Source organism: Galleria mellonella, unplaced genomic scaffold (assembly GCF_026898425.1).
Source record: "Galleria mellonella isolate WM207_F2 unplaced genomic scaffold, CSIRO_AGI_GalMel_v1 utg173, whole genome shotgun sequence".
Lineage (NCBI taxonomy): Eukaryota > Metazoa > Arthropoda > Insecta > Lepidoptera > Pyralidae > Galleria > Galleria mellonella.
In genome coordinates this window covers 3,214,069-3,358,247 of record NW_026442016.1, presented here as the reverse complement: position 1 = coordinate 3,358,247, position 144,179 = coordinate 3,214,069, and the positions used below count along the sequence as shown (strand labels likewise).

At 31.7% G+C, this 144,179-nt stretch overlaps 8 protein-coding genes and 1 long non-coding RNA gene across 11 annotated transcripts; 4 read left to right on the top strand and 5 right to left on the bottom strand.

Annotated features, from left to right (window-relative positions):
• Positions 1-27,610: 27,610 nt before the first annotated feature.
• Positions 27,611-43,010, bottom strand: LOC113515573 (ras-related and estrogen-regulated growth inhibitor-like protein). Its single transcript, XM_026899833.3, has 6 exons — positions 42,667-43,010; positions 33,842-33,898; positions 32,774-32,850; positions 29,246-29,427; positions 28,679-28,865; positions 27,611-28,058 (listed from the first exon to the last, which is right to left on the bottom strand). The coding sequence occupies exons 1-6, from the start codon at positions 42,728-42,730 to the stop codon at positions 27,990-27,992; spliced, it is 636 nt and encodes a 211-aa protein (XP_026755634.1). The 5' UTR covers positions 42,731-43,010; the 3' UTR covers positions 27,611-27,989.
• Positions 43,011-57,282: 14,272 nt separating this feature from the next.
• Positions 57,283-59,680, bottom strand: LOC113515521 (tRNA-specific adenosine deaminase 1). Its single transcript, XM_026899768.3, has 2 exons — positions 58,575-59,680; positions 57,283-57,643 (listed from the first exon to the last, which is right to left on the bottom strand). The coding sequence occupies exons 1-2, from the start codon at positions 59,513-59,515 to the stop codon at positions 57,346-57,348; spliced, it is 1,239 nt and encodes a 412-aa protein (XP_026755569.1). The 5' UTR covers positions 59,516-59,680; the 3' UTR covers positions 57,283-57,345.
• Positions 59,681-76,344: 16,664 nt separating this feature from the next.
• On the top strand, positions 76,345-78,158 carry LOC113515562 (complex III assembly factor LYRM7). Its single transcript, XM_026899818.3, has 4 exons — positions 76,345-76,502; positions 76,580-76,723; positions 77,664-77,745; positions 77,945-78,158. The coding sequence occupies exons 1-4, from the start codon at positions 76,482-76,484 to the stop codon at positions 78,076-78,078; spliced, it is 381 nt and encodes a 126-aa protein (XP_026755619.1). The 5' UTR covers positions 76,345-76,481; the 3' UTR covers positions 78,079-78,158.
• Positions 78,159-78,783: 625 nt separating this feature from the next.
• On the bottom strand, positions 78,784-79,717 carry LOC113515569 (NADH dehydrogenase [ubiquinone] 1 beta subcomplex subunit 2, mitochondrial-like). The gene is made up of 3 exons (XM_026899828.3): positions 79,475-79,717; positions 79,113-79,239; positions 78,784-78,956 (listed from the first exon to the last, which is right to left on the bottom strand). Exons 1-3 carry the CDS (start codon positions 79,570-79,572, stop codon positions 78,870-78,872), a joined length of 312 nt encoding a protein of 103 aa, XP_026755629.1. The 5' UTR covers positions 79,573-79,717; the 3' UTR covers positions 78,784-78,869.
• A 1,416-nt stretch (positions 79,718-81,133) lies between these two features.
• Positions 81,134-83,858, top strand: LOC113515476 (major facilitator superfamily domain-containing protein 9-like). The gene is made up of 5 exons (XM_026899704.3): positions 81,134-81,577; positions 81,662-81,793; positions 82,216-82,345; positions 82,548-82,766; positions 83,085-83,858. The coding sequence occupies exons 1-5, from the start codon at positions 81,536-81,538 to the stop codon at positions 83,795-83,797; spliced, it is 1,236 nt and encodes a 411-aa protein (XP_026755505.2). The 5' UTR covers positions 81,134-81,535; the 3' UTR covers positions 83,798-83,858.
• Positions 83,859-84,081: 223 nt separating this feature from the next.
• LOC113515655 (protein PET100 homolog, mitochondrial) lies at positions 84,082-84,575 on the bottom strand. The gene has a single exon (XM_026899915.3). The coding sequence runs from the start codon at positions 84,444-84,446 to the stop codon at positions 84,228-84,230; it is 219 nt and encodes a 72-aa protein (XP_026755716.1). The 5' UTR covers positions 84,447-84,575; the 3' UTR covers positions 84,082-84,227.
• Positions 84,576-84,962: 387 nt separating this feature from the next.
• On the bottom strand, positions 84,963-88,445 carry LOC128200326 (uncharacterized). The gene is made up of 3 exons (XR_008252682.1): positions 88,255-88,445; positions 86,922-87,119; positions 84,963-86,485 (listed from the first exon to the last, which is right to left on the bottom strand). It is a non-coding gene; the product is annotated as an uncharacterized LOC128200326 (long non-coding RNA).
• Positions 88,446-91,517: 3,072 nt separating this feature from the next.
• LOC113515631 (SH3 domain-containing kinase-binding protein 1) lies at positions 91,518-121,675 on the top strand. Of its 3 annotated transcripts, none has more exons than XM_052893430.1 (15): positions 91,518-91,692; positions 93,877-94,060; positions 101,526-101,631; positions 102,055-102,187; positions 102,545-102,727; positions 111,773-111,896; positions 112,643-112,769; positions 113,348-113,451; positions 114,597-114,755; positions 115,621-115,706; positions 115,984-116,155; positions 116,503-116,614; positions 116,927-117,032; positions 117,534-117,895; positions 118,192-121,675. In XM_052893430.1, the coding sequence occupies exons 1-15, from the start codon at positions 91,668-91,670 to the stop codon at positions 118,342-118,344; spliced, it is 2,136 nt and encodes a 711-aa protein (XP_052749390.1). In that variant the 5' UTR covers positions 91,518-91,667; the 3' UTR covers positions 118,345-121,675. The 3 variants fall into 3 exon arrangements, with proteins under 3 accessions (XP_052749390.1, XP_052749389.1, XP_052749391.1); XM_052893429.1 differs by having other exon boundaries at positions 111,770-111,896; XM_052893431.1 differs by lacking the exons at positions 91,518-91,692; positions 93,877-94,060 and adding an exon at positions 97,658-97,894 and having other exon boundaries at positions 111,770-111,896.
• An 8,600-nt stretch (positions 121,676-130,275) lies between these two features.
• On the top strand, positions 130,276-142,215 carry LOC113515439 (aldehyde dehydrogenase, mitochondrial-like). The gene is made up of 11 exons (XM_026899641.3): positions 130,276-130,416; positions 130,495-130,599; positions 131,336-131,603; positions 132,482-132,598; positions 134,502-134,689; positions 135,528-135,630; positions 137,376-137,560; positions 138,621-138,785; positions 140,290-140,447; positions 140,814-140,888; positions 141,987-142,215. The coding sequence occupies exons 1-11, from the start codon at positions 130,390-130,392 to the stop codon at positions 142,054-142,056; spliced, it is 1,461 nt and encodes a 486-aa protein (XP_026755442.2). The 5' UTR covers positions 130,276-130,389; the 3' UTR covers positions 142,057-142,215.
• The last annotated feature ends 1,964 nt before the right edge of the window (positions 142,216-144,179 follow it).

Genomic DNA, 144,179 nt, shown 5'->3' with positions numbered 1-144,179 from the left:
ATAGCCTCATTATTTCAAAATTAAGTCAGCATTATAACAATAATAAGAAAATAAGGAATATTATTCGTTTAATATTAGAGCACTAGGAATAAAGGGATACTAAAGGAAAAAGAATTGTACAATGATAAAACCTCATAAGTCACCTCTCAGTCGCTGAGAAGGAAATCCTGAAACAAAACCTATACCAAACCACCTCCTCACCTCTTATGGAGAGAAACCTGAATCCAGTCGAATGTTAATTTTATTAATGAGTTGTTAAAGTTAACGTAAAAAAATTGTTGCCTGAAAGTTGTTTTATTTGAGCCGTACTATAAATATAATACGGAAGCTCACTCACCTGTATACATTATATAGTCTTCATATCTAAATCGTCCCTTAATTAATAAGCTTGTATTATTTTCTATACTCGAAGTAGTACCTATCAAGTCTATCAACTTGATAGTCTATCTGATGAAACTACCATTAACTTCTCACATAACATGTGACACCATACTGTAACCAATGACACCCTCATGCATTGGCACTTTCGAAAGCTAAGATACATTCTCCATAGAGCAGAAAAATATATAGGTTACATTTTAACTCGGTTAATCAATATATTAAATAGACAAAATCGCGGTTAAAAATTAGTATATTATAGAAAATACATTCAATAATGAACTTATCTAATATTAAATACATCATTATTTAGCTGTAAAATAATGTTCATATACTTGGAGTACCTATTTGCATTGACTGACAGCTAACTGCCTGCTTCAGAGGAGCTTAAAGGGTTCGTGAGTTAGATGCACCTATCTGAATCTCCAACACGACTGTGAAAGTCTGTCGATTACAAGGGAAAATTAATAAGTAATGCTTTGCTGAATGCAATTTCTGAGTACTTTAATTTGCAGTAAAAGCAAGTTATGTTTATGTTACCTTATGATGGCTGTTTAAGTAATAATATAGTTGCAGAAACTAGGCTATTGTAATATTAGCTTGTTTTCTATCGTTTAATGTATTATCTATATTAATGTTTTCTACAATTAATAAATTTTTCTAAATGTACTTAAGCAGAGAAAGATATTATAAATATTTTCCTTGATCTTTTAAATTAACTAAAAATTAAGTACACTTAAACGTATAAAACATCAAAACTTAACCACCTCCATACATCTAAGTCGTCAGTGTTACTTGGTCCTATAATCGCAACAATTACCTAAGCGTCTAGAAGAAAGTTGAGGAATTAGAAAAGCATCGTCTTGCGGTAATTACAGAATGAAGATGATCATATTAATTTCCCTGCTGCTGCAGTTATATAAATAACCATTAGAAAGTGAGCAACTTTCAACGGAGCAACCGTGCCAGCTTGTGCAATACCGCCCTTAGATTGGCACGAATCCTGCGCCCCATCATTAACGAACTTTCACCAAGGAAATGCAATTTTCTAGTAAACGGTAGCAATAGAAAAGGATTTCTCTTTTTATCCGACGTGAAGCGCCCCAGGGTATGTTACAGCATAATACTGGCCCTAAGTAGGCTTTGAGGAACGACCTACATTGCGATGTAAGTAAATTGTATTCTTAACTCCCACGAATCGAAATGTAGGATTACCGAGCTAAAAGACTTTAATATAGCAACATAAATCTGTGTTAAGATTTTATAAATACTCCACATATCATTACGTTTAAGAAAAATTTGCATAATAAACAATGTGCCATTTAAGTATATTTAACAGACATCCCGCATTCCGACGTGTGTGCATCCTTCACCTTTTGTAAAAGGAAAGGAAAGGAGCAGGGAGCGAGCCATCACAAACAATGAAACACTTGCGAAAACTTTCCGCCATGAGGGGCTCACGTTGTGACACTACTTTTGTGATTCCTATCTGGAATCCCTCGTGAAATACTGCTTGCGAACTAGTTCTTCTATTTCGTCACCAGTTACCACGACGTCAAAGGTTATGATAACTATAATAGGATAGTGCAATTCTCACAAATCTTGTCATTCAACATTTTCATCTGACACACAAAGAACAGCAGGGAGCCTTTAGCTCACCTCGATTCGAAGCTACTTACACAAATTCGATAGAAAAAGTTAATTGTCTATTTATGTCATTATTGCATTAACATGGATTTTGTATTGTGTGAATGTTAGAATTTTTTTTAATAGATGATTATGGAACCCCGCCTGCATTATCGGTATATGCTGACAAGGCACTAGTGAGGTGAAGATGGAAATTGGTCAGTTGGTTCATCATAACAAATTTAATAATAATTAACCACGACGTTTTCTCGGGAGAACGGTATAAATTCGACCTAATAGAATATATTAGGCACTCGACATAGGTGTGCTAGTCCCCATTACTAACAATTCCTTCTTTCCAGATTGATTGTATATTTCATTTGTATTTACTGTTTTTTTTTTGTTCTGTGATAACTGTTTTGTGGGGGGAAAGGAATTGTTAGTAATGGAGACTGAGAATCCCATTGCTAGCATTATACCCAACCAGGTCGACCTCCTCGCGGTTCTCCCTAGAAACTATAATGGTTAATTTCTAATGAATTCATCACGATGGGCTAACTGGCCTGTTTTCATTCTCATCTATCACCCTTCACTGGTACTCCGCCAGCGTATCCCGTTAGCGCAGGCGGGGTTATCATACCATTTTCACCCATAAAAAAAAACTGTTTTGTTACACCTTCCCCTTAACAGTCAATTTGTGTATTAACTTTCTTATATTCATTATATTAACGTACGTATGTATATATAAAGAAAAAATATAAATACTAATTAGACAGATTTTCAAATACGAGATAACAAACACATATAATCAAAAATATAATAAATATATAAATTACTAACAAGACATTGAGTTTACGTTCCCTAACAATATTTGTACCTCTCAACTTTCATTAAAAACAACTTAAAATTTTAAAAACAAAACAAACAAATACATATTCACTAGTAATTTTATAATAATTTTCTTATTTCTTATATAACATGAATACAAACAAATTCTCTATAAGCAGCTTCATGCGATATTTTTATTTTAGTAAATCCCATCCCACCGTTCTAAGCGGTGAACGCTTCAACGCCGTCTGCTACATATTTGTCGCAGTAAATCAACCATGATCCGCACGTAACAAATGACCGCCTCGTCACAGATAATATCAAGCCTTGTTGATGTCTCTTGGTAATTAAATAAAAATCTAAGAAGATTATGTTCTCTCGAGGGCGTGTAGGCCGAGCCGACCACGCACTAAATATATTATGTAAATAAATTTGTATATTCTGTTTGTTTATGTTCTAAGAAATAATTTATATATATATATATATATATATATATATATATATATATATATATATATATATATATATATATATATATATATATATATATATATATATATATATATATATATATATAACAAGACACTAAGGTGAATGTTAATTGAATTTTGATTAAATATGTTATTCGCAAACATAGCTTCAATCGTGAACGCATCGATAAATGTCAAAATGTTTCAAAGATACATTGAAAATATCATAAATTCGAAAAATATTTGTTATACTGCTTCACCAAAAGAAGTACTGCGCAAAGATGCTTCAACAATCACAACAAATAAAATACGACCAACATTATTGATTGCAAAAAAATTTTGAAAATTGAAGAGTTCTTTCTTTCGGAAATTGTTTAAAAATATTATTAAATCAGACTTATTTTCAAATTTATATAATATAACAAACAAAATAAAATCATTTCCGTTAATAATCGTTTTCGATTGCAGATGACTTTATTATATCACACAAAAATGCAAATAATACTAATCTCCGCTTTGTAGTCATTTTATAACTTAATTATAACTAAGCTTTCTTTGATAACTTTCTTCTATTTAACATATTTAATCCTTGCTTTAATGCAAATTAAAAAGTCGTAATTCTTTCCACCTTTTTGTTTGCAATCAGAATGGACAGATTTATTACACTATTAATTCATATTGCCTACCCTAATCTGCTCTTTGATGATCATGTTTTTCGAAAGAGAAAGGAAAAGTTTTTAACAATAAACACGGATGTAACAAAATATAAACATGTTATGTAAATATAAAATATGCAATGTAGGTATAATTAGGAGCCATTTAGGATGATTGCTAAATTTAACAATAGAATGAAATGGCATTGTTGAGTGCCAGAGCGACGAGCAAGTGCATCTAAAGTTTTCCGAATAATGAGCAAGCAAGAATTAACAGACTAATGGCGGCGCGAGGAGCGACTTCACTATAGAGACCCAGCAGGGGCCCTCGAACAAAACTTAGTGAAATCAATAACGTAATGAGAAAATTGCGCAACAAACAGTCGCTATTCATCGATAGTCGGTTATTGCTCTTGGACCTGGGGTAACAAAGCGACAGAAACCAATGGAAGTGTCATATAAATTCTAAGATCTCGGAATTCGTAATATCTCGTAAAATTATTTTATGCTAAGAGCATTTGTTATGGAATTACCTTCTAATTAACGATCTATTACTAAACTGCAATAGAAAGCAATGTTAATGGAAAGTTTACGACAATTATAGTTACAGAATATTGCAATATAATATTGAATTCTAGTAAAATATGAGAATTTTACCTCTATATCTTACGAAATGTATTAGTATACGGATGCAATTAAAATTATTGATTATTAATCTGATAGCTACGAGTACACAGTACAAATTACAAAACATACATCTCATCAATCTAATCAATAATAACGAAAATAGTAATACAACCGTATAAAATACCGAGTAGTAACAGTATAAACACATAACTTGAAGAAAACCAAGCTACGATTACCTATTTTCAATACACGAATGAAATAAAATGTATACATTATACAATACAAATTAAAGAGGGCTTTACATGCATATTTTAAAATTTAACTAGAGCAGTTCAAGTACAGAAGAACTTCGTTTTAAAAAAAAAACGAAACCATAATGACAAAGAAAAAAAAACATTAAAGTGTTTTTTCATCCTATCTTTGCTCATAATTTATATATTTTGTATCTCTTTCACCATATCAACAATTTATCACTTCTTTGTCATATAATAGATGATAGGATTTATGAAGACAATGCAAGTAATAGACTCAAGGTTGAAACGAAAATGAGTGAAAATACAAATCGTTAGACAAATTGCAATTGCATATACATCCACAAAAGCGGTTGTCGTAACAACAGGCTTTGATTGAGCACCTTTTATTCACAGGTGTAATTTAGCCATAATGTCATGTCAAACATATAGTACAACATCACATATCATATTGTAAGCACTCTATTCACCTTGTGGTATACACATATCTATTGCGTTATGCATGCATACACGTTTGCGAAAACTCTTGTACTATGTGATGGGATGTATAGGAGTGACCTTGTGATTCGTAGGTAGAACAATTCAAAAATAAACATGCCTTAGTTTTTCTATCAAATATGAAAAAATATTTAGGTAAACATTCTAGTTAATATTATAAATGAGAAAGTTTATAAGGAACGATGGAAGTTTGTTACTCTTTTATACAAAAACTACTCAATGTATTTGTATGAATTTTCGTGTAATAGGTTATATCTTAACTTAGCACATAGGATACTTTATGTACTGGTTCACGCGGGTAGAGCCGCAGGACGAGTTAGTGATAATATTCTCATCTTTAATTTCGTTTAATAGCGATAGTTTTCGAATAGAGATCGGAAATTTTTGGTATTTTAAATTTATGGGTTTGATTTGTTTAGTTTTGATATATTTAGACCAAAATAAAAAATAGCGCACTAGATGAAAAAAAAAAGTCAGACAGTACTATATTCCTAAGATTCGTATTGATGAATTTTTAAACTATCTTGTATGATAATCACAAAAAAGACTCCCTCTTTTTTTTTTGTATAATTAGAATCTAAAAAATATAAATTTCTGAAAATAAAATCATATAAGCTCTTTATAATCTGTAACTATTATTAGAATCGTGTGTTGGACTAAAAATTATAAGTACTAAATTCCATTCTGTTTCTTTAAGCAAGATTTAGTCACACTCATCAACATGTTTACTTAGTTTCACATTTATATGTGGGCGACAAAGAAAACCAGGAATTAAAATTGGAAATATATGTTTATTATAATAGAAGAAGGAACTTAGAAGATTAGAGACGTGAAGGGAGGCCAAAAGAGAACAATAGAAAGATGTCAATTTCGAATTTATGTGACCTGTACTCCACATACATTAGTAGTAATGTATAGTAATATACATTAATAGTAATGTATGTGGAATAATGAAACTTAAAAATATATACATTAAGTATTACAGCTTTATGAAAATACAGAATGTCTCATGCTATTTTGTTTTGCAGTATATACCTATATGCCAAGTTTTATACCCATATATTATGCAGAGAGTGTAGGAAACGCATCGATGCGTATCAAATGAGCGACCGATCCTGGATGGTTATCATGCCCGTAACCCGGGTTTACGAGGCATCCCGCAGCTCCCGTTATCGCGTCTATCGCATCATGCGGGATGCTTACGCGGTATGTAGTTACATACACGTTACATACACGCGTTGCGATGCGTCAGAATATGTACGAGCCACGCACACCTGTTTTGGAGTCCTCCAAATAGCTACACTAAATTCAATTTTCAAATATTCTCTTCAAAAAAATACTTTCTTCTTTTATTTTTCATCGTACTTTTATAGCTACAAATGTAATTAAATAAATAAGACTAGTTGTATTCTGCAGTATTTCCGATCTAAATTAGTATACGAAGTTCATACAGTAGATTAACAAATGAGGTAGGTTCCCCACGTGTTAATCTACTCTATGTAATTGATCTATTTGTGTATAAAATTTAATTCAAATAACTGTTCACATATAAAAATGTAATAAATATTATTAAATATTAATAGAATTAAAGAATTATATACTATAAAATATTTTTTTATTTCTTTTTTGACCCGCGACTTCATTCGCGTAACCAGGATAAAAATAGCCTATGGCCTTCTCCATCCCATAGAATACATAAATAGCAAATTCTATAGTGATTGATTAAGCCAATAGTAAATAAAGGTATTGTTTATTTTTTTTTACGCCTTATTGTTTATATTTAATGTCAGATTTAATTATTATTAGTAAAAATTATTTATAGAATTAATTCATAAATCGTTTCATCTTACATTTTTTCGTCTAATATACAACTCTATATTCTAATCCAATTCACATTATATCAATCTAATTTTATTTTCGTTTTATCTACATATTAATATGGCTCTATTCCAACTAGTTTTTAAAATAATAAATTTCTAATACATAACCCATTCCATCAAATTTTTAACTTCAACATGATCATTTTTAACGAAATAAAATTAAGCAAACAAATACAGATTCGTCATTTTAAGGGGCATAAAAGATAGATATCTAACCTAACAATTGCCACAGATAATATTATCAATGGGTATGACCACATATTACGGACAATAAGCGATTAATAACGTAGTTACGGCAATATAGATTTTATCATGTCTTGTGCCACTGCCTTTGGTCGCCTTAGTTTCAAAATGTTAATTTACAACTCTATGTCAACTTAAACTATGATGGTATCTATTTACCGGATGTCACAACAGTCAATATGTGAAACATATCTTTTCATTTGCAACAATTGCATTATGTCTAGTAGATACATGCTTATATAATTTGTTGTCATAAACGAATTTATATAAAGACAGAAGAAGAGAAAGACTCTGTGAAAGAAGAAAATGTTTATGATGTAAAAGATGAGATGGTTAAACTAAAGAATAAGTATGAAAAATAATGGAAAAAAATAATGTAAATATTAATTTTTGCCTCTAACTCAATAAAGATAGCGAATTATACATATTTGTAACAAAATAAAATTGAATCATAAAACTGTCAAGTAGTCGTCACTCAAAAAAAATTATGTCCTCTTCAGAACCTAATCCAGAGCATCGCTCGATAGATTTCATCTAAATGCTAATAAATGAAATTATTATTTATTAATATTAGAATATTGAATGTTACACAAAGTTGAATAAATTATAAGTAATAACGTATAATCGTGTACATATGCTATACACAATTATTTGATTTTTGTGCATAGAACTAAATCGGCTCGACGAAAACTCCTAGCATCATAATAGTTGGCTCCTAAGGAACCTATAATATATGGTCTTTTATCCACCCCTCTATTATTCACTCAGCAAGTCAGTTGTGGGCTCGCCTTTACGTATCTTAATTACACATTTCGCCCAGTATTTGTGCAGCGCTATTATAAATCTTGTTCTAATTACATAGCCACCAACTTCGATATCTTTATTACATCTATATTAAACTTAATAGCGTAAAATGGTTCTTAGCATAATATTTAGTTATTAATTTAGAAACTAAATTAATCGACTGATATATTATTAAAATGTCAATCTGTTATTTAGGTATAACTAAATTAATGGCTGTGTGATAACAGTAGAAATATAGTATAAATTATCATTATTATACAATACATCCTCAATATATTGTAAAAGGGTACTAAAGAAGCAAGTACAATACACCAGTGTACGAGAAGAAAATCTAGATATAATACCTACCCCACAAACAATTTGCAAGTCCAGCATAAAAATAAAAAATTAATAGTCCCCTTACTACATATAGGGAGTAAACCTGCTCTTTAAAAAAATGTGGAACACTAATTATGGTGAATTTATGGTAATACACAATTGACTTTTTTTTATACAACTTACAATGGCAAACAAGCTGACGGCCCATCTGACGGAAAGTTGTAACTGTCGCCTATAGACATGAGCAGTACCATGGACATAACAGAGTATACTGTTTCGCCCATGATACCCCCCATGCGTTGCCATTCCTGAGGACTCAGGTGTTATTCCTCTGTACCCTGTAAATTTACGCGATATCCCACCCTTCCATGCAAACAAACCGAAACACACCCATGCAAACAAACTGCTTCACGGTAAAAACACGAATGGGACAGAGGCACCCAAGCAATCGACTTTTGTACAAAGTCTCCCTCTGGTAAACTTCCTATACTGCAATGAAATGTTACTGATAATAAAAATGTAGCATATTATAAATCAGTTTTCATTTTACACATATTCTATTTTCATTATTCGTCATGAATATTTTTTTTATACCCATGCCAAATATTATAATTTGTATTTACTAAGTTTACTAGTAATCTTTTGGAATGAAAAAAAGAAGATTTATTTATAACTTAGATTTTTTTTTTCATTTTAATTTTTTCTAATATTTATGTTATGTGAGCATGAACGTTTTTATTGAAAGACGAAGGTTTATATTTTAGGGTCTTATATTTTTAATAAGAAAATGTCAATGTTCAATGGTGTCCACTATTACCATAAACTTATTAATAAGTTTACAGTAATAGTAGAAACCATTTCAAACAACTTTACAATTACAAGAAATAGTTCAAACAACGCATTTTTATATAAATAAACTCGATATCTTTAAACATATAAAAGCGCATCTATCTCCTCAAGTTATTTATTAGCGTAACAATGTAAAAGATACCAACAATAAATCTTTTTGTGGAGCAAACGAGTAAGATTGCAGTTATTTTCACTCTCCCATATAGTAACAAGTGATCCTTATTATAAAATGTGTTGAACAACATTCCAGCACCTTGTAATGAGCGGATGTCGGGAATCGATAGCAAAATTGTGGGCATATTTTACGACTTCTACACTGAAACTATTGAAAATGATACTTTAAAATTTAATATTTAAGGTATAGTTTAGTATGTAGGCAATTTATTTATTGGAACATTACAAAACTGTAATGCACTAAAGTGCTTTGAAACTCACCTTTATAAACTTTGAAATAGAATCTGCATTTACGTCTTCTTCAAGAGAACTCCGCAATAAATGTAAGTAATAGAACTTGGCGCCAGCCGTTTTGACCGTGCATACGATAAAATCGTAGCTCAAAGCTTCAAACACTACACAATGTTATACTGATTACTGCTAATTACCAATTTAATATAGCTTTGCGTGACTGAACATGTTCTGTCAATCAAGATTGTATACAGCACGTAATTGTATAGAAAAAATATAATATTCTGTTATAATCATGTTTAAAACACCGCCAGACTACTAAATCTGGATAAAAGCATTCGCCGGATAAACCCTGTAAAATAGACACGACGTACTATTTTTATAGATGTTTATTAAAATTAAAGCAAAATGAAATCTACATTGTTAATATTCATTGATAACTTCTATATGCCACTACCATATCGTCGTCTATTTTGATTAAAAGCATAGATACATCAATTTTTTATAAATTTTTATTCTTTTGATTTTAAAAATTGTTTCTATTACAGACACAATACAGAGCCAATAACCGCGATTTATCTCTGCCATTTCAACACCAATCTTAAAGGAGGAGACGTATGCAGATAAATCAGGAAGAAATGTCAGGAACAGAATACGGACTCATCGCGAGTATCACTCTTGCTGTCAAGCCGAGAATCTAAAGGACAATTAAATTCAAGTCCTACGTCTTAAAGCTTCCAATAAGATATAAAGAGATATCCCTTTCTTGAGAGAATTCGTATTTGGATATAACAAGATGATATTAAAAGATGAACCTGATTTTTTTTTAATACAATTATGTAAAATTCTAATATTAATATTAATAAAAATAATAATATACTTTGTAAAAAAATAGTGTACAGGTGTGAATGTAAAAATTATCTTAACCAAAGAAAACAATATATCATCATAAAAAAAGAAATACATTACAAATAAGAAGTAAAATAAACGTAATAAGATTTTTACCATAATTTAGTACGTATACTAAAAAGTAGAGACTAAGATATAAAATACAAATCTTGCAATTTTGTTGTTTTTATTACTGACAGTGAAGCGCCCTTGGCCTGCCTCTTCAGACTGGGTCAATACCGGCTATACCTACACTGTTCCGGTGCATCTTTACGAATCTGTACGAGATAGCGTTAGACAGATCTTGCAGACTTCTCTCAACAACTCGTATAAAGCTAGTTTATTGCTAATTGAATTTAAACGTGTTCTAGAATACAACATGAAAAACGAATCTATTGGCAACTTCAGTATATAATGTTTGGCATTGAATACATACAAATCAATATTGAACATTATCAATTGTCATTACAAATTTTCATTACAAATACACCACATTTGAACTATGAATATTTGGTTTATTAATCTAAATACAAGCATCTATAAGAATTCATTATATTAGCTGATTCATAAGTAATACTCATGAACTTGGAAAAGTCAATAAATGTTATTTTGCGTAAGTACTATACTGACATAAATTAGAACTCTCTATGAATGTATGTGATGACTTGATTATAAGTCCTACTACGTAAAGAGATATTAATATTAAAAAGGTTTGAAAACAATTTACTAGATATTTTATAATAATGAGCTAAAAAGAATAACTATTATTATGAGTCCACTTTTTGTACTGCTAAAACACAGGGTTCCAGCGGCAACACGATTGAAAATTACGCTAATTACGGTACGTGGGCGAAGCTGCGGGCAATGTTAATCTAAAAATAAAGAGCGACAAAACAATTTTCTATACTTAGGCTCAATTGAATTGAGCAGAATATGTACGTTTTAAAAGTATGAAATCAGAACCCAACAAAGTCCAGACACAGTGAATAAATGCGGCGTTGTTCAAACGCCGACTATATCTTTTTATTCGCATCTTCATGAGGTAAGTTCATATGGTACCTACGTATTTTTTTTATTGCTTGAAGAATAGAATTATTAGTAATTAGGTATGGTAACCCCATTGCTAGCAATACTCCCCATGAAGTCAATATGCACGTGATCCTTCTAGAAATCATCGTGGTTAATTCTCTGAATTTGTTACGATGGGCTGATTAACCTATTTTTATTCTTACCTATTATTCCTCACTTATACTTTGCCAGCGAATACTGACAGCGTCAGCAGAGTTACCATTTCATTTTCATTCTATAAAAAATAAAACTTAAGTTTTCTATATTAAAATTAATGAATTATTTCTGCTAGTATTTATTTATTAATTATATTAATATCTATTATAAATCTGTAAGATGTTTGAATACAGTCACGTAAACAACCAATGAAATTTAAAATTTAGATTGATATTGTAAACAACTTAAAAATGCCTACTTTCTTATGTTCAGTAATATTATTTCGATTTAATGTATTTGCAGTGAAAGAAAAAATCTTGACATAGGAAGAGCCCTTATTCGAGTCTGAATACTTCTCCAGCCAAACAAAGATGCAATCATTCATTTGCTTTACAAGGAACTCCATTCTTTTCTCACCTTGAGACAGAAAGCGATCGAATGACCATACCGACGTTAAGCAAACTTGTATAACGTTTTATTATTAAATGAGGTTATACAATTTTATATTTGGATTAAGAAATTTCTGAAAAAAAAAAAATATTGAGCGGAATGGAGATACAAATAGATTTATTATAAGTATTACGGAGACATCGCAGATTACGCAGCATTGTTTCGACGATCATTATCATTACCATATCAGTTATCTACTGTCCACTCGTGAAGATAGGCCTCCCCAAAAAGGAGGTTTTGCCAATAGTTATCACGCTTGGCAAAGGGATTGGCAACCGCATTTAAGCTTTGGTAACTTTTTTAATGAGATGCTGCTTTTTTATACTACTTAGCAATGTAAAAGCTAAATAGCAATAATGGCAAACAAGCTGACGGCCCACCTGATGGAAAGTGGTAACCGCCGCCTATAGACATGAGCAGTACCATGGACATAACAGAATATACTGTTTCGCCCATTATACCCCACATGTGTTGCCATTCCTGAAGACTCAGATGTTATTTCTCTGTACCCAGTAAATTCACGCCATATCCCACCCTTCAAACCGAAACACAGCCATGCAAACACAACTGCTTCTCGGTTAAAACACGAATGCGACAGAGATACCCAAGCAATCGACTTTTGTACAAAGTCTCCCTCATCTCTCGACCATTAAGTAAATTTAATCGCTTCTTACGACACCCATGGAAAAGGATAGGGTGGCCTATTCTACGTCATGACCACAGGGCAACAATAACACGGTGAAATCGCAACGATTTTGATGCGTTGTATTTTAAAACAGTTTCATACTCTTCAATTCTGCTACGTAATCGCTGTCAAATTGCTAATATATAGATACCATGACGTTATAGCTAGAATATTGCTGTAAAATCACGGCAATTTCATTCTGTTAATCCCTGCAAATACTTCCACAGCCCTGACGCACGTGATTTACGATCCGTAATAAATATGAAATATAAATAATAAAATTAATGTTAAATCTTTTGGTAGTACAAAAGATTTACTGTACTAGTATTAGTACTAGTATTTGTATTTTTTTACAGTTATTACATTCCTTCAGGAGCGTGGTCCCTAATCTTATTTGTCATTCCAACTCACATCATACTTTTTACAATGAACCAATGTCAACTTGTATTTCAAAATTCGGGTCAAACAAACTTGTTAACAAATACGTATCCAGGTGACTCGTAAATTCATTATTTGCCCCAGCGAACAGAATCCGGTTTGTATATTTCTCTGTTTATGGTCGATTTATAGTTTCCTCTGGATAATGAACGGTTCAGACCAAAGGCTTATATTAAGTTGCAATTTACACGCTGTTAGCGCTATTAAATAGAATCATCATATCAGTCACGCTGGATCATAACTGATTTCGAATAACAATTTTTCCGATTAACAATTTTACATATACTTTCCGTGACTTTTGTGTAAAAATAGCGAAATTGGTTTTCTACGTATCAAGTTGTATGGAAATATAATGGTATAATTATACCAGATTTTCTTTAAAATTCAGGAAAAATATTTTAAATGGTTAAGGAGCTAACTAAACCATGCATTGTTGCTTTTGACAGGTAATTTAGTTCAATTGCAATACCTTTAATCCAAATCATGTTTCTTGTAAGTATTTTTACTGTATTTTAATTTTACCTTATAACATATACAAATACAAGTCATATAAGACTGATTTAGCAACATTGAAAAGGTTAAAAGTGTGACGATGCAGGCACTTTTTCTAATACCGTATAATTATGAGAAACATCTACTACTCTTTGTCTTTAACAATTTTATTATAACATAACATGCATCTGAGTGACACTATCACAGTGAACACTGTCCAGTCATCGTCGACGCTACGTCCACGAGTGATATAAAACTGACAGCATATCTTCACTGGGCATGTTTTAAATAATAATATGCAAGAGTCACGATATACTCGTACGTTATACTTGCACCTATACGATCAGTGCTTATTCTTGAAATATTGCCGCTCCGGGCAAAAATTATAATTCCCGCCCCTTTTGGCGGTCAGCTACTCAAATTTTTCCTCTCTAGATAAATGCTCGGCAAAAGTAGGCACTCTCTAAATCCTACCCTGTACAGAATATTAAAATTCTCCATGTCATACTTAAATTATATAATATTCAGTAAATAACATTTAACATATTATTTTTTAGTAGCTCATAATGCCATTCAAAAGCCTTAATCAATTAACCCCTTCTTTCAGTAATGAAAAAATCTGAGTAGACGCTACTCTAACCCCCGGTGGAGCAATCAGAGATAACAATTGAATTGAAATCTAAATAAATCCTATAAAATTTTATTCTTCATATAAATGATATAAGAAATACGGTACATATTTGAACCTAAGAAATGTGGAAAACTTCTCCAGTCAACAAAAGTTTAATAGTTACTAGCATATTAGAGGTGGCAGAACTTAATAAAATAATACTACTCTAGTAGCTAATATCATTAATGTAAATTACTAGTACCGTGAAATTAAACATAATACATGTCACATTCGGCGTTTAGCACCCAGTATCAATATCGTAATACATGACTCGCACTTTCACGTCATATCATCTAATGTTTGACTGGCAAATGTCAAGCTGTCAATAATCTGAAGCTCATTACAGTAGCCACCATCCAAGCTCATTAGCTAGCAAGCAATGTGCGTGACTTGATTTACGCAACAAATTAGCCATTTAGTGCTATCTGCGCGAACTGGTTTCGGATGATGGACATCACTCCAATAGTTACGAGTTCGTAGACAAAGAATGCTGAATGTGACATGACGATGGAACAATTGTTAATCTTTAATTACCAGTACATATATATAACTAAAAACGCGGAAGACTGCTTATTAAAATTTACGATTAAGTTTTTGATAACAGGTAATTATAATCACTTGTAAGTAGTCATATTAGCTATAGCAAATACTTCTACAACTAAGACAAATTGTAGAAATCTCCATTTATAAAAATCCATTAAGCTGATTAGTTAATACATTGCACTAAAGACTACCAGTCCCATTGTTAGCAATATACCCTGTCAGGTTGACCTCTACGTAGTTCCCTGGGAATCAACTTTCACCTATGCTCCATTACTGGTGCCCCGCCAGCATGCATCGTTAGTGCAGGCGGTGTTGCCATTCCATTGTCATCAATTAAAAAAAAATATCTTTCTTTCGTTGAAAATAAAGTAAAACATGGGAAAAAATCTGTTATAATAATTAGGGCATTTAGAATAAATATTGAATATAAAAGTGATGAAATATTTAAAGAATACGAAAATTCCAAGATCACAAGACGCAATTAACAGAGAGATTTAGACTGAGAACAAAACTAATACTGATTAATATCGTTTACATGTTTTGCCTGGTTAGACAAACAATGTTCAAATAGTACCTAAGCATATATAAATTGTTCGAAAGAGAAGGTAAGACGTAAAAGAAAGTGGGGAAAACTAAAGATATACATAAAGATAGAAACCATTACTAACTAATCAATCAGTTCTATCTGCTTATCTCGCAAGAAACTAACGTATAACAACCATAGATAGATAGGTCTCGTTACCAAAGCTTAATACATTAGAATATTGATTAAATGATAAAACCTATCCAGTTCGTGCGTTGCAATAACTCAAGAGTTACAAACACACGTTTGTGTATCGACATACGTGTACATTTATGTCAATTCCATACATTGTTACGTCTAGATCTATTTCACTTTCTCTGATGAGTATCCGATATGTCTCCAGCAAGTTCGCATCTGTCTATAGTCGACAGGTGCCCACTGATAATCAGTATTAAATTCCATTAAGTGTTTAAATCGATTCCATTTGCTTCGCCAGTTTTATATTATACAATTTGATCGTATGTGTATCAGATTTCGTAGGTTATGTAACTAATTAATTCTTTCAAATGTTTAACTTAAATAGATACATATGATTCTAAATTAAATTGCGAAATAAATAAATAATATCATAGATACATATATACTACCATACCTATCTCCCATTGGTGTAGGTGGAAACAATGGTAAACAAATATTTTTATTATACTTTAGTCGCTGCTCTACTTAAGTAATATCTTGACTACCTAAATACTTAAACTATTTAATCATCCTTCACTTGGCGTCTCCTTGTAGGACAAAAATTAAAATATTTACCATTTTCAACAGGCGACTTAGTGGAAAAAGAGTTTTGAACTTTGTGTGTTCAATTTGACTTAAAAAAAGGAGGTTTTGAAGTCGGTTGTATATTTTTGTGTTTGTTACCTCAGAAGTCTGTCATTTATAAACCGATTTAGAAAATTCTGTTTTTATCTCTAAGGATATACTTTCAGATTTTTCTTATATAAATTTCATCAAATCTGCGGGTCTACCATGAAATGAAATTCCGAAAGTTCGGACTCAATTTCGTGTTTTTGTTTATACCAAAATCGGACCAATAAATGGGGTTTAACATTTCTTTCGTCATGCATCCTATCGTAAAAGTCCAAAGGAACAATATTTTAACATTTTTAATATTTCCAAATGGCATGTATTATGTAATTTTAACATCAAATTTGTGTTTCGTTTGGCTCCGAAATTTCGGAAAAGATTTCATGGTAGGCCCTCAGTTTATTAGTTATTAGATTTAAAAACTTAAATCTAAATTTCATCAAGATCGAATTTGGCGTTTTATTTTGTGGAACATTTGTATTGTATCAGTTACTTACAATACATTTTGTTCCTTTCATTACCTCTCACGGCATTCTAGAGATGTAAAAGAATGATAACAGATCTCATTTTACACCACCATCATATGGACAGATAGTTTTTTTTTTTGGAATTTATGATAATTTCTAATTTTTATTATACTGCCGATTATTATCTCAAGTACTTATCTAGCGATACAAATCAAATATGATGTCTTTCCAATTATTTATAATTCTTCCTGATGAGAAAAATACAGATTCCATAAGAATATTAAAAAACTTTAAATTTACACAATCAGTAAACAAATAAAAATAATATCTGCGTTATTTATAGCACGCCATATATATATTGATATATGAAGACAAGGACGAACTGTGGTTTTGCGGTGTGTTTAGCGAAAACACGTAGGTCAATACCCTTTCAGTTACGTTTGTACTAACTTGCGTTACTATAATATAAAAGTATATCTCATCATAGTAATTAAAACTGTAATTAGTCAATTATCTAAACTAATAGCAGACTTATTACAAAAAAAATTTAATAAGTGTGCAAAGCCAGGGCGAGTCGTTTTTTTTTTGATGGGTGAAAATGATATGGTAACCCCGCCTGCGCTAACGGGATACGCTGGCGGAGCACCAGTGAAAGGTGATAGATGAGAATGAAAACAGGCCAGTTAGCCCATCATGATGAATTAATTAGGAATTAACCATGATAGTTTCCAGGGAGAACCGCGAGGAGGTCGACCTGGTTGAGTATATTGCAATAGGATTCCCAGTCTCCATTACTAACAATCCCTTTCCCCCCTAGGGCAAGTCGTTAGTTATGGAATATAATGACATTAAATGATAAAATCATCTTATAAAATTTAAATCCCTTTACACCCTTATTCATATAAAATGTTTTGTTACTGTATTTCAACTTGAGAATTTAACACAAAAGAATGGGACAGAACATTTCAATAGCTAAAATAGGTTTATGGAACGTTTGACGTTTTATGAATAGGACGGTTAAACTTTTTTTTTATAAAAATACAAAATATAAATCTTTTATACAACAAAATAGAACTGTAATAAATCTCTTTGGGTTCAATTCACATCTTGTATATCAAATGTTAATTTTTAAATCACCTTTCATGCTAGAGCAGTTGTTACTCCGTGTTGATGCCGTTATTTATATCATGTACCTACCTACACACTTTTATTATACTTTAATCGCTGTTTCACTTATATGTATGTCCATACTTAGATTGTTTTCCTTGCTATATCCTTAACAGTCTCTCATAAATCTTAGTCCCCTAATTTGAGGCCATGCAATTAGGAACAATTTATTTTTTAATTTGTTGATGTTATGTTATCACAAGTATATTAAAAAATATTTCATATTTCATAGTTACATAAGATATTTTTAGATTTATGCTATTGGTATTGACCAATACCATAAATCTAAAAATATCTAAGATCTACATTATTTAGTAAAGATATTAAGAAATTGACATCGAACATTGATCACTAAGCATCATTAAAAAGACAGGTTTGATCTTCAGTCATGCATAAATCTGAATGACCGATTCTGTTCGAGACAAACACGGGCAATTAGACGGAACTGGTAATCGTTTAATCGAATACGAAAGATGAAAGTGTCCGATAGTTTATCGCTGCATCGATACAGATGCAATGCGTGGACTCCAGACATATCTATAATAAATCGTATGTAGCTGTCAATGTGATGTTACACTGTACGATGTAATTACAACACAATCAGAAATTGGATGTTAACAAATAATATGAAAAAAATAAAGAAACTGTTATAAAATAACTAGATGGATACGGGATAAAAGATGCTAGCCGCGATTTAATAAGTGTATCTATATATGTATATAGCCCACAGCTACCATTTATAAGTAGGTACAACGTACCTACATATTTACACCATATATGCCACTACTTTTATTCCCTTTTATTAGCATTAATTACATTTTTAATTAAGAACACTTTCAATATTATTGAGATTGAATAGTGATAATTACGAGCATAATAACGGTACTTACAACTTAAACTTCATATTTAAAACTGTGAACAAGATCGCATACCATCACTTTTTTATATATCCTGATTAAATCTACGCTTTCACTAGCCAAATTTTGATGATTCATTAAATTCTATAATTGACGCTAAATATCCCGTTGACTAGAGAGGTCACTCGTTCTTGACCTTTTTTCATTGAATTAGTGACATAGCTATTGTATAGACTTTCTTTATAGAGAAATCTGTAGAAATTATTATCGATGTGCCAAACAGTTTACAACAAATTCATTACCAATTGCATGTTAATTCTTGTGTCTACGCTGTCTATAATATTATAATTATTTCAATGTTTATTAATTACAACGTATCCGACTAAGGTCAGGTATAATAACATAATTTTTTGATAAAAAGTACAATACATACATACATATCTGTCACGCATGTCTCCCATTAGGGTAGGCAGAAACAAAGGAACGCCAAATGCTTCGATTCAAACAAACCTCTTTCGCTTCTTCCACATTCATCAATCTTGTCATACACGCTCGCCGGTTACGGGTACTTTTAATTTGTCCCTTCTTCAGCACGTCGCCTATTTGGTCGACATACGTCCGTCTAGGGCGGCCCCTACCGACATCTCCATTCATTCTTGCTCGATAAATCTCTTTCGAAATTCTTCTTACATCCATCCTCTCCAAATGACCAAACCAACGCAACATTCCTTTTTCGATTTTTGTCACTACATCGTCTTTCAATCCACACTTAAAAAGTACAAATGTTTTCTAATTTTTCCCATTTCTAATTGTTTCCTAATTCACACAGCAAAAGTCATGGATGCAAATAGTTATACAACATATAGTACAATAAGTGAAATATTTAGTAATTATATATTTGCGAAAGTAAACATACTAAACGTAGTATACTAAACGAAGTAAACTTCAACCAAAGAACATAAGTTTGTCGAAATATGAAAATATTCTTTGAACATTTTATATAACATAAACTGCGATCACGGGATGGAATTAATATAAAAGTTACAAAAATTATTATTATGGGCATGTAAATTATTGGTTTTGCAACATGTATTACTATATAGAAAGAAGAATATACGTGTAGTTATAAGTATTTACTAAAATTTTAAGGGCTAATTTTATAATTTCGTCTGTCTACAAATTGATAATAAATAGAGTATTCCTTCAATTAATGGTGTATCGTCCCAAACGGCGCTTCAATCGATCGATTATTCGATTCATAATCGAATGTCCACACCTCGCGGATATGAAGCGACTACATTATTATTAAGTTGGAGGGCAGTTAGTGAACTTGTCCTTGCACTCGGCTTGAGATCACGTACCGTCGCGAATCAAGAGCATAACCGAACAGTGATCTAGGAGATCATCAAATTACAGATAAAATATTGTGTATTTAAAGATTTGTGTAGGCCTACCAATCAAGAATTTATAACAGCATCCAGTCAAAGGTGGAAAGCAGTGCGGCGCATGAGATTCCTTCAAGTAAGTGCACGTACCTTCTTAAATATTGTAATCGCTTCATCCTCATTATCAGAAGTAAGGACAAACGTATTTCCACCGCTTAACGGTGTCCCTACATTCTTTTTGGTGCCGAAACCCGGGAGATAAATCTCGTAATATCTAAATATCGGCTGTATAGATCATTATCGTTGCATTGGGACTTTACATATTCCGATTACATATAAATTAATACTCATATTTATTAATTTCGTTATATTTTAAATCATATTTTATCATTAAAACATTAATCAGAAATCGGAATTCACATTCCTAAAACAAGTGGGTAGTCCGCGCGGAATTGTAACTTTGCCATTGCCAGTGCATTGAGTAGGCTTATTTTTACTATTTTATAGTGATTTATTCGTTCCTCCTAGTTTTCATTGTATCGATGTTTAATGTTTATGTAGGATCATAAAAACAATCTTATTTATATCGGTGTTTTTATAATTTATCGGCTTACACGAACATTAAACGTAAATCGTAAATTGATCATCCATCTATTGTATAGGTATTTACTAATTTTGTGAAATCATATAAGCAATCTCATTTAATTCGTGCTTATATAACTACTTATCGGTTCACATAGTTATTGAATACACATTACTATAGGAAAAGTATTGTAATATTCTAAGTTTTTAGTGAACAAAACAAACAGACAAATTTCATATTAAATTAATGGTGACTTAATATTAATATTTTCATCGACTCTGTAAATTTATTCGTTTACAAGTTATATTATTGTAAAATATTATTATCAAAAGGAATTTCGTTCGTAACTAGTGCATATTTTAGTAATATTTATAGTGAATTTAATATTGAAATCTTATAGATATATATAAATAAACTTAATATCTGTTGTGGAATAAATTATAAATATTCTATTGTTAAAATATTCTCGTAATAAATTCTGTCTACATAAAGTTCCGTTGACTATAGAAATTAACATTTACCCTCAAATTATTAATATTTTTTTTTATTTTTTGTTTCGATTCTCGAACAATCTCGAATCTATTTATAGACTTGTTCTTCATTGTTTAAATTTGTAAACAACTTATAAATTGATCGTTTTTGCACGATGTCTGTTAATACAAATAAACGTAAACTTAGTCTGTCAAAGCGCAGTAAATCGAAGTATGAAGAATACACAACTCGTGATTTGCCATCATTAAGAAGAAAACGTACTATCGCGTTTAATCGTTTATCTAAGGCATTGCAAATAGGCAATGACGCGAAGTTAGATGCAACTAAATTGGATTTATTTTTATCGTACTGTAATGAATTACAGAAAATTTCTACCGATTTCGAGAATGCACATCTCCTCATTCTGGATTTACATGATGATTCAGAGTCCGATGATGAGGGTGTTCGTGAGAGTTTTGATGATATGTATTTTAATGTTCTAGCCTTGCAACGTACATATACTAAACCTAAGGTACGGAATGAACCGGAACAGAACAGTTCTTCACATATAAAATTACCCAAGGTCACTCTTCCCACGTACTCAGGCAATATTAAATGCTGGACAGAATACATAAATACATTCAATTCTTTAATAAACGAGAATACCTCATTAAGTAATTTGGAAAAATTTCATTATTTGAGATCGTCACTCTCAGGCGATGCTTTAGCGTTGATACGAGCCTACCCTGTAGCCGGTGAATATTATATCGACGCATATAACGCACTAGTTAATCGTTATAGGGACAAGCGTGATTTAGCGTTTACCTGTTGGCGTGAAATTTTAAATGTGGAATTTAAAATTAATAACGTAAAGGAGTTTCGTCGCTCACTAGACATGATTGATGAAAACTTAAATATATTACGACAGGTAAATTTACCCGTTCAAGAGTGGGATTTTGTTCTTATTTATCATCTATTATCGAAACTTGATACTAAGACACGTCGTGAGTTTGAGGAAAAGTATTCACATATCCAAATACCTTCTTATAAAATAGTTAGAGATTTCTTACACTCGAAATGCGAAGCACACAGTCGTGATACACACTTTACCGACTCAAATAAACCGCATTACAATCATCATGAATCGTCGAATTCTCATGTTGGTATGCATGCAAAGCGTATGAACGTTTCTCACACACTCGTTGCAACTAATGAATCCAAAGGTACTAGTGCATCATCTAGTGTTGCCAGCTCAACAAAAGGTTGTCCATATTGTGGCCAGGCTCATTCGATTGCTTCATGTAAATCATTTATCGATAAATCTATTGACGAACGCATGGCAATAGTCAATGACAAAAGATGGTGTTACAATTGTTTGAAATCTTCGCATCAATTAAAAACTTGTGCCTCTGTATTTACCTGTCAGAAATGTAAGCGTAAACATCATACTCTGTTACATAAGGACACAATAAAATCGGTCAATACTGCATCATTATTGACACATAACTCGAGTGTCAATACAACTGTGCTGCTAGCAACAGCGATTGTTACGGTAAAGGACCGTCTCGGTAACATTCAAACTTGTGCATTGTTTGACACTGGCAGTCAGAATAATTTTATTACTGAAGAAGCAGTAAATCGTTTGAATCTTAATTTAGTTTCTTCTTCTTATTCAATTAAAGGCTTGGGTGACGTGTCAGCTGCAACTAGCGGTATAGTACGCTGTGTAATTGGAAGCTTATCGGCAAATAACACTGAAGTGTCATTTGAACATGACATGCACGTCATTCCCAAGATCTGTTGTGATCAACCTATTGCAAAACTAAACACTTGTGGGTGGTCACACATCGAATCATTAAATCTAGCTGATCCTGGGTTTGATATACCCGGCTCTGTGGATTTGTTACTTGGTGCAGACGTCTTCGCGGATTCGCTCCTTACCGAACGCATTAAGGGCGGTCCATCGCAGCCACAAGCATTTAATTCAGTGTTTGGTTGGTTATTATTAGGCAAAACTTTGTTATCATGTTCATCATTGGCCGCGTTGCAATCGAATGTTGAGTCAGAACATCATGTGAAATTGGTTGAACAATTTTGGGAACTCGATAGTGTACTACAAGCTAGGTCGTATACTCCTGAAAATATTCTTTGTGAGAAAGAAGATATCGCAACCACAACTTATGGTGTTTCTTCGACTTCCTATCTCGCTTGTCGTACTATTCAGCAGGTCGCGAGAGATGGAGAGGATTCGTTCTATCTAGCAAAAGAAACCGTCACATGCGATATTTATGTTGATGATATTGTCACTGGTACCGATACTATGTTCCAAGCTCACGAGTTGAAGTCGCAGGTTATTACTTTGCTCGAATCTGGTAATTTCGAATTAAGAAAATGGGCTAGTAACAAACCAGAGTTGCTGGAAGAAATTCCACCAGAGCATTATCTTGTGGAAGCTAAATCGTTTATCGATGCACAATCTTGTACACTCACGATTCTTGGTCTTAAATGGGATCCACTGCGTGATTCGTTTGTCTTTCACGTGCAACCTCTTAACAAAGCTTGTACCAAGCGATCCATATTGAGTGAGGTTAGTCGCATATTCGACCCGTTGGGATTTCTTTCTCCAGTGACTATTCATATCAAACTCCTAATCCAACAACTTTGGATAGCTGGCGTAGCATGGGACAAAACATCACCCGACAATATTGTTCGTATGTGGACAAATTATGTACAACAATTACCATCCATTCAAAATTTAATCGTATCCCGTCGTTGTACTGTTGTTCACGCAGTATCGTATGAGCTTCACGGGTTTTGTGATAGCTCGAAGAAGGCCTATGGCTTTGTCTTTAATTTACGTGTTACAGACAATAGTGATCGTATACATACCCGTTTTGTGTGTTCCAAAGCTCACGTCGCTCCTTTGAAAAAACTAAACATACCACGTATCCTCCGAGCACTTTCATTAAAGTGGACTACATTTGTTGCCAACAGAGTCAGCCACATACAAAGTATAGTACCTATTGATCAGTGGCGACATGTTTCCACACATGACAACCCCGCAGATATTTGCTCACGAGGCCAGTTTCCTCAACAACTTGTTGACAATTTTTTATGGTGGGCGGGCCCCACATGGTTACGTAAACCACACACCGAGTGGTTATCATCTTCTGCATCTATCACTAAAATTGATGATAACATAATATCTATAAGACGAAACATCACGTTATTAGATCAACAAACCGCACCGATTAATCCAAATCTCGATCCTTTTTTAGAGGAGTTACTCAATAGCGATCTATCATTAGATGCTATTATTGATAAAATTGCCTATGCCGTCATTCGAAAATCTGATACTACAGATTCAGTGTTATCAAGCGATGAGCGATACCAATCACTTCTTATCCTCGTAAAATATGTTCAATCCTTGTCGCTTTCTATCGAAATTGAGAAAATTCGTTCTAAACAATCGTTGCCTAAATCATATCGTAAGCTCAGTCTATTCATTGATAACCAGGAGGTGCTCAGAGTGGGCGGTAGAATTTCTCGCTCTGAACTCGCATACGAACAGGTACATCCAGCATTATTACCATCTAATAATTCGTTTACATCGAAATTAATTCAATCGGTTCATTTGAACAATTGTCATTATGGTATAAATACTACACAATACTTAATATTACAACAATTTTGGATAATATCGGCTAAACGCGTCATTCGACGCTATTTATCGCAATGCATTAATTGTTTTCAAATTCAACCTAAACCGTTACAATCTTTCATGAGTGACCATCCTAAAGATCGCGTAAATCAAGTAAAACCACGACCTCTGGTAAGGCTATGTCCTTTACCAAATGAACCATTCTAGTAAATTATTCTCATTTATCATATATTTATTTATTTAATTATATATTGTCATTAACAAGTAGTGTATGTATCATATCGTTGTATTCAATTTTATCTTAAGTTATAGTATCGTTTTTGTCTTTGTTAAGAAAATTACTATCGAATTTTGGTGGGCGGAATTATGTATCGTCCCAAACGGCGCTTCAATCGATCGATTATTCGATTCATAATCGAATGTCCACACCTCGCGGATATGAAGCGACTACATTATTATTAAGTTGGAGGGCAGTTAGTGAACTTGTCCTTGCACTCGGCTTGAGATCACGTACCGTCGCGAATCAAGAGCATAACCGAACAGTGATCTAGGAGATCATCAAATTACAGATAAAATATTGTGTATTTAAAGATTTGTGTAGGCCTACCAATCAAGAATTTATAACAGCATCCAGTCAAAGGTGGAAAGCAGTGCGGCGCATGAGATTCCTTCAAGTAAGTGCACGTACCTTCTTAAATATTGTAATCGCTTCATCCTCATTATCAGAAGTAAGGACAAACGTATTTCCACCGCTTAACGGTGTCCCTACAAATGGCCTTACCTACTTTAAAAGGAAACCAACTAACCTAAACTAGCTAAATATATCCCAACCGGACTTTTGACATGCCTATTAAACTTAGTTATGCCTACGGGGGCAGATGCCCTACACGTAGATAGGGCTCCATGCTGTACGCTGCAAGTTATCTATCTAGATGTCTGATAGCGATCGGTCTCCTTCGAGCGGCGCACCGAGCGGAACGTTGGCGCCACTAATGCGATCAAGGGATCCGATTTATTGGTTGTATCTCTACATCGGCTTAGTACACCTGTACTGTTCTGTACCCAGCTCAATATAAGCTCGGAATAGCCAAGAGAACATTTATTGCATATTGCGTAACCATCGCGCTTACCAATTACTTATAGCTCTCCTATACCAATCGCTTCTAAACTCTCTACCGCATAAATTGAAACGAATTTATTTATCTACGTGCTCTTGAACTTGCGCTGACTTACGACATGATTATCAATAGCTTAACATCTAAACCGTTGTCCGTCTCATCAACCGATAGCGGTGTCATATCGCTCTCGTAAGACCTCCGCGAATCTGTTTGCGGTTTGCGAATTTCTCCGGGACCTTGAATTTACACTTGCTCGTTGGCTTTCTCGTTAAGTGAACTTTTAACTTCGCATTCGTTTCCTATCTGGGTATCTATTGGACATTATCAAATGATCGCACGTCTGTGGTTGCAGACTGCATGCTAGGCCGGAACTCTCTCCATTGCCTACCCTGTCCGATCAATATTAGTCAGACACTGACAGCAGCTGAGCTCGCTTGCACCAGCCCGCCGTCCGTCGTCCGTCGTGACACTCGGACAGTGAAAACAGAAACTCATTAGAGCTTTTAGCGACATGTATAAGAAGTATAGCGTGCCAATGTGACGTTATCTTGTAGCTATGATCTATGAAAGTGTAAACAATTGTAGGCAAAACATATCCCTCTGGAGGATATATCAAAGCAATTCCATTGAGTATTTATTTTGACTTATACAGTCTTGCGATCATTGAATTAAAAATCAAAATGATTATGCGACTTTATACTTATCTTGCGTTTGTTCATTTTTTCATATAACATAACATAGTATTACCATTTTTAACAATTCTCTAAAAATTGATGGTGAAAACCTTCAATTTGCCTGTAATTTTTTAAGTAATTGTTATGCAATGTTTTGTTAATTCTTATCGAATTTTGATAAATGTTATAATCAATACAGTATACTCTGCCATATTTATGATACTGTTCATGTCTTTCCAACAGATGGGCCATCAGCTTGTTTACTATTCTAAGTTCTATAAAAAAATCTCTTTAGGTCACAATACTAATAAATTTTGTCGTAATTGAAATATTTGTTTTTTTTTTTTTTTTGCGAAACAAAATCTCCTTGTTTTTTACAAATAAAGATCAATCTGTTCATTCGAATCAAGCGGTCGTGTGAAACAAACAAAGATACATTGATCTCTTCGTCCATGTATAGTGTGAAATACTTCCAAGTGGATTGCGGTGCATTATGGTTCTTATACCGTAAAGTTGTTCTATGGAATTAACTTTCATAACAGCAGAAACTTTCAAATGGAATATTAGAAAATGTATTGGTAATGAATATGAGGCAAAGTGAAATTATACAACTGTGGTCTAATACTTATGTATTTTTATTGTTCTTATAATAAGTAATATCGTACAACATAATACCTATTTTCAAATATTATAAAATTCATTTTATATTTACATTTTACCATTTTAGCTCTAGTGCGAGGTGTATGATAACACAATAACATTAATATTTACAATAAACACTGGGTTTATTTACAGATACATCAATATGGCTGCGAATTCAATCGCCAATTCAATACTCATAAAGAAATTAATTAATATATGTACATTAATATAGTTTTTAGATAGGCACCGAGCAATTACATAGTACAATACATTGTCATGTATTACTAATTTTAACAATAATTCTAATAACAAGGACAGTCTGTGGGCTCAAAAATATAAATAAATAAACTTAGTTTAAATGCTTAGTGATGGCCTTTTCTTTCTCACACTCTTGCTATTCTTCCCGAATATCGTGCCGATAACCTGTTGAGTAATAAATAATGTTAATAGATATTAAGTACAACATGTTTGATTTCTAACCACTAAACCGTTAATGTATATTCGATACCATTATTTTATTAATAAGAAAAAAATCGAGGGTGCAACTACTTTTTAATATTAATATTTGTTTTTTATTAGAAACATATAACGTAGAAAATTCTTGCTGTGTGCATGTTACTTAAAAATTAGTATCTAACATACGTAGATATTCTATAGACGTTACAATGGATTCATGTAAAGATTTTGTCTAACAACTCATTAGACAATATCTACTATATTTTACAGAAAATGGTGAGAAACCCCAACAAATGTATTTTTTGTGAAGAAAATATTATGACCGCTTTTTTGAGATAAAAAAGAGTATAGAATACATCATTAATGAGTTCAAGATTAAAAACCAAACACACTACTAATATTGTAATACAGAATGGATTATCTCAATATAAATAGCTATTACGTAATTCTATAATATACAAGTATTCTTAAAATGTGAATAAAATTTGACCCTTAAAAATAACATTCTAACTTCATTAGATAGAAAATCTTAAATATGTACACATTATAAAGACATAAAATTTTGTAAATTTTCAATTAAAACGTGCCTTCGAAACGGAATAGGCGGCGAGCTTCCGCCGAGGTGCTGGTAGCAGAAGCGCGAGAGCGCGCGCCTCACGCAGAAGCGCATGAAATGCGAGCGCTGCGCCCGCGCACGACTCCGCAGCGGAGACCTCATAGAACTGGCACCCGAAGCGAAGAGATAACTCCTGACCCTCCTCTGCATGGACCTCCCTTTACGAATTTTATTTGTTATAGTATTGTTTATTATCACACCAACAAAATAGCTTTGATGAGTCTAGCATGTATTTCAGGCACCCATAAGATAGGCTACGGTAAAACTTTACCATCAGATAAGTCCTTATGCTTATATGCCATTATTGTTAATGTAAAAGTTTTTAAAGATGTTTGTTTCTCAATAATACTAAAATTGAATTAAATTTGGTGGACTATGTGGAACAACGTACCTTAAAGAAAAAGGTATTTGTTGTCTATCGTAATTTACACAAAATTCTCAACAAATTACATCTAATGTAATACTGAAATAAAAACAAAATTCAGGCAAAGGAGTTCGGTGGGAAATAGGGAATTGAATACTTTATAAGATTGCTCACCTGGCGTGTTCGAGGTCACGTTTATTCCCCAAGAGGGTGACGGCCGCGCAGCCCGGGAGCCTCGTTCTTTCGAGCAGCGAGAGCAATTCAGCCGCCGCGAGGAACGATCGCCTCTCGCAGACCGAGTATACAACCGCAAATGCATCTCCCCATCGTACGTGCTCAGCCAGACAACCGCGAATCTATGAACAAATTACATAATCTATAACAAAGCAGGGATGCCCAAGATATCACGCATCGACTATCGGTCGACCGCGAAGGCAATATAAAAATAATAAAAATGAAATATGATTATTTCATATGTACTAAGCATTCGCTTCATAATTCATGCGATTAACATGAGAAAAAATTAGATACATTGAATGGTTAAATTAAAATTACTGGTACGTCTTACAAAATGTTTTATTTAACCTCTTCAAAACTAAAGATATCTACAGCACAGTCGACCGCATGAAATATTTAAGTGCAAAATGCAAATAAATCTCCCAGTTAAAAGTTTGATCACCTTGACCTATAGTTATTATCATTGGCTACAATTCTTATTACTAATTCTTTATTTTTCATTTCATAACACAAATAAAATCAACAAACGTAAACAAATTCTTAATAAAAATAAATAATCAAGGATAAAATACTTTGGCACACGATTCCTTCTAGCTACTCTGCAAAGCAATAGTGAACTGTAGGCGTAGTGATATAATTTCCCATGAACTCACATACAGAGAAAAATACACACAAAACTCGATAGAAAATATTTTAAGCATTCACCACTACGAAAAGCTAATAAGGAGGTGGTAGATAAAACATGACAGAAACGTTCTTATAATGCGTACCATATCAAGAAACACTTCTATATTTGATTCATAACTGCAAACCATCCACTTAATATTTTTAATTATTAGCTGAGACTTCGCTATGAGTATAAACTAATCCAATTAACTCCGAGTATCCCTTATAGTATCGTAAGAGGCGACTAAGGGAATTTAACAGTCGAGGGATGGACAGCCTCTTTAAACATCACCAAAGCTATTGCTATTTACCAGCACCATTGCTAACAATATATCCTGTCAGGTAAATCTCCCCGCGGTCCCCGCTGGAAACCATCGTGCTGAATTCTAAATGTACTTATCATGGGCTAATTTACCTGCCCTTTCAATCTACCTATCATCCCTCACTGATGCCTCGCTAGTGTATACCGTTAGCACAAGCGGAGTTATCATTCCATTATCATCCATTAAAAAAAAATATCACCAAATCCTAACTGCGATTGCCAACCCGTCTTCCAAGCATGGCAACTACTAGTAAAATCTAAAGGGGATAAGGAAGACCTATCAACAGTGAACAGTTGACAGCTGGAATAATAATAATAATATCTCATAGCAAAAACTTCAACAGCCAAATTAAAGTAACCAGATTTAATAAATTTCTCTATTTTCGGCTTTCGTTTTAGTATTGAATATTATAAACACTACGTGCGTTTAAAATACCACTCGTCGTCTATAATAACCCTCCACCATTAACTTAGGATTAAACAGAACATCAAAGAAAACGTCGTTTAGGCACACCTAATCCAACAAGAAAAAATAACAACAAAATAAAACTTAGTCGCCAATCAAATAAATCATGCTTTTGTTAATATTTACATTGTACGTTAGTGTCGAACACTAGAAGAAAAATCAAGCATTGCATAATATCAAGTATTAATAATAAAAACAGTTATTTAAAATGATACTCTCATATGGATACTTATGACTCATTACAATCGCCCGCGACTTTTTGAACTTTTTTAAATTTGAATAAGTTTGCTCTCTTTAATTTTGTGACAGATTTATCGATCCCGTTTAAATTCCCGTTAGAATTCTATAATGAACAGTATCTGTTCCACATTTATACAATTCCATGTTCAAATAAACAAAGGAATAAAATGTTTACGTATCCAAAATAAACACAAAATGAAATAGCTTTAAAAACTATTGTTTTAGTTTCATTATAGACAAATAATCTATGATCAATGTGGTTAATTTTTACTTTTAATTACTTGACACATTCAATTTCATAAAAGTTTATTTTATAAATATCCAGAAATAACAAAACGAAAAGCTTAGTTAGATTATTCATTATTTTCTTTAGAGTATTACCATATCGCAGTTATGTAATATAAAACGAAGATATAAGAAGAATTCATCGTTTTGATTTATTTCTATTGCCGACGTTATCTTTGACTCTAACAAATTACCGGATATCCTCAAACATTACTCATACTCATATAAGGATGGATTAGTCTCATTAGTTAGATAAAAACACATTTGAATTCTGTTTACTAAAAGAAATTTAATAAAATCTATCAATTTTATTACTCACCTTCTAAAATATAAAATATATTTAAAAACTTGAGATTAATATTCTCAGATTCATTAGTATGAGTTTTATAATAGTTAGATTGCTTAATAATTACCATTACTTAATAACATTTATCATAAGACATAACAGACTGAACCCATAAAAACATCGAAGTTCACTAACTTTATTAGCACAATAAACTTACAAAACAAGTAACGCTCTACAACGGGGCCGGTCGCTGCATCGAACGAAATTTATAAGCGATTACGCAACCAAAACATCGAGTTCATTTTATTCTTTTAGTGCCGTTATGCATTCGATTATTAAAATGTTTAGTCGGAAAACATTGTTTATACAAAGTTCATCAGCGTAGGTTTAAGTTAGTTGTGCCTGGAGGCCGAGTGTAGAACCGATCGCATCTGATAAACCTCTGCGGAGGCCATAAACTTTGTCTAATTAAATTGTACAGAGCATCAGCCGCCTACTAGCTGCGAGCCAGACGTAGATTACATCTCTATTGTTTATAAATTAAGTTTGGCTTTGTCTATAACTTCATCTACCTTTACGATGGTACATACCTACATTAAATTAAAAGAGGTTACTTCCGATTGTCAGTACAGTCGGCATAATGTTGATAGTTTTGTCACTACATAGTAAGCTAGAGATACCTGCAATTTATACTGCAATAAAATCTAAACTCTAAACATGAATATATATATATATATATATATATATATATATATATATATATATATATATATATATATATATATATATATATATATATATATATATATATATATATATAAAGTAATAGATCCCAATCTGCCATTTATAAGGTTCATTTTAATCTATCTTTATTAAATATTCTTGAAAAATTACTAATCATCATGTATAATCTGTCATAACATTGACACGCGCTTATACCCACTTTCCTACTTTTGTAGTTGAAGAGTCAAATTCAAAACACGTCTATAAGCGAATACTTAAAAGTCTTTGACATCATTTTCAAATCAAGCATTATTAATAAGTAACGTTTACTAGAAGTAACGATATATTGTTTATAAATTAGCAAAAGGTTAAACTTCATTTCTATTGCGGTGGCAGACAAGTAGAAAGAGTTTACCTGTCAACTAATTTTCACCAAACGAATACTATAAACATGCGTAAATTGTGTTTGTATCTTACCGCGCAATTAGAAGTGTCCAGTATTTCTACTTCGGATACGGCGCCGTCGAAAGCCACTCGATGTTGATAAAGAAAATCTGAAACAATACGTTTGCTGTAGAAACAGTAAGGCATAATAATTATCTACTGAAGTAGATTTATAGAAATTGCTCATTGATAGAGATGGAAATGGAAAATGAGATTAAAAAAATAAAGAACATAGAAGAGAAAAATGTTACAGTATACCTACATAATATTTATTTACTTTATAATAAGATAACAACGGAAGGATAATCTGCAATATTGACTTTTTAAATACTTATAAAGAAATGCTAAATAACTACTAAACAAAAATTGAAGGAGTAAAGAAAGAACGAGTTTTCGTTCGCTTGATCTAATAACACTTTATCTATAAATTATCTAGAACACGCAATAACCACTATTCCACGATGAATACTATAACTTGTTATGATATTGATATACATTAATATAATTGTATAATTTCTATCTAATAAAGAAAACGACTGTCATAAAAATATAAACAGAAAAATATTACGGAAAATTACGAACAAATTACTTTTCATTACAACGAATTCTGGTTCCTAACATAATAAAACCATCATTTTCATACAAAACAAAAAATATGTTTTACATGTACTGTCATGAATTTGAGAAAATTTAAAAACCAGTCCTTATCATGTAAAAAGAATCATGACAAATTCCTCTAACTAGCAAACAAATTCCAATAATATTAGCTATATTTAAATTCACGATCGGTACTTAACGTGACACGATTAGAGTGTAAATATGTGTAAACAACGCGAAGCTTTGCAATTAAAATGAATTATTTTTAGAGATAAAAAGAATTAGTTGAAAACTAAATAACTCCAGAGGTAATAATATTAAACAAAATTAAAGGGAGCATGATTTAGCCCCGCGGCGGTCTTGTAGATACATCATTTGATCGTTAACCACCATGTACGACGTGATGTTTTAATTATAAATCGATAGAAAAAATGTTAATACCTCGCGTTGCTCGAGTTAACTGGGACGAAAGATGATTCAATTAAGTATTTAAGTGCAACTCACCGCCTGTCGAACTGTACTCGCCGATGTATCGCTTCGTTAGGTAACGCACCACCACAGCTGCAACAAACAAAATAACAAGATAAAAAAAATGATAAAAACTCATAATAGTATTTCATTTCACACAGTGACATCGCCAGTGTAAAAAATTATACCAATTTACAAAATCGTAATATTTTATATTGCACAATAATAATAATGCACGGTTATTCATATAAAAATAGAAAAATGTAGGTACACTGAATTCAAGTGAAATATAATAAGTCTATTCTGGTAAAGAAAAATCGTCTAATATAATGTTCAGATTGCAATAAGCTCATCAAGGGTACTCATAAATAAAGTCGTAAGTATACTAAAAGGTTAATAACCCCAACTTTCTACCAAAGAACGATTTCTTTGATTAGTCTTTTCATGGGCGTACCTTCTGGAATTCCCATCATAAAGCTTGTATACCATACAAATAGTTATCATCAACAATGACGTGGCAAGTTGCGTGAATAACTATCGGGAGGCTACCGAACTGTGGAGAATCCTGGCCACATCAAAAGGAACAATTCTATTCAAAAGGCTGATTGCTTGCCGCTTTGGAAGTACCTACCTGGGGTACGTACTTGGCCCTTTGAAAGATGATTACAGACGATACATTGTAATGGAAAATAACAACAAAACAGAAATAATCTCTATTCGAAGCCTCTGTACTTAATGGATTTTTTTTTCGTATACGGTCATTACGTATGTCTTAATTATAATGATACTTCGATTCTATCTGAAATAGATTATAAAAAAAAAGTTTATATAATCGCGGAATAATGTCTTAAAGACTTCAACGTTTACCCTTGTGCGCATACTTCTCTAAATAAATTAATGTTTACTACCAACACATGAAAATAACGATTCACAAAAATAGTTCAACTAAAAATATTCATATTTCTTTCTCGACCTTCTCTCTAAAAGCGTATCAGAAGTTAATTTTTAGTTTTCTAATTCTACTTCATTTCGTCATCTAGAGATCCCGATGGAGCTATCAACTGACCATTTCTGTCGAAACGAGGTCCAAAACAGTTGCACAATATATTCAAGTATAGAAGTTTATGCAACTGCAGCACGCAGTGTCGCATGACAATGGACTTGGAATTTATTCCATCTGCATACTAGTTCAGAGCCTGATAGGAAATCAATTGCATGATGTATATATGAAGATTAATATACTATTACGTAAGGAACGGGATAATATTGCGTAGTGGATTATGAAGAAAGAAATACGAAGACTTCGTGGTGACCGATGTAATGATAACCTAGTTTTAGTTTTCAATAACAACAAAGTTATACTCATCCAAAAACATCTAAATTGTGCATTAAATATATTGTTACACAAAAAAAAACATGATTCAAATTATTCTACAAAAGGTATACTAAAACTGTCCAAAATATAATGATATTGACTTAAATAATAACTACATATACTATATAACATTCTGACAGTTTGATTACAAATATTACTAGATGGTCTAACCATCTGACTAATTTTTTTTTTTAATATTTTTAGTGTTGTTTTTCTAGTTTCTAATTGTGCACCTATTTAGGGTTTTTATATTTATCATATAAATATGTTCTACTAGCATCCCTGCCTAACATATTTAAAAATAGAACCTAAAGATATGTCTACAATGAAATGTTATATTTATAATATTAAGAACATGTTGTAAACATAAAAAATATTGCTCGAAACTATTCACTAGCTGTTGAATACTTTCGATCAATAAAATATGTTCAGAAAAATTATCATATGTGCATCAAAAGAACGTTGATGACCATTATAAAACATCAAACTATAAATGAGTCATTATGAAGCCTTCATGTACAGTATTACCACACACTGTAGGTACATACTGTGTGGTTTATGAAACACATGCAAAATTCCACACTCTCATTTTTTTTTCCTTTCGATTTTTTTACCGTGCGCAATCGGTATTAAATACTTTCTCTGAGGTCCGATTACTAAACGTTGACGATAAAATTTCATATGTTAATACATTATAAAATTTAAGTAATAGGTATATTAAGAACCGTGGCCTCGTATGACCGTGTGGTCCCGACATAGAATAGGCTACCCCTTCCTTTCCTGAGGGTGTCGTAAGACATGACTATGGGAAGACGAGGAATGGGCAGCAGCGTGCCTTTAAAAACATCTCTAAAGCCTAACTGCCAAGCGTGGCACCTACTGGCAAAACACCCCAAGGGGGAGGCTTGTGTTGATGATGATATTAAGAACGCAATTTTGCTCGAGTGTAGGACGACCCCCCATTAGTTGACAGAGAGTGACAAACTCAAATGTATTGCGGAGAATCAGTGGATGCATACTCAAGATCGTTCCTTATGGCTGTCTATGGGAAAGGCCTATGTTCAGCAGTACACAGATAATGGCTGATATGATAATTACTCCAGTACTTGTTTGAGATTGTCCTATGTTTATCTTGTAATTAAATCAATTTTATACGTATTTTTGATACATAAATTATATTTATTATCCCATACAAAATTGCGTAGATCAACCTGTCATCGCACCGATCGCATGACTTGAATGATATTAATAATATTAAAAAGTTTTTTTTTTTAGGATTAGATCGTAAAAGTTAAACAACATAATAATCTAAAACTTTACATTTAACGATGCATATAAGACAAATTACGATGATCAAATAACATGGCACCACGTGGGTTGATAGATGGTATGTTATCAGACAAAACAATGGATGCTGTATCGACAGGAATCTATGGGGTAATTAATAGATTATCGATCTCATCCATCAAAATGACCGACGCTGCTTTATTGACTCGGGATAATATAGTATAAAATTAACATTAACAATTATGTATTGTTAATAATATTTTATTACATAATAAAAAATTTTACATGAAGATGGACGGCTATTAAATTATAGATTAAATCTAGATTTTAATTTTACTTTTACTTACTTTGATTTTATTAATGTATATAAAAATGTAATAATTTATGAAGATCTTCGAACATTTGATTTGAATAACAATTTAATATACAGACAGATCATAAAACCACCATTATCATACTCTTTATTATTTTTTATGTGTTTGTTTAACATGGAGTTTTTACTTTAATTCACGCTAGCAAAGCTGCAAAATCCTACTATACTCATATATAAAACCAAACACAATATATAGTAGGTAGAGTTTTCTAGAACAAAAAACCAGATTCTCAAAACAACACCAGCAATCGTAAGTCGTTTGCTTTAATTATAAATATTCCCACAGGTATACATAACCGGGATAAAGTATTTAATATTAAACCGGGATCTCGTTTATGTGTATACCAAATACCCAAAGCCACGTGGTTAAATAACAATATTTACACATCTAGATAAACATTTATATTTACAATATAAATAGAACATATACAGAAATATATATAGGTCATCCAATCGATTAAAGATAATATCAGTGTAATGTCAATACTGACCACGAATTGCAAGTATGAAACGTTTTATCAAAATCGCAGCCCTCGATCATGATGAGGTCGTCGCACGAAACTGAGATGCAACGGTCGGCGGCGTGGTATCCGATTGAGACTTCACTACTCGCCGCGCCACGGTCACCGGTTTCTTGTTAACATTGCACCGCGGCAATTTCAGGACATGAGCACATTTAAAATTTTGGCTTAACGATCAACATTTCAGGTTTCTATAACAGCCACATGTCTACAGTGACGTCACTACTTTTTCTGTTTAAATTGCGAAAGTTCATTGGCCGTGCAGCAATAAGGTAATCCATTTCTGAGGAAAACAAGCGCTTGCACTGTGTGCGTTAATTGAAATGTTTTATTAACTCAAAATAATTGACATTTAACTACTTCGGTTTAAAATGAAAGACTATAGAAAGAGAGAATAATAATCACGGAGTGTTCAGGAACGTTATATTTTTAAGAGCAGCTTTAATGTGACCTGGATTTTTTAACGATAAGTTCAATGGAAGAATCCTGTAATTGCTTCAAAGAATATCGGTAACGAAACTCCTTATAACCGGTGTACATAACCAGAGCGTGTGAAGAATTACTTCCAAAAATAGCACTCTGAGCAACGGGGATGGCTAAAGAGGTGTGTACACTGGCATTAAATGATGTTAGTCGGCCTTAGATCCGTGAGCCACTCCCAGCGAATAACGTAGACAGGATCTACTTTAAAAACAATTTCGCATGTCGGAGCCGCGAGCTGCTGTAATGAATTGCAAACGCATGCGTCGCGGCTGCGGCCGGTCCGTCAACCGTCAGCCGGCCGACAATTAGGGCGGTGCAATTACAACCAGTCGACGGCGACTCGGCCGGTGGGTCAACGGCGCGATTTCCCGACGACCGACTACGACGCCTGGCGCCAACAGACGACGTTGTGTAACGTTTAAACGTCCGAGCAGCCATTAACGCCATAGTCGTCGAGGTTGTTGCTCTACAGACGTATTTACGTTATGTTGCCGATTGTAATACCTGCATGCTATTAACGTGTCTGAAATGTTTGAATCGCGATTCCGGATTCACTAAATGTGAAGGTAAGTAGTCTCGTAAGCGTGGACACTCAACGTCGGTTTGGCTTTGCACAAGCTTATAACTTGTGCAAAGCAAACAAAATACTATCTATATAGACACCATCTTTTTAGTTGTTGTTTACTTGTTCAAATAAAATATTGACTAAACTAAGAATTAAGATTCAAGCTGTATGAATTAAATCCAGACAGAAATTCCATATAATAAATATAAGTCAACATAACAATTCCTACTAGCGATCAAAGGCAAGATGATTTTGCCTGTATGTCTAAATATCTATTATTTCTTTAAAACATGTTAAAATTTACGATTGTATTGTATGAAAACAATTAAGTATGATAAAGCTAATTTGCATTTATTTTTTATTTCTCTAAGAACGACACGTTAACGGACCACGTGATAAAAACGGTAAGGTAACCGTTGGCTAAAACAACACTGCAGCCATTCAAGAAAATAATGTCAAAGACATGTAATCGCTTGAGAAAAATTACATACATACATACATATCTGTCACGCCTGTCTCCCATTAGGGTAGGCAGAAACAATGGAACGCCAAATGCTTCGATTCAAAAATTACATTCCTATGTATATATAAAATAGCCACTCCTGAAGTCTGAGACGTATCCTAAACTATACTATTAAATGCATCCACTACTTAGATTAGTCTTCGAAATAGCCCTTATTCTTACATAATCAATTTTTTTTTTCTTCTTTCATTACATAATCAATTTCATTCTTTGCAGGTTATTTTATTTAAATTGTCCAGGAGTTCCATTTCTATATATATATATATATACCATATATATATACCTACAACTACAGGAATCAAACTAGATAACAAATTCATATCTATAAATTTAACAGTAAGTATTAAAAAAAATTTCACAACACAATAGATTTGGAAATCAAAATAATATTATATTATTCAGAAAATAACATCTGCATCAACTTAAGACAAATAAGAACATGATATTCGAGAGCTTGTGAGTTCTATATTAGATCACATCATCGCTTTTCAACAGGTGAGATCGTAGTCAATCGCGGAACGTTTCAATAGTAAAAAAAATCAAATTTCTACCAAACACAACAATTGTACTCTAACAACACTTAGGTATATGGCTAATGTATTTCTTCAGTACTGTTGACTCGAATAAATATTAAATAATGTACAGCTCTGAGTGTGTTGACTTTTTCAAAAATCACTTCTCTGGAAACGTTTTGTTATTCCGAAGTTACGTAAAATACGTAATCTCAGCTTTTACTAATGGTTGGTTAAAATAATACTTTTTAAACCACTGACAGGGTAACAAGTCATACAGCCCACCTAAATATTACCTAGTAAATGGTTATTAAAGCCACAGATAAAATAAAATACTAACATAATGAACGCTTTGTGCGCACGTTATCGACTAAGTACGAGTATTGATACCTACCAATATATTCAATAAAACACGCAAGTAAAGACTAAATAAAAATTATACATAGCGTAAGTATATATACAGTATAAGTTCTTTAAAAAGATAGTAAGACGGTTTCTTAGGATTGGGAACACTCACGTGACAATCTTGGCGTTGCAGATATCCATAGGTCGGCTACGATGATTGTTTACCTCAGAAAGACCGTAAACGTACTTCCTTGTCTCTTTTAATCTACATCTTTGACACCACAGTAGTATAAAGAATAAGTCTGTGTATTATACATAAGGACAACGATTACCACCTTCTAACAAGAGGTTCATTAAAGGCAGAGGAAGAGGCCTATTTGACTGGTGCCCTAAGAAATGCGAGCAGAGCTTTTAGACAACAAGATATATTATATAATATATTTAAAAAATAGATTAGTCAGCTAAAAGTAATTATGCATCTTTAAGGGAGTAAAAGGGGTTGTTAGTAATGGGGATTACCAACTCTATTGCTAGCAATATCCCCTATCAGGTCGACGTCCTCGTGTTTCTCCCTGGAATACACCGTGACTGATTTATTGTCGAATTCGTCACGATGAGCTAACTAGGCTGTTTTATCCTCACCTATCATTCCTCACTGATGCCCTCTTCAGTGTTTATATAGCAATAACGCAGGCGAGGTTACTATTCAATTATCATCCGTTAAAAAATAATGCGCTTTTTAAGGCGTCCAGCCCCCCACGAAATATTTACATCAATGAGTGAATTATATCTTAGTTGCTAATCCAAATGGTACAGTATCTTTTATTATAACATTAATTTTCCTCATTATAATTATAAATATATTATAACAATTGTATAAAAATTTAATATAGTATCTGATCAAAAAAAAATTTAACAACCTGTGATTGTACCTCCTATTGCCTTTTAACGTAAGAATTGTACGTTATTTTTTTCTTTTTTATTATCTAGTAATTTCAATATATACATTTAAAACATAATATTTATCCGTAATTTCTTCGGTCAATTTGTTTTAATCTACTCTCCTCAGGCAGTAATGATCTAGTAGTAATTATGTTACCTATATACCAACTAACCTATATCAGTAATATAATAAAATAAGCAATTTATTTTGTAAGCCTATTTTTTAACACTAAGTTTGTTAGAATCGTTTCATTAATCATCATCGTATTCGAATTAGATTATGATTTAACTAATTATGACAAAAAACTTACCTAAATAAGTATTTATAAACTTTAGTTTAATTTACCATTTTACCAATGTGAAAATAATATTTTAATTACATGTAAATTACACTAATATGTAATATGTAAAAACTTGTAATAACACATTGTATTGTAAAATCTTTATTATATATAATTTATACTGAAATATACACATTTTAAGGATTTTTATCATTTCTCATAAATATTATTCATAAAATAAAGCAATATAATTTTCAGTAGTATCCAAAATAGAAAATAGACCAGTTCTTTTTCACTTTTTGCAATAAAAGAAATTAAATATTATAATTAAATACAACACTTTTCATCCTCAATTACATCAAAGCTGGTATTTTGTATTAATAATAAGCTTATTTTTACGGACTTGGTAGAATATAGTTTTGCGGACTTGAATTTAGTAGAAATAAGTTTCTAATTGAAAAGAAGAATTATAAGCAGAATGAGGCTAACCTATATTTTTTCTAATAAAAATTCAAATGGGTAAATTTCTTTATGTAAAACTATAATTAAAATACATTTTGTTAAAAACATGATATTATAATATGTATTTGATAATTTTTAATACCTAGCTATATAAAATAAACACGAACAAAATTATATTAGGTATAAAAAATAATGGATGAGTTTATCGGTTGCACAATTACCTACGTACCTAATACCAATTCCCCAACGTTAATTTAATAAATAGTAACAAAAGACAACATGCATATCTATTACACATTAAAATTTTAAATTTTATTTCCATAAAAGAACAATAGATTTTAAACTCTCCCGTAACTGGTCACAAAATTTAACAGCGCTTCTTTAACTGCGTGCTTCAGAAACATACGAACGCCCAAATATTTTTTTATGATGATTTTATTTTATCATTATTACCTACATAAATAACTCACTTTCTAGAAGGTAATGTTTGCAATTTAAAAATATATTAATCGTTCCTTTAATACTTTCCATATTAACTTACATTACATTATCAGACTATAAAAAAAAATTAAGTGCAATCAATGTTTATAGGAGACTACAGGGTTGATCGATAATAACATACTGACTCGATGCGTATACACCGACAACATATTAATTTTCAAATTATTTTTTATACAGTATTATACTCTACCATAGCTAAATCAAAAGCCGCTATCGTAATCATTTTTATTTTTATGGTTTTACTGTAGGTACCGGCTTTATGGTTACATAAAATAATATACGCATATAGTTTATATTACTTTCAAAAAGAAACTTATAAACGTATAAGTTTGCACCAATTAGAATTACAAATAATTACAACATATCTGGATAAGATACTTATATAAATTATATACCTACATATATAAGTAATTACTTCTTTTTAATTTAAGTATAAAAAAAGCAATAAAAACAAAAGTAATCGTAATTATTTAGAACTTTTATTGTTCCACTAGACTTATTAGGTTATTAATGTATAAATTAAAAAAAGGTAATGAACTTACAATTTTTATAAAAAAAACTTAAACTTAATTCATGCATTAGCACCAATCGGGATCACAAACTTAACGTACTACATAAATGCAACATTTATAAATTAGTAATCTGAACTAGAATTAAATTACACGCAAATATTAATTAAATAAATACTAACCAGATTTACCACTGCGTGGACTCCCAAGCACCACCACCCTTATACGGTTCACTGTCATCTTCATTTGGACAGACTTGTTTTTTCCCGATTATTGCGTCGAAATATCATTCAATCGAACATAATGTCGGACCGATGTGTTTACCACATAAATCTAATCATCACTGTGTTCACAGTTCACATGTAATAAAAATTATTTATGTTAAATATCGTAAATAATTTCGAGACAGCAAATTATCGTGGGGTGCTATATCGGAGCGCCGTCCACTCGACCATCTGCCGCTACGTTTCCCGCGCAACTGCCGGCATCTCAGAGTGAGCTCTGTTTGTATGAAGAGACGCGTGCGCAGCCTCCGACCGCATACATAATATCTACTTATCATTCTATATATAGACAATATTATAGTACACTGACCTAATCACATTATCTCTATGTTTTAAATATAAGGCTCCACTTGACATATTTTTGTGACATTACAAACTCATTTACTAAAATGCGTAAAGCTAATACACAAAAATAGATTTTAATAAATAGATTAGGTAGCGGCGTGTTTACCATTATGTTCCAGGGGGGTCTGAGTCCTAATAAAAGACAATGTAGTCTGGCATGTCTTTGCACATAGATAAAAGTTCTGCTCGTGTCCTAGGGTGGGTACAGACCGCTAACCCCTGTCTTAATGATGAGAAAACATGTAGATACATTAACAGGAAACAGTTATACCTATAAGTATTATTGAATAAAAAAACGATCGTAATATCTGGGCATTGACCAAAATCGACATGGCTTTTCAACTTCAGCCATAATGCAAAATTCATGTCGCGGCATCTACAAACGACAAGGCGCGATTTCGAATTGCGGCCTTTTTGAATGCAATACACAAATGTACCACGTAAGAAAATGTATGTGTCAATTTGTACATAATTTGTATAATGAAACACAAAATAATCCTTAATGCAACATTCGCATAACGATATATGATTGAATCTTGAAGTCTGTTGTCCATCTAAAACTAAACATAAATAAGTAATATATATACATAATGAATGATTTTGCTCTGCAAATAATAGCGAATCTAATCTTGAGAAAAATAATATGGGATCTACAAATGAGTAAACAAGGGAATTGTCAAAATCAATTAAGAGTTTGCAAAGATATACAAGCAAAAAACTTATTGATATTCTCTTTTAATTAGTTAAAATGTATGAAGGAAAGTTACTTTTACATAATACCGACGTAAGTAGACACCAACTAAAATATCCGTTCATCTTAACACACTGCAAAACAAAAGTTCACGCTTACACTTTATTTCCTTCTTTAATTATGAGCATCCAATCAATAATTACACGCCTTTCCTTCGAAAGGCCTTGCGCAAATCTCACGGAAGGTCCGGGATTCTGGTCCAGATTGGGCAACTCCTCGTCGTGTCAAGGTGAGAGCGAGTCACATACCGTAATAAATTTGTTTGTACAGAGACGTAACTGTATCCGCTATACGCCTACGTCAGTGTCTCTGTTTCCTCTAAATAGCCACATAAACAAAATACGAAGATTTCTATAAGTGGTATCGCTGGTAGAAAAATCATTTGGTTTGTTTACCAGCCTATAACATATGTATATTCTGTGGCATCTATAGTATTCTTCATGTCCTTAGACGATGATTACCACTCTCCATCAGATGGGCCGTAAGCTTGTTTAGCATTCTAATTTGCATTACATAAAATAAAGTGTTACTTGATTGACATAAGGAAGATATACAGAAATCTGCATGAGCTCTCGTACCTCTTTTTTACACGTGTCTTTGCTGACAACGCAGTTTTGGTCACATAGCAACTTCGATTGAAAAGTGAGATATGTATGATTATAAAACTTTTATAAGCTAGGTAAAAATAAATTATTTTTGACAAATTCACTCGGGAAAAACATATTACTAGGATAGATTTGTTTCTTACTTCGTATTGCGTCCATCCAGACGTCTCCTTTTGTGAAACCACAAAAAATACATTATGTTTACGAAATCAATGACTTGCACCAAAAATGGTAATAAACAATTTTTGAACATGTTATCTATATCTACCATCAGGTTTTGTACTTTCGCAGAAGGGTACCTACATCCGAGTATGGCTTCAATCAGACATCTTGCTCTCAATAATCACTCACCAACTGGCTATAGTTAACAATTAAAATTAATATGTTCAGTAAATATAGCCATGACATTATATTGATCGGTCGCAGTGTATTTTATAGCTGAAATTATAAAAGTATCCAAGTAGTATATAGTACAATAATGATATTGATATAACATAAGACTTGTGCATAACTAGATGTTTCCTGCGATTTTACTCCCTTGTATTAATATTTAAAATATCCTATTCGTTAAATTTCGTTAAATCCTTATGTACAAACAACCATCTAGACATCAAAACTTCTTTACAAATGTTGGCGTTTATAATATTAGGTAGTAAGAATAAGCATTCACACATATATTGCTAATACAATACTTGGGGGGAAGGGATTGTTAGTAATGGGGATCAATATACCCTATCAGGTCGACCTCCACGCGGTTCCCCCTGGAAACTATCGTGACTAATTTATCGTTGAAATCATCACGATGGGCTGTGACTAGCCTTTTCATCCTCACCTCTCAGTGGTACCTCGGCAATGTATACCGATAGCGCAAACGGGGTAAAAATGCCATTTTCACTCATTAAAAGATACAATACTTATAACAATATAAATTAAATACAGCCGTTAATTTTCTGTCAATATTGATAGATAAGTGGATTATTATTTTATTTGTATCTCTAGCACAGACATAGCAATAAAAATGAATGAAATTACACAAAAAAAGACATAAAACAGCAATAAAAACTGAATTCGTGTATGTGCACAGTAAGACAAAATGGTCACAACTCAGTTTATTGCTTTGCCCTCGAAAGAGCAAAACACCGATATTTTACTGTACCACTGAACATATGACACAGCGACATCTAGTTTCAAACTAAGCAAAAACTGTACTATTGTTACTAAACTGCTGATAGACATACTAAAATACTATCATATGATACATAAAAAATATCCAGGTCAATACAAATATACATACTCATGAATTCAATTGTTTGTCATGTCTGAAGATCAAACCTTCGACCTATCTTTTACCTATAGTAAAAAATTACACTTGACAATTTCATTATAGATACCTTACAAAATAGACGTACGAATATAATAGCTAAACCTCCTACAGAGTTCCTAAATTTATCAATAATATTTCGAGTAACTAATTCGTTTAAAAGGGTCCTTACCTAAATATACAAATTCAATTGTCATTATGCAACGATGACTACTGAGTAAAACGGTTAACTTTATAATATATTATACGAATAACACACAGATCTTTAGAATCTTTTATCTAATGGTTACCTACTTATTCACTTTTTCTACATTCCAAGGACAAAATGAAATGGTACCATAAATATTACTCCCACTTCATTTCATTATCAATTCACTAATCCTGCTTACGCTAACCTACCTATATAGGGGGGAAAGGGATTATTAGTAATGGAGACTAAAAATCCCATTGCTAGTAACATACCCAACCAGGTCGACCTCCTCGCAGTTCCCCCTGGAAACTATCATGGTTAATTCCTGTTGAATTCATCATGATCGACTAACTGGCCACTTTTCATTCTCATCGATCACCCATCACTGGCGCCCCGCCAGGGTATACCGATAGCGCAGACGGGGTTACCATTCCATTATCACCCATTAAAAAAACCTACCTATATAGCGTAAAATTTATTGTAATTAAGTAATAGATAGCATATTACATTAAAATTAATTAATAATATTGATGATTAAATATCTTCCAGTGACAACTCTATGTTTTGTTGAAATTTATATCATTTATAATTAAAATTGTATTCCACAAAAAAGGTGACATCAGTTATTGCAAAACTAGTTATTTTAATTTAAAAACTAAACTGCTGAATCAATTTTGATAAAATTTCTATGAAACCAGTCTGTAAGTATATCTATTCAGATAAAGAAAGAATTTCCCAAATTGGTATACGACTGATAGAGTTATGAGGTAACCAACAATAAAAAAAATACAACTGAAATACCTCCTTCTTTTTTAAATCGCTTGAAAAGTAACATGCTCCACAAAATTCACCTTTGTGTAATAAATTTATTTAAAAAAAAAGTATTTTCTTTTTATTTGTCCTTATTCTTATTCATGGTCATAAAATTTGCATACCCACTAACTAGATCACTGCGTCTTTTGAAGGCTAAATTGTAAAAAAATATGACTGCTTCCCGTAGCAAATTGGTCGTTTCGAAACAACTTCCTCGAAAGGAGGTATTTACTAGTGCTTTAAAAATTTATGCAATTACAAGTACCTGTATCGAGCATGGTATCGATTTTTTATTGAATAAAATGTAAAGCACTTCTTATTTCTGACATGTGACAGGATAGGCGCCATACATGCTATTTCTTATACCAATTAGTCTTAAAAGGAATGTCATATAATGGCGAAATCAATACTTGCTGCGAAACTAAGTATGAAATTAAATTAAGTTAAAATTAATTTAATATATACTATCAGTTACCCACTAGTTCACTGACAATTTGATTGACCAACCAGTACCACAAGGACAAAGTAATTATTGCCCTCAATGCTAAATTTAATAACGATTGATTAAGATATCAATAATAAAGATAAGTACTAGTTCTTAGACGATACCTAATATCCTATTAGTATTATAAATGCAAAAGGTTATAAAGATGGATGATGATGTTTATTACTCTTTCATGCATAATCTACTGAACAGATTTAACATGGGCGCAATTGCAGGATCACAGTTATTATTATAAATGCGAAAGTTTGTAAAAATGGATAGATGAATGTTTATTACTCTTTCATGCAAAAACCACCAAACGAATTTGAATGAGATTTAGTACACGAGTAATTTATTTATTAATTTCACACAAAGTACGTTATGTACTAATTCACGCGGGCGAAGCCGTGGGATACATCTAATACTGCATAAATCTATTAAATTGAAAACAATCAATTTAGCATTTAACGAGCTTTTATAAGAGAACACTTGTCTCCATTATTTATATGAAAATGTACGAGCCTTTGTCTTAATATAAAACAATCAATGCAAACGAATACAATACATGACAAAGTACTCGGTTTACAGACGACCGTAAATCCGGTCATAAACGCACACGCAAATTATATTTGATTAATTTGTTGCGACAATGTCGTACGACGGCTCTTGTAACTTATGTTATTTCCAATATTCAATTAAAGGCGTTCTAATTAAATTACTTATCGCCACTTGGGTAATGATGCAAATAAGAATTTATTTATTTTGTCGTGAGCTAAACGTTTCGCAAACACACTCGCGTGTCAAAACACGTTTGTTAATAGGACCAATAATGGCAACAGTGTTCACACTACACTATTAAACGATTCATATCTCTTCATCTTTTAACCTCTGAGTTGTATGTTACTAAACACTAACAACTACAATAGTAAGCCACTGTTATGGTATAATAGATTCTGTATTCAACAGTTTTATTCGCGCCCATTCGTATTATATTGCTTTAACTATACCTACCAGTAGAAATCTACTGGTAAGCTAACTAGCCATTTTATTTCACCAGGTATAGGAATAGTATAAATATAAGGTATATATATAATAAGGTATAGCAGAATTCCAAAAATTGTACCATATTGTCATTTAAGACACAATCATTAATAAAAAAGAATTGTAATAAATATAGAAATGTAAATAAATGGTTTTTAGTGTATGGCATTTATAAATTTTTGGATATCTTAATTATATACTCACCTACCTAAAATAATTCGACATTTAGATACGGCAAAAAATTATCATTGAACTTCGTTTCATTAAATTAGATATATAGACTCAATAATACATAATGATTAAATAATACTTGATTATCATCTGGCAATCCTTATAGCGTAGACTAAAGGGACATATAGAGTCAATATACTGTGATCAATATTCTGAACCGATTTAGATAATTCTTTTTGCAATCAATAGAGATTATTCTCGTGTTCTCGTGATTATATTCGTAAGAAAAACTTTATATTATTAAATTCCAGTGGAAATCATCATGGTCATTAGTCATTTCCAGATAAATTCGACGCGATGGGCTTATCAACTTTATACTCACCTATGGTCTAGCAAACATCAGCACAGTTGGAATTTCCTACTTTCAATGTCATTTCAAATCTAAAATGTTGATCAAAAGCCTAGATCAAATTTGTTATAGATTATTAAATTTTTGTAGTGTCACAACAGCTTATTATTTTGCATTTCAAACAAATGGAAAGAGGCGGGAACGACAACAGCAACGTTGTTAACCGAATGCAATCGAGATGGGGTCAAGAGATTGGTGACCAACGTTTGTTCAACAATATCATTTTGATCCCGAATCCGGCAAACCTTAATTAAACTAATATTTTAAGCTATAAATAAGAAAATTGTCTTCAGGAACCAGTTATTATGGATATCAATTTATACCTAAGTCTTACTAACTAATGCTCGCGACTCTATCTGTGTAGAACTGAGTTTTATATCGCTTACATAAAAAATGATTGATTCTCCATATTAAATTTCATACCTTTTTCACCCCTTTCCAGTTTTATTTTTGCGACAAAAAGAAGGCAATTGCTACTTTCCATCAGGTGGGGCATCAGCTTGATTGCCATTCTTAATTATATAAAAAAGCCTCCCTACACACATAAACACTACCATTGACACAACGAAATACACTGTAAAATAATGCAACAAAGAAATGTATGTACTGCGGAAATTCCAATGAAGAATTCAAGTCTGAATTAGTGTTTATCTCTTTATCGATAGACCAACCATGATACATAAAATCACCCAATTCTATGGCATTTACATTACAATTTCATGTAACAAGAGCCAGGGACATCAGAACTTAATAGTTTTGGCGAATACGGTTGATTACAATCGTTCACTCAAGATTCCAATAAATAAATATACGAGTATTTATTACTCATATACTAGTTTTTATCCATAACTTGGTCCGCGTGACTGGGATATGATAGGATATGGGATACAGAAGGACACTTTTATAAGTGTCATTCTCCATCCCATATAGTACGTGTACCTCTATCAAATTTCATAGATCTATCTATGAAATTTGATATAGATAAAATTATTGATTACCAACAGTAATAATAATTGCAATTAAAAGAAACAACAATAAAGAAAAAGCTCAGTACTTTTTGCTGGTGATCAGTACAAGAAGCTGCCTCAGCTGTTGCTATATATGCACGTCTCTAGTGAGATACACCTATCTCTAGAAATATAGTGATTGCTAAGCCGTTAAGGCGCTAACAAACGTACAAATTGACCTTCATGCTCGTATTTATAATATTAGTAAGGATAATACAGAGTAAATTAAATATCATCAGCATTCAGGAGAGTGTACTAAAAATACAACTAACGCCATTTTACAAAAAAAATAGCGGTCAATAATAACAGAAAATTAATTTGACTACTTACTGTGTTAATTTGATTAGCTCGAGATTTTTTATCGTTCTTATGATCCTAGTCCTATAGCAAAATGATTTTAGTTACACTCTGTATTTTCAGGACAGGTCATCGAATCTAGACCGAAGGTGTAAGGTTACGATTACGAATTTGTACAGTGGAATTGCACTCTACATATATAATATGTATAGTTGAACATTACAATATTGATACAAAATGTTACATGCTAGTTGTATTCCGCGGCTTTACCCACGTAAATCAGATAACAATATTCTATTCTTTATTGTACACATAGTGATAAAATATTACATTTTAAATATAATGTACAAAGGCAAGTTTATCTCAAATAAGAGATTTCTTGCAACAAACCTTTTCATGTGAAATAAATTGTTTTATATGTTAAACAGAGTATTAAATTAGGATATAACCTAACCGTGTACTAATAGTTCAAATCCACATTTATTGTACTTATTAGTATGAATCATAAAAAAAACATTATCCATTATAGAATGCACCAATCGCTTTAAAAAAACAACTAATACATTCACATTGCAGGAAATTTAATAGTCTACATAGGCCATGATAGCCGTCTATCATCAAGATGATTACGACGTTTAATCTAAGCTTAAAGGTCTATTAGAAATAATTTGCTTCAGGACAAACTTAATGCGATTAACTGATTAATCCTGATCGACGTAAGCCGACTGATTACATTTTCTTAGTATTGATATAATAAAAATAGTGTCCAGTTTCTAGAACCAACTATTATTGCCTGAACCCAGCATCCAGTCGTTTACTAAGACGTTTTAAGGGAGAGAACGATCCCGAATGTCAATGTTACTGGCGCCAATTCAATCAATGTCATCGAATGTTACTGGGAAGCAATCTGTCCATATAAGTGCCACTCAGCATTAACCCATGTTTGAAAGTGGGTCATATTAATATTGAGTAGATTAAACATTATCACATGGAATGAACGATGAAACGAATGCGAATTACTTAATATCTTCAAATTGAAATCCCTTTTATAGGCATAATTATTTCATTAATCAGTCTGCAATCGCCATATAAAAATTTCATTTTATTAGGTTATATATTCATTTTGTTACAATATCATACGTTATATAGAAACATATCGAGAACATTGTGGCCTAGTTATAAACCTGGACTCGAAAAGACCTCAGTCACACTTCAGTGGTCGTAAATTCGAATATGACCGATACTAAAGCTATGCTAAGCCCTACTTAGCCACGACTGTACCTACCTAGTAAACTCTCGAAGTGCAGGCACCAAAACTGAGTATTATGGTATTTAGCTGGTAGATACCTATGAGATACAACGAAGCATATTATTTTCTATAAAGAACAAAAAAATAATTTCTATATTTTTACTTCATTTTATACTATCTACACTAAACACAGGCGTATTTAAGAGGAAGCCCCGTGGGCTATTCTCACCCTAAACTTGTCTGATGTCCACGCCATAATACAAGAGGAACTTTGAATTGTGCACGAAGACATTACTGTGTGGTCCCAACATAGAATGGACCACCCCTTCCTTCCCCGTAGGTGTCGTAAGAGGGAACTAAAGGAATCTAATGGTCGAGGGATGAACAGCAGCGTCCCTCTTAAAACATCACTAAAGCCTAACTGCGGTTGCCAACCCGTCGGCCGTAGCAATTGCGGGGAAACAACCCTTATAGTGGGGGCCTATGTTCAGTAGTGGACAGTTAACATTTGATATAATAAAAGGCATGTCTGAATGTATATAATGTGTCATTTTTAAGAGGCTAGGAACACACTGGAAAATAGTCTTAAATACAACTATATAAAAATAATATAATAAATAAATATGAATATATTTAATACCTGTCTTATAAATCGTTGCCGGAGTTGGGTAAGATATAATTCTGCTTCCTAGTAATATTATAAAGGTGACAATATGTACTTTTGAATATTTAGATATCTAAATAGTTATTAGCGAATTTCATTAAAATTTTGTACGTAGATGAACGCAAGTTATGGGGTGCTGGTATATATAGAACGCTCAAAAGACTGTGAAATTTAATACAATAATGTCAATATTTCATAAAAACTGCGTCATTATTTTGAAACACCAGTAATAAAATAAACCAAGCCTGCGCTTCAGTGCCAGTTTTCTCCGCTTTACCTACAGACAGACAACGGTCATCCATAAGGATAACGTATTGAAATGCGATTAACTGTTAACGCAACACCTTTTGAAGACATTAAAATATACGAGGATTTTGAATAACGAAACTTTATTTACAACTTAATAAATCCAAAGATACTCAAAACACAGTGAACAAAAATGAAACAGTCACATTAACTTGAAATTATATTCCTTACGGGTGGCAGCGAATTGTGAAAGAAAAATACATATCATTGTTAGCTATATAAATATTTTTGACCCAGAACCATCAGGCGTGGCATGGACGGTCCTGCAAATAACCAAGCACAATGTTTCCAACAAATACCTACAAAACAATTTAACTGGTAAATGAACCGTTAAAATACTCCCTGTGGACCTCACAGTAACATAACAGTACTTGGATAGACTCAACTGGATTATTTCTTTACAAACAAAGCACAATCATACCATTACTTTAGATATAACTAGATACACATAGATCCTTATAATTCAAGTTTATTCCCATTATTTGAGTTTACAGCAATGTAAACATAATATATGTATATATGTAATCGTACCTAATACATAATATACCAAGTCGAAACCCAGTAATAATTAATGAACAACTTACCTAATAATAATTTATGTACCTTTCATTCTAAATGAAATTGGAATGGTTGATAGGAAAATTATTTTCAAATAAAAAACATATTGACATTGGTTTATTCGAAATGGTAAACCCGCTTGCGCTATTGGTACATACTGACGGGGCACCAGTGTGGAATTATCACTAGTTCCTATGCCACTGTGTTAGATTGACTGGAAGAAATTTCTTTTAGAGATAAGTTCGCCTTTACTTACTTTGTTACTAATTTGTTACTATTACTGTATATTTTAATGCAATAAATAACATATATATAAATATAATTATAGATGAGGATGAATGTTGGCCCATTGTGCCAAATTCAGAATTAACCAAGACGCTAAGACGCACAGATACGTACGTAAACAAAGTATCAAATTTGAGGGAACGGTATTATTAGTAATGGGGACTAGCGACCCCATTAATAACAATACACATACTTTATTAGGTCATCCTCCACGTGGTTCCCCTGGAAACCGTGGCGATTAATTCTTGTTAAATTCTTCACGCCGGACTAACTAACCTACTTTTATTTTCACCTATGATCCCTTACTGGTTCCCGACCAGCGTATATAGATAGTGCAGACGGGCTTACCATTCCATTATCAACCCATAAAAAATGTATCAATCTTACAACACTTCTCTAAATAAAGAATTAAGAATGCGAAGTAAAATTAAATCAATCGCCCACAAACAATCCCACCCATCAAATATATTTAAACACACAAGTGTCTAGTTTTATTTATCGGTAGGTGGTGTCAGCTTTCCGCGGAATTTGACCGTAGCAATTTGTTATGGATAAACAATGAGTCGTGCGCAGGCCCACCCTCCGACCGATAGCGGGATTCACGAGGAGCATCCAATTTACGACCTAACTGTTATGTTTATACAACAATATTATTCATTTTCCATTACGGAACAAAACATTGACATACTGTGTATGCGCAGCATTAGAAGCTCTGCACGCCGGTTCACGATTTATAGCATATAGCGACTGAAACGACAACTATACTGATAAAACACAAGTATCAAGTTCTAAACTAACTAAAGCAAAATCAAGCACCTGCAAAGCATTCGGACGATCTGCGCACACGCTCACCTGCATTATGATTTATGTATAGGAATCGCCATTGTGCTGTCAAGGCGGCAAGCTCGCGAAAACTTATGAACCAAACCAAGTATGAACCGCATCAAATGTCTTACGCTTAGTTAGGCATTTATTTCATTGTCACTTGTTCCTTTTTTTACTTAGTTTATATATATATATATATATATACAGTTATATTTTTTACAATTATAATGAACTTAATACCTAGCAACGTTACGTAATATTCAACGATAAATGTATCTAATAGTTGAACATTTTTAACGGTTTTAGAATATCTACCAACTTATTCTCATATTGAATGGAACAATCGAAACTTACCCTCAATCTAAATCGTTCAACAAAATGAATTGCGGGTGATTCTCAATTCGATTAGAGATTAATGTGGTGTAACATGTTGCGCCAATTCTAAACCGATTTTGATTATTCATTATTAGTCGAAATTGTTTATTCCCCTGCTTGCTTATTTTATCAAGATCGACTGAATAAAATCTTGAATTGTGAATATCTTCGTATCACCGTCGAAATATGTCGTCTACTAAGAAACGTTCGCGTTATTAGCAAATAATGTAAAATTAACGATACATGGAGAAATGCATAAAGAAATATATACTTATTTTTAATTGCTTTCCGGTAGAAAGTGGGTGAACTTAACACGGAACGGGCCGTGCGAATTGGTATTGATACTTGTCGAAATAAAGACAAGGTGACGATACCTACTTGTCGCCGAAATCGTGTTTTTATCCCGATTAACATGAAACTGGCAGCCGGTAGGAAAATTAGAGTCTCCTATGTTGATATAAGTAACCTTTATTTGTAGTTTTCGAGTCTAAAAAATTTACTAATACAACAGTATACTTAGGTATAGTCACAAAATCATTTATTTCTTTGGATTTATTTACCTAACTACGAATAAATTATAAATAATTTCTATTTGTTTGTTTTCAGATATAAATTATATTAACATAGGATTTATAATAAATACCTGCTAACAAAATATGTACCATTATTTTGTAGCAGACTACAACACCTGCACTACAAGTAGCTATTTAACAGATTTCTTGTAATACGAATCAGTTTGACTAACGAGCTATTAAATTTCGCAATGCTGTTTTGTATTTCTTATGAGTAGATATTCATATGAAATGCTCTACTCTACTCTCCCTATTCTCAGTAACCTGCAACATACTCTATATTCTAGTATTTATAAGAAATTGTTTAGCTCTGCAAAAGTTGTCAGTCTTTCTAAACTATTTAGTTACTTCATTAATTAACTAAGAAACTGTTTAATAGTTATTATTGTCAGGACGTATAGTTACATCAATTACTCCAATATTCGGCTACTACATTTCAAAATATTAAAATTATTTGAATTTATTCATTTATTGATGAATCATATTGTTTTCATTTTTAAGAGAATTATTATTACATTTTACCATTCATAAACCGACCCAACAAGTTGAAAAAAAAAACACCAAGTCCTATCTAAAACAGTGAGGTCTCGAATCATATTATAATAATCAATAATTAATAACCGGCCCCATTGAATCGTAGGCGTTATTTGACATGCATCCATTTGTTTTACTTAACCCATAATGCTCTTATCCAACGCATCCTTTTAAGTCGGATCATTGTTTACTATTATAACTGTAAGTAGATAAATATTTTTTAAATCTATATTACGTAAAAATTAATATTATATTCGTATACTCAATTTTTACTTACGATCGTTAAATTCTCCAATGAGACTCCGAAAGATACATTTAATCTTTTGACTTTGAGCAGTATCACTAGCGCCACTCTAAACGCTAACTATAAATAAGTACTTGTTTTTTTAATATGTATAATAATGACAAATTATTTTAATTTTTTTTATAACACAAGGATCAAATGAGCATGCGGTTTACCTGATGGTAAGTGACCACCGCTGCCAATGATCACCCGCTACACCAGAGACAGGTGTGCTGCCGGCCTTTTAAAAAGGAATATGCTCTTTACTTGAAGATTATTATAAAATATTATATAAACTTCTATTATGTATTCTGTTTCTATTTTACTACTGTCTTAATGTAGTAGACAATTAAATAAACAGAAAAACAATATACCAACACAAGTTTTCTGCCAGGTAAATACGAAACAAACGCTATGGGCACGATAACCTTTGTCGGAAAAATCTAACCGAGGCGGTTAAATCTTTGGTTAAAAGGTTAACATCGAAACAATAACTTCACTATATAAACAACGTGTTAATATTAATTATGTACGTTATTTAAAAAATAATATTGCATTTTTTTTGTAATGCATAAGATTTATTCCTATATTGTTACTGATTTTTCTATTGATTTTCTTTTAATTTTTAAATCATTTTCGTGTCCTAACATTTCATTTCAAAACTGAACATACAATAGTCAGGACAAGTTGGCACCAATATAAGTAGGTTAGTACACAGATTTCATCACGATATAAATGCAAATTGCGTAGTAATTAGTAAACGTCTACAATACAACGAAATATAGACAGCGTACTTTGTGATCTACGGGGAGCGATTGGATAATAATCTTCAAAAGTATTCTTATAAAAATTATTATGTCCACTAAAACAGTAGGCCAGAATCAGTTCAATACTTTGTAAAAAAATTCAGAAAAAATCTGTAATTTTATTTATGACTATGAAAAGGCACTCCTGCCTATGTTAAAGGTGTACCTCAAGAGCAGTGGACGAAGAAATGATGAACATGACGGCAGGTCAATCAACCCATCGCGCATTGTTATGAATTCACGATGATTTCAAAGAGAACTGCGATTCTCCATCGATTGATGTATATTGTCTCAAAACAGAATTACTAACAATTACGATCTTAGCCAGAGGTAAACTCATTTTCTAAAATATCTTTGGTACAATAAAATAAAACTAACTATTGCTATCGCTTCTGCTTTTAACTTAATCCATATATATAAAATCAAACCTACTTGCGACAAAATGACGTCTTAATCCTAATTGATCGTTCTTATATTTATCTGCCAAATCATTACTTGTCTTGAGGCAAGTGTATGTTGTACTAGCATTACATAGCTTATATAATATTTGTATACAACATCTTACATACCCATGCCCTATATATTAAAAAAATAAACATTTAACATATAAATAAAAATAAATATACTGAAAGTAGCATTTTTATTAACAACAATTATATATTATATGTAGGTAAGGTGTTGATAAATCATGTGCTTACACAAAAATTCCAAATATCTGGTTTAACTGTCCATGTTTTAAAAAGCTTCTGTTTAACATTAAGCCAACTCTTTTCATACCTTGTTGCTTTTGCCTTCATTTGGTTGTATGGAATGTCAACAGGGTCATTATTGAAAATATTTTCTTTAATCATCTTGTTCTTGTGTAAATGATTTTGGAATCTCTGATAAATGTTATATTTACTGATGCATAGTGACTTTGTTAATGATTTTGCTGCTTTCTTTGTCACCCCTAACTTTTTTCCTTGCACTGCCACTTCCAAAGTCCTTAAAAAATATTTTGTCACATAAACATGTAATACTGTTATCTTATTATTTTTTTTTTTGAGATTCTTTAATAAAAAGAAAATAAGCATTATTAAGATTTCAAATATTATAAGAATATTATGTGTAGAAAAATGTCATATATCAATTAAAATCTTGTATATGAAACCTGAAAGAGACATGAAAAGAGCAACTATTTCTATGAAATCCCCTTTCAGACTTCTTATAAAGGTTCTTAAAAAAATTCCCTGCCAATCTTTGAATAAGATATTCAATTCAATAGTAAAAAACATATTGAAACCATATTAAATGCTTTTGTTATAAGAATAAGATTATTGTATTTTAGTTATTAGAAACTCATGTGTACAATAATTGTCATATTATTATTTTTATTATTTGAATCAAAATAAATTTTATTTCTTTTAATACAACTTAGAAGAGCAGAGAGAGAAGAGCAAACAAGTAGATGGCCCACCTGTTGTAAAATGATAACTGTCACCTATGCACATAAACAGCTCTGTGAACATTATAGTATAAACTGTGACACCAAAGGAGGGGGTCCTTTCATGCAGGGGCAGAAGGATTATTAGTACTAGGGATGCCAGTCCTCGTTGCTAGCAACATGCTATATACACCATCAGGTAGACCCCTACACTGTCCCACCTAGAAACCATTGTGGTTAATATCTATTGAATAAATCATGATGGACTGACTGAGTTGCTTTCATCCTCATTTATCACCCCTTACTGGTACCTGTCCAGTGTACACCGATAGCGCAAGCAGTATCAGTAATTCATTAATATCCTATTAATCCCTCCTGTCATGCACTGCCACGTAACATTTCCTCTATTCCAAATAAACAGTGTATTTATTTTAAATAACTTATATATTTAATCAGTTAGACTACAAAATAAAATGTTAAATAAATACTTACTGGTTTTCACTTTTAATCCATACTATACTTCCAGATGCTGGCCTTAAACGATGTTCTGTTTTTATATGATGAAATATAACAGAGCTTTGATAAAACTTTGGAGTATATTTTATTAGTAAGTCACTCACTGAGTTTCTGTGCAGGAAAGCTCTTTTCAATGACTCTTCTGAGTATGGCACTCCACCACCAAATATAAACGAACTAATATATATAGGATTAATTAAACACATATCCAATAATCTGCCTTGTATACCTAAATGAATCCATTTTGCTATTTTATCACTACAAGAAACAGATAATGTTCTGTCTCCTCGTCCAGGTTTGGTACGAACCTGTGCTACTAAGTGATAATTTCGACCTGCCTCTTTTGGGTCTTGTTCGGAATCGGGTAGACATTTTGCACCTGTCCTGTAAATATCAGATTCTAACTTTTGTTTTTTTATTATCCCATCACATACATTACCTTGAGCTTCACGCTTCTTAGATAAAATGTCACCGAAACACTCCTCATCGGCATTCTTAGAGAAAATTGAACCATCTCCACAGGGCAACTGTGATGAATAAAAAATAAAAGATATGTTACTTTTCAACCGAAACCGTCCATTTTCTTGAATAAATATTGATTGTTTATTTTCTATAGCACTATCAATATTATCATATAAATAAAGTAAAAAACCTCGTCTGGCAAATACTTCAGCGTGACTGTCATTCAATAGATCTCCTGATGGAGACAACTTGCTTGACCCAATGCATTTAGAACCGGTACCTAAGGATACCACATCAAATGTATCATTTTCTGTATCATGTTGCACCACACAAGACAACACGGTCCATTCATCTTCAGTGGGTTTTCCTGTTTTCGGTAATTTATTATACAAATTCAAACAATGCTGGACAATTTTATCAACAAATGTTTTCGAAGTGTTTTGGAGGTTAGACATTTAAAAAATATTTGTATCTGTATATTTTTTATAATTCGTATAAAAAATTAAATTAAAATACTAATTAAAAGTAAAATAAGAATACAATAAAGAGAAAAAACTGAGAAACTTTAACAAGAAGAAATACAGTATATTTTAAGAGTCGACATCGCTATTATTTTGGCAAAAATGGAAAATTATCTATGCAACCACCTAGAAATACGAACATAATAATATAAAGGAATATTTACAGTATTTTACAAATATTTAGAACAAAACTCTATCGAAATATCGATATCTATAAGTATAACCAAATATATAGTTTTAAATTGCCGTATTTAATTAATTGGTTACATAAATATCATATTATCGTATTTTGTTCGCAGTGATGTGAGCTTTTGACATTTACTATACTGTCAGTATCACGGTGTCATATAATCAAATAAGTTGGTCATAGATGTAGAATTTGAAGTAAATTACTAATATTGGATTAAATATTTTTTAATTAAATCATTTGCATAAAATAATAATAGTAATACTACTACACAAATACAGAACTTTTTTACTTAATGTGTTGACAATATATGAATGTCCATAAAGTTGGCTATCAGTGCTCGACCAACTTTAAATTGCCTTAATCGGTGACTCTGTAGGAAATACGCTTTTTTTTATGGGTAAAAATAGAATGATAACTCCGCCTGCGCTAACGGGATACGCTGGCAGAGCACCAGTGAAGGGTGATAAATAAGAATGAAAACAGGCCAGTTAGCCCATCATGATGAATTCATCAGGAATTAACCATGATAGTTTCCAAGGGGAACCGCAAGGAGGTCGACCTGGTTGGGTATATTGCTAGCAATAAAATTCTTAGTCTCCATCATTAACAATCCCTTTCCCCCGGAAATACGCTTTAGCTACGCCTACCTATGTTTACTAAAGAAAAATGATAATGAATGGTAACCACGCCTATGTTATCAGCATACGCTGGAGGACCACCAGTGAGATATCACCGGATAATAGGTGAGGATGGAAACAAATCAGTTAGCCCATTCTGATGAAGTAAATTAGAAACACGAATCGGTTTTTTGGATGATTTTGGACCAGTAAATAGTAAACCGGCACATTGATCTTAGGAAATATACGAGTTGTACTTTAAATCATAATCACCATCATACCAGCCATTAATGTTCCCATGCCAAACATAGGCATCTTCCTTTTGTGAGGTTTTACTAATAGTTGACACGCTTAATAGGCGAGTTGGCAACCTCAGGTAAGCTTTGGTGATGTTTAAAGAGCGAAACTGTTGCCCATCCCTCGAGCATTAAGATCCCTTAGTCGCCTCTTACGACACCCACGAGAAAAATGGAGGGAACCTTCCTAGTTGTAGTTTAAATGACGAATTGAGTAGTATTTATCTGTACAAATTTCTGAACAAATAGTTAAATAGCTATTTATACAAACGTAATTATTATTTAATAACTATTAAAAAAACTTGTTTCTATTAGCTATTCGTAATTAACACCTGTACCATATTAAATAAACATGTTTAATTGGTGAAATTGCAATTAATAACTATGAGAAAGCCTTAATCAATATAAAAATTGGCACAAGTTAAATTTATTGCCAATATGCGCTATTTGGAGAAAGTGGATGTCATTATTTCAAACTTGTAATCTTTTGTAATTTAAAAATAGTTATAACGAAGTGTGATTTGGATTCAAATATGATAGACAAAAAGAATCCATGACTGCATTCAATACAATTGCGTACCAAGTAGATACTATTTGTACTAGTACGTACCTATACTGTGCCACATCTACAGCAGTTGATAAAATACTTATCCCTGAAGACTTCATCTTGGATTGCAGTTAAAAAAAAATTGTATAATAATATCAGCCGTCTACTGGTGAACATGGGCTTTCCCAAATGGGATATAGATAAATTATATAAATACTTATAATTTTTTACACTATAGGTACCTACATATATTTCTTCCTAATAATGGATACTTTTGCAATAATAAATAAGTTAAACAGTTCTTAAAGTTAGTTGAAACTGGAATAAAAAAATAACAAAATGGCCTTCACATGAGTAATACTTTACATAATATATATATATATTAAATATTAATTACAAACAAACTGCATAAATCACGATGGTGAGTTTATTTACTTCTTGACAGTGAACACACGCATCGACTACTTACGTGTATTAACTTATAATAGTCATCCTCTATGAAAAATTTAAGTACTGGAAATTCCTATAGGAAATAGATAAAATAGAATTCGCACAAAGTCGAACTGTTTGCTTCTAGATAGGTATTTACTATAAAAGCGAAAGTGAATCTGTCTGAGATGTTAAGTAGATGTAGATACCTAGTAATTTTCTTGACTAAACTATTGAAATGGATTATAAGTTGACGGAAATGGAAAAACGCATGAATGTAATGGAAAGCTTTACTGGCTATAGTTGTTTTGCTAATAAATCTAGGAACCTATATTTATGTAGATTATATTTACGTAGATAGATATTTTCAATATCGAATAAAGATAGGTATAAAAGATTACTAAAAATTTTTATCTGTAATTTTTAAATTGAAAAAATGAGTCACCAAACATTTTTTGTTCCCAAGATGCCATACGATGGAACTAGAGCAAAGCATGGCATGTAACAAGTGAATGCATGAAAAGGACTCGAAATAAGTATAAACTAAACAAAATCTAAACAGATCTATTTTATGTTTTACATTTAATAAATATTTTAGACAAAATCTAAAGTCAAAATGTTTGGTAATATTAATAAAATCATTTTACACTGACACCAAATAATTGAAAACACAAAACGAAAATTACACAACAGCTTTACGATTTTAAAACAAAGGGCTTGTACCAACAAATTAATACATAACTTTGGTAATCTTCGGAATGCATAGATACCATCTAATGCACGCTTTTATCAAACGATGGATCACAATGCTTACTCTGTCTCGATGGTTCAATGTCTCTCTGTGGACCGATCAAGTATATAGTTAGGAAGGTAGGTACCTAGAAACAAAAAGTACCTTAAATCAAATAAAAAAATATATAAGTGTACCCTTTATTGTGTTTACTAACGGGGAAAAATAGTAAAAAAATCAAATCGTTATTTTTATATATTTATTTTGAAAAAACATTTGGTAACATGTAAACAACCAAATATTAAAATAAAATCGATTGTAGGCGCCTAATGATTTATAATCCCTGTATCAAATTTGAAACTTCAGGTATTTAAGGGTTAAATAATACGTACCTACGTGATTAAGTATCGTATATGAATAAAAGGAATGGCGCAAAATATTGTTTATTTACTACATCACATTAGAAACCTTTTAAATTATCAGTGTCTCTCTACTATATTACTATGAATGTATTATACATATAAACGTATCTGTTGAATCACTCTGTCTATTAAAAAAAAACCACTTCAAAATCCGTTGCGTAGTTTCAAAGATCTAAGCATACGTAGGAACAGACAGACGGAAAGCGACTTTGTTTTATACTATGTAGCAATAGTAGTTTGTATAAACTTGGTGGAAAAACAATCGAAAAATACGGTTGATTTACGATCATTATTTCTAGGGAAATGTGCGGGAGTACCTAAACGTAATTATAATTATCTAATCATATTAGAGTATATCGTAGGTGCATTAATAGCAGATAGAATCGATCAATGAGACCATGTAAAAAATGTGAAAAAGTCAATTAAGTCACTAGCATTATGTTGTCAATCACTAAACAACATAAACTATTATACACAACACACCACCGTTATTAGTGTTCTATACAAAGTAATGGCTTAATCACAACCATAGTTGAGCCAAAAGCTCCATCTAATTTAAGTAATATGCAAAATAAAGACTTCATCAATCATATTACCATTGAAGCGGAGCCGTGGATAACGGGAATTATAGATTATCTGAAAATCATAGCGATAACCATAGATTATATTTTTAATTAATAACGGATAGGTATTTTGAATAATTGATTTTTTAATACATATTTTAATTCAAGTAGATATACTTGCGACAATCTTATAAAATTTAATGATTATTCGACAATTACTAACAACAAATTTCTAGAGAATATTTTGGTAAATACACCTAAAAATGCCTTAAATTAGTTGACCAGTTGTATTCTTTATTTAAATTTATTCTTACTCTATATAATTTGATATGTCCATCACATAAGCTTTATGTTCAAGCAATCTCTGGTTTTATTCGACGACTTTATCCAACCTTCAGTTTAGACTAAGATTCTCTCAAATTTAATCCTTATATCCGTACTTATACACAATACTGTTTGGATCCATTACCTCAAATACCTTTGACGATGTTCATAATTGAGATTAGGTAATTCACCATCAAAACAAATCTCACACTATAAACCCAACGAAAATATAGTATAGACCTCATTGACCACATTCATCATAACTTGCCGGACATGGATGTTAAAGTTCCCTATTGCAGCGTTCAGTGGGCGTTGATGAAAGAGGGTAGTTTGTCATTCCACACCTCATTACCGCCCAAGATGACAGGCCCGTTCTCAACACTAATTTGAATATCAAAGCTTCCAAATGATCCAAGATCCAAAATAAAAAGAGGTGAGTATCACGAATAGCTTAAATTCACTTTGTGATAAGATCGATATATTGTATGAGATAAAAAATTGTTTAGCATATAAAGTGTAGCGTTTCACCACACCGCGTTGTTCTTTATCTATAGAAAGTATTAAATATTATTTGATACATTCAATTACAGCTATATCTGTATGAAAATATAAATAATATATAAACAAAATTATTTTTTATTAAAGTAATAATAATACGTAATTTCGTATATACAAAAACTTTTAAATAGGTTCTACTACTTATATGAGGGTATCGCCTTTCAATCTTAAGAGTTGTTAGAGAGATTTAGTTACTTAAAACGCTTCTGATTTTTGCCTTACCTGACGACAAATTTTAATTAAATGTTTTGCAAAGCAACAAGCCAATCCAAAAGTGTATTTTCAAACTAAAAAATTTCACTTAGCATTTGATCTTAAGATCCTCGCACCACAATCAAGCATTTTCTAATCGAACTGTCGTCACTTTTTTGGAAAATATAAATATGTGTCTAATCTATTTATTTAAAGTTATTCAATTTTACTCATTCTTATCATCATTCTACATTCCTAAATGTATGCATAAATAGGCAAAGTTATACAGTTATTAAGCTTCGATTGTGTAATAAAACACAAGCTTTCTCGTTACCTATCCGTTATGGAGTCGAATGAGTGAAAGGAGAATCATTTATGGAAAATTGCAGAATCCCACTGTTTGTGATTTAAACAAGCATTCTCATGATTTTAATACCAAAGAGATAAAAATCGGTGCAGCTCATAACTCACTACTGAATAAATGTCGATGAAAAGTTTAAATATTAAGTATTTTATGATTTTTTATAACGTTTAATTAAATATAACCATAAACAATCCACTGCTTAGCATATATTATACTTATTCTGTCACCAACTCGCCACGGTCACTTATATGCATCACTATAATATTTGCTAAATCATAAATTGAGGAGTATTCTACAGATAATTTTAAAATTTTCTCCTTTATTTCTGTTATAAGTATTCTACTATAAATACTGTTGCTATAAAATGCAAAATCATGGAGTCTTGTGTGTCATATTTCAAATTCTAATATAACCTAAAATAAATATAATGCAATATTTATTTTTAACCTAAAGATGGATATAAGAGTACAACAACGTACTTTTTTATCCATTACAAGAGGAATCCGTTCATGTATGAAAAGTCTTATATTTTTACAAATGTTAATCTAATAATTTACATTTAAATAGAAATAATCGGTATTAGTATTTCCTCTTTGTATTAAGCACAATATTAATATATTAATTTATATTAAAGTACCTAGTCATATATTTTATCCAGAAGTCATGGTCGTGACTATAGTTAGACACTCATTCCTTTTCAGTGTTCGATCTTTTTAAAATATCTGACACCAAGTTAACCCAGGTCACGGTCAAATATATATTCGGTATCTTTATATTTCTGACATTTGTTAAATGTATAGATAGACCTGAATCATTGTGATTACGAAATAATAAAATCACTAGTAACAAAAAAAATTATATGGTCTAGTACAAGATATTGGTCACACAAAAAAAATCATAAAGTTCGATCCTAAGCAATGCAAAAAATATGCAAGGTAATATTTTTTTGTAACTAATGTAAACAATGAATACCTAAATAAAATTATAAGTAAAATGACAAACTGTAAACTTTTATACAGCTGCTAAATTGGATTAGGACATGCTGGCCAAGTATAGCGAATTAGATAAAGAAAATATAAAAAAAAAACTGCCTCTAAAGTACTTCATTTGAAATTACATCCGCGTATATACATAGATATTCATTGAAATGTTCGTTTGATGCATGAAACAGAAAAATACTAACATGGCATCACAATTCGCTGTTCACAGGCTTTTGAAAATTACTTCAAGTTTTCTTAAACACCAAATTAAACCAACATAACTTTCGCAGTTTGCTAAAATTACAGGTCTCGCAAACAATTTGCAAGACGTAATAATTTCAAAATCACTTTAAATTAAAAGGATCCGACAGCGTATTAGGGCTCATTTACTGGGGTCTTCAAACTCAAGCTCAGTGCTTAAATTACATGAAGTGTAAGCTTCCTGTGGTTGCCTCACCAAATCAACGCGTTAGTATGTAATAGATATAGGTACAATCGTATCTATACGCTCTAAAGATCTCTCATTAAGTCATTATATTACTTCATACTAGTATTAGAAAGAAACGACGATACGAACTACTTATTACCTTTTACAATGAATGAGAGCGGTAATAGCTCAGTGGGACAATGCTCGACAGCGCTCCAAGTATCCCAAGATTAAATCCCAATCTATTGGAATTTTAAAATTTATAAATAATTAAATTTAATATACACTTGCTTCGTACTTCCAAGAACACGTATAGTCATCGTCTAGTAGGACAGCTCTACTTATCCCTACCAACGTTTTCCTACAGCAGGGGTAGAAGTGAAATTTTAATCCACGTATTTCCAATAGTAATGATGATGGATTCATTTTCGCTTAAACTATGTAAAGGACCTTTGTGTATAATAGATTAACCCCATTATTCTTAAAAACTAAAACGTTCTATAAATCTATTTACATTATTACACTGTTTTGTCACTGCCTTTCAAATTGAGAATATATTGCAAAGGGAAAGGACAGACCAATTCAATAGCTAAAACAGGTTTGTAGGAAATTTGATGTTTTTATGAATAAGAGCGCAAATCAATACATATAATAAAATCGAGACTGGTCGCTGTCTGTACATGATAGATATATAACAAAAACTATTAAAAGGAGGCTTTATAAATGCAGTAGAATCCAAAACCAATGATTTATATAGTTTTTGTCTGTTTGTCTGTACACGCGCTTTTATGCACGCTAATCTCAGAAATGTCTTAAACGATTTGAATGCGGTTTTAACTAATGCACTGCAATTTGCTCTACTTAACATTTAATGTTTTATTTCAATCGGTTCATAAATAAATAAAACATATCAATATTAAGGATCACATATAAAATGCTATAAAATAACCAATCAGTTGGATTGGCTGAAACTTCTTTTATTATATGTATTGATTCGAAAATTCTGTCTACTCGTGCAAAGCCAATTCAGATCGCTATAATATATATATATATATATATATATATATATATATATATATATATATATATATATATATATATATATATATATATATATATATATATAACAATTACCTCTGATCTCCAAGTCGAGACAAATATGCAAAGATATTAGTCTGTTTTAGTACCTATTCTTAGTGAATATATGCTATCAACTCAAGCTCAACTTTATTTAAACTTTATTTATTTATAACTTTTATAAAAATATTTTTTCTAGTACGTATAAAGAAATATTTTGTTAAAAAAACTTCATCTGAGCCAATTATGCAGAATCTAGGAGTTGAAGTACCTATACATTTCTAAATACATAGAGAATGAAATACTTGTATAGCGTTGTATATAATCACTACCATGTAAAACAACTTGGTGATTTATTTATTAAAAAAATATTTAATTTTGTCTATTTCCTTTAAGCTACATATCTAGACTGTATAAGAACAAAGAGCTAAGTCGGGTGTTAAAATAAAAACTTAGCCGAAGGCAGTCAGCAGTGAAAGGAAAGGAAACAAAACCCGAAGGTGATCATTTCCTACTGATTTATATTCCTAACAAGTCATATAAATTCGCTTTATAACTTAATCTGTACCTCCAACATGTTTCTTAAATTAAACTATACCTATATTTTTTTTTCATTTTACAACCGAAAATAATTATGTGCCTTAGATCGTATAGATACAGTGTCGCCATAGAAATGCTTCTAGAAAAGCAGGTCAACTTTTTCATACAATTTTGCGTAATAAATAATTATGAGTGATTCTTTTATAACTTCAATATTTATTTTGTCTTATAAATTCTGCATCTCTTTAATGCGTAAACACTAATTTTTTTTTATTAAATAATACGTCAAGATACATTTTATGCGTAAATATATAGAACACTGATAAAAAAAAACGAGTCAACTTTTTGTCAGCTAATTGTCAAATTAGCTGACAAAAAGTTGACTCGTTTTTGAGACTCGATGCTCTATCTATATCATTTAAGCTCTATACCTATTGTTGGGGAATATGATGGATTTACCAGTTTTATGGTGAATAATAAATAAATAATTGTCTTTTAATAATAAATTGCTTCCGTATATTTGATAGAATAATTATGCAACAAAAAAACAAAAAAAAGGAACAGTGACTGATAAAACAAAAAAAGGAACAGTGACTGATAAAATAAAAAAAAATATGGCTAATAAAATAAACCAAAAAGTTCGCAATCTTCAACGCCTATTTCTCTAAATATTGTAGATCTATATCTAATGTATAAAAAATAATAATAATAATGTGCCCACCTACTAGCTTGCCAAATCTAATACAATAATTTAGTTCACCGTTATAGGCAATAAGTATTTAAATGTCGTACCTACTACCTACAAACAAAACATGACAAAATACTCACCTGGGGTCGCTGATGGTGTTTGTTAGATAAAAACAAGAAAGTGTTTCAATTCACGATTGCAAACTGCAGTACAAGGTCGATTTGATACACGTTATGCAATATTTGGGAAGTTATTATTTTATCTCCCATCTGCACTTTTCGGCATCATTCATAATGCAACATGAATAATTTAAAGTTTCCGAAATTATGCAATGGTACAAATTGAAATTGTCGATCGACTCCGACCCCTGCAGTGCGCCGCACCTTACAACTAAAGGTTTTTCGTGTTGTAAATCAGCAATTTTTTTTTGGGTTGATCCAATTTTATTCAGTATTCCACATCCACATTCATTCAATGTTACTTCTCATCATAATTGTAACCTATAGGCACTGTTCCACTATTCCATTTATTCTTCCAAAAAGAAATTTTATTCAAAATCTGAACCGATTTCGATGATACTTTTTGCAGTCAAAATTTATATTGTGCATAAATCATTCAACCTAAAAGTGTTTCTTGCTCTCCCCCATACAAAGAAATATAATAATACCTAGCGTTAATAAATTTCTTTGTATGGAGGAGAGCAAGCGGAGAGCATTAATCGTAACATTTTTTATGCTACTTAGAATAACAAACAAGCTACAGACCTACCTGATAGAAAATAGTAATCATTGCCCTTAGACATGAACAGTACCATGAACATAACAAAGTATACTGTGTCGCCCAATGTATATCCCAAGTCAAACTTAATATTTCTTATTTTTATATATAATATATAAAGATATGGGTTCTACGTATTATTATATTAAATTCTAAGATACAGATTATATAAAGCTGAACAATATTCCAAGGAGTATGGTTGATATAAAAAATCATTTATGAACTGAGAGTTCACGAACGAACCGTACGGCCACATGATAAATTTTGTCTAAAAGGTTCAAAAATAGTCTCTATTTTTACTATCACCTTAAAACAGTTTATCGTTGAGATGACATATTATAAATTGTTCATTTGTACAAACTCTTTCACATCTACCTAATTTACGAGTAAAATCGTATCGTCAAGTCATAAAACAAAAACTTTTACTATTGATAGAGTATACTATAAATCCATAATCCCATTGAAGACCCAAAAAAATCTATATTTCTAATGCACTACAAACATATAGTAGTAATAAATTTGAAAAAAAATTAGGGTACTTTTTTGTAATTATTTTGTTCTTTCTTTCTTTCTTTCAATTTTGAATTGTTTTCATAATTATTTTTGCAATTAGTAAAATATATTGTCCCAAGTCATTTTTGCCAGACGAAGGTGGGTTTTTTTTTGTAAAACGAAATCTTTAACTATTAAAAATAAATAAACTCACAAACTTTCTTATAGCACACAAATAAGTTAGTATTATATGTTTGAATTCACATAAACACCTCTATACTAGCTTATTTACTTCCTCTATATCCAATCCAGAAATGCAGAAGCTCAATTGGCCGATGCACTTTCGTTTAATAACGTAGCTGTATATTAACTACATAGGTCGTGACATTGGCAATGGCCTTGATACAACATTATGATAAAGTGTATCGTGATCCGGACATATGTAGAAGTCAACTAAGATCAAATGATCTAATGAAAGTGCAATGAAACACATAACCACTCATATTATCTAGGTAAGCTCCTCAGAAGGATCTATTGTCTCATAACATATAACAAATTTTGTTAAGCGTCTCATGATATTTAAATATTGACATACCTAGTTGTTTGTAATGAATGAAAATATAGTTAAAAAGCTTGAATAATCGTCAGACAGGGATATAGCGCACGTATTGCTGACTCTTAAGTGATTGTATTCCGACCTTTTTGAATAATGGTATTCTTCTTGCTTTAGTTTAACATCCAAATCATAAAATCTCAATGAGGGCGATAACGCCCCCTTGTGGGCATTTGAGACTTTCGGGGGGGGGGGGCAGTAGAAGACCAGAGAAAATAAATACAATATTACACGTAACACATATTACGCAAATATTTATAAATATGATTATAATATTATATGTTTAAATATAATAGTGGCGACAACTATTTTAAATTCTAAATAAATAAATAGTGAGTAAAGTTAATAAGGATATATAATATGGGATAATTACTCTAGAAAAAAACATATTGCCAACAATATATACTGATTGGCAAAATAAGATTGAAAAACTATGATCTAAATAATGAGAAATTGAATTCCTGAAAGTGTTTGTGAACTAATAGGTTGGCTTTAGCATCTGTTTGATAGACTCCTTTTTAGCTGAAAAGTAACGTGACTTTTATCAGTATGCTAGTAGATATTTATAGAAGAAAAAATTACATAAATACAGTTGCGTTGTATTTCTGAATTCCAATAGTGGCGATAACAAATCGGAATCGTGCCGGACTCACATTAGCACGCGGCACGTTCCGTGAAGCACGGCATCTGATAGGTAATGCGCCAACCATAATGTGCTCTGCACTATAATACCCACATTTCATGATATTACAATTGCTCTAATATAATAAATAATAAAACTTAGTATATTCAACGGCTTTATTGTCTAAAATAGAATTAAAAGTAACTACTCTAAGTAATAATCTACAGTAGAGATAATTTTTAGAAAAAAAAAAAAAAAAGGTAATAATATGTAAATGTGTATAAATTTTGTTTCACAACTCAATGCATGTAACCAAAACTTGAGACACGTCATTTTGTAATAGTCCTCTTAAAGAGTACTTATCGTGTGTATATGTAGATTTTATAATTTATGCCCTAGTCTCTGCCTTAGAGAATTACAGTAATTTAATTAAAAATAAAAACAGAAACAAGCATATCTAAGAGAGGGTTTTGTACAACTGTTGACTTCAATATCTCCGTGCAGCCGTCGACGTCCGGCATCATGGAATATCCATACTCTATTTATTATACGTTGGTTCTTATTCTTACCGTGCAGACAGCTAATATCTTCTATAAAGATCGCGAGGCTCGCCGCTCCCTCCGCTGTCCGATATGGACCACTGAATACTTGTAACAGGTTGCTATTGCACGAAACGGAAGCAACTTACCTACAGATTCTAATCCCATTTATTTCACATGGAACAATATAGAGCGTCAACATTAAATTGAATAACAAAATTAAGTTACAGCATACATGCGCATGACATTTTAGTACTCAGGAACGGCAACGCAAAAGAAATATCTACTATGAGTATATTCTGGGATGTTCATGTCTGAATATACACGTATCTGACCTTACATGAGTAGTAGAATTGCTGAAGGTGGTTATCGTCTAATGTCAAATATTTGTTGACCGCTTTCGTTAAACACGAAAGACTCTGACTTTGCTTACCAAACGATAGTTGTATTTCACTGAATGAGTAATGCAAGTTGCAACTGCACAAATTAGTTTTATAGTTCGTAACGTCTTAATGCAAAACTAACAGTCGTAAACCGATTTGTATCTAAATGAAGCACCTGTTCATAATAACAATTTATGGTCGAACATAGCAGGGCTTCGCTTAGACATTAAAGCATGAGCCATTGGTCCTAGTACACAATCAATTAAATATACACGTCAGGGACATCTTTATGCATAAGGGGCACAGAGTTTTAACGGTTTCATTCATAGATACATGAATCTGTTAGGACCATTTATTCAGCTGGTTTTAATAATGCAATTCTTATAAACTGTTCCTACTCTTCGATACGAGTAACTGTCCTAGTAGGTATATGTTAATTTAGGACAAGACCTATTTACTGTACTAAATTTAATTGAAATTCGCGGATGATTCACTTTAACAGCACTCTGCGAGAACAGTTCGTGAAGTGAACTATTCGTATTAGTTATTGTACAATAAAATTATGTCAAAAATTATAATTAACAGCAATTATAATCTACGGGCAATTTACTCGTTTAAATGTAATTAAATATACATTCAATAAACATTTATATTTCAATCATTTTACTTAACATTCATATTTTTGTTAGTTGTATATAACAAAAATACACTCAAGACTATAATCCCAGATAGAGAAATCAGAAGCACTACGTCGACTGTTGCTATTTTATTAAACGTAAATAATCCAACATTCAACAAATCCAAATTTTCATGTATTTATCCAGTGTCTATTAAAGGTGTGATACATATGAATAGATTTGTACGTGTTCGATTTTAATGCAGAACACGAAGTACTTTTTGCTATGTAAGCAATTTGCTGCAATAGTTTACAACGGGCGGCAGGGAGCAGTGCGCCGGCAAGCTATTGCCTGTAATAAACCTGCAATATAATAAAGCCAGGGTGGTCCACCGGCCATCGCGTCGTCCAGCAATATTAAATTTATACATCCATTTTAAATTGCTTAAATAAAAATTCCATTAAGTAAGTATCTTCGTGAAATGCGCAAATTGTTACGTCGCCATCCAAGATTGTAGCGTTAGAAAAATAAAAAGATCTTACTTGAATAAAATTGCAATAAGCAACAATTTTATCTATACATACTCGTAATTATAACGTAACTGTAAATAATTTCTCTGTCAGTATAATCATCACACTATCCGCTGGATGAGGTTTAAAAAATATCTTTTAAGGCTAATTCATATAATATATATACCCTTACATAATATACCTAACAATAATTAAAACAAGAAAATATAACTGACTACGACTGATCATGGGCGAAACAGTATACTCTATTATGTCCATGGTACTACTCATGTCTATAGGCGATGGTTACCACTTTCCATCAGGTGGGTCGTCAGCTTGTTTGCCATTCTAAGTTGTATAAAAAAAAAACAAAACCCTGCCGAGGTTTTCCCTAGAGACTATATATTATGCGGCTCTTCAAAAAGAGTATATTAAAGTTTCTTCAAGGTCAGCAACAAGCATGTGACACCTCCAATGTTTCAGGCGTTTATAGTCTTTAGTAACTGTTTACCATCAGTCGGAATGTATACTTGTTTACCACTTTCGGGGGAAAAAAAAATAACATGACTAGTAAAAGTTATAATTTATAATAGAATGGCTCCCAACTTACAATATTTATTGTATCTCTCGTGCACTAGCATTTTTTAATGAGATGAAAATTAAATGAAAGCACCGCCTGCGCTATCGGTATACATTTGAGGGGTATCAGTAAGTGATGATAAGTGAGAATGAAGTTGGTCAAATTAGAAGATAATGACAAATTAACCAATCCCACTGGATGATTTTTACCATACGAAGATCAACAGTATATTGCTAGTAATGAAAAAGTTAGACCTTAGTACCTTTCCCTGGGGGGGGGGGGAGTGATTGTTAGTAATGGGGTCTAACTGCCCCATTGCTAGTAATATACTCTATCAAGTCGACCTCCGCGCGGTTCCCTCTAGAAACTATCGTAGTTAATTCTAGTGGAAATCTTCACGATAGGCTAATGGACCTGTTTTTATCGTCACCTATTGTCGCTCACTAATACCCCGCCAGTGTATACCAGTAGCGCAGGTGGGGTTATCATGTCATTTTCACCCATAAAAAAGTACCTTTCCTTCCCCTCACCGCCCCCATGTCCACTAATAACTTCTGTCAACTTTTTCTCCCTCACTTTAGGAGTATCCTAAAGTTCAGATGAACATCCATGCCACCCATATAAAATACGTGCACTTTGGAATGAAGGATTTGTTAATAAAAGGGACTAGTTCTTATTACTAGCAATAAATACTATCAGATAGGATACTGTTAGCAAAAACCAATAAAAAAACACCATTATTTGATACATGTATGAGGACAATGGGACATCCATTTATTTCAAAATTACAAAAATAGAAGTACCTACTTCTATTACTATCTCTATTTCTTGATATTATTTCATAAAGAAAAAAAATCTTGCACCGTTCATTGTCTACATATTAATCTTCTGCTCGTCTAATCACGAATTCCAACCGCAAGAAAGGGCATTATAATAGATTCCTACTCTTCTTTAATAGAAAAGTTGGTAGTAAGTATACACAACAATTTGATTCATTGTTACCTAATGCTGTCTTGATCCTCCAGGGCCACATCAAAATAAGTCAGGAATGGATAATGGATGCTATTACACGGCGTAAATTCCTGTAATAGCGATGCAATTTGCCATGACCGCTGTACGATGACGCCACAGTATTACATGACGCCCGGCAATGCGATATGCTAATTTATGTATGCCAAGTGTACTTTGTTTTCTTCTAGGAAAACTGAACATTGTTTCCAAATTACTTATGCCCGTAACGCACTTTCGCGAGTGCTTATAAGTAGATTTTTTACCTAATGCCATCGCAATTGCCTACCTATATACTTTACACAACATTTCTCACTTTTTTTTACGCGATCCAGTAATAATCAGGGCTGGTCACATTACACCTGGAAGAGGGAGAGGAATTAATAATAGGGATGTTAATTTCCATTTCTAGCAATACACCCTGTCACGTCGACCTCCACGCGGTCCCCCTGGAAAAGATCATGAACAATTCTTGATAGCTCCGTCACAATGGGATAACTGACCTAGTTTCATCTTCATCTATTACCACTTACTGGTGCCCCACCATCGTATAAGGATTGCGCACGCATGATTACCATGCAATTTGCAATTCTATGGTGCGGCGTCTTGTTTAGGCCTCTGCGCCCCTTTTAGTTCTCAGCACCTACAATATCCGTGGATAAGTAATAGAAAGAAAATGCGATAGAAACGCTGTAAATGTATTGACGTGGCAAATAAGTCCATCCATCCATCCAAAATAATTGCGTACGTAAAGCAAGATAAAAAATATTTCACATCTTGTTCACGCATCTATATTTCCCTTATAATGGTCTCTCTTTCTAAATATTACTGTCATATCGATCAAGACCAATGATAACTGCTGTCCTTAATCCACGCTATAGATACTCGTACTATTTTCATTCTTTACCTTATCTTTGTGAATCGGATAAAATTATACATTTGCAAAGTCAATAAAATTGTTGGCAAAATACCTTAATATCAACAAACAATGTGTTGATATTCGGATAAAGGTAAATTAAAGATTTTTCTATGTTATTCCTTGTTCTTAGGGGTAAATGCAAAGATTAGAGGAAAGGGATTGTTAGTAATAGAGACTGAGAATCCCATTGCTAGCAATATACCCAACCAGGTCGACCTCCTCGCGGTTCTCCCTGGAAACTATCATGGTTAATTCCTGATGAATTCGTCATGATGGGCTAACTGGCCTGTTTTTATTCTCATCTATCACCCTTAACTGGTGCTCTACCAGCGTATCCCGTTAGCGCAGGAGCGGTTACCATACCATTTTCATCTATCAAAAAAAAATATGCAAAGATTTCAGAATAGATTCTTAGGATAAATGCCACTAAAGCAGAAAAAAGAAATTGTCAATGTCAAATTGAAGACGTCAAATTAGCACCTCACTTTTGATCTACTAAATACCAAAGACACATTACCACCTTACTTCTGATATATATATTCTATGTAACCACTTCATTGAATTTGAAAATTTTATAATTATTTAAATTTTTTTGATGCATATTGATATCCATATTTTAAACAAAGGTATTACATAGTATTATTATATACTGAGACATATAATTGTATCAGTATATACCTACAACACTATAAATGTTTGCTTATTTCGTTGTTACTTCTTAATACTTGCATAGACTAATTTTTCAGTATTGTCAGTCCAAAGGTACTGCCGATTATCAAATAATGCAATTAATCTACTTTTCAGTAGTAATATAAACGCAATATTATTTGAAATATATATTTTCATTTTCATAATATTATAATAATGCATTGTGTTATTCCGGAATAATAATAAATTATGAGTAATTTAAGAAAATTAGTAAGTGTTCATTATTATTTTCGAAAATATGAAATTACATTAAATTCTATATTAAAAGGTAACCAACTACATTCCAGGTTCTTCAGAGCTTTAAAAAATTGCATCGCACTAGAATCAAAGTTTTTGAAGGAGATGAAAAGGCCTTAACTGCTGCAAGAATTAAAATCAATGATGAATATCGCAAAAACAAACATGTTAAAGATGAAGTTGCAATCAAAGCTGTAAGTTTATGTAATATTCTCTAATTTATTTTATAAATTGGTGAATTAAATATATTACTTCCTTAATCAACAAGACCTAGAGTATACTATTTATGGTGTTGTGAGTAATAAAACTTAAGAAAAAAATTTATGTATCTAAAAGTAGCTTTCAGTGTTTTAAATTATTAGATTGGTGAGTATAAAGCTACCCTTATGGACTGTTAACGAATTTTTATAAATTGTATTACACCTATGGGTCATATTCTGCATTAACACTAAATACTTTTTATACTAATACTTACATCATGAGATACTATGGATGGTAATATAACATATAAAAATAAGTCATTGTTTTGAAAACTACAATATTATGAACACATACATATAATATGACACAAAAATACATAAATGATTTGTGCTCATAATAATAAATAATAAAATATGGAATATAATTGCTTATAGTAATGAAATTTTCTTACTACAATGAAAGTGGGACAGGAATGTATATATATATATATATATATATATATATATATATATATATATATATATATATATATATATATATATATATATATATATACATTTTTATATTTACTAAATCCACAAATCTAATCACAGTTGAGGTAATAATACATTTTCTACTGTCCCATTGGAATAAAGGTAGCATTTATTTGTACCATTATTCTATTGCCCTTGTCCAATAGCAAGGATGAGTTGCTCTGCCATCCGTTCAACCCACAGCTACCTAAAAATGCTATCTACTAAAATAGAGAGTAGAGGTAAGCCTGACACTAAAAAAATAATTAGATGTGTTTACATCCTTGCATCACCTAGCCGGTTAATTGTTAAAGTTAAGACAACTTTGGTGTTGGTCAGATCAGTGCACTCACTACTAAGAGCTTTTAGAATGTAACTACTAAGTAAACCCCTAATTATTTACTAATTAATAACTCCCTAGATGGTAAAATTTGGTGAGGATGTGGAGCGGGAACTGAAAACTCAAGTTATTCAAGCCCGAGAAATCAAACCTGGTGTCTATGGTAAGTGTTGTGGTACATTATATTCAATACTTCTATACATTATTCTTATACTAATCTGTTTTTGTAAAATTATACTAATATCAAAATATTAATATAATTTTCTCAACCCAATGCAAAAAAATAATATAACTTTTATTCATAGTGGTAAAATTTAATGTGTTTTTTATTAATTATATACTATTCTTTTTTTATTAAACAGAGGCAAGGATAACTGAAGAAACACTGAAGCTAGATAATATACCTTATAATGAGAATGCTGTAATAGAAGATGAGACAACAGGACCAAGACCATGCTGTCAAGATAAAGCACAAACAAATGAACTATCTAAATAAAACATACATTAATTGTAGTCATATATAGTAATTATACTTTTTGCTTTTTATTAAAATTGGACATTTGTTTCTTTGATCAACTCTTGCTTTTTAGTATGTACAGTGTCATATAATATAATTGTACTACAATGATAATACTTTGGCTGTCACTACATAACATTGATATACAATATGTTAATTAACATAATCCATATTTAAAGCTAGTCTCTCTAGGGTCTCAAAGATAATATATTCCTTCCTAGAAAAAAAAATATATTTATATATGTATAGGACTAGGCAATAATGATCTTTTAAATATGTAGTCTTGGGAGCATTTACCAATTTCTAAGTTGTGATATATTGATGTTAATTTTTTTACTTAATGCAAAGGATACCATTTTTACTATAATGAAAATAAACATCTAAACCCATTACCCTATTAATATTATAAATATGAAAACTTATAAGGATGGGTGGATAATTTGAATAAAATTTAATCTAATTTAGCTCATACAATACTTTATGTACTGATGCATGTGGGGATAGATGCGAGATACAGATAATACAATAATAAATGCATTAAAAGTTTTGGATCCAAAAGTTACCAAACTTAAAATTAAATTTATCATGTACAGATCTATTAACAAGACAATTATTCTTATGAGCATTGATTATTTAATCTAAATATAAAAATTTAAGGGTTACTTCTGAAAATAATGTCCACCATTTAATAAATACTATTTATTAAACAAATAACGAAACTGTAGGCTACAATAAGTAATATATTTAAGGAACATTAAATTTGCCTTCATTTAATTCTTTAGTGGTCCTACAGAATCCGGTGGAATGCCTAATTCTTCATCTGTCCAAGTGCTAGGATCAACATATGTGAATTCACCCTGAAAATATACAAAATAATAATTGATATTTCATTAAGTATATTTATAAATATAAAAGAAGTATATGAGCAACAAATCAGTGTACTGCTTTAACATAATTTATTTATACATTATCAGTCTCATAATTATAATGGAAGAAAACATGTATATACATACGAAGACATGTTCCGGCTCAGTAGCAAGATGGTAGAGAATCCAAAACCAACACAATCCACCAAGTCCATTAGCTAGCATTACTGTTTTCTTAGAAGGCATAGGAGGAGGTACCCTATATGTCCATACCCTGAAATAAAAACAAAAATTAGTAAAGAAGAAGAAGAAATAAAGAAGTTGTTGTATATATTTAAATAAATATATAAAATTGTTATATAGATGTCTAAGAAAGAAGAAATCCCGTTTAACTTATTAATAGAGAACAACAACTATTAATTACTGAGTTTTAAGTTTGTGGGTACTTCAAATTGATAGAACCTATTTCCAATTGCTAATTTTACCGAAGTATGACATAACAACCATACCCGTGTCCTGCGTTTCTTCTCGAGTGTTTCATAATTTCACCTACATTTTTTAAACTTTGTATTAAAACTGCTCTCGACACGAGAGTTCTTGCTAGCATTATAAAAAAAAATATAGGACTTTTTTAACTAAATTCTACGCAAAGAGATTGGTAATTGTGATTTTTATTTACCAATTAATTGGAATTGTTTAAGAAATTCAGAAAATATCTGACTGACGGACTGAAGATTACTCGCACTGACAGTAGACTGACGACTATTGGCCAGAATTGCTAGATGTAATTTTTTTATTTTTGCCTAAATTTCATGTGTTTCTCCAAATTCAGATGTTTCCATTAATTTATTACAACATCATAACCTTCAAGAGAAGGAAATATGCTTTTTTAAAAGGCCGCCAGCACACCTACAATGCCTTTTGGTGTTGTGAGTAGTAAGCTCGTTTGCCCCTGTGTTATAAAAAAAAATTACCAAATCACAAACTTGTGTCGATTTCATTGCGTTTTGCCATGTTTAACCATCAAACCGACGATGAAAACTCCTTTCTCTACACCTGACTTCTTCAACTCATGATGTTACCTTCAACGGTATATGCTATTGAATTTCCATTAAATAAAATTAAATTAATTTCTTCACTTAAATTTAATTTTTCTCTATCTCATTTCTTCAAAATCTCATATCACTAAAATCTGTATCCAAAATTGCAAAAACTATTTTATCAGGCAATGATGCTACTGACTGTTGAACTGACAATGACTGACTTAGACTATTTATTCTTACTACGTAAACCTGTCTCTTTCTCTCCACGCGTAAATTCTATTGCACTCGAACACTGTATTCGAAAAAGATTCTTTTTTATAATATCTGTGCAACCAGTTTATTGAATTTGAAAATTTACACTACTACGGCAGCTAGGTCTTTTACAGTACCTGTCATGCCTTAGGAACTACTCACACTTATTCGCTGAACGATTTTGATCACACTTATACAGCTCTGCTTCTATCAGCCGCGTACGGCGTCATAAGAATGATAAAAGCCGTCATAGCGTGCTATCTCCGCTAAAACGCTTGTCTACTACATACGGCGTTGAATATGCTGTATTTCGTAAAAATAAAATAATTATAATTACTATAAAATACGTTTAAAGAGTGCAGACGTATTTTATAGTAATCATTAATTAATAGGATTGATATCCTTGCGTACATAATAATTACTTAATATTAAAACAAATCAATGCAGAAACAATACAGTTTGCAACTTGTCGACAAGGAGTCGCGAAATATCCCTGGAAATAGCTGTTTCGCGCGTTCGACGGTAAATGCGGCGGAACAGCCCTTAATGCTCTGTATAGCATTCGCATGATAAATACACATTTATCCTCATTTTATACTGAATTGCTGCGAAAGCAGAATTGACGCGGAAAGCTGAATGGATGCGTATACGTCTCCATACAAAATCGTTGTTTCTATGGACAAAAGCTGACTAGAGCTGAATAAGTGTGAATAGTTCCTTAATATCAATATATTTTTTTTGACATAGACATATGATAAATAATTACAATACAGTAAATATTTATTGATATTATTTTCTTAGTGCATCTTACAGCTACATAGATTTATAATAGAAACTATTTCATCATATTAGGGTAGTGCCAACTTTTTTTTATTTGCTATTGCTACCACAGACCAACTTATCACGTTATCACTGATTACTGCTTCTTCTATCTCTTTTCCTCATCCCATTTTGATTTTCATTTTATAATAATTCTTTGCATTTTATAATTTTCATTTCTTTCTTATCTAATTATTGTTCATTTGCTTTGTCTCCTACTTCAGTAGATATAATCTCTCTGATTTGTGTTCCAAACAGTAATTCATCGATTTAGTTAATTATTCAAATTAAAAACAATGAAAAATTATGAAATATTGTGGAACATGAAGTAATAACTCTATAAATGCTGTAATATCAAGTCGTCTATTTACCATCACTACACGGATATTGTATGGATTTGACAACACTTATAGTAATAGTTTCATATTAGGCACAAGAAACAAAAAAGTAGATAATATGTCCTTTTCCATATGTCTTCTTCAAACTATTGCTTTTTTGGTTAGTTGTTTTTAATAATAAAAATTCAATTATTAGAACTTATTGACATATTTATCATGTTATCATTTATTTTAATGATTTCAGGACCTCTTGGCAGTAGGCCTTATCGTACCACTTGTGCCTGGCCATGTACGGAAAATGGGTGCAAATCACATATATGTGGGCTTACTTGGATCTATCTATGCTGGTTTTCAGTTGGGATCAGGCCCACTTATAGTATGTTAATATTATTTGTTTCACAGTCTTTCGAATTCTAAAACTTTTAAAAAAATATTCTTTGGAGTGTTTGACCATACCAATTTATTTAACATTACCATTACTAAGCATGAGTATAATTTCATAACAGGAAATAGCCTATTATTATCATACTAAACAGACAAAATTAATAGTCATAGATTTTGAATTATCTATCTATATCTTAACTCGCGTGTTATGCTTGGTTTCTCTATATACCTGTATGGATATCTATTATATATATTCTAAGTAAATAATAATGATATAATTGATGATACATCTCACAAAATTAGCTTTATTTATATATGGATAGATACAATTAAGCTATTTTACATATCAATCTTATACTTAATTGGCTGACAAATATTTGTATTATCTTCACAAACTGCCATTTTATTTTTCAGGGCAGTTTGAGTGACCTTAAGGGCCGAAAAGCAATATTAATGATGACACTACTTATATGTGCTTTAGCTTACACAATTATAGGGCTCACCCCTTCTATTGCAATGATTCTAGTCATTCGAGCTGTTTTAGGTATTATTACATGTACTTTTATTCTATATAGGCTGTTAATTTATCTTAAATATTAAAGTATTTGCCTTTGTTTTTTTTTTTATTTATTGCTATATTTAAACATTATGTAATTATAATCTATTGACTAAGGTTTTTCAGAAAATAGTGATCCTTAAGTTAAATATTTCTTTTTATATATATGTGGATTTTCTCTGCTTTCTAGGTTTATTCAAACAAACTCAGATGTTGACTAAAGCTCTAGTACCAGACTATGAAAAAAATGAACAGAAGCAGTCGGGTATATATGGAAAAATGGCTGCAATTTCAGGTGCAGGTATCACATTGGGTCCTGTCATTGGTGGGCATATAGCAGAAGATAATCCAGAAAATGGTTTTACTTTTATTGCAGTTGTTGTTGGATTTTGCTTTATTTTTAATGCTGGTAGGTACATAATTAATTATATTAGATGTTTTTATTGACTGAATTTTACTTTAAGTTTTTGCATTATTGCATTGCATGTTTAAACTTTCTGTTTAAAATAACATCTAGTACTATAATAATATAATTGTTATAACTAGCTAACTAGATGATAAATACATTTGACTAGCCTATCAGAGTTCAGTAACAAGTTTATTTAATTTAATACTATAACAGAATACTCTGGAGATTGATATAAATTGTATGTTTTTCATAATAAGTATAGTAGGAAACTACTTTTCACTGTATATTTTACTTATATTTCTAAACACTTATTTTCAGGATTAGCATATTTCTTACCTAAAACAAGCAGTAAAAAACGCTCGAAAGGAAAATCAAGCAAGAATACTGCACCATCCAAAAATATAATACATTCCTTCATAGGTAATATCAAACAGTCTGTAATAGAATTATACAAAGTTAAATGGTCTGAATATTGGGATATATTTTTGTTCAAAGCTTTAATAGGATTCACAATGGGTGTTTATTATTCAAATTACTCTTTATATTTAAAAACACAATATCAACTTACTCCAAAATATGTAGGTTATGTTATTTCATTTCAAGGAGTAATTGGTTCAATATCTAGCTTTTTCATAGGTTACATAAATAATTTTTATACGCATGACATTGATTATAGTTTACGAAATTTTCATGTTTTTGTCCTATTGAGTGTATCATTATCAGGCTTAATTGTGTCCTATAATGTTTTTACTTATATTATATGGTTAGTTCCTTTAGCTATAGGCAATGCAATAGGTAGGCTAGTGACATTGGAAATGATACTGAAGCGTAGTCATGGTGATCACAGAGGAACATTAATTGGAGCATCAAATAGTGTCCGATCTCTCTCTGGAGTTATAGCTCCCATGGTGGCAGGATTTATTGGGGAGTACTTTGGAGTTGCATATGTTATATATGCATCTTTTTGCTCTACCATATTAGGTCTTGCCTTGAGTTATCAATATAGATATAAACAACTCAAAATTGATTAAAAAAATTATACAGATTATTATTATATTTTTGTTATAAAAAAGAATATATTATTTAAAAATATGATTGTTTTCTTTCAAATCTGGTCCGTTTTGATCTATTAGTTTAAGTATCAGTATATTGACAGTATTTCCATGTTACTGAATTCCACTAAGTACTACTGATAAACTAGTTATGTTGCATTTTAAAACATCGAAACCTGATATCATAATACTGTTTACTTAAAATTTACAAGATTTAATGCAAAATTGATAAATAATAAAGGAATATTAAATAATAACCAAAATGTTGTTAAATAAATATTTATTTACATGCTTTCTTTATGGACTATATTAGACTGATATAGATCTATATCAAACTTTACGAACCTATAGAGAACTGTAATTAACAGATACTAATTTTATACTAAATGAATAGATAATAAATATACAATCACTCTCCTTCCAAACTTTGCATTTGTTTCCTTCTCATGTCTGTAATAAGTTTCTGAATATCTTCTCTGTCCTTTGCATTTTCCGGTGGAAAAATATTACGCTTGGTTTTTGTTACCCACTCCTCGAAATAAGCAGGTTGATTAAAATAATGGAAAAGTATTACAGGGAAAGACATGTACATTGCCATTCTTCCAACTTCTAATTTCCAGTTCCCCATGGTCAGTTTATTACCTATGAATGTCAATATCTGTATAAGATTCACAAAATTGGAATAATTTTGATAAAAACAACTTGGGTATCTTTGTTTTTTTTTTGTTTTTTTTTTTTTTTAGTACGTTTGTTCCGTTTGGAACAGGCTAAGGTCGGAGACCATGCTGCCTAGTCTTCAAAAAGATAATTTGTCTGGAATTTTTTTTTTGTTTCCGAGAGAGTTATGTGAATGTCACTGTCACTTCAACATCACCACAGAGTAAATTACAGATATCTGAATTGTAGGATAAGAGAGAAACATAAGAACAAGGAATTACATAAATTATTATGATAGTGTTAAAATAATTCATAGCAGGGTGGTGTATAGAAAATCTTATACGGCCGTATACTTTCTACATAAAATGTGTCAAACATATACTAGAGTATATGTAAAATTTGTCATTTACAAATAATTGATAATGTCATATATATATATATATATATATATATGACATTATTATCAAGTCAAAAAAATTAAGAAATACTATTTAAAAAAAAACCTTTTTGGTCTCGAATTTTATTCGTTATTCTGAGCTGTATGTTACACCAAAGATTCTGGTATAGAATTATTATAGTTATCAGATTTACGGCAGTAAAAAAAATTGATGCTGGAGTGATATTTTTCTACGAAACTTTATTTTATTAATCTACCGCTCATTTTAGAATATAATTTTTTATGTTATAATAATGTAACTTACAATGGCAAACAAGCTGACGACCCACCTCATGGAAAGTGATAACCGTCGCCTACAGACATAAGCTTGGACATAGTTTCGCCATACTGTTTCGCCCAGGATACCTCCCATGCGTTGCTATTTCTGAGGACTCAGGTGTTATTTCTGTATACCCTATAAACTCATTATTATATCAATACGAGGGGGGCAAAAGATTGTTAGTAATGGGGAGGTAAGTCCCCATTGTTATCAATATACCTTAACAGGTCGACCTCCACGCGATTCCCCCTAGAAACCATCGTGACTAATTTATCGTTAAATTCGTCACGATGAGCTAATTGACCTACCTTTTACCTCCACCAATCATCCCTCACTGGTGCCCCGCCAGTGTATACCGATAGCGCGAGCGGGCCTACCATTCCATTATCATCCATAACAAACCCTTCAAATCGAAACAACCAAACAAACACAACTGCTTTACGGTATTAACACGAATGGCACAAAGGTACCTAAGTAAACGATTTGTTAATGACGTTAAGGGAGTGAGAGGAAGGATTGTTAGCAAAGAGGCCGAGCACCCCCAATGCTATATAGCCTATCAGGCTGACTGTTATTTCTTAGACGTTAATAGAAGAGTAAAATATAAAACATCATATAAGTCGGATAAAAAAAAATACACTAAAAAGGTGTACAACGTGGTGGCTGCCAATAGTTCAGCAAAATTGAGCCTCACGCGTTTTTTCCTGAAAATCATCTTGATTAATTCCCATTGTATTCGTCGCACTGCCTAACTGACCTATCATTTTATTTTCATCTATCATCTTTAATTGGCAACCCACAAGCGCAAATTATTAGCGTAGGCAGAGCTATTGAACTCAAAACATTTTAGACTGGTTGTCTTTAGGATACTGTGTTAGGATATCATAGGTTCTTTATCTTTGTTATAGAAATGTTTCAAAATTTATCAAAATTTTTTATACTGTGGATTGAAGTGACTGATGAAACAACATTTTGTTTGATGTGACTGACGTGTATGTATAAATGAAACGAGATAACAACAACGTCAAGAAAAAAAAGGCGGGAAACTCGAATAAGAACAAGCGGGTTTTTTAAATTTTTTTTATTAATTTATAAAAACTATCTCTATCAATTCTTATTATTGAATAAAATATTATATTTTCACTAAATTCAGTGACAGTAATATAATTAGCATTCATGGGGAAGCGCAGTTGTAGGAAAAGGAAAAAAAAAGATGACGATTCAGGTGATGTAGACCATGAACCTTGTAATGACAAGGATATATATTCGGAAGATACTTCTACTGACTCAGAATCTGAAATTGATAAGGCCGATAAGTATAAACCTTACTACGTCACAGATTATATTAGAAGATATCCCGAGGAATCCCCTGGGACAGAATTTGTTGTCTTTGTAGAATCCTCAGATAGTCAGAAAACCATTGGATCCAGAGACTTGCTCTCACTCTCCTCCTGTTTAAAACGTTTTAATAAAGGGGTAACTTATCTTAGATCTATAAATAAATTCAAAATCGGAGTATACTTTCAAAAGCCAGACTTAGCCAATGCTTTTTTAAATAATAAAACTTTTTTAAATGACTACCATTTTAAGGCCAGTATTCCTGCTTCTTCAACAGAAGTTACAGGCGTTATTAGAAATGTACCTACAAATATATCTAATAAAAAAATATATACTATGATATCGAGTTCTAAGAAGATTATTGCTATTAAAAGAATTTTAAGAAAAAATACCTTGACTCATGGATATGTGTTACAGCCAACTCTAACCGTGACAATTACTTTTGCTGCATCTGTATTACCTGAATATCTGGATATTGGAGGTTGGCGCCACAATGTCACTCCATATATACCACCAGTTAAACAATGCTACCGGTGCTTGAGGTATGGACATTTAGCTAAATTCTGTAAGAATTCTGAGCGTTGCAGCATCTGCAAAGGTGAGCATAATTATAAAACTTGTACAACTGGAATGGAAAACGCTATTTGTGTACACTGCAATGGAAATCACACAAGTGTATCACCGCAATGCCCTGTTAAACAAAAGAAAATTGCTGAAAATAGATCTAAATTCAGACCTGCTTCTTTTGGAGATATACTTAGCACTGAAATATTTCCTAAACTGGGTAACAAACCTAAAAAAAATGTAGACCTAATTTCAATTCTAAATTCTGATAACAAGAGTTTATCACTTTTAATAGAAAGCATAATCAAACTTATTTCACTACATAACACAAAGAACACATCTATTAACACTAAAAGTGTTTTGAATGTGTTATATGATACTTTTGGTAATAGACCTATTTCACAAAATTCAATCGAGACCAATTAACTATTATACAGTGGAACGCTCAGAGCCTACTGAGCAATCGACATATTTTTACACAATTTTTAAATGAACATCATATTCACATTGCTCTCATCTCAGAAACTTGGCTAAAACCACATTACAAATTAAAAATTAAAGATTATTGTATAGAACGAAATGATTGTGGTAATAACCACAATGGAGTAGCGATTATTATACATAATAGTATTAGATATAAAAAACTTCACTCTTTTTTCGACAATTCTTTGCAAACTATAGCTATTAGTATTGAAGTTAATAATTCTTGGTATTCAGTTGCCAGTATTTACTGTCCTACCAATAGTACACCTAGTTTTACTAAAGCCAAATTTAAGTTCTTTTTGGAGTCTCTTCCTAAACCCACTATCATATCTGGAGATTTAAATGCACATCATACTATGTGGGGTTGTACCTCCACTAATACATGAGGTAAAGACATTCTTGATTGTTTAGATGAATGTAATTTGGTACTATTAAATGATAAGCAAGTTACTACTGTTGGCTCTCATATTTGGAGACCCAATGGCCTTGATTTAACTATGGTATCCCCATCCATATCATTAAAATGCGAGTGGTCGGTTCATGATGATCCGTTAGGAAGTTATCACCTGCCGACTTTTACTAAAATAAACACAAAGAACTCTTCATCAACTCCGTCAGGTGAACAACATGCTCCTATAGATGAAGTTAATAAACTTTTGTTAAATCGTATAAACCTACGTCTCGTTAATTGGGATCTTTATTCTGAAACTGTTAATCAATTACTTTTGGATTTCGAGTATGATGTCAATGAACCCTTAAACAATTACAATAGGTTCTGTAAAATTATTTTGACAGCTGTGGAACGTTCCGTTCCACGTAGGAACTTATCAAATAGCGGTGCAAATACTTCAAAGAGGCACAAACATATTGCAGTACCTTGGTGGAATAACAGGTGTGCGACAGCTGTCAATGATAGTAAAGCGGCTTACCTTAGGTTTAAACAAAATCCAACTCTCGATAATTACATAAATTTTAAAAGAGTTCAAGCTGTTAAAAAGTTAGTAATTAAGCAAGTAAGACAACAGGGGTGGCAGGAATTTTGTTCCAAATTTAATAGATTAACACCAATTTCCACTGTTTGGCAAAATATGAGAAAACTAAATTCAAAACATCGTCAAAATCATTTTAAAGATATATCATGGGTCAATGATTTTTTACGCAAATATACTCCTGATTTTGTACACTCACCTTTTGATGACAAACAGTTTAATTCTGTTAATTCATGCCCAAAATTTCTCACTGACCCATTCTCAATTGATGAAATATCCAGTGCAGTAAAATCTAGAAAAGATACAGCTAGTGGCCTTGATCGCTTAACATACAATATGTTTCGATTGCTGAATAAAATAAACCTTACTAAACTCTTACAAATTTTTAACGATTTATGGAAGGACTGTATTATCCCACCAGAATGGAAAATGGATTGTTTGATTCCAGTAATTAAACCCGGTAAAGATCCTACAAATTTCGACTCCTATAGACCTATAACATTGACGTCCTGTGCAGGCAAATTATTCGAACAATTAATTAAACAGCGTTTAGAGTTCTTTATTGAAAGTAATAGTATATTACCATCGAATCAATTTGGTTTTCGCCGTGGATATTCAGCGCGCGAAAGTTTAGCAAACTTCTATGTCGACCTTAGTACTGCTTTGAATAACGATGAATATGTTCTATCTGTTTTTTTAGATGTCGTAGGAGCTTTTAACAATGTAAATTTAACAGTTCTATCTTCGATTTTATCCTCATTTCTTCCAATGAAACTTATCGAATGGATTTATAATTTTCTTAGTAATAGAGAAGTGTTTGTTAAAGTAAATAGTAAATTAATAGGACCTAGGTTAAGCTCTAAAGGAGTATGTCAAGGTGGTATTCTAAGCCCGCTACTATATATTTTATATATCTATAAACTTAATTCAATTTTAGGAAACAGTGTGAACAACTTGCAATTTGCCGATGATTTATTAATTTATATAAAAGGAAAGAATATTATTGATATGCAATTAGTGTTAAATGAGTCATTAAAAAGACTTGAGAAATATTTTTCTCTTCTTTCCCTCGATATTAGTTTAACCAAAAGTAAAGTAGTTGTTTTTCATCAAGTTCATAAATATGTTCCATTAATGAATATTATATATAATAATCAAACTCTTCCAACAGACTGTAGCGTTAAATTTCTGGGGGTAATTTTTCATCAAAATTTAAAATGGGATCTATACGTTGATTGCTTAGTAGATCGTGCTTTAAGAGCCACTAATATAATAAGATCTGTAATTGGTCGTAACTGGGGAGCTGATCCTAAAATTATCCTTTTACTTTACAAATCTCTTGTTAGAAGTAATTTTGATTACGCTTTCTTTTGTTATGCCTCAGAACATAAATTAGTAGAAAAACTCGAAAAAATTCAAAATATGAATTTAAGACTTATTTTAGGTGCTATGTATACTTCTCCAATTATCTCAATGCAAGTAGAATGTAATTTGCCTCCTATCCTTCTTCGTTTCGAATACCTAAAACTCAAATTTCTCTTCAAAGTTTTTTCAGTTTCCAATAACCCACTCATACTCAAATTATTAAATTGCCCCATTTCTATGTTTTTGAATAAAACTATTGTCAATGATTTGAATTTACGAGATGAATATAACATCTATAGTAGTAAGATACTTCCTTGTTATAATGGCCTTTATGAGAGTAAGTTCTGTAAGATCAAAATTGTTATACGTAAAGACATAAAAGAAAAGCACGATATGTATGAGACTTTATCAGGATTTATTGACTACAGGCAGATATATACAGATGGTTCCAAAAATGCACTTAGCACTTCAGTGGCTTTTTACGATTTGTCAAATAGATTTGGTCACGGTTATAAAATTTCAACTTTGGCTAGTATTTACACAGCAGAAGCAAAAGCTATATTTTTAGCATTAGAATACATAGAAAAACAGGTACTATATTCGAAATGGATTATAATTACAGATAGTATGAGTGTTCTTATGGCATTAAAAAATAACACATTCATTTCATCATCAAACTACTTAATTCAAGAAATTCGTAATAAATATTATCATCTCTGTACTATATATGGAAAAGATATTATCTTCATCTGGACCCCTTCACATATTGGAGTGTTTGGGAATGAACAAGTAGACACTTTGGCTAAAATTATTAATTCAAGTGCTGCTCGTGTTCAAGATTTACCCCTTTGTTACTCAGATTGTAGTATTGGAATACATAAAATCGTTACAACTAAATGGGAGGAGCATTGGACTCAAATATTACAGACTAAAGGCAAATGGTACCGCAAAATTAATTGGCGTATTGGAAAACCGTGGTTCTGCAAAGGAAAGGACACAAACAGAAAATTTTACACCAATATTTGTAGATTACGAATCGGCCACGGACATTTCAACGAACACCTGCACCGAATGGGCATGATCGCTTCCCCATCATGCACATGGTGTAACTCAAATACAGCCCAATCTCTACATCACCTTTTTTTGATTGCTCTGAATTTGTCATTCAAAGACACATTATGTTTGACGAACTTAGGATTATCTTCAAAAAACCCGAAAATATCCCGCACTCAATCCCGCTTCTCTTAAGATTTCCTTCTTGTTTCAAAGCTATTTTCACTTATATTACTACAACATTCAAGGAGCTATAAGAATACTTTTATTGAATTGCAAGACAATGATTTTTTATAATTATTTATTTTTAATTTGATAAATCCACTGGTTTAAGAAAACTCAAGAAAAGATATTTATGAAAATGTACTTACCGGATTTGACAAATGAAATATTGAAGATTATGACAATAATTGAAGCGACATTAGAAAAATAAAATTCCAGACAATTTATCTTTTTGAAGACTAGGCAGCATGGTCTCCGACCTTAGCCTGTTCCAAACGGAACAAACGTACTAAAAAAAAAAAAAAACGTACGTAATCGTAAAAACAGTGAAGTTGTATCTTGAGCGTTTCTTTAGTGTTACATCTATTATTTATTATTCTTTCTAATTTCACTTGCAATGTACAGACGACAGATAAATTTAATATATGTTGAGTGATAATGTGATATGATTTAACTTTGGAAATGGAGACAAATGCAAATGTGAAGGGTAAGTAAAAACTAGGTGTAATGTACCTGTTCTAATTTGTGTGTTTGTGTATGAATAACTGTTTTCTACAACGAATTCAGGTGACGTATTAGGTACTTAATTCAATAATTCATTTTTTTCGTATGCATTACGAAAATTTTTGTTTAATACAATGACCTAGGTACGGATATTGGCACTATGTTATGACTCCTGTCCATATCTTTAAAATTTCTTAATTTTTTGTCAAAATATTTAAACACCGTAATGACAAATTCTAAAATTATGTTTGTATAATAAATGTAATTATTATTATTGTTTCCCCTTTGAATTGTCTTATATAGTATGAGTCATTTTTAAGCATTCTGAGGTCATGCACGTTGAATGCTAATAAACAAATCGCGCGCCGCGACCTGGTGCTATTACAACGCAAATCGTAAGGTGGTACCTGCTAATAATTGAAAGTTTGGGGATAGTTTGCACTAATACCCTTGATTCTGCTATCATCCTAATTCTTATTAATTTTCTTAAATCTATTATTATTTTTTATTTACTTATATTGATGAGGTTGATTCAAAGTGTCAATCCCTATATATATTTCTAGACTTAAAATTTAAAATTGATAATTTATAGAAAGTTATATATTACAGTACTAAAAACTAAATATTAATTAGTTCTAATTGAAATTAAAAATCTAATATAAATTTAGTTAATAATTGTTGTTAGCATAAAATCATTATCTGTACTAAGATTATAAAAAGGGAAGATTTGATTGTTTGTTTGTTTGTTATGAATAAACTCAAAAACTACCTAACCAATTATAAAAAATCCTTGCCTTTTAGATTATCAGTGAGTAATATATGTTATATATTATTTTTGGAAATTCCCTCAACATGAGCTGGGTCACTAAATAATAGATATATAAAATAAATAAAGTTGCTATTTTTAATATTACTCTCCTGTTCTATGTATTGCAACAGCAGTCTTGTAGTAACAGAGTATACTGTGTTATTTGTGATACCTTTCATATGTCACAATTCCTGAGGACTAAGGTTGTATATCTCTGTACTCTTTAATTTTAATGCCATATTCCACCTTTAGACTGAAATAAAGCTATGCCAACAACTGCTTCATGGCAGAACACAAATGGGATAGAGGTACTCGAATGAACAACAAATTATAAAAAAATATATAAAATTGTATAATATGGGTAATATTATAGAAATAATATAAATATTTTATATTACTTAATATCATCTATATAAATAATATAGTAAATTTCATCAAACTCAAAATTGGCCTATTGATTTTTAGTTGTAGTTTTCTAATTGTAGTTCTAGTATCAGGAATTTTTAATTAAATTTCATGTACATGCTATCTAGACAGATTGTATTCTACAAAAACTTACTTTAATAGTAAATAAAAACAGAAAGTATGAAGTAATAAAATCAGTTCAGAATTGGCAAAGAAATCATTACAAAACATAAAAAAACAAATTTGTTAAAAATTGAGTTCTATTTTAAAGTTGCTTAAAATATAATATCATCATTGTATTTATTTTATTTTTTTATATCACATGAGTATGAGTGAATTAAGTGAAGTGTTCAGTAAAGGTTTATATTTTAAGAAATACATAAATATGAAAATTATATAAAAATTAAAATATTTATTCAATTGGTCCCTTGCAAAATTAAAAAAATATAAAATAATAAAAAGAGAATGTTTTATTACATAATAATGTTATCTTTTTTTAAAAGTAGAAAATGAAGGATGTCTGAAATAGTTGATTATTGTTGATATTAAAAACTGATTGATATTATGTTTGTTTACACCAAATTTTTACTATATCTGAATTAACTGTAATTTTTCACATATAATTTAAATTTTTTCAATATTTATGAATGATTAAAAAGTCCTAAGATATGAAGATTGTGAATTAAAATGCTAAGGATTTATTACTTTTAATACTAATCCATATCATTCTTTTAATCCATTACCAAATTTATGTTATTGTATTTTGTTTCAAATGACATGACCCCTGTATCCTATACACTAGACTAGGCTACCTTAAGAAACTGGTTATTTAACATGAGAGTTTATCTAAAATTTTTAAGGTTTTATGTTAGTTGTTATGTTGTTTGAAAGAATTTTTCATGTATGCATGTGTATATGTATTGCATTTATCTCACAATAAATATTCTTTTGCAGTGTCCTGTATTGTGAACTACACATATGATGCATCAGAACCCGATGAGCTGACTATCAGACCAGGTGATGTTCTCCGAGATGTGGAGAGACTGCCGGGAGGCTGGTGGCGAGGGGAACTGCGTGGCCGTCGGGGCATGTTCCCTGACAATTTTGTATCAGTGCTTGCTGAACAAACCACTGCAAGGTTAGTTTATATATTGTCATAGTCGTAGAATACTGACTTATCTGACAAACATTAAATATATTATACATACCAGAGTTTACCCGCAACTTCATCTATGTGACTGGAATATGTTTAATGACCAGGATAAAATGTAGTCTAAATCCTTCTTCATTCAACAACTTTTTTAATTGTAACAAACAAACAAGCTCAAAATTTAAATTGTAACTTACTATTTTATATGTATACATATATACAAATATGTTTGTATGTAATGTATGCTACAATTTACAGTTATGGTTCTTAACAATAAACATGAACAAATATATACAATTTTAATAAAAAAAAAAAAATATGTCATAAAGTACATAAATTTATTGAGTACTTATATTTTTTCTAGTATAGGGATGTAAGAACATATCAAAAATCATATTATTTGTATTCATACGTAACATTTATCTGGAGTATTATATTGACATAGCTGTGTGTGCCCTGGCATAGGATGGGTCACCCATTCCTTTCCTATGGGTGTTGTAAGAGGTGACTAAGTGAGAGCGAGGGATGGGCAGCAGCATCCCTCTTAAAACATCTTTAAAAGCCTAACTGTGGTTGCCAACCTGCTTACCAAACGTGGCAACTACTGGCAAAACTCTTCTTATGACTAAAGTCCAGCAGTGGACAGTTAACGGCTAAAAAGTAATAATTATATTGACTTACCATGGGTTTTCTATTTAAGATAATTGTAGGTTTCTCATAGATAGTACCACAAATTTTTAATAGTACATCCTTTATTGATGACAAAACTCTACCTACCTATTATTTAGCTTGCCCTTTAGTTACAACTATTTATTAATAACGAATTTACTTTCACACTAAAGTATTTGTAAATAATTACTCCTAATGCAGTTTATGTTAAACATTTTGGACAGATTTTATATATATATATATATAGGAATTTGAAATTAAAATTTAGCCAAAATCAGTTAGTTTGTCAATTACTGCGTTTAATTTAAATCCATATCATAAAATCTTTTTAGGCGTTATATATTTATTTTGCATTTTTTATAATAATATGATTTGAGGTTTGAAAGAAATATCTATAATTATAAGTGTAACAATTTTCAAGTAAATTTTATTTTATAAAAACAGCTATGATATAGAGGACTTATTGCTACTGAACTTACATGTAAGGATTTTTGCAATTTCTGTGTGGATTCCTAAAAAGTAGGCATGGTAATGATTAATCATTTGTTCTGTATTCGTCATTTAAAATGAGTATTAAATAAAATGAGTAATAGGAAAGCATATGAAGTTAAAAATTGTACGTGAAGTAAAACTATTTTCTGACATTTGATAACTGCAGGCTGACGTGTGAAGGAAGTTGAGATTAATGATAATAATTATTAACTGTAGCTGGGATGTAGGTTATGTACGTCTGTCTTCACAAAATATCATGAATATTTACTTTTTTTTAGCTATGTGGCTATCTCTTACTTTAGTATTTAATACTTCTATGTATTTCAGCCCCTAGGAGGTAGGTAGTTAACCTTTATCATTAAACCACAATAGTAAAAAATCCACAAAACATAAATGTTTAGAAATTTCATCAAAAAAGTACTTTTTTATGTAACTTACTAAGGTGAATAAGTTGATGGCACACCTGATAGAAAGTGGTACCATGGACATAACAGAGTATGCTTAACAACAACTTTTAAAATTCGGTTGAATTACGCCAAATAGGTATTTGTTGTATTTGGCGTAATTTCAACCGATTTTAAAAAGGAGAATATGTACCTTACGTGATGTTTCACCAATTTTGCTCCGATTTCGATTATTCTTTTGCAATCAACAGAATATTTCCTGTGTTGGTTTCGCAGTACTCTCGAAATAGTTTCTTTTTGTGAATCAATCTCTTAAGTAGACGTACTTACCTATCTTAATTCTTGTTTCAAAAGCCTGGTTCGAATTACTTTAAATTTAGTTCTTAATAGTACGAAACATAATATTTTGGATAAACCAATTATGTTACCTAACATTTGTTTACAGCTATAACAAAACTGATAATAATCCGGGAAAGGTCGCTTTAGGTTGGCTTTCACGACATTGTATACCTACCGTGGAATTATGTTACGATATTTGCATTAAAATAGTGTAAGTTGTAACTGTAATAGTTGTAAGATTTTATATCATCCTTTATTAACAAAAGACGAATATAAAAGGATCTAATTTTGTTTTTTAGTGAATCTATGAGTCGGAGTTCAGTGAATAATAATAATTTACATTATGTAAATTATCTAAAATCGATCCGTTAATAGCTGTTACAGTTAGAATCGTGTATTAGCAATATACTGTATGTTGGTCTAGGCGACAGTTCCAACAGAACTGGTTTGAGTATGTAATCATATATCCATATCCTGTATAGTTACTTACTATAATAAAACTGTAAGAAACGTATTTATTTTGGAAATTTTAACTGAACGGCATGAAATAAGCTATTAAACACAAACTACTCATTTTATAAACTGAGGAAAGAATTTTGAATAGCTATTAGCCTAATTTTAAGAAATCTTAAACAGTTATCAATTAAGTATATTTTCTTAATAATTACTAGTTATAATAACTGCTGATTGCCGTGTGGTCTGGGTATAGAATAGGTCACCTCTTCGATATCCGTGGGTGTCGTAAGAGGGGACTAAGGAGGGCGAGGGATAGGCAGCTAGCTGCGTCTCTATTAAAACGTCACCAAAGCCTGACTGCGGTTGCCAAGCATGACAACTGGCAAAACCCCCAAGGGAGAGGCTTATATTCAGCAGTGGACAGTTAAAGATTGATATAATGATGATGATATGATAACAACTATATTATTGTTATACATCTATGTTTTTATAGAACCCTATTTGGTAAATATAAACTTCTAATTTGAGTGTATCATTATGTTCTGCAAATACTTCTTGTTAACTGAACTTTCAGACTTCTCGCTTTATTCAGAACGAAGATAATAGAATCTGCTTATTCTATTTTGTAGTCGGTCAAAAATAGTATATTTTACTATAACTACTGTAATAGATTCGTAACGATGAACATGAATGATGTCATATTTCTACTCAAGGATTAGTAAAGTAACTCTACAGTATATAACAATGTATATATCAATACCAACTGAGAGTCATGTTGAATCATTTAACTATATTTATGTCATATCTACTTATGATGTTTTCTACAGCACATACCTATGCGTAATATTATCTAAAATCAATAATAATAACGAAATAATGTATTTGCAAAATATCTTAAGAAACAGTATAGTACAATGCGGTAGTGTATACAGGGCACGTTACTGGAGAATGGTTGCGGTTGATATTTTTTATGTCTATAGAAAGTCAATGTGTATGAAACATCGACCTATGTGAGATGAGGATTAATGATGAAAAGTTATTTAAATCGAAAATCAATATCCGTCGCCAAAACATAAAGCTTTATTGATAAGCGACAATAAATTATCATTACCTACATTGTATTAAATTAATGCTATTGACCAATAAGTGCAGTGCATTTGCTGTACGCAACTAGTTTAAGTGTCAAATGATTGGATATGCTCATTTAATATTTCTTCGATTAATATCGTTATAACAAATGTACAGTATATCTTATCAGGGCGGATAAGGTTGTGATAACGCTTGGTTTGCTAGTCAGTGTTTGTGCGGCCGTGGGTGAATTATCTTATAACAATCCCAAATTCGACATTAACATATTTGGGAACTTAGTGAAATATATAATTTATATTGTGGCCATTATTTATTTAAGGTTGGATTATGGTACGACCTTTCGATCCTATTATAAAACAGGGACAATGAAACCGTAAGTAATTAATTTTATTATCATAATGGGACATCGCAAATTAAAGTTTAAATGAGTAAATGATGACCACTTCAATTTATTAAATCACAATGACTATTGATTGAGTCAGCACGGGTCGTTATTTGTTAGTATTTAACTGTTCAGTACGGGCTTATTTATATTAGCAGTTTGAATCGTATGTTTTGATTGTGGTTAAATAAGACGATAAAGTTGTTAATACTTTTTATCTTATCCATAAATCTATGTGGTCAGTAACTATATATATATATTTAATTTAAAAATTAATATAAGTCAAATCGAAATTATTTGCATTCTTTTCAAAAGACTATTCCATCAGCGAAACTGGATATATTTCCCAAATAAAAATAGGTCAACATGAACAAAAGGTTTTCTACTTCCAATACTAATAGGAGAGCCATCCAGCTAACAACCCACTACGGCCCATAATTCTTTGGAAAAAATGTTCAATTTCATTGGTCTTCTTGAAAAGATAATATTAAAATGTTTCTTTGTTTATACTTGACAAAAATTCAGTACCTAAAAACTAAACAACTACGGTTACAATTGTACATTTCTACAGATTTTACAAATTTTAATGAAGTACTCAAACAAATAGTATTTATATAATATATTTATTATAATTTCTATGTGTGTGTGGTATATGTCATAGGCTCATAGGTGACAAAGTATACGTATTATTTTAAATTAGTTTGAAGTCGTCGCCACAGAATGCATATTAAATGTACCCGTTTAGAGCTCCAAATAATAAAGTAATTTATTTTAGTCCCTCGCCTTTGGTTTGTGTATTAGACGTCCCACTCGTTGGTAATTGATGTCATTCTTTCCTCTTTGAACAATGTGCTATTTGGTACTTAAACAATTGCAAGGATTGTTATTTTGAGATTAAATTATATATTCCTATGAGATTGCATTAGATTCTAAAAGAACATGGTACTATATATAAAATATAAAGTGCATACATAAGTACTATATATTATTCTCATTTTCGTGTGTAATATAGTATATTTTATATATGTGTAAGTATATTTGTTATTTATATATATTTATTCGTTTATATATGTAATTGTAATATGTATCAATAATTACAAGTACCGCATTCGAGTATTCTGACACGTCCCTATGGTGGACCGGGAGAAAATGATTTAAGCATTAAGTCCGCCATGTACACATATATGTACTAATGACTAAATAAATAAATAAATGTACTTGTATATAAATAAAAATTGTTAATTTGATCTAAATCTTTCATTCAATTAGCTGGAGCACTCGCCTTTGCATGCAGTATTTTCTCAATTTACAGTAAGATTTCTAAGTTTGTCAAATTTTGGACAAATTAAATCATTAGAGTTATAGGAGAATAATTGTGTTTCATAAAATAAACCGATTTTAGTTGTGAAACAAGAAACATTTAATTTGATTAAAAAAAAAAAAAAAAAAACTAAACTACTGAGCCAATTTGATAAAATTTTTGTGGGATCAATCTGTAAGTATATTTTTTTTTTTTATAAAAAAGGATTTTTCAAATCGGTTTACAACTGACGGAGTGATGAGGTAACAAATAAAAAAAAATACAACCGAATATAAGAGCCTAAACAAATAGTACCTATTTATTTTTGATGTCGGTTGAAAATGAAATGGACGTGGAGAAATTTGGTTATTTTTTGACATATGTAGTATGTGAAAACCGCATAATAAGTAGTATATAAATCCATAAAATGATGTAATTAATCGTAGCAACCTCTAGAGCGGCAGCACGTTATGAGTAGTACCATGGGTGCATTCTGTCATGGACGTGACATGATGCTGTCTGTTTTTAGGCAATTGTTAAATATATATAAAACCAATTGTATAAAAAGGAAAGACTTTTGTTTTTTAATTTATGATTTTAAAATTTTTTCACTTACAGAAAAATAACGTAATTTTTTGCATATTACGAGTATCACCCAGAAAGTCATATTTTATAAAAAAAAATCTTCAATATCCAATCTCTATCAAGTATTAAATATATCATTATTTACGGTATACTATGCTTATAAAGAAATGTATGCATTTGCATTTAATTTGGCACGTTGTATTGTATGCGTATCATACAGAGAAATAATCTTATTCAAATAAGTATAAAAAAAAAAAAACAAGATTGTTATGTTCCGTATAAATCTTTGTTGACGCCTATTATAGGTTGTATTGATGTTTGAATAAATCTATAGCGAGAGTGAGCGGAGAAAGGAGGACAAACGCTGACATATTATGAAGATGAGGTATCGAACTAGTCGCTTGCAACCTGTTGGTTGACTGCTTTTGTATGCGTTTCGAGTGTTTATTCCGAAGTGTGACCACGTGTGCATTTTATTTGTCAACTTTTAAAAACAAATAGTAAAATGCATCACACAATCATATTGTTTTCTAATTTTCAAGTTAGTAGGTATCATAGATTTATTTTAGTTTCTTAGACCACAAGAGAATTATGATAAGAGAAAATTCCAAACGGACAAAATTAAGTACATATTTAAATTGTAGTAAACGGGTATTGTATAGAAGTGGTATACGAATTAATTAACATATTATATAGTATTTTAGGGTTTCGTACCAAAAAGGCGCAAGTAAATTCTTATGATGCCATTTTATCCGTTCGTTCCTCCTTTTGTCACAGCGCTATATCTCATCAACAATTTGAATTAAAATAATGGATTTAAAATAGTTTAACATAATGTTGGCCTATACATTATGCAATGAAAATAATTGAAAATAATATTATTTTCTTTGCTGAGGGGTCCAAAAGGGGTACTCAAAATTTCAAAATTGACCTATTAGTCTAAGTGCTGTATAATGTGAAAGGGGTTCATTTTTATACTTCTAAACTGTTTTTTATTTATTTTTATGCTGTGTAGTTTTTTAAGCTTGTGAAGACATATCCTTGTAGTATAAAAGCCTCTAAATAAAAAAGATAAAAAAAAATTTGTGATGCGAAAAATCATATTATAAAAGTATATGAGAGTGTAAAAGTATATGCTTTTAAACACTATTATAGTTTAAAATAAAAAAAAAAATACGAATTCTAGTATCAATAATATTAACTACAAAGTATCTATTTTGTGCGAGAAATATAATAAAGGTTTTTTTATCTCATAATTATACATTTCTGTACGGAGTCCTCGGCGTGAGAGTTTAACACGCACCTGACCGGTATTATTTTATGTTGGTGCTTATTATAAGAACTTGGTTACTCCTACTTTACTTATAGGAAGGTATAACATTTTGAGGTGGTCATGACACAAAAATAAACAAACGTACTTATCACACATTCTATAAAGTTGATTATCAAAATAGAAATGGAATCCTTGAATGTAAATTCATTTTATAATTAGATAATATTTTATTGATAAGATAAATATAAGTAATATATAAATTATTATAATTTGACGACACGATCAAAGAATTTATAATCGATCGTTTAAAGAATTTCTGTCTATGTACATTCATACGTACATATCCGTCACGCTGTCTCCCATTGGGGTAGGTATATATGTACTTTCAATATGTAATAATTAGTATTTTTAAGTGACAACGAAAAGGAGGAGATTACACAGCCAATACTTGTACTTTGGATCAGGTCTGGTGGCGTCCAAGGTCGCTGCCGGGCGGTGTTCAGCTACCAGCCTGCAAATCCGGACGAATTGCCATTGTGTGTGGGAGATGTGCTCGAAGTACTTGGAGAGGTATCTACCCTTTTGTTTTATAATATAATTTTTATAGAATAATACCTATCGGGAGACATCTGTATTGAACCGCGTTCATGAATAAGGGCTCCTATTGAATTCGAAACTAGTCGGACATTTCTGAATTTAAAACGTCAGTAAAGCCGACATAATTAAATACAATATTTTTTTTGTTACATTCGATGAAATCGAGATCATTAGTGTCCTTTATGTCATGTATGTTATTTATACTGGTGTGTTGCGCATTAACTTTGCTAATTTTAAAAAGATTTTGAAAGTTATTTTTCATCTTGAAGTTTTTTCAAAATATTGTCAAATACTTGTTCTGACTTCGTCCCTATCTATCGATACTTATCAGATTTTTTCCCCATCAGGACTCCTGTGACATACGCAGAAAACATTAAATCCGTGTTATTTGTTTAGGTAGAGGAAGGATGGTGGCAGGGCCGGCGGCAGGGCCGTGTCGGCGTGTTTCCCTCAAACTTTGTAGTAATGTTGGATCCTCCACAACCGGCTCCACCTTTTGAACCTGCGCCTGCGCTCCCACCCAAACCAGGTCAGTATTTTATAGTAAATTAGTAATTTGGTCTTTTGGCTCACTTTAAAATTTAAACATGTACCTTCTCATAGACTGATTTATGAAACTTTTCTAAGCCATCTGCATCCATTGACTTCCGAATGTAAATTTTATTGTTGTTTGTTTATATAAAAAGAAAAATTAAAATTAATTTTAATATTTCATTTATTACGTAGTATAAATAGAAACGTGGGAAAAAGTTATATTTTCGATATTTTCGGGTGTAATAAATCTTTGTTGTTTCGAGGTCTAAAAGTCGGGGTTATTTACAACTAGGCCATGACATGACATTCTTAAATAAACTTAATAAATAAAGTAATAAATATTTGTAAACAGTGAAGGAGTTATGCCGCGTATTATTTCCATACACCGCCGTGAACGAGGACGAGCTGACGCTAGCCGAGGGTGATATAGTGACCGTCGTATCGAAGGAAGCGCCGGACCGCGGCTGGTGGCGTGGCGAGCTCCACGGACGCGTCGGCCTGTTCCCTGATAACTTCGTGCAGCTGTTACCTTCAGGTATTTAGTTGTTTGTATTCTTGTTTATAAATAGTCTTCTGTTATATAATATGAATATTATATGTCGAATTATTCTACACAGAAAGTTGTATCTTAAAAATGTGGACATCATCCAATTAAATTATTCAAAACTTGACCTTTTAAAAGATTTACATATAGGTTTAAGCGAAGGGAAAGTATTAATGAAACTGAATATTTTCCTACAGAAACATGAGTCGAAAAACGACAAAAAATTGTAAATTAGCAGTAATCACTAATATGACAAAAAATCTTATTTGTTTATGATGAGATTACAAAGTAAAAAAAAATTGTAGTTATGTAATATTAAATTGAGTGCGTCTTCATGTATCAATGTATCTGTAACTTTTATATCTAATCTAATTTGGACAAAAACGATTTAGTAATCATAACAAACACACTATTATTAGTAAAGATAATATGTATAACTGTAGTCAAAAAGCGTAGTAGGGCGCGGTAATGTGCAATTTAAGGTAGTGAATTCTACTCATAATATATGTTTATCGTAATATTTCACTAATTCCTCCGAGTGCCCCATCGGGGATAATATTTGTGAGCTTTTTTCACTTGGTACTTGTGAATCATACATTATTTTGTGTGCGTGTGCGTGTGCGTGCATGTGCGTGTGCGTGTGCGTACGTGTGCATGTGCGTACGTGTGCGTGTGGGCGCGCGCGTGTGTGTGTGATATTATGTTTGACCGAAATCGGTGCGATTCGATTATGAATTATAAATAAGTGAAAAAATAAATATGCTCACGTCTGTAGTCCCTGATGAGGTATCAGAGACATTTGACTATTGTCATTGTGAAGAATACTAGAATAGTAATATTTAACATATCATTCTCCTCATTTCACTTAGCTTATAGAATCTTACGTGACAAGGGTCGAACTTGTCTTCGTCATTTGGATTATTTTGGTTTTAAGTGGTGTTTCAATTACCAGAGAGTTACTGGCAAATTGGCACAGATTTTTTGTGTCTGTTAGTTAAAAATCGTGTATTCGAATACACGATTTTTAAGTACTATAAGCTTAAAACCACTAGCACATGATTTTTATTAAGTATATGTAACATACGGTAACTATACAAAATGCGATTTCTAAGAATGCGATAGTAATATAGATAAGGCAAAGATACCAGTTAACAGTAAATCTTTTATTGTGTCTAAGCAATAACAGTTCGTATAAGAATGACTTAATAAGTGAAATAATAAGAATAAGAATTACAACATAAGTAGAATAAGCACCGACGATCGTTAACCAAATTTCACTTTTAAATAGACTGCCGTTTACGTAATTGTAACTGAATATTCCAAACGTAACTAACCTTGACTTTAGTAAAAATTTGAGTTTATTTTGTATCTATTTAATAGTTGTGTCAGCAACGTGATTCACATATAGTATAATGCATAATAACATGTTATCAAAAGTTTTTTTTTTTATGACTGGTAAGCCTGTTTGTTACCGCTATACGCTGGCGGTGGTACTAGTGAGGGATGATATGAGAGGATACAGTAGGTCAGCTGGTCCACTGTGACGAATTCGTCAAATTTTAACTACGATGGATTTTATGGGGAACCACGTGTAAGTCGACATGATATTATTATGGATATATTGCTAGCAATGAGAATTTTAGGTCCCCATTACTAAAAATACCTTTCCTGTATCTATATTTAATTATTTAAAAATATAAAATTATTTTCTGATCATTAAAAAGGTGCAGAACTTATAAGACAAAATAAATATAGAAGTTATAAGAAAACACTCAAAACTATTTATTATGCAAAATCGTATGAAAAAGTTGATCTGTTTTCTCGAAGCATTTATATAGAGACTATCTGTGTAATCTAAGCCTATAGTATAATTTAAAGTTTTCTTAAGCTTTCTACAGAAAAGTTGAGAATTTTTGAAGGCAATTTAAAGTTTGTTTTCGTTTCTTAATTATTGAAGATTAAAGATCTTGTTAAATAGCATATTTTTCTTTTACACACGTATCACGGGAATGCAAATCTTACGTTCTAGGGAATAAAGTCTACTATGCAATAAGCAGCCATAAGAGTTCTGTAGTAATGAGTTGTTGAACTAGAAATTTTTCCGGGTTAAGAGCACAACGCAGACGTGAGTGGCTCTACTTTATTGTGTGTGAACATAATTATGTAATCTTGTTACTTTGATGGTAACTAATGTTGCCATTGACATTGAAACCTTAATTATGAGTTTCATTACAAAATATGTTTATATACAATTATCAACCATATTCAATCCAAAATGTTTATACAGTGAGTGTAAAAAGTATTCGTACACCTAGGGTTATAATAAAAATAATACGAATTTGATAGACTTTCCTCTATTTATTTAATTTAAATCAATACTGTTAAATAGTTTAACATTCCCGCACTTTATTTATGATAATTTTTGTTTTTTTTAAAAAAAATTATACAACATAAAAATATTTTTACGTTAACTAAGCAAATAATGACAAACAAAAAGTATTCGTACATTCATTTTTTTTTAAATGAAATTCTGTATAAATCATTTATTCAATCGAATTTTTCATATGCCTACAATGCCAAGGTCATTTTTAATACGTAGGTATAGATATTAGACGTTTTAGTTGCACTCGTGACAAGTATAGACGTGTTTAGTTACAAAAATGGGTCGTAAAGCAAAAGAAACGAGTGAAGAGGAGAGAAAAATAATTATTAATTTGCATAATCAATGCAAATCATTATGTGAAATTGCAAAATTTGTCAATAGACCACGTTCAACCGTACAGACTGTAATTGATGGGTTTTCTATTACTAAAACACTAAAAAACAAACCCAGAGGTGGGGCGTCCATCAAAAATCACGCCTCGATTGGATCGGTAAATTTTAAATTGTGTAAAAAAAATCCAAAAATTAGTGCCCCTCGAGTGTTACAAGAAATTAATAATATCAATGATTGCCATATTTTTGTCAGTACCGTTCGGAACGTATTACGTAGTAACGATTATCATGGAAGAACTGCGCGTAAAAAGTATTGGGTAAATGATATTAATAGAAAAAAAAAGATTAGAATTCGCAAAAAAATATATTAATGAAAAAAATCATTTTTGGCAAACTGTTATTTACTCAGATGAATCGAAATATAATATTTTCAAATCGGATGGACATCATATGGTATGGAGAAAACCTAATATGGAATATAAGAAAGAAAATTTATGTCCAACGGTAAAACACGGTGGTGGGTCAGTATTTGTATGGGGTTGCATGAGTGCTTTTGGGGTGGGAAAACTTGCATTTATTGATGGAATTAGGAATCACAAAACGTATATTAATATTTTAAAAGAGAATCTTCTCTCTAGTGCAGCTCAAATGGGTTTTAACAATAATTGGATATTTTTACAAGATAATGACCCTAAACATAAAGCATGGAATACTAAAGCATGGATCCTGTTTAACGCTCCAAAATACCTAGAGATTCCTCCTCAATCACCTGATATTAATATTATAGAGCATGTGTGGGATTATCTCGATAATAAAATTGGAAATCGACCAATTTCAAGTAAAGAAACACTAAAAATTACGCTTCGCGAAGAATGGGCACTGTTACCGTCTTCTTATATTTTCAAACTAGTTGATTCGATGCCGCAGAGACTCCAAGCTATCATCAATGCTAACGGTGGTCCAACAAAGTATTAATATTTTTTTAATATTCATTTACTTACAAATTTTATAAATGTACGAATACTTTTTGTTTGTCATTATTTGCATAGTTAACGTAAAAATATTTTTATGTTGTATAATTTTTTAAAAAAAAAACAAAAATTATCATAAACAAAGTGCGGGAATGTTAAAATATTTAATAGTATTGATTTAAATTAGATAAATAAAAAAAAGTCTATCAAGTTCGTATTTTTTTTATTACAACCCTAGATGTACGAATACTTTCTACACTCACTGTATGTAGGACGCGTATAATTTTGATGGATTTATGGAAACGTCTCTAGCCGGTGTTGTCTAAATTAAAGTCGGCTCTTTTATGTAGAAAAATATATACAATATGTAAATATCTAAAACAATAACTTTTACCAAATATTAATTAATTATACAGTACTTCTTAAAACTTTCTTTTATTTTTTGGAATTTGACACATATGTACAATTCACTCATAGATAGGTTTACTAGTGACCTTTGATAAAAAAATATTACATTAATAAAATATATTTAGGTATATATAATTACTGTCCTATATAACATTAAAAAAAAAACATGCTTGTGTGTTTTTAGTACACAAGAACATACTAATTATATATCTTATTATATAAATATGTATTTTGTTATTAATACGATATGGAATTCATATCAGTATATTTTTATTAAATTACAATACTTAGTGATTTTGTTCAATATATCCAATCACTATTTTTAGAGATGACTCTAAAAGTTCCAAGGTTATTGCATTCACCAGGGCCTGATGACATAAGTACATAATTTGTTTAAAAAGGAAATGCATATCGATTTGGCTGTCTCCATCTCTTATTTACTGAGTGAAACGTTTATCTCACATGGTTATTGTTATTCCCCTTCATAGGGAGGAAATCAATTAAGGTATAAAAGATAATTTGAACAATATCAGTTGATAAAAATTATTTTGATACAAATATTCTTTAGGCATTTCAATTTAAGTATCTGCCCCTGTTCGACCTCTTGCAAATTGGATAGGTAATACATTCAATAGAGATGGTTCCAGGAAACTTATCACTATTTTAGTGTAGGAACATAAAATTATACGCGCGTACTATGCATTAATATAAGAATACAATAATGGTTTGTTTAACAACAGAACGGGTGTTCTGGAAATAAATAACATATTTAGTTCTCAGTAAACTTGTGAATCAATGGTTGTTCGGCATTATCTTGGTCAATCGACTTGTTCTTCTGTAACACTTATCCTTTATCTATACTGTGTATGACTAAAATCCTATTATTTACTTTTGCTTCACATACAATGCGCTGTCTCTAAAATAGTACTCTTAGTTGCGGTTGAAATTAACATTTAAACTAATAATATTCCTGCAATTTGCCGTCTCAGATTTATTCTTTGTTAAAATATAACAAATTCATATTTATTTTGCGAGAGAATGTCTTATTTTTAGTACTGTATGCATAAAAAATACGAATTATTATTTATGTATTACTCGACTAATTATTACTTCGTATTACTTACTTTATTTAACTCGAAAGTATAGACATGGTATCTGAGGTTTATGTTTTAGAGCTATGTAATAACTGTTTGCAAATTAGACTAATTGCTTTAGAAAGCTTTAGAGTAATAATTAAAATGACGGGGGAACTTAGTCGTGAAAATTTGCTAGTATGAAGAACAACCACGATTGGGGTGGATAAATCTAAAGTAAATCTAATAACAATAACTCAAGGTTTAGTCTGATTAGTATTCGATGCCCATGCTTTCCAAATAATAATGAGTTGCCGCAAGGTTATAAGTGTCAACTCTTAATTGTTTTCGTTACTATTTTGTCGATGCTGACGGTATCGCATCGTCAATGCGTGCAGTACAAGTAATGTTAGTAAACAGTCCGCCTACACTGCCCAAGTATTCGATGCTTTGCTATTGACATTTCACATGAAGGTTGCGCGCAGAGTCGTGATTTTGCGTAACTTAGATCAACATGCCGTGCCTTAGTATCTTTTTATAACCAGTTGCCTCATAGACGCCTTCGTTCAAGTTCTTGTGCACATTTCCTTAAGTTTTATAAGTGTTATATTTAAAATGGGTGTAGAATGTGAGTTTTATTCAAAAAATATTTAAACGTGTGGGGAACATAACAGAGGACTGTCGATTTTGGTGACAAAAAATAATTGTATTGTATTTAATAGTGATGCAATTTGTTATAAGTACCATTATGTAATTTATAATGTAAAATAAAATTCGCACGCGAACTAAATCAGTAGGTCGCGATATTAAAAAATGCATAAGGTGTCACAGTTTAGTAGCTTACTATCTCGATTCATTACAAAATTTTTAATTTTTACTAATTTCATTCGATTAACAATAGTAGGCTCGGTACCCAGCTATATTAAATCCTACTCTATGAAATGTGGGCAAGTCGAATGTTACGATCACCATAAAACTTATAAGAGAAACATGGTATATACTTCAGCAACTATTTGTCAAATAAAATATGAAGTAAACTCGTAATAATAATTTATATACATATGTACTCATAATTCACTCCTGTATCTTATTGGGGTTGACAGAAACTGTAGAAAGTCAAGCGCTTCAATACAAAAGTAAGGTTTAATTAAAATATATGTACTTACCTTTTGTAAGTACTTATTATATTGTTTCGTATCGCATTTGCGTTTGCGTTTTACATACTTTATTATAATTTGTATGATGTCATTTGTCTATAACGTGACAAGTGATCAGCTAAAAGTATGTTTACAATTTGTTTAATAGCAAATATTAAGTATATTAAAAAAAAAAACTGTTTATAAAAGAAATATTCAATGTTTATGTTTATTATTAAGGGTTACTTATTATGAGTTTATGAGTATATTATGCGTGTTAAATGAGTATAATGATTCTTAATATGTAAATTTCGAAACATGCATTTCATTGTGACCTTGTTGATATTCATCATAACATTTTTAATACAGTATTGCTACTATGTGACCGTCTACATACATTCGGGACTTATCGAACTTATATAATTAATTATATGATTGTTAATAGTAGGCTCTAGCGGCTTCATGAAAACCATCGTAGTTTATTACTGACGAATTCGATACGATGGACCAATTGACTTGCTCTCATTCTGACCTATCATCCCTCACTGCCATAATACGCCAGCGTTAACCATCAGTGCCAGCAAGATTACTATTCCGTTATCATCTATTAAATAAAAACCTGTTCGATATGTCGTGATTTCGTGGTTTGTCATTATTTTGGAGGCGTTTAGAAACGGCGATCTTCGTGATCGACTAATCTTAAAATGTTTGCTAATAATTTGGCCATAAAAATAGAAAGTGGAATATTTATGACGCGTATTGTGTCTATTATAATAGAAATATATGTTTTTTAAACTCAATATTATCATTATTATCATATCAGCCGTTAGCTGTACATTGCTGAATATAGGTTTCCCCCATAAGGGGGGGTTTTGCTGGTACTTGTCACACTTGGCAGGCGGGTTGGCAACCGCAGTTAGGTTTTGCTGATGTTTTAAGACAGACGCTGGTATCAATACCTCGACCATTCAATTCCCTTGATCGTCTCTTACGACATTTACGAGAATGGAAAGGGTGATCTATTCTATTCCGGAGCTACATGGCTAAACTCAACAAATTGAGGCACAGTTTATTTTTCTAATGGATGCGAATGGAATGGTAATCTCGCCTGCGCTATCGGTATAAGCTGGCAGGGTCCCAGCGAATTATGATAAATGAAGTTGAGGATGAAAGGTCAGTTAGTCCCACGTGATGAATTTAACAATAATTCACCACGATGGTTTTCAGGGGAAACCGTGTGACTGACGACCTGATAGGGTATATTGATGGGGACTGTTAGACCCCATTACTAACAATCCCTTTCCCCCGGTACAGTATATTAGGCGATGGCCGTGTGTTGTTAATTTCTATAGATGGCAAATACGAATACATGTGTCGTTTAGGACGTAGGTTGTATGACAGTTTATTTATAATTTTCAGTACATAGTATATATAAAGAAATATTGATTTGGCATTTATAATATTTTTTTTGATGGGTGAAAATAGTATCGTAGCCCCCCCCCCCCCTGCGCTAATGGGATACGTTGGCGGAGTACCAGTGAAGGGTGATAGATGAGAATGAAAACAGGCCAGTTAGCCCATCATGATGAATTCATCAGAAATTAACCATGATAGTTTCCAGGGGGAACCGCGAGGAGGTCGACCTGGTTGGGTATATTGCTAGCAATGGGATTCTCAGTCTCCATTACTAACAATCCCTTTCCCCCCTAATATTATATTTACATGGCATTTTATTTATGTACTGTGTTCACATTGAACTTTAAACTTTCTGTAGACTGGAATTGGTATTAACAGAATTCCGTAAATGCTTTTGACTAATTTAGTATTAAACGAGACACATTTATCCAGTATACATACGAATATAATAAGAGTCCTACATTAGTCTACTGTTGGAAAAACTGAAGTTGATAATATATTGATTTTATTAAAGAGTAGGTCAATAAAGGTAGGTAATTATAGGTCTTATTTGGGCTAAGAACAGCGACAATTCGATTGTACGTGTATAAATTTAGATTTATTTTATACTAGGCTTTACTTGTGACTTCGTCTGCATGGCCGAAATTTATTTTAATTCACTATTTGAGTTCATGATGAAACTTTATTATACAAAATATTTTAAATTTATACTAATATATTAAAACAGAGTTTGTTTGAACGCGCTATTTCTGGGAATACTAGTTGGATTTAAATTATTCTTTTTACTGGTTATTCGATTAGAATAATTTTGCTTGATTCCGTTACCATTAGTTTGTCTGCGACTACCAACAAATAACTAAATAATCAGTGATATGGACTTCCCTATGATAACATTTAGTTCAGTTATTAAAAAAAAAAATTATATACCATGTGCAAAGGCGCGGGATGCAGTTAATAATAATTGACAAATTAATTATTAATCAATGATAACGCATGGGCGACACAGTATACTTTGTTATTGTCTATGGTATTGTTCATGTCTACAGGTTACGGTTATCACTTTCCATCAGGTAAGCCATTAGTTTGTTTGTCATTCTAAGTTGCATAAAAAAATATTTGACCAAAATAAAAAGTTGCCTAATGTCATGACGAAGGGTTGAGCCTTTAAGGTACTAGAAGGTAACAAACAAATAAACTTTTACATCTATAATATTAGTTGATATTTTTATTTCGCTGTGTTTTTTTAAACTATGTCTTTTCAGTTAGTGCCATTCAACAGTTATTTCTTCTAAATCCATTGTTCTTATGTTTCAGTAGCGTTAGAACCTGAAGACAAAAAGCCGGATAGGCCGCCTTCAAAGACACCCACTATATATCCCATTCTCAACAAGTACTCAGAAAAAACCGCATCCGTCAAAGAACTAACTACGTCTAGGATAAGGTACGTATTAATATTGTTTATCGGAGGGAGGCTTTGTACAAAAGTCATTTACTTGGGCACCTCTGCCCCATTCGAGTTTCTACCGTAAAGCAGTTGTGTTTGCGTGGTTGTTTTTCGGTTTGAATGGTGGGATATGGCAGTGAATTTACAAGGTACAGAAGAATAACACCTGAGTCCCCAGGAATGGCAACGCATGGAGGGTATCACGAGCGAAACGGTATTCTCTCTGTTATGCCCATGGTATTGCTCATGTTTATAGGTGATGGTTACCACTGTGGCCGTCAGCTTGTTTGCCATTCTAAATTGCATAAAAAAAAATGTATAAGATTAATGTATATTCGATTTGTGACAGTTTATTAGTACTACGCTTCATACAATTCAGCGATCTTAATATAGAATCCCTCATCATTTTAATTTGTAATTATTGTCACTTGTTTCGTGAGAAGTCACGCGCTTTCATGTATTACGAAGGCGATCCAGGAATCCTTGGTACTAGAGACTCAGATACTTCAGTAGTGGACGTGAACGAATAAATTTGTCCTCTATGGACAAAAGTACCTCGTTTGTACTAAATATAAAATTAAATTACCATTAAATAATAAAATTATTTAGTGGTCATTGAATTGTTATAAGGCTTTTAATATGCTTGCGTGGGCGTAAGTCCACAGAAATAAAGTCGTCTGGAAAATCTACTTATTAATATTTTTATACATGTATAATAGAGTTGTAACTTTATCATATTCCAGTTTGCACAAGGACAACATAACTAATAAAGAAAGTAGTACGCAGAGTACAATTACACACACAAACAAGAATGAGTCAGAAAAAGTGATTCACAGTGAGACTACCACAGATGGACCGCTAGATGGACAAGTATGTAACTATTTATAGTAATTATATTAACATCTAAACACTAGACATCCTCTGTTTCCAAGGAAATTTCAAGTACTTTCTTATCTGGATGTATATACCTAAATACCCCTTAAGTATCAACTTATCAAATTTAATTTTCTTAAGAAAAGTAGACAACTTTTGGTATTTCGTGATTGAACAGTGCATAAATGTAAATCGCTTTTACTTTAATTTTGATACATTAAAATGTATTTTTTTTTATTTAGAAAAATGTAGAGTTTTTATAAGATATAAAATTTAATTTTAACTAGAAAACTAAATTGATTTTTTCGAACTCATTTGAAAACGAAGTTTGCAAATTATGATTTTTAATTTGCAGTATGTGTTTTGTACGGTTATTACAACTTTTTATTTGATAGCTCTTAATTTTGTTTTCAAGTAGTATAAAAATATGTGTTTAATTAAGTTTGACATAAAAAGGCTTCATCACTTTATTTTTGTATTGAGAATTAAAGACAAGATGCGCAAATTGTAATATGGTCTCATTATAAAATATTTTGTATGGAGCTGTTAATGATTTTGTATAATTTTAATTACAGATTAAAAAACCCCCCGTGCCGACGAAGAAAAGCCCCACGATGTCATCCGGTGTCGGCGGTTTGCTCAGCGGGCTTAAAAGCAAAATGTTGTCGTCGACTGATAAGTAAGTATATAATTAAAAATTTCAAAATTACCGTATACAATAATATCAAATTCCAATGTGTATAAATTATTAAACGAAAATATTAACAAATTATTGTGCACGAAATAGAATGAATGTTATGTCATTTATTTTGTATTGTGTAATATGTTCTAGATAAATAATTATAATAATATTTCAATTTAATAATCTATCGAATTAGATCTATCTATAACGCTTTTCCTAGTGACTTGAAGATTAGCATGCTATTTACATTAAATATTAGCTTTTTACATTAAATATGATTTTGATACTCTTCTATCCTACGTGTCAAATTCATAACACTCTTTAAGACCGATTTTAATTCAGTTAATAACTGGTGATAGTGCCACATAAATATCTATACAAGTATTTAACGTCATTATTACTCACCTGTATTAATTTTTTTTTAAACTTGAGGTCTAGTAAAGAAAACAATACATTTGTCTAGTAATTAGTAGTTATTGTTGGCTGTCTTCTCCAAACATGAAAAGAGGTGAGTATTCCGCGGATTCACTGACGTAAATCAGTATATAAAGTATCCTATCTGTAAAAAAAAAAAAAACAATCTATAAGTCTAAATATAAGTATCCATATTTCACTGAAATCGGTTCAATAATTAAAAAAAAAAAAACTAACAAATAACTTTACAAACTCGCATTTAGAATAGTACATAGTGGGCTTTATAAAGATAATTAATTGGAAGTAATATTATACCTTTATGGCAGTCTATTAGGAGAGGCTTATCTCCAGCAGTGGACGGATAATGGCTGAAATGATGATGATGAATATTATACCATCTCTTACATTGAATAGATTTGAATGTTTTTCAGTAGCCTTTTCCAGTAGTTACCACGCTTTGCAGGCCGATTGGAAACCGCAGTTAGGCTTTGGAGATGTTTTAAGAAGGACGCGGATGTCCGTCCCTCGTTCTCCCTTAGTCGACTCTTACGATACTTACGAGAAAGGAAGGGGTGGCTTATTCTATGCCGAGACCGACCGAAACTTATTCTATGGCGATGTGAGATCTGAATTTTTAGATGGACCATATTGTGTTAATCTAGAAATTAACACAAGAAATATTATAATTCACAGGTTATTATTATTAATAATAATGTTAAAATTAACAGAGAGAAGTCATCGTCGACGACGGTGAGCAGTGGTAGCAGCAGCGGCGGCGAGTGGGACCGGCCCGACGGTGGCGGCTCTAGCAAGCCAGTTGCAAACAATACCAACACATTCGACCACGTCGAGCGGAACTCCATACTCAACGATCCACGTGCTAGCAGGTATGCTAGGGCCATCTTAGTTTATCTGACACTTTTTTTTATACAACTTAGAATAGTAAATAAGCTGACAGCCCACCTGATGGAAAGTGGTAACCGTCGTCTATAAACATGAGCAGTACCATGGACATAGCAGAGAATACTGTTTCGCCCATGATACTCCCCATGCATTGCCATTCCTGAGGACCCAGGTGTTATTCCTCTGTACCCAGTAAATTCACGCTATATCCTACCCTTCAAACCGAAACACAGCCATGCAAACACAACTGCTTCACGGTTGAAACACGAATGGGACAGAGGTACCTAGCAATCGACTTTTGTACAAAGTCTCCCTCTGGTACACTGCTGTAAAAATTATAGATGATATTTCTCGATAATTAAAAATTGGTTATTAGGTAACTGCGGGTGTCGAGTGAGCCGACTATACATTTTTAACGCATCAACTGTGTAAATTTGATTTTGTAATTTCCTTATTTTCTGTTTAATCATAATTAGTCGGTAAAGATCTCTTTATTAAGTGATTCCAAAAAGGATAAGGATCTTAATTCTTCTTTTTTTTATATTATACAATATATTGCTAAATCGAAACTTTTGAACAATTTTGTATTATGCTATGCTACGCAAATAAAAACGGAAATACTACTAAATATAGTAGAATTTCCGTTTTTATTTGCGTAGTATATTCTTAAATATTATCATTGGAGACATTTTTTTGCAAAAACAATAAAGATAAAAAGAATTACAGATTTGTTGTGTATCGACTACAGAATAAAAAAAGAACACCTTTGTTTACATCTAGTTGTCTGTTATATTTTTTAGTAAATAAAAATATATTTCCGCGCGAAATAAAAATAACATTATTTTTCAGAGTGAAAGCTCCACGTCGCAGGCCGCCCAGTCAGGGATTCCGTGATGAGTCGCCACAGCAAATAGGGCTCAGTAATGGGCATGAAGGTAAATTATTAAAATATATTACATTATGTAATATAACCTTTTACTATATTATATTATTAATATTGTCAAATATAACAAAAATATATAAGGTAGTCTTGTCCAATTTATTTAGGAATAAATAAATATTTTTTGGTCATTAGCGGTTGGTCACTGTCTTATTATCAGATCATCAAGTAAAGGGCCTATTGTGAAAATATTAATAGATAGAATTATATATGGTACATATACATATGAAATACTAGCCTGTGTAATTAATAATATAAATATATTCCATCAGCCTCGCCAGCTGAAAAGCCTCCGCCTGAGAAGACGGAAGAAATAAAACCTCGTACGCGTGAGTGGGAGAAGCACAGGGCGCCGTGGATGGAGGAGTTGAAGCTGAATCAGGCCAAGAAGACCAGCCTCGGGTCCGACGGCAAGCCGCGCGCCGCGCTCGGCAGCACTGACAGGTACAATACTAAGACAATAGAACAATTTTATTAACTTATAAATAAATATTATAAGATAAATCTAACAGATAATATACAATATAAAAATAAATAAATAAAATAATAATATCTATCAAAGAAACAAACATTGTCAAATCAAGTTGTTAATTTTAGAAAACCTGTTAATTTTACAGATTGAATTGAACTGTCCTGCAGTTTTATATTAAAACAGTAGACAAAACAGGCCTGTTTGTAATCACGTCACTCATCCTTGTTAAATTTTTAAAAACTAAACTACATTAGGTATTAGTTTGCACAGTATGTAATGTTTATAAATTTAATGAACACGTTTTTATGTACAATTACAGAATTTTGGACGTTGGTCTTGATGAAAAAAGAACATCAAGTCATTCTATGGAAATGTCGAAGAGCACATCATCCATTAGCAGCCGAATGTCCGTCTTAGAGAGTTTTGAAGAGGTTAGTAATTGAATAAAAATCTTATTTCTATGTTGTGAAGAATTTAAAATATATCTGTTGCTTAATAAACACTTGTTTTTTTCCTTGGGATGTCAAAAGAGACGACTGAGAGACAATACAACTTTGCAATAGGAGGAAAATTTAAAATTATATCCTTTCCTAGCTTACTGTGTGGTAATAGTAAACTATAATGATATTGCCTCTTCGTGGAGAGTTAATTGGTTATGATAATACTGATTTGAAAAATATCTGGTAGATATATATAACTATAGTAAGTAGTAAGGTAATCAAATTAGTGTATTATTGTTTCAGACAAAAGTGCGTAATTCATTAGACTCCAAGAAAGACGTCACTCCAGTAGCTCGTGAACGCGAAGAGCCCGCCAGCAAGCCTACAGTACAATCGCCAACCGCCGCAGGTGCGTATATAATTTACCTAAAAATAAAGATTACAGTGGCTTTTAAGATCGCCACTACGGTTAATCAAGAAAGTTGGTAACTTATTGACTATTTTGATTGAACAAAGTCAAATTGTATATATATGTAAGTACACAAATCGACCATATTTGCAAAATATTAGTAATATTAAGTTGTTTGTAATTTTAATTTATGAAATACCATGCACTGGTTACTAATTAACCAGTGCATTAGTATTAATTCAAATAGAATTTTGGATATAAGTTATAATTTCACTTTGACTCATTTACTTAATTCCTAATCTATATTAATGAAATAAATCTGAGTTCATGCCTTTACTTTCACATAGCATTGTAATATTAATTATAATTATGTCAAATAAATAATAATTTTCATATGAAGTTCCGATTGCAGATAACAAGAGAGAGAAAAAAAAATATGAAGTTCAATGTTAAAAAAAATATTTTTGTATTTTAAATCAAATATTTCCATTTTTTCTCCAGGTCGGACATTAGCAAGTATGCTGGATGAGATTAAAAAGCCCCCAGCGCCCCACCCACCTTCAGCCACAGCGCGAACAACCGAACCGACCCCACCCGCAGACAAGCCAAACGCCAAATTAGAAAAGACTGCCAGTAGCATTGAAAAGCATAGTGAACTCAACACAATCACTAAAACAGGAATGTTCGAGAAAATATCAAATACAACCGAAATCATAGAGAAACTTGAAGACAAAGTGTCGGAGAAGCCGTCGAGTTTGTTTAGCGGCGACAGGAGCGTGTCGACAACTCTAGAGAGGCTCAAACCGGTGAAAACAGACAAACCTGAGGGTACAGATGCGTTGGTCGCGCAGCTCAACACCAGAGTAAGTAAATAATTTATTAAACTATTTAATGTAGTTTATCTAAGGTTGGTTTTAGGTATACATTGAGAAATGTACTAATCAACAGACTCCCTCTAGGTGTGTATATTGATTTAGTTAGGGAAAATCGATAAATGAATAGGAATATTTAAGGATAGAGATTTAGTTTTCCAACATCTCTCCCTCTTTTCTGCTCCAAAGCTTGAAATGAAGAAAGATAATTTAAGATTGCTTGTGAAAATATTTTAATAATATAGTGGAGACGAAATTTTAAATTAGTATTTATACACACTTTTCAGATATCAAAGTTGGAGAAGATTATTGAAGATCAGAATACAACATTCAAAGCTGCTATCGACGAACTCAATAGTAAGTTGAAGATAGAAACCGAGAAGCGGCAGGCCTTGCAGGCTGAGATTGAAAAGCTAGCGCAGTGTGTTACACAAGTTTAGCCTTTATTCCATGTGCCACTCAAGTCAATTCGCCGTGGCCGTACAACGTGGAGAGAATTTTCGAGTTACGTTCATTACTAGTTAGCGAAAATGTATAACTATTAGAACCCCTCGGGAAATTTTCGAGTTTCTTGACCGTTTTATCGAGATATATTTATACATTGCTTGTGTAATGAAAGCTTTATCGGATATATTTTATTTTGTAATACAATTTTTATAAACTTTTGTGATGCATCATTAATGTTAGCATATAATTTATGCTGTATATATTTATCGTTTCGTTACGGAGACGATCCGAGAGTGGATCGCTCGAATCTATTGTACTTACGCGATCGTCATGTTTTTAAATTGACGTAAATTGTACCTTCGAGGGAAATTTTTTTCTAATTGCATTTTTTAGCTCTATATTTAATCGAGCGCCATACTAGTGTAAAATATAATGTCATTTGGGAAAAGATGATGATACATTGTTATAAAACAATGTAATTAGAATGTGTGCTGTAATTGCGTGAGATTCGTTCGTCACAACGTAAATGAAATGCGTACATGAGATTATATTAATATAAGGTAGGAAAAAAATAATTAAGCGTATTAACAAGATATAGGGCATCAGCAATAGTTCAAAATGCAGCTATATAACCCCAAAAAATCAGTGCGTAATGGCAACTTAATAAAGTTAAATAGTTTGCATTAAAAAGATAAAACTAAATTGAACTTCGAATAATGTAAATTGTAACTCGACAAGCTCTTTTTTATTATTTAAATGTGATCGCTATACGGAATTTAACTTTTATATAATATTAACAATGTAATACCTTGTCTTTTTTTTTTTGTATAAATGTTTAAAGTACTAGTATTCAATGTTCTTTAAAGTTGTTTATATATATATCGATAAAACTATTAAAGGTTGTGGTACAAAAACATGACAACGGTATATTGTCATTGTATATTTTGTTCTCTTTATGTAATACTGATGAATGCAAGAGCGCAGTAAATTTTATGTGTCTCAAATCTAAAATAATGCCTAATTGGTTAAGTTTTGTAGGTTAGACTTGCGTCGTTTAATCATTGTGTACGATAACAAAATTTGTGCCATTTTAATTTCATTGCACATTATTTGTATATTGAATACAAATTGTACTTTATGTAAAGAATATAAGGTCTAAATTAGATTACATTGAATATTGTGATTAACACATTCCATATACACAAGATTGTAGCAATGTATGCCAATATTAATATATGTAAAATCATTTTATTGGAAGTGAACTAATATATAACCAAAGCTTCATTTAGCGGGGTGTATGGTAACTATAGTACCTCCTTTGTATATTTATTGAGCAAAGGCCATATTTTACCTACAATTAATATATTTTTATATTTGTACAGACATTATTTAAATTGTTATTTAGATGACACTGTACCTTTTTTAATACATATCTCTTGTATTTATTTTTATTGAATCAAAGTACCACCTTTGTAATATAAGATATATCCAAAATATAACTAATGTATGAATTCACAAAATATTTTATAACCAGAAATCAGGTTGTGTTTTGCCATCCAATGTGTTTTGCAGCTGTGTATTATTGTTTTATTGGGGAACTGATTAATATAATGGTGATATAAAAATAATTTTATTCTACACAACTCGTAGATTTAGGTTACGATGTGATAGACGTTGCCTAACTTATACATTTTGAATTTTATTATGCACAAATAAGGTCACACAATGTTATTGTAACATGCCACTTAAATTGTAAGTTAAAAATATGAAGTACCTAATCGGTTTTGATAATATAAACGATTGGCACTAACTTAGATTGTATGTGGATTGTCCGACATTTGTAACGTAGAATCACAAGTATTTTCATGAAATTTCAACCTTTGTAATAAGTATTAATTTAATATTATAAATGACATAATTTTTTTTATATTCCAGTAAATCGCATAATTTCATTTTATAAATAATATTTATAGTACCAATATTATTTGGCGGCCTATCCCGTAGTGACTAATTATAAGAAAACATATAATTAAAATGAGCCTCTTTCTTTGTCTGGTCCTTGAGGTTGTGGTCTAACAGGCTTGGTCCTGGTAGATTAAATATTATATTTGGTTATTTGTTTCCTTATTTTCATTGCGGATAGGGCTTTAGATATTATACTCATGTTAGATTTAAAGGTAACATTTCATTATGCGTACAAATGGATAGGAAATAGTGTGAGAATTGAATATTCATACCATTGTGCTTCAATCATCAGGTGTTCCTACTAAAACTCTCGTTTCTATTTATATTAATTGTAACTGTGACATTTGCTATGTTAAATTGTGCAACGAATGAAATTTGATAATACATAAAATGTTTATTAAAGTAAACGCCACAAGCAAAAGGAATTTTACGGTTACATTATTTCTACCCAACTGTATAACACTTCATGTTGTTAAAGTTTGTAGACTTTAAGAATATTTTTCTTGTTTGCACATTAAAAAAAATTAAAATAAAATTAAAAAAGCCCACTTCGACTGAGAAGTTAACCAACAAATGTATCTCTGCTGGGTAGCGTTTGGAAAACTACGCCACATCTCATTTGAAAGTACCTCCGTACCTCATAGTTTGACCAAGGTATACCAAGGTAAACCAGTGTATGTTGCCGGTGATGATTTATGGGACCGAAACATTGTCCTGTTGGTTATATGGTAAAAGCTTCAAGTTAGTGAACAAGCTATGAATAGGGCTATACTCGGAGTTTCTTTGCAGGACAGAATTCGCAATGAGGTTATACACAAAAATCAAAGTGACCAACATAGTCCGAAGCAAACTGAAGTGACGATAGGCCGGTAACATAGCTCAAGGACCGATAACCGATGGGGAAGAAAGGTTCTTGAGGGGCAAACGTAGTGTAGCATGAGCCGTCACTAGATAGAGTGATGACTTCAAATGCATTGCAGAGAGTTTGTGGAATGCAAGTGGCTCAAGATCATTTCTTTTGGTAGTCTATGGGTAGGTCTATGTTCAACAGTGGACAGATAACGGCAGATATATGATGATGATGATGATGATGATGATGACATTAAAAAAAATTGTTTTTTTTTCATGTATCGTAATGATAACTTGTCTACTGGTAGATTTATTTGCCTGGTGCCTGTAATAAGTTAATGATGTAATGAATAATAATGTATAATGTCTGGTGAATTTACTCACCTCTTCCTATACGACGAAACCAAATTTCATGTCTATATACTAATATTATGCCATTTTGTTCATGTTTAAACGCGGCAGTTACCACTTTCTATCAGATGGGCCATCAGCTTGTTTGCCACACTTTGTTTAATAAAGTTGGCTTCAAGTGGAACTTCTACTGACATTATTTAAAATAGCGATTGAATTGCGATTTGCTTGTTTAGTATAAAATTCCTTATGCTAGTGGCGCGTTCTTTATTTTGCATGCTAGTTCACGCGACAATTATAAAGGGCATAATACATGTTCAATTCTTTAGTAGATAGGTATAAATTTAAGCAATCTTTGAGATTCATACTCGTAGATCTAATAAATTGTTTTCGCCATATAAAATATACCGTTCTAATTATGATATACTTAATTCGTGAACAATATAAACCTTTAGTAATTGGTATGTGGTGTCATTTTAAATGAATGATTTAGCTTAAACATACAAAATAATATGCTAAATCTAGTTTTGTTTCAGTTTTTTTTTTATTAATAAGATGGTTTTTTTTTGTACTGAATAACTATGTTGGTAATTAAAACTACTTGCTCTTTTTAATATAAGTTTTTAACTGACGAATATTTGTTCAGTTGGCTATAAAAGATAATATCATAATAATATGGAAACAATACTACAATTGATAAACTTTTGGGATCAGTTCTTATTTATATCATAATTGCTGACGGGATTAAAAATCTGACTTATACTTTGTTGTTGAATTTGCATTTTTAATTTATAAACTTTAATATTACGCAATCATATCCTATGTTTAATAAGTTTAATTTAAAAAAAAAAAAGGTTGCTAATACAATTAATTAATAGTGCTAACACTATTGTAACAACGAGCAGATAATTTATGAAAAACATGTATTGGTTATTCTCCCAATAAATATATTTAAGTTCATTCTGATTTACTTAAACATATATAAATATGAAACATAAACAACTCAATAAATCAACTGTGAAAAATATTCGTAACTCCCTTTACTTATTTCTTTATGACAAAAATTTCCATCAAATTAGTAGGATTATAAGTATCACAATTTTTTCATGAATTAATTGACATTTTACATAATTAAGATATTTCATTTGTTCAACTTGTGTTAGTATGTGAATTTATCATGACATTTTGCTAAAAGAAATGAGTTTTTGCTAAAAATTGAAATATTGCGATCTATTGTTAATTTATATGATTTTTCTTTATAATTACTATATTATCCTTATCACATGAACCGATTGAAGAGAATATTAACCGTTTTGCTTTTATTTCGAGTATTTCTTTTGCATTGTTATCGTGTACTTTCTTTACCTAACTACTTTTCGAATTGTTGATGGGCAGTTAGATAACTCAGAACATTAACATATAGATGTGAATGTAATGAGTTACGTTTTCACCAACGGAAAATTCAAGACATTATTTTTTAAAAAGTATAAGAAATATTGAATATTTTTTTTGGAATAAAGTTATACAAGGATTGTGATGAAAAATTATAAGATGTGACATGAGATCGCGATATTTCAACGGCCTCTTAAAATTTAACAAGCCAATATTTGCATTTATTGCAAGTTCTTATTGTATGTACATATAGATATAAATAATTATAAACTTAGTATAAAAATGTACATACAGAACTTGTTGGAAAGTACATGAAGTAAAAGGTTTATATAATAAACCATAGATAAAACTGTATGATATAGAATTATTAATCGAGCTATTTGTTTTTAATAGTACTTAATTTATTTTATATGTGCTGTAATGTACCTACCCATTTCATGCATTCCTATGGTTTAACAGTTTAGAATAATCAACATAAAGAATAATAAATTAAAATTATTATATAATTAATTTTGTTTGATTCGTTTTATGCCTGTTAAGTATTTTAAATATAAAAAGATAGAGAAATAGGCACTTTCATTGATGAAAAACCAAGGGTATATGCTCTCAAATATTGGATGAAAGTTAAATGAATATAGACTGGTCGCGTGGCGCTTATTAATAGGGTAGTGTGGAAGACCTCTGATAAATGAGGTGGATGGGTGATAAGTGAAATAAAATTCAAATCCATTCGAAGTTTCATAAGAAATAAAGTATCTTATTTCAATAAAATATTGTAAATAAATTTAAGATTAATTGATATATTTTAATGTTACGTGTTTGTTTTAAGACTGTTTTTACAAGAAGTTGGAGACTTAGTTAGACCCGTATTGCTACAATTTAACTTGTCAGATCGACACCCATTCTGAAGATCATCGATTTTATTGTCACCTACCTTCACTATCCTGCCTGCCTACCAGGCGTGATTACTATTCCATTTTTATCCAATAAAAAATATACCTACGAATGTTATAAACATCATAACAAAAAATAGTTGGTTCTGAAGCCATTGTCTTTCTTTATTCTTTCCTTTATAGTATTTCTGTGAACTTGCACAGAAAGACGACACGATAGATCTGTCGTGATCACAACGTGAATTCATCGCGCTAAGTTCCGATAGTGTATTTAAATAGAGAAAGTGACTTCAGGCTCAACCCCATATCGTGATCTGATTTCAAAATATTTTGATAAGCATAACTTGGCTAGTCACTAAAGTACTCTGTCTTGATTTATGTGAGAACGTGTTTGGAGTTTTTTGTTTATTATTTTTGTTGCTACGTAAAGTTATTTATCAAGTTCCAGGAGTCAACAACCTTATCACGAGTTAAACGGTAAAAGTCCATCATAATGTCTTAGATTTGGATCGCATGCAGGTAGTGCTAAGGTCTTGAGATATCATGCCACAAACCTGAAGTTGCGATAATGTAAAAATAGTGTATGGATTTTTGAAAATAAATGAGAATGAAAATCTAGTACTAGTTTTTCATGAATGCCGAAGTTTTAATATTACGTAGTCTTTAAATCTCTGGTTTTGTTTTAAGATATAACCAGCCTGTTTGTGTAACAAGTTTCATTTAAATCCGTTTAGCCATTTAAACGTGATTGAATATACGTATTCGTAAATATATAAACATCTGTATATTTATAGTGTTAGTCGGATATTGTAATGCGATATTTCTTAGGGATAATAAAAATGGAATATTAAGTCATTCTGTGCATCCTTACAGTACATTGGCGGAGTATTAAAGAGAATTTTTAAGTGAGAATGAAATTAGGTTAGCTCATTACGACGAAATCCCTGCATGGATTTCGATCTAAGAAAGTAGTAATTTTTTATTCTTTATTAATTTCAGGAGACTTGTTAGTAATGGGATCACCAGACTCCATTAGATGGTTTGAGATGGGATTATTAGTAGCTAGTCGAGCTTTCTCGACTGAAATATTGTTGTAAAAACTCTATAGTCGTTTTTATTAATGTTCTATAATCAAAATATTAAATACAAAAATATAACAATATAATAATTTATGACAGTTTGCTATTCTCTTCTAAACTTCACATAATACATACATTTTTATTATTCATCCAACTGAGCTTATTATTTTCAACATTGTCATTGGAGCGACAGCTGTACAGGTACTCCCTATCAGATTTTACCGATATTGAGTCGTACATTAATGCAGTCATGACAACTGCCCAGAATTTGGCAGATATTGGCAAAACAATCGAAGATAGCTCTCTTGCTGCGATTTTATTAGGCGGACTAACATCTCGTTATGATCCTCTAGTAATGGCTCTAGAACATTCAAATCTCGAAGTAACATTAGAAATGGTTAAGTGGAAGTTATTGAGTGAAATGTCAAAGGTGGCTCAGAATGATGATGTTGCAGCATTTCGTACTTCACAATTAAAAGCGAAGACGAAGAAACCGATTATTTGTTTTAAATGTAGAAAACCTGGACATAAGAGCCCTGATTGCCCTATTAAAAAGGTAAAAAAGGCAAATATGTCAAAAATGGAACAAAACATAGAAGATACAACAGATTGCTTGTCAGAAGTGGCTATGTCATCCCTAAATAACCAGAACTCCGATAAATGGATAATCGACTCTGGAGCATCGGGACATTCGACTTCACACGGTGAATGGCTCAAAAATTATCGTTCTATCGATAGTGGAAGCATAACTGTAGCAAACGGACAAAAATTGCCAGCTGTGGGTATTGGTGAGGTATCAATAAATACTAACTCTGTAGTATCAAAAATAAGTAATGTTATTTATGTTCCTAGTTTAAAATGTAATTTACTTTCGGTAAAGAAAGTTGTCGAAAAAGATTTTTCTGTTGTTTTTGATAAAAATGGTTGTAACTTTTATAAATCTTGTGATGTATCTTTTGCTAATAACCCTATTTTGCACGGTTCTTTTAGTGGTGGAATGTATAATTTAGATTGTTCGATTAACTTGCCACAAAATGTTTCAGCCTATAATGTGCACTCTGAACTCTCAAACTTTAAAATTTGGCATAAGAGATTAGGACATCTCTGTCGCATAGGTATGGATCTACTTAGAAAAGGTCTAGCAGTTGGAGTGGAGTACAAGGAGGTTGACAAGGAACCATGCATACCCTGCGTGGAGGGTAAGCAAGCAAGAAAACCTTTTAAACGGTTGAAAAGTAAGAAAGCTACGTCAGTACTAGAATTAATTCACACAGATTTATATGGACCATTTCAAACAACCTCTTTTCAAGGTAATAAATACTTTATTACTTTTATAGACGATTTTACCAGGTTTATATTTATTTATTTTATATCTTCTAAGACAGAAGTCAAATCAAAGTTTTCTATTTTTCAATCTCTTGTTGAACGTGAAACTGGCTCAAAAATAAAAATAGTGCGATCTGATAATGGATCTGAGTACGTCAACAATGAATTTGCTGATTATTTGGCTTCAAATGGTATCAAGCACCAAATTACGATGCCCTATAGCCCTCAGCAAAATGGAGTGAGTGAACGATGCAATCGTAGCATTATGGAGAAAGCCCGTTGCATTTTGCCTCATGGTTCACTTGCGAAAGCTTATTGGCAAGATGCTGTAGCGACTAGTGTTTATTTGAAAAATAGGTCGCCACATCGTGCTCTTAATAAGAAAACTCCTTTTGAGATATGGTACGGATCTAAACCTAACTTATCTCATCTTAAAGTCTTCGGATGCAGAGCTTTAGTTCATGTTCCTTCTTGCCAAAGAACTAAGCTAGATATGAAAGCAACTGAACATATTTTTATAGGATATTCAGATGATCCTAGAAGTTACTACTTCCGAAGTGCGAAAACACCTAGAAAGTTAGTAAAATCGAGAGATGTAACTTTTTTTGAAGATAAGTTTACAGGACTAACAATTGAAAAGGCAGACGACGTAAACTGTGATACAAGTTACTTATTTTCAAAGACCTCATCCTCAGAAGAAGCTTCATTATCTTCTCCTTCAATTGGCGGAGGTGGTGATATAGCAATTGAGGAACAAGATGACAATTCAGTTAGTACTGAAGAGGTACGCAATCTAGAAATGGAAACTGTACATTCAGGTAATATAATTAATTCTTCATCTTCGTCATCGGATCCTTCAAATAACTCCAATGATGATAGATCTGGAAGAAGATACCCTGAAAGAGTACGCAAACCTCCAAACTATTTTTCTTATAATACTCTAAGCGATGATCCGCTGTGCGGTGATCCTTTGACTTATCGTGACGCCATTACGAGAGATGATAAAAATGACTGGATCACTGCGATGAATAATGAGTATGATGCTTTATTAAAGAGGAAAACTTGGGTATTGGTGGAAAAACCAAGCTTTACATCTTGTATTCCATCTAAGTGGGTTTACAAATTGAAAAGAGATGCTGAAGGAAATATAGTCAAATATAAAGCTCGTTTAGTAGCTAAAGGTTTTACACAAATAGAAGGTGTAGACTATTATGCGACTTTTTCTCCCGTTGTACGCTCCTCATCGTTGCGAACGCTGTTAGCACTAGCAGTACAGGAAGGATACAAAATACGTCATATGGATGTAGACACTGCCTTTTTATATGGTGATTTGGAAGAAGAAGTCTATATGGATCAGCCAGAAGGGTTTGTCCAGAGAAAGGAAGATAAAAATAAGGTATGTTTATTGAAAAAGGCCTTATATGGTTTGAAACAAGCTCCGAGAGCTTGGAATATAAAGTTAAAACAAACTTTGTCAACTATTGGATTCACTCAAACACCATCAGAATATATTTCGAATACAGACTCCTTGGTTATAGCAATATATGTTGATGATCTTTTAATTATGTATAAAAATGAAGTTACATTTGACAACTTCAAATGTGAGTTAGAAAATTATTTTTCACTTAAAGATCTTGGTATTATTAATTATTTCATAGGCATAAATATATCTTGCCAAGACAATATTATTAAAATATGTCAAAGTACATATATTGAAAGTTTGTTAAAAAGGTTTGAAATGCAAAACTGTAAATCGGTTTCAACACCCCTTGCTCAAAAAAAACTGGAACCTAGTACAGGTGAGTCTAACTATTCCTATCAAGCATTAATTGGCTGTCTTATGTATTTGGCAGTAAATACAAGGCCTGATATAGCTTACGCAGTGAGTTACTTAAGCCAATTTAACTCCAATAATGGTCAATCTCATTGGAATGCTGCTAAGCGATGTCTTCGATATTTAAGTGCAACTAAGCATGTTGGTATTTCGTACAGAAAGACTGAAGACTCCTCTATACTGCGTGGTTACTCAGATGCTGACTTCGCAAACTGTCCTGTCAGTCGTCGCTCATATACAGGATTCTACTTCGAACTCGCAAAAGGCCCTATTTCTTGGGAATCAAGAAAACAGCCTACAGTCGCATTGTCCTCTGCGGAATCCGAATACATGGCGCTATCAGCAGCTGCTAAGGAAAGTTGTTTCTTAAAACGTTTTGTGGCAGAAATAACAGGTAAAACTCTAAATGTTGTCACTTTTTCTGATAGTCAGAGTGCCCAGAAACTTGCGTTGAATCCAGTTCATCACAATAGAACCAAACATATAGACGTAAAGTGTCATTTTATTAGAGAAAAAGTAAATGACAAAATTATAGAATTAAGGTATATGCCCACTGATTCACTACCAGCGGATGTTTTGACAAAACCTTTAGGTCATGTTAAGCATTTACGATGTATGACGAATATGGGCATTGGGTAACCTTTTATCTTGTTATTTTTGTACCTGTATTTTTGTTAAGTAATATTTTTGTTATATATATATATTTTGATTACGGGAGGATATGTTGTAAAAACTCTATAGTCGTTTTTATTAATGTTCTATAATCAAAATATTAAATACAAAAATATAACAATATAATAATTTATGACAGTTTGCTATTCTCTTCTAAACTTCACATAATACATACATTTTTATTATTCATCCAACTGAGCTTATTATTTTCAACAAATATACCTACTTACGTAAGTCAATCCGATTATTTTTGTAATAAAAAATGCTGTAATAGCCAAGACTATATACTTATACTTATTTAATAAGTATAAATATATCTTGATTCATATTTATAAAACACTGCTCAAAAAATTTATATATTACCATGACATTTTTTTTATTGTTTTTTCTTTCTGCCGTCTAATTTTGTTTCTGTCGTGAAGCAGTTGTTTTGATTTTAAAAGTAGTAAAATGACAGTAAAATTACAGAGTACGAAGGTATAACACCTTAGACCTCAGAAATGGCAATGCATGAGAGATATCATGGGCAACACAGTATATTCCGTTAAGTGGTACTTTTTTTTCTCTTTATTTAGGTCAACAAACAGTAGACACAATAACAATATATATACATATGTATCTAAATATCAATAATTTTAGTGTCACCAACGACGTTGGCCATCTATTACTATAAAACAAAATATGCAAAATGGTTGTCTGCAACTACTTGTACAAAATCAAACATATACACATACATGAATGACAGAAATGTAAAGAGGTGCGTACCAGTGATCCACTCAAAATCAAAGAACTTCCAAATTGATGTTATAATATTTAAAAAATTAAAATATATTTAGCAGCAATAAATAAGTACTATATCTAGACGACGGTTACCACTTTCCATTAGGTGGGCTGTCTGCTTGTATATCATTCTAAGTTGCATAAAAAAAAACATACTAGCTATAGACAACAATAAATGTCGTATTGTTATGGTTGTGTAAATATAGATTTACCTGGTTCTTATAGTTGCTTAAGCATATCAATAGATACTTGTTTAATTATGTATACCTACTTTCCTGTGCATAATAAATATATATTTTTATATTGGTACTAAAAGTATTGTCTAATGGAAGGTTTTTCTTATTTTCCTAAGATTATATATATATATATATATATATTTAAAAAACCTTGAACACTTGAACGGATTTGAGCAGAATTTTAAACAGATACACCATAGGACACATGTAGCTAGTTATAATTCGGTTAAAACTTTAACAATCCTTTTCTCTTTATGAATATGTAAGGTACATGTACATTATTGCACATCCTATGTCCTAACCATAGGAAAATAATTATATTATAACTGAATTATTGAGTTAAAACTAGAATTTTTTAAACATATATGTACCTACGTCTATAGGCGTCGGTTATTCTTTGCATGAGGTGGACCGTCAGCTAGTATGCCATTAATAATTAGGTTTGAATCATTTGTGTATTTAGATCCTATATTTGTACTCCCATATTAAGCTGTCGAACCTTTTGAGACGGTTGTCTAGACGTATAGTGGCTATGCCTATTTTACTGCAATGATTATATAATTTACACATAATCATCGCAGTCAAATGCAAACAACTTGGTGTAGCGTGGGCATATCGGTATAACAAGTGCAGTTGAGTGAACGTTTATCAGTGCTCTAGAATGGCCCCTCAAATTAAATACACAAAAGTATATACCTACATATTTTTAAAGTATCATTTTATATTTATTGTATATAATTTTATATTTATTCGTTAAATCTGTTAGATTTTTATAGATAATGAATGGGTCGATTCCAAGAGCGGAAAAACTTTCGAGACTTACAATCCTCATGATGAATCCGTGATTGCGAAAGTGGCTGAAGGAGATAAGGTAAATGAAACATTTTTTGTCGATTTGCTTCTTTTAATTAATTTTGCAAATTGTAGTTTCACGTAATTATTTACCTTTTTATTATCTCAGGTAGTTCTTTCGTGAATAGAATTGCATGAGACGTAATTACTGCTGGTGGTAGGCAATGTAATCTGTGATATATATGGCGCTCCTTTTTGTTTCTGTAAATGACGGTTACTACATTCCGTTAGCGTATGTTTTAATAATATGAAAAGGAAATGTGCTATCGATACACAATGGCGGGGCACCAGTAAAGTATGATAGAATAGGATGAAGGCAAATTAGTAAGACCATCGTGATTAATTTATCAGAATTTAATCATGATGTTTTCCACGGGCAACCGCGTGGAGGTCGACCTGATAGGGTATATTGCTAGCAAAGGGGTTCTAATTTCTATTACTAACGATCCCCCTCCCCCGCCGTTATCGTGTTTGCCATTCCAAAATGCATATAAAAATATTTTTTGCTCCTTTAAAACTACAAATTATTATTAATAGCATTGACATTTGTTTGCAAATATATGAAACTGGCTGTATCTTTTACAGACTAGCACGTTTAAGCAAACAGTCAAACTTCCACTTTATTATACATATTTTATATTAATATGGATATTTGAACAAGAACATTTACCCATCTGTTTCTGAAAATGTTTTTATGAATATAATGCTATTGATAGCTACGTGCTATGTACTTAAGTGTATGTAAATTTGTTCAGGCTGATGTGGACGAAGCGGTGAAGGCAGCCCGTCGCGCGTTCCACCGCAACTCTGAGTGGCGTTTAATGGACGCGTCACAACGAGGTCGGATCCTTCAGAGGTTCGCAGATCTCGTGGAACGGGATGCCAAGTATCTCGCTGAACTGGAAAGCTATAACAATGGCATGGTGCTCAGTTTCTCTAATTTTATTGTGGCAAAAGTTATACCATGCATTCGATATATTGGCGGTTTGAGCGATAAGATACAGGGAGATACCATACCGGCAGGTAATTGTTTGTATACTTATATAACTTTTTAAATATTTATTTTGCGACGTATGGCATATAGGAGTGTTGTGGCCTTCTGATCGACAATGTTAATATTTAATATCAAATGTATTTTTAATGAAGGTAAGCATTATAATAAACTTACTTTTAAAAAGGTAACAACTTTTTTAAAAGTAGGTTTATTCAATCTAATATTTTTTGGTAGGTCTATATTGTAGAAAATACTAGAAGAACAAATGTGTGCAAGATTCCAAAAAACACTATTAGTTGTTATCACATTTAAAAACATTTTACATCACATGATCATGGTTAATTTACCTACGTGTACAGACGAGAAAGAGTTGAAAATTGGAGTAATGTAGAATCAAAGTTAAAAATTTATGACATACATATCCTGTATATAAAAATACCTTATACTCTCATAATTATGTTTTTTTTTATCGATAAAAATGGAATGGTAACTCGCCTGCGTTAACGGTATACGTTCGCGGGGCATAAGTGAGAATGGCAAGTCAATTAGCCTATTGTTATGAATACACCTGGAATTCAGCACGATGATTTCCACATGGGGGACCACATGGAAATAGACCTGAAAAATATATTGCTAGCAATGGGAATGGCAGCAATATATCTTGATCCCCCCCTCCGTAGTGTTAAATTTGACATAGTGGTAAGTATACTCCCGCTGTTGGTATACGCCGGCGGGGTACTAGTGAGGAATGATAGATGAGGTTGAAGACATGTCACTCGGCACATGAAATAAATTCATTAGAAATCAATGATCGATAAAATACTAGCAATGCGACAACTATCATTACTAAGAATTTTCCCCGTGAAATATTGTGCAGGTAACATAATAATGTATGTTTTCATTGCAGATGGCGATGTATTTAGTTATACTTTGAAGCAACCCGTCGGAGTTTGTGGTCTTATTTTACCATGGAACGGTCCGATTGTCATATTTGTTTACAAAGTCACTGCAGCTCTTGCCGCTGGTAAGTAAATTACGAGTTGTTATATGCTATAATTAGCTGTATTTTGCGACTTTACTCGTGGTCGTTTCGTGATAAATAGCCTTGGACACTTTCCTTCAGAAATGAACAAGCGAATGAACTAAAATATAAACTATCAAATGTAAATGGCGTATCCTCTCGTTCGACGAAGTCTCTTATCCTCAAAATCCCTGTTCACTTGTCTACGCGCTATAGCTCCTTCCTCCTTTACAGTTCATGTTGCTAGATTGTGGAATTTCCTTCACATGTTTATCCGTGAGAGTCAATCGTCAACTATTTTTAAGAATAGACTTAAAGAGCATTTATCCTTATAAAAATATAATTATTTATTTCTGTATGTATGTATATCTACGATTAAATATAATTAGTCATGTATAAACTAAGTTTTATTAGTTTTTCTTGTTTGAAAATTGTCACAATATTGTACAACGCTCTACTCCCTGATATTGATGCTCCTTTTCACTTTGGGTTTGTTGGAAGAGAACTCGTAGAGTAATGCTGTTTACAAAGGTTTGTACATATATCTTACTTTTGATATATTATTAATATATACACAATACTTAGTATAAATTAAATTAAATTAAATCAAAAAGAATGTTCTAAATCCGACAGGTAGTTCCAGAGGTTAGTGTGATTAGAAAAAATTTTTTTTTCGATTTATACATTATGTATAGGTACAGTCATCTGCTACATAACTTGAGACATAACATAATAAAATTAACATAGTCTGCAAATCAATCCTTTATTACTCGTATAATTCACGTCAGTTCTGCATAGGCTACTTTTGGTTGCCAATATAAATATAAACAGTACATTACGCATTTAACATATAACTAGTAGACGATGTCTGAATTCATGTCTGACATGTTCAATGTCTGATGATATCATCAGACAATTTATTCAACAATTCTGTACTTGAGTTATATGGATAAGGTTAAGTATTTGAATATGATTGGCACAATCCTGCTTTCTTAATACTCACTTTATCTTTTAAGATAATGTGTCAACAGCAGTTAACATTTAATTATTAGGATTTCTTTATTTTATGAGATTATTTAAAATTGTCGCCATTTATTTTGTGATTACGACCACAAACTGTTCTCTACTACAACCGGGTAAAACGTACTTGTCACGTCTGAAAAGTAACAGTTTAACACGAATCTAAATATTTCTGCTAGTTGATTTTGCCCATATCAATTCTATTTAGTTAAAATCTTAGCTTAAGACGGTTACAATTATATATTTGCATTTTATATTATTACATGCATTGAATATCTTATTTAAGTAGCTATGTATAGACCTACACAGAATCGATGTAATAACATTATTAAATTTAAATATTCTAATGAATAAAAAACTTTAGTTATTGTATAACGTTCTAGAAGGAGTGCTTGGTATTTATTTTGATTATTTAATCGCCCAAGTTAGTATAAGCTTGGATAAAAATTAGCAAACATGGTCGCGATATTACTAAAATATAAAATGATAAAAATATATTTTTGTCTATTTGTTGTTTGGTATTAATTAGTTTTTTTTTACAAATGGGTAAATTTTGTAATTTATTATTTTGTCATTATAACTTGGATATTTTTATAGATTTGTTAAACTCGTGAACTTTGTTTTGCATAGAGGTACACAATAAATATGTTGTGTAGTGAATTAATTTTTATTAAAATATATTGTATAATAGCTATGTGATACAAAGTGATATTTCATTCAGATTAAATAAATTCTATTATCCTATATATTATTGCTTATTTTTCTCGACTAAAACGAAAAAAACTAATTTATTTAATTTTACTCTATATTACGATGGATACACTTCAAGAGTGGTTGTAATAAGTTTATTGGTGTGATAAGGATTATGTTATTTTTATCTTTTAAGGTTGCACGGTGGTCGTAAAGCCTGCAGAACAGGCCCCATTAACGACTTTAGCCCTGGCGGCGTTGCTTGCGGAGGCTGGTGCTCCTAAGGGTGTCATCAACGTGGTTCCCGGTTTCGGGGAGACGGCCGGAGCAGCGCTCACACGTCACAAAGATGTTGCTAAAATATCATTCACAGGATCCATTGAGGTATGGACATTACTTTCTTATTGAAGTTTTTTAATATTAAGCAGGAAATTACGAGGCTTCTCCTGTACGGAAGCAGTTTCCTCCCATTTTCATGGTAATTTCCGAGAACTATTACAATATTTATTTATTTATTTAAGGAACACCAACAGCATATTGCATTATAACATATAGGTATAACAACATTAAATACAATACAATATTAATGCACATGCCAATGGGTATTCAATGCACATTCATTGAATACCCTATGGAAACTCTATTCTGTGTAAGATTCCAATGCTGTAGATTTTATATTTTCAGAGAATTTGTGATTATTTAGCGTGCAAACAAAAACAATTACAACCATTATCATCATTCAGCCGTTAACTGTCCCTTGCGAAATATTGGCCTCCCCAATTGGAGGGTTGTACTATGCTTGCTTGGTTTGGTGATGTTTTCAGGTGGACGCTTATCGCTCGACCGTTAATATCCTTTAGTCACTTCTTACGACACTCACGAGAAATATATATATATATATATATTAAAGTTTTAACCAAATTATAACTAGCTATATGAATCCTATCTGTTATTAAAATTCTGTTCAAATCTGTTGAAGTGTTCAAGGGTGATTGAGGAACAAACATTCAATGACTGTGAAATTTGCCGATGATTCCCTTATCTAGTTTTCCTAGGACACTAGACTGAGGAACAATGGCGAGTACGGATTATAAGCAACAGTATCTACCTATCGCGACAAAATTTTATAACGCACTTAAATAAAAAATGCTCTACGGTATCTGTACTTTATTTAAGTGATCACGTGTTTGGATTGTGTATTTGGTTTAATTATTGTTATTAGGTTGGCAAGTTAATTCAACAAGCGGCAGGAGTCAACAACTTGAAAAGGGTGACTTTAGAACTAGGCGGTAAAAGCCCACTCGTTATTATGAACGATGCCGACCGTGAGTTTCATTTCTGATCTCTCTTATGTCTCCAATTTATTAAATTAATAAGCCATTTACAGGGCAAATTGTTTATAAAGTGAATTTTCACAATTAGTAATAGCAATAACAATAAATGCGACAAATCTATTAATTTGTGAATTGAATTCGTCGCGTTCATTGTTATCGCTATTGATAATAAATGAGATCATTTTATTTGGATGTTACGGGATGAGAAACCATTTCATTTCTTCCAATTTTCTCGTTTCTTTCCCGCGATGTTTCTATGTATTTGAGGAAATAGTAATAGCATTTGAACGTTTGGTAATTTGTCTCTAGGTAGTATTTACAAATAAGTATATACAACATTATCATATCAGTTTTTAATGATGATGAAAGATGCCATGCTTGGCAGGTGTGTTGGCATGTAGAATATACTTATTAAAATTACTAGAACTTGGTTACTACTTAATTTTTTTGCAACAATAAATATAATTAGTCTTTCGAGAGGTATCTTCGAGGTCACTACCTACATACTGACCTATCGTTATACATTTTTTCTGAACATTATATTAATGTCAATACTTATCATTATAATTGACTTGTATAAGTAATGTTATTGTGAAACCTCTTTACAATATGTTTTTTATTAGTGATAAATACAAGTAATTTTAATTTGATATTGTGTTCTGTAAAATATAGTGAAACAACGTGACAATATCACAGTGAATTTAGAGTGTTATCATCATAAATTCATCTATCCATTTTATATCTATGCCATACAATGATCCAATCTCAGATGAATTATTATCCCAGGGTTCAGTTTACCATAAGCTATTTTCAACCAACTTACAAAAAAGAGGTTCTCAATTCAGTTGTATTTTTTATAACTCTGTTATTTATAAACTATTTTGGAAATTTATTTTTTTACTTGAAACGATATATATTCAGATTGGTCTCATAGAAATTTTATTAAAATCAGTTCAGTAGTTTAATCTGTAAGTATATCCTTTCAGATAAAAAAAGATTTTTTATAAATCGGTTTACAACTGACGGAGTTATGAGGTAACAAACAAAAAATACAACGGAATTGAAAACTTCCTTTTTTTTTAAAGTAGGTTGAAAAGATAAAAAATTTTGAGCCTTTCAGCTGATACGACACGCCCATCTGTTAAGGCAGTATAGGAAGATAAATTTATTTTTCATTTTTGGATTTTTCATTCCCGACATTTTTGTCTTAATATATTTTATAGTATGGGTAGAGTCTTAGTTTTACTAATGACTTCGAATTCACCCTGTTTGGATAACAGTAGTATTATAGTTTCCATATGGGTAGGTATTGTCTACTTAAATATACAAAACCTATCTAAATCTCTTGCCGCTACATAACTAGATTAAATCACTAACATTATTACAACCACTAGAAGGGAGGGATTGTTAGTAACAGGGTCAAGCGACCCCATTACTAGCAATATACCAGGTCGACCCCAAGCGCGGCCATCTGGGGGCTATCATATGAATTCTTGACGAATTGGTCACGAAGGCCAACTGGCCTGCTTTCATTCTCACATTATTCCTCAACGATGCCCCGCCAGCGTACATCGACAGAGTATGCGTGGTTACAATTCTACTATCATTTGTTAAAAAAACTACTATAAGTACTAACATTTCTTATATCATCCCTCCTATGATTTATTAGGATAAATATGTATTGTACTGTAAAATCTTTATTGTACATAATTTACATTATATGTCTTTTTATTTAGTAAATGTGGCTGTGCCGTGTGCTGCTTCGGCAATATTTTCAATGCAAGGACAAGTGTGTGTCGCTGCATCGCGCTTATACGTCCAGTCGGATATTTACGACAAGTTCGTCGCGGCGGCAGTCAAGTACGCTCAGTCAATTAGAATTGGAAATCCCTTCGATCCTACCACACAACATGGGCCTCAGGTATTTTAATAAAAATAAATAACAAAATATTTGACTCTACTACTATTTTTTTCACACAACTTCACCAATCGGCAGTCTTTCACCGTGCGTTTTTCACACGGCACATTCTTCCACGCACCACCACTCTTTGGAATCAACTTCCAATAGCAGTATTTCCAAACCGATATAACATTGTAACCTTCAAGAAAAGAGCATATTTCTTTTTAAATGACCGGCAACATATCTGCAATACCATTGGTGATCATGGGCGGCGGTAGTCACTTACCATCAAGTGAGCCGCATGCTCGTTTGCCCCTGTGTTATAAAAAAAAAATTAAAAAATCTAAATTGTTTTATATTATAATTTTATAACTTATAACATATAATAATAACAGATACGTAAGTTATTAAATTAACGTCCGCCAAAATACAAATTAATCTCATCGCAAAATGTATTATTACACATGTATAAATAGAAGCTATAGACTGTGACCAAAACCTAACGACTAGATCAAACTGAGTAATCTCTAATGAACCCATCTAAATAAGAGAGATTAGTCAGTTAGATTGTGGAAATAGTTAGTAACTTCCTAGAATTACCCGTAGTTAATTAAGGTCGGAAGCATTATTCTAGACGTGTGAGTTTGTATACCGTGTCATCGTCCTCTTTTGCTGTAAGGGACTATTAGGAGCAAAGCGCAATATATCAGTGTAAGAGAAGGCAAATTTGAAATAAAACTCTATACTCTGGATGGCCGGTGTGGTAATATCTACTTCTTAAGAGAAGACCCGTGGCATTACAGGGTCTGAAATGGAGACCCGTGAGAAGAGATAATAATAGTTTGTTAAGAAAGATATTTTATCTTATAATTTTAAACGTAAAGTATCTTTGATACAGAATATAGATATTTTTTTAAATCTGTCAAGAGGTAACAAACCTAAATTACAGTTATAATAATAGTAAAGATACATCTTTGCTATTTAATGCCTTTTTTTTTAGTTTGTTTTAATGTAAATTAATGCTAGAAATAAGAAAACATAATGTGCTGCTACACAATTAAAGAATTCATTAACATTCCAGGTGGACGAGGTTACGATGAGGAAAGTTTTAGGTTATATTGAAAAGGGTAAACAAGAGGGTGCAAAATTATTGACGGGAGGCAGGCGTGTCGGTGATAGGGGTTATTACATCGAACCTACTGTGTTTGCTGATGTCAGGGATGATATGACCATTGCAAGGGAAGAGGTGATTTATATTAATATCATTATATTATTATCTGTGATAACAAAATAATTTCATACCATTTATATTTATTATTATAAGCTGATCCGACAGAAGTCGTTCTCTCAAAATTATTAGAAACAGTTTGTGTGGGAAAAAAGAAAAATGAGGGCTTTACGTTTTTCCGGGCAATTTTTGTAATTTTTCTCTCTCAAACATCAACATATATTTGAAAAAAAAAGAAATGCCGAAATGGTCTAGCTGGTCACAAGTTTTGCGCTTAGAAATATATTTAGATTAATGTTTAATTATATAAATTATGTTTGTATTCAGCGAATGTATTGATTAGGTATTACCAGAGGGAGACTTTGTACAAAAGTCGTTTGCTTGTGTACCTCTGTCCCATTTGTGTTTCAACCGTAAAGTTAATCGTAAAGTTGTTTTTGCATGGCTGTGTTTCGGTTTGAAGGATGGGATATGGCGTGAATTTACAGGGTACAGAGGAATAACACCTGAGTCCTCAGGAATGGCAATGCATGAGGGGTATCATGGGCGAAACAGTAAACTCTGTTATGTCCATGGTACTTCTCATGTCTATAGGCGACGGTTACCACTTTCAATCAGGTAGGCCGCCAGCTTGTTTGCCATTCTAAGTTGTATAAAAAAAAAGAATAAAAAAATTATTGATTATTTTTTACAACTAATATAATAATATGTTTTATGATAAACACACATATCTAATTCGAATATAAATATTAACAGCATTTAATTTTTATTTAAAAATTGTAATATCACTCCCCTACATTTATTAAACTGAGTCTATTAGAATTTAGAGCATTTCCTGATGCAGGAGAAATAAGTAATTATTATGTAAATAAACAACACATGAACATAGATATAGTATTCGAATAATTTAAGCAGACACAGATAAATCATGATAGCGCGCATGTTGCATTTTAATTCAAGGAGATAAAAGGGCGCCACCTAGCAATGTCGCGTCGTGTTTGATGCTGAGTTTGAGGTTGTTCGTTTGGTGTTTGAATATTTATTATATAAAGTTTTCTAAAGCACTACAGAATAACAAGTATATTTTATTCCGTAAAATACAACATCTTAAATCTTATTTAAAAACAAATGTAGCTATGAACGACAAGGTGGTTTGTAGACACTTCACATATTTTTTAAATTTAGATTCTGGTATAATTATGTTTGTAGCTTAGATTAAAAGTACAAGAAGACGACATGTTGATTTGTCTATAGTCTGCAAATTATGCTTTGCAACATGCAGTATTTTGTTCTGTAAAACAAAACGGTAGCTTTACATAATAGGCCCTAGATGGATATAAACACAATATTGCATAAAAAAATATCAAATTGATTCAGAATTGGTTACATAATTGCGTAACGAAAAATTAAACATGTACACAAAATTAAACGGCTTAGTCTGGTTTCTTACGTGAGCTCAACTTAAAAATACGAAGACATGTGTGACAAGATAGATATTTATATTATTTATTTTTCTACCTAGATATTCGGGCCGGTCCAGAGCATCTTTAAATTTGATACGCTTGAAGAGGTGCTGGAACGAGCCAACAACACGACATTTGGCCTTGCCGCTGGTATCTTTACAACAAACGTTAACACGGCTTTACAGTTCAGTAAACACGTCGAAGCTGGCGTCGTTTGGTAAGACTCATGTAATTCTTAAATTAATTCGACGTAACTAGCATGTAAGAAGTGTCTATTAGCCTGATTAATAACACTCTACATATTATACTGCGCATTCCAATCGCATACCAATATATGTATATATATATATATATATATATATATATATATATTTAAGGGTATTTATAGATTATTATTTAATCTGTGTTATGAAAAATAAAAACAAAATAGATGGTATATTTGTTCCCTTATGATCTATAGGGAAGGCCTATGTTCAGCAGTGGACTGATAATGGTTGATGATGATGATAACGATTTTATTTTACCATTTTTGTGTTGTGTAAGTATAATTTATTTATTTATCAAATTTCTTTATTTTGATCAGGGTAAACACTTATCTGACCATAGGCTCCCATACTCCATTTGGGGGTGTCAAAGATTCTGGTGTTGGTCGTGAAAAGTAAGTTTTTCGTTACTATATAATTGCTAAAGTCTTCGATTTTGTTCTTGTGGTCTGTAGATTAATAATTTATTTATTTATTTAAACTTCAATGCACATTTGGTGAATTTAATATCGGATGGTGTTCTCTACCAGTCAACCATTGTGCAAACAGAGAAATAGGTAGGCGGTGCATTAGATCAAGAAAACAAAGGAATATCTACTTAAAATAATCCCTTTATTTGAACCTTAACTAATTACGCAGGTTCACAAATGTTGATCGTTGTGAGTTGGCACACTCCACCCCTGCCATGTTGGATTCAAATAAGCTATGCGAAATGTGTTTTGTGTTACATTCACATAAAGGTAACAGTCGACAATTGCCTCTGACAGTGGGGAGAGGATTGTTAGTAACGGAAACTATATATAAACCCATTGTTAGCAATATACTCTGACAGGTCGAACTTTACATGGTCCCCCCTGAATGACACGGTGTTTAATTAATTGCTGGTGAATTTGCCATAATTAGTCAAACGATCTAAATTCAGTCCTACCTATTATAATATTGGTATCACTCCGATATCTACATATTAGGTTCCTCTGTACATTCATATCGGATAAAAGGTCATATTCTATTTTTATATTGCCTATACTGGTTTTTTTTAATGGATGATAATGGAATAGTAACCCCGCCTGCGCTATCGATATAGACTGGTGGGGCATCAGTGAGGGATGATTGGTGAGGATGAAAAAGCAGGTCAGTTAGCCCATCGTGACCAATTAAACGATAAATTAGTAGCGACGGTTTTCAGAGGGAACCACGTGGAGGTCGACCTGATAAGGTATATTGATAGCAATAGGGACCTTATTATTAACAATTCCTTGCCTCGCCCATACCAGTTGAACACCTATATTCATTTCAATATTTAATATATCTGTTATTGAACTAATATAATTATATACGTTAGGTACCCACTCCTATTGCTAGCTTAAAGCGATAGCGCAGGCGGTGTTGCTATTATATTTTTATGAAAAAAACACCTCTAATTACCCCCTAAGGAATTAGTCGTGAACATTTATTATTTTCTGATATTCATATTTTTTTTATTATCTATACAGTGGGCCGCAGTGTTTGGATCCGTATTTAGAAGTGAAGAGTGTAACTATAAACCTGCCTAAGAAAATTTAAATGCCACCATGATTACCTCATTATATTTGGAAATATAAAAACAATCAATAATAAATTATATATATATATTTTATGTTTTTTATATAATCTTTCAACTGACTTGTATCTAAATGGAAATGGAAGAAACTTTTATGGTTCTTATTAAACTATTAAATATGATCATGTATTTTATTGATACATCATGTAATTTAAAATTTATTAACCATAGGGAGGCTTTGTACAAAAGTTGTTTGCTTGGGCACCTCTGTCCCATTCGTGTTTCTACCGTTGCAGTTGTTGAATTACAGAATATAGAGGAATAACACCTGGGTCCTCAGGAATGGTAAAGCATGGGAGGGGGGTATCATGGATGAAACAGTTATGTACATGGCACTGCCCGTGACTATAGGCGATGATTACCACTTTCCGTCAGGTAGGCCGTTAGTTTTTTTCCATTGTAACTTGCATAAAAAAAATTAAAACTACCTTTCTGTAAATACGTCTATTTACAGTAATAATGTTTAATATTATGGAATTTGATAAATATTATATATCATAAAAGTATTAAAATGTAAGAATATTAATAAGTTCAAAGGTTTCATTAAAAATTTATAATATTAAATACTTTTACAGTACAGTTATTCAACCGAATAGTTTAGCAGACTTAGTTAAAAGCAATTATGTCAGTAGGTAAATGTCTAACCACCTAAGTTTATAACTATGAGTATCAAAAGATCTAAAGGGTTGCTTTAACAAAGCTATAAAAACTTCGCTAAGTACTTATTAAACTCTGAGGCAATTTACGATTGGCAGGCAAACAAAACTTAAAACAGATAAGATTATGATGTTGTCGAATGTACCTTTTATATTTTTTCCAGAAAAAACTTTCCTTTTGGAGTATCAGTAACAGAACTTATGATTAGCGTTTGTTGATTAGCTTTTTGTTGTCTAAATAATCTATAATGAAATATTTTACGCCAGCTTAAAACTGTTGAACGTGATTTGCAAGTTTCAAATCAAATAGATGACCCAATTTCCTCTTTAGAAATTTTATAAAGAATTTAGGTGAATTATGAAAGCGTAGTATGTAAATTGAATTATTCGGAACAACTTTTTATTTATTAATTACTTTTTATAGAACCATTTTCTTTTAGTAAACATATCCAGGTCCCGGCATAGAATAGGCCACTCCGTCCTTTTCATGAAAGGCGACTAAGGAAGCAATGGTCGAGGGGTGGGCAGCAACATACCTCATAAAACATAAACAAAAGCTAAACTGCGGTTGCAAATCCGCCTGCCAAGCGTGATAACTATTGACAAAACCGCCCTTAATCGCTATGTTCAGCAGTGGACAGGTAAAGGCTGTTAATAAAACAAACAAAAAAAAAATATATCATAAAAATCAAAATGTAAGAAATCGTTCAAATAAAAAATTTATAATATTAAATCTATTTTTTCTACAGTTATTCAGATCCATAATTAGTAAAAGCAATTATGCAGTATTTGTTATGACGATAATAGATATATCGTTATCAATGTACTATAATTTTGGATTCAATTTTTTTTTTTTTTTTATTAAACTCTGAGGCAATTTACGATTGGCAGGCAAACAAAACTTGAAACAGATAAGATTATGATGTTGTCGAAGTAGTAACCGTCCAGCCTATAGAACATGTTTGTTGATTAGCTTTTTGTTGTCTAAATAATCTATAATGAAATATTTTACATGGAAATAATTGAACGTATTTGTTTCAAATCAAATAGATGACCCCCCATTTCCTCGTTAGAAATTTTGAGGAATTTAGTGTTATTCCTCTGTACCCATGTAAATATCACACAATATTAATTTGATAGCATTGTACATTTTATAGAAGACTTTTAGTACAAATATCGATTGCATAGAATAGGCCACTCTGTCCCATTCGTGTTTCAAAGGCGTAAAGAAATTGTGTTTGCATGGCTGTGTTTCGGTTTGAAGGGTTGCAAATATGCCAAGCGTGATAACTACTGACAAAACCGCCCTTAATCGCTATGTTCAGCAGCGGACAGGTAAAGGCTGTTAATAAAAAAAACAAAAAAAAAAAATTCGATACCAAATCATGTAGAGTTCGTGGTAAATCAAAGAAAGCTATATCTATTTTTTC

What these genes read in the sequence shown, in the direction of transcription:
- LOC113515562 (XM_026899818.3), top strand. Translation starts at nt 76,482, where the DNA reads ATGAGTAATTTAAGAAAATTA. An exon ending in TGAGTAATTTAAGAAAATTA is followed by an intron (nt 76,503 to 76,579) that starts GTAAGTGTTCAT and finishes ACTACATTCCAG; the next exon opens with GTTCTTCAGAGCTTTAAAAA. An exon ending in ATGAAGTTGCAATCAAAGCT is followed by an intron (nt 76,724 to 77,663) that starts GTAAGTTTATGT and finishes ATAACTCCCTAG; the next exon opens with ATGGTAAAATTTGGTGAGGA.
- LOC113515569 (XM_026899828.3), bottom strand. Translation starts at nt 79,572, where the DNA reads ATGCTAGCAAGAACTCTCGTGTCGAGAGCAGTTTTAATACAAAGTTTA. An exon ending in AGAAGAAACGCAGGACACGG is followed by an intron (nt 79,240 to 79,474) that starts GTATGGTTGTTA and finishes TTTTTATTTCAG; the next exon opens with GGTATGGACATATAGGGTAC. An exon ending in CTGAGCCGGAACATGTCTTC is followed by an intron (nt 78,957 to 79,112) that starts GTATGTATATAC and finishes GTATATTTTCAG; the next exon opens with GGTGAATTCACATATGTTGA.
- LOC113515573 (XM_026899833.3), bottom strand. Translation starts at nt 42,730, where the DNA reads ATGAAGATGACAGTGAACCGTATAAGGGTGGTGGTGCTTGGGAGTCCA. An exon ending in TCCACGCAGTGGTAAATCTG is followed by an intron (nt 33,899 to 42,666) that starts GTTAGTATTTAT and finishes TGTTTGTTGCAG; the next exon opens with CTGTGGTGGTGCGTTACCTA. An exon ending in TGGACACTTCTAATTGCGCG is followed by an intron (nt 29,428 to 32,773) that starts GTAAGATACAAA and finishes ATTTGTTCATAG; the next exon opens with ATTCGCGGTTGTCTGGCTGA.
- LOC113515631 (XM_052893429.1), top strand. Translation starts at nt 91,668, where the DNA reads ATGGAGACAAATGCAAATGTGAAGG. An exon ending in GACAAATGCAAATGTGAAGG is followed by an intron (nt 91,693 to 93,876) that starts GTAAGTAAAAAC and finishes ATTCTTTTGCAG; the next exon opens with TGTCCTGTATTGTGAACTAC. An exon ending in GCTCAGTAATGGGCATGAAG is followed by an intron (nt 115,707 to 115,983) that starts GTAAATTATTAA and finishes ATATTCCATCAG; the next exon opens with CCTCGCCAGCTGAAAAGCCT.
- LOC113515476 (XM_026899704.3), top strand. Translation starts at nt 81,536, where the DNA reads ATGTCCTTTTCCATATGTCTTCTTCAAACTATTGCTTTTTTG. An exon ending in TTCAAACTATTGCTTTTTTG is followed by an intron (nt 81,578 to 81,661) that starts GTTAGTTGTTTT and finishes TAATGATTTCAG; the next exon opens with GACCTCTTGGCAGTAGGCCT. An exon ending in TTGCTTTATTTTTAATGCTG is followed by an intron (nt 82,767 to 83,084) that starts GTAGGTACATAA and finishes ACTTATTTTCAG; the next exon opens with GATTAGCATATTTCTTACCT.
- LOC113515439 (XM_026899641.3), top strand. Translation starts at nt 130,390, where the DNA reads ATGGCCCCTCAAATTAAATACACAAAA. An exon ending in AAGTGGCTGAAGGAGATAAG is followed by an intron (nt 130,600 to 131,335) that starts GTAAATGAAACA and finishes AAATTTGTTCAG; the next exon opens with GCTGATGTGGACGAAGCGGT. An exon ending in GTCGAAGCTGGCGTCGTTTG is followed by an intron (nt 140,448 to 140,813) that starts GTAAGACTCATG and finishes TATTTTGATCAG; the next exon opens with GGTAAACACTTATCTGACCA.
- LOC113515655 (XM_026899915.3), bottom strand. Translation starts at nt 84,446, where the DNA reads ATGGGGAACTGGAAATTAGAAGTTGGAAGAATGGCAATGTACATGTCT.
- LOC113515521 (XM_026899768.3), bottom strand. Translation starts at nt 59,515, where the DNA reads ATGTCTAACCTCCAAAACACTTCGAAAACATTTGTTGATAAAATTGTC. An exon ending in TGGATTAAAAGTGAAAACCA is followed by an intron (nt 57,644 to 58,574) that starts GTAAGTATTTAT and finishes ATATTTTTTAAG; the next exon opens with GACTTTGGAAGTGGCAGTGC.